This window comes from Haemaphysalis longicornis, unplaced genomic scaffold (genome assembly GCF_048455015.1).
Source record: "Haemaphysalis longicornis isolate Haplotype H1 unplaced genomic scaffold, Haemaphysalis longicornis Haplotype H1 scaffold_13, whole genome shotgun sequence".
Taxonomy (NCBI): Eukaryota; Metazoa; Arthropoda; class Arachnida; order Ixodida; family Ixodidae; genus Haemaphysalis; species Haemaphysalis longicornis.
In genome coordinates, this window is record NW_027526233.1 from 62,143,113 (window position 1) to 62,260,795 (window position 117,683).

A 117,683-nucleotide genomic window follows, 5' to 3' on the forward strand; every position below is an offset into this window, starting at 1 on the left:
GCATCAGAAGCCGCCAAACACGCGGAAGAGTGCCAACAACTTGCGAAAACCTTCACAGCTGAAGACCAGTGGCGGCAAAAATCTCGCCACGACGACACAGGTGGGGCACCGACTTATTCGCCGGGGTCAATGGTTTGGCTATGGATTCCCTCGACCACCCCGGGATTGTCTACGAAGTTTCTCGCCAAGTATCATGGTGAAAAAACAGCGCAAAGACGGGCACTAACGGACGAAAAGACAGTACAAGCGCTGACTAACAATTGGGGGTGTTTTATTGCGTTCTGCAATTTATACATGAAGAAAAAGTGACGTCACAACCCTAGGAAAGGAAAAGAAACACGCTGAAATGATTTGCACTGTGAGCGAACAATGAGTTTTTTCAGAACCTGACAAGCGCTATCTGTCGATATACGCTATCTCTTTTTGAAGAAGTGCGACTGAAGCCTGACTGACACATTTCTTTCTTCCTTTTTCGCTATTGAGTAGGTTTCGAAAATCTCGCGTGTGCGTGATTCCGTGTAGCGCTTTAGAACCTTGGTTCTATCTAAAAATGGGCTGCACCCACATGCCTTGCAATGCGAGACAAGGTGGCTCCCGCTGCCGACACGTAGAGCATACGCATGCTCGCGCAGGCGTTCATTGATGCATCTTCCCGTCTGTCCAACGTACACAGCGTCGCACTCCAGATGAATCTCGTAGACCACGTTGGTGCGGCAGGGGACGAAGCGCGTAGCATGATTAGTGCTGCAGTCCGCCTTAGGTCGTGTCGTGTCATTCACAGCTTTGCACATTCTCCCTAGCTTGTTTGGTGCGGAAAACACTGTTCTTATTCCAGTCTTTTGTGCTATCTTCTTGAGCCCGTGCGACACTTTGTGCACATATGGGATGACGTTGATGCGCCCACGCCTCGTTTCCTGCGTTTGAGGTGCTTCCTTAGATGTCGTCGACTTCAACACACTCTCCTCGACAGTGAGCAGCAAAGTCCACGGGTAGCCTGCGATGAGAAGCCTTTCGGCCTGCGCCGCCTGCAGACTCTGGAACATTCTGTGGTGACATGAACGAAGCACAGAGTTTTTCAGGGCTGCCCGCACGATGCCTCGCTTAACGAGCTTTGTGTGGGCGGATGAGAACGGCAGAAAACCTTTCTGGCTTCTGGGGGCATACTCCCAGCATACATGGTGGCCACAGAAAGTCAGGCTCATGTCCAGGAAACGTATGGTTCCACGCTCAGGCATTTCCGTGGCTCTTTATTTCTTACGCATATTTAAAAATTTACTAACTAACGTATGGTTAAAATTTTACTTTACTAACCGTACCAAAAAAGAGCCTAACAACAAGACCCTTATGCCTCCTTTGGCGTTGGAGACCGCCGACTTACTTTATGTATATGTATATATATATATATATATATATATATATATATATATATATATATATATATATATATATATAAATATATATATATATATATTTCCGCTCTCAAGGCAAAGAAATGCTCCGCGACGGTGTTGATTTATCCCTATTCGAACCTAGCACATCATCTTCCCATAATGATGTACGCGAGCCCGACACTCCTGATAATGTAGTCAACCTTTCCACCGTTACTCTTTCAAAGGATGAATTGAGCGCATTGTCTAAGGCGCTATCCGTTTGTCCGTCCACTGGAAAATTAAATGAGCTGCAACTGTACAAGGATCTAGAAAATTTCTCAAGCTCACTCCGGTTGAAAGAGTATTATCATGATGTACCCAGAGATGATAACACAGGACCGAGCCTTCCATCAGTTAGCCATGGGACGCCACCACCACAACGTGACAAGTATATGAATACGTATATCATGGCGGTTAAAAATGATGTCATAGCGGAATATAGAAGGCGCACCTCCTACCGACCGAATCTCACAGGAAAGGAACAGAGGGCACTAGAAATCCTTAGCACCCGCTCTGAGATCATTATAAAACCCACTGACAATGTAGGAGCCATTGTTGTCATGAACCAAACGGATTAGAACACTGAAGCACAAAGGCAATTAGGTGACACGTCTTTCTACCAGCCCCTTGCGGCCGATCCGACATTAGAATACAAAGAACGAGTCCGCAGTACCATAATTGAACTTAGGGATGAAAAACTGAGAGACAAAAAAAACTGCGCGAGCTCTTATTCCATTGCACTGCACGCCAGGACATTTTTACCTCCTTCCCAAAATTCACAAATTCAACAATCCGGGCAGGCCCATAGTCTCTGGCATAAAAACCATGAGCGAGAACATTTCTAGCTAAGTCGGCAACATTATAAGGGAAATTCCGCCCACATTGAATTCGTACATAAAAGATACTACTCATTTTCTAAGTGAAATAAAAGACCTCACGATACCGTGTGACTTCTTCCTTGTAACATAAGATGTAGCCTCTTTGGATACAAACATACCTCACGCCGGTGGAATAGAATGCGTCATAAGAGCCTGCGAAAATTCCAAGGGGACAAACCTATTGACAGCAACACTTTGGCCAAACTATTAACTTTATTACTTTAATTAAACAATTTTGAATTCAATAACCAGCACTACGTCCAAATAAGTGGCACATCTATGGGGACAAAAATAGGCCCAAATTATGCAAACATATTCATGGGAACCCTCGAGACACAGTTCTTGGAGAACTTCCCTTTAAAACCACTGTTTTACAAGCGGTACATCAACGACATTTTCTTAGTTTGGTCTCATGGTGAGGAAGCCCTGAATCAATTCATATCCGATTTCACCAGACTCACAGTGATATCTCATTCTCACATGAGTATTCAACTTCTACAATAAATTTTCTTGACGTGCAGATAACAACTAACGGGGACAGACTGGATACTTCGGTGTACGGAAAACCCACAGACCGACACCAATACTTGAACTTTCACAGCAGCCATGTGAGACACTGCAAAACGGCCATTCCATACAGCCAAGCCCTACGCTTCCGCAGAATTTGCTCTAACCAAAATGACTTCGCTTCTAATTGTGATCAGCTCCGCATTGACCTCGCACGACAAAAATGCCCACTACCACTTATTGAAGATTCAATGAGGAAGGCATCAGAACAGGAGCCTTCTAGCCTTATTAGTGGCAATAAAACCTCCACTTCGATGTCACAAACCAATCTGATTCTGACAAATTCGGCATCTGGCCCTAACGTCAATGAAATTTTAAGAAGACACCACAACATCCTGCCCCAGAGTGAAATAATGAAGCACGTCATTCCAGACCCACCAGGCGTGGTGTATCGCCGGGCAAGAAACATCAGAGACATTGTAACATCATCTCGATGAAGAGAAACTAGTTTCACAGGTTCCACACCATGTGGAAAACCCCGGTGCAAATTGTGTCTAATAATGACACCAACAACAAGCGCTCAGAGCAGGGAATCTGACTTTTCCATGCAGATCAGAGGCAACTTTAATTGTGAAACTGCAAATATAGTTTACCTCCTAGAATGTGGTGATTGTGGTGCGCAATATATTGGACAGACTGAAAATTCTTTTAGAACTCGCATCAATAATCACAGATCCGATGCGAAAACAAAACCTTATCTCCCCCTCTCAAAACTTATCAACTCTTTGAAACACCCGTTCGACCAATCTAAGGCCACAGTGCTCCAATCAGGATTTAAAAGCCATTTCGACAGGGAAGCCTGCGAATTTTATCTGATCCACAAATATAACTCTCACAAGAGGTATCAATGAGTCTCAGGGAAGGCTGTCGTGCCTTCAAACCTAGACCTTGTAGCGTCACGTATCGCATGTTACCACTTCTCATCCGTTGTATGGTTCATCGTTGTCAGCAGGTTACTTTTCCGTATGCTTTAGTGCATCTCCTGCACGAAATCTTGCTGTATCCCATCATTACACTTTCCAAGCACTACTCGGTCTAGTGTTGTGAATAACTTATTTTCTCCGTATGCTTCATTGCTCTTTTGCCCGAAATGTCTCTTTGTAAGCTATTTTTGTTCACTGCTATGGTTCCCCATGTTCTACGATTTGTACACGTGTATTCTTTGTATTCTTTCGTTTGTCAGTTTGTTTAAAGAATGCAGTGTGCGAATTTTTACTGCCATTGATGACTAGCTACGAAGAGTCTTTCTTTTTTCCTAGATCACAGGAGATTTGTTGTCGTACGTGCGTCACATCTTTATTTTATTTCTTTCATAATGGGCAAACCCTTGGTACTTTGAAAAATATCAAATGTAAGCTAACAATTTGTTGTACCTATCCATTTCATGTCATGAGCCGGGGGCTCGTTCAACTGCTTTTTTCTGTGTGCTGTTTCTTTGTTTATTTCCTGCCTTGTGTGGCATTTCTCAAAATCCTCGCACAACCTGCGCTCTTCTTGGGTGGCTCACGCACACCTCTTTCGGCGCTGGCGCACTTCGAGAGGTCGTCATTGTCCGCCTTGTGCCCGGGACGCGGGCCGCGGATAAGCCATTTGTGGCCATTATCTGGTCTCCTCGGGAAGCGGCGGCATTTACCTTTCAGGACGTGGCCCCCTCGCTAATCCTGTCGCCTGCATTCCTGAACTTCAACGTCGCCTTCTGCGATTTTGTGTTCCCCAGTGTCCGGATGACTAATTGTCGATTCTATGCTTCCGCCTTATGCGGCAGGTTGTTTCCGCTCCTTTGGAGTGAGATGCCCAGTACCCCTTCCTTATTTGGTTACTTTTCTTGATATTGCTGTGCGTGGGTGGGCGGTGGCTGAAGGAAACACGCTTCTTAAGTGCCTCGCTTTTGCTTTTCGCCGCGTTGTATATTGAGATGGATTACCTGCGCGCCTAGTCGTGCAGTGCGTTTCTTTCTACTTGTTTCTTGCTGTACTTCCTTCTTGTACACTTTTGAAATTATTAGTCCACGTGCTCACAGCGCTCCCTGTCAGCCCACATATACCCTGTATTCGGCCTTTGTACTTCACTTGAAAAAGGCTGGCTCCCAGCCTAAACGCCGTATTAAATATTGTTATGTTTTTCGTGGTGACTCGAATTTATTATTTATATATATATATATATATATATATATATATATATATATATATATATATATATTTATATATATATATATATATATATATATATATATACATATATATATTGTAACGAGGAAAACTTGCCACCATCGACGTAACGCTATCAGCGCAGCTACACAGCCGTGAAGTTGGAAGAACAGCCAGCGGAGCGTATTACCTCATGCTACCTGCATCATCATCATGGCAAGACTCAAGATCATCATCACCAGTTTGTTGTCTCGAGAGCTGAGCGCGCCCGGCAGAACCCCTTCGCACTCAGCTGAGCCTCTCTGCGTTTCAACGCCTTGCTGCCGTTCTGCCAGTAAACCTCCCCATAATTTTCGTGGAGTGTGCGGATTCCATCCTCGTCCCGCTCCTCAGCTGCACCCCGTGTACCCGCAAGCCTGGAACACCGGAGTCGCACCTTGCCTTCTACCGCTGAGTCAGCCATGCCTAGCGACGCCCGAAACACGACATCGACTTCACCATCGGCTGTCATCTGCTTCGGGGTGATCCGCGAGCGTGACCCGGCGATGTTCACTGGCGCAGACGACCAGGACGTTGAAGATTGGCTTTCGACTTACGAGAGGGTAAGCGCGCACAATAAGTGGGACGATGCTATGAAGCTCAATAACGTGAGTTTTTCTTTGAGGAGACTTGCCGAAAAATGGTATCACAACCACCCAGAGGATCGCGCAACCTGGACCGAATTCAAAACGAACTTTTCGGCCGTATTTGACCAGCCAGCGGTTCGCAAGCTTCGCGCGGAGCAGTGTTTGAGAGAGCGAGCTCAAAAGGCCGGAGAGAACTTTACCAGCTACATCGAGGATGTGGTCGACCTTTGCAGGCGCGTGGATCCCTCCATGCCTGAGCAAGACACCATCAAACATATACTGAAGGGAATAGATGAGGATGCGTTCCAGATGCTGCTGGCAAAAAAACCCTCAAAGCGTCAGAGACGTGATCAGCTTGCTACAAAGCTATGACGAGCTGCGGAGGCAACGTCGCCTCACTCGTCGCCGCCCTGTGGAGCGTGAGGAGCCGCTCTGCGGCCTGGCAGTCGACGACAACCCCTTTCTACTGAACCGCATCAAGGAGCTTGTTCGGGAAGAGGTGGCGCGGCAGATCTCTCTCCTGCCTTGTACATCCCTGCCATCGTCATCGGTACCAGATCCTTGCTTGTCGTCGCCGCTACGTCGAATAATTAGGGAAGAAGTCGCCGAAGTCTTGCCGACCACCCCGTGGCTGCTCCCCAGCCGTTGCCTGTAGCGGTGCCGCTATACGCTGAGGTTGCGGCACGGCAGGCTCCTCCTACCGCTTACGTGCCTTTACGCCGCCCGCAGCCGCCGACCTATCTTCCTCCGGCTTCCTTCGCACCGCTCCACAGCAACCCATGGCGCACGCCCGACAACCGGCCCATCTGCTTCGCCTGTCGTATTCCTGGTCACGTTGCGCGTTTCTGCCCTGTCTACACGCCGAATCTGTCGAACGACCACGTTCCAATGGAGCCGTCGCATTACTCTCTTCCATCGGAGGCACCGACAGTTAACAACCGCCGTTCACCGTCCCCGCGTCGTCGTTCAGTGTCCCCCATGCGACGTCGCCCCGCCACTCCCCACGAAACTAGTCGCCGCAGTTCCCGAGGCAAGAACTGCGACGACCACGACACATGCAAGCCCTCATGTTTATCCTACGAATGTGATTGACGGTTTTGTTGAAGGAGTCGCCACCCTTGCGCTTGTTGACACTGGTGCCGCAGTTTCAGTCATGGACGCAAAACTATGCCGCAAGTATCGAAAAGTGACGACCCCTGTTTCCGGTTTTCGCCTTCGCACAGCTAACGCCGAACAAGTTGAACCTCTCGCAGCATGCACAGTCCGGGTCGTTGTACAGGACGCCCTTTACATCATTGAATTCCTGGTGCTGACTTCATGCTCTCATGATATCATTTTAGGATGGGACTTTCTGTCACGCCATCAAACCAATATAGATTGCGCCCGCGCTGAGGTTGCGTTGCTGCCCGGGTGTGATGCCCAGTTCAACGATTTGCCTTTACCCTCGCACAAGCCCTCTGTTAAGGAAGATACCGAAATTCCTCCAAACTCCGCAGATTTAGTACCAGTGTCCTGTGCTTCCCTCATCAATTCGACCGTAATCTTCAACCCATCACAACTGTTTTCCCGACGGAAGAACATCCCTCTGCCTTTCTCCGTCCTCTCCCTTGAAAATGGCTTTTCTCCTATGTACATCCCTAACCCATCCACGTCGGCGTTCACTGTGCTTCGTGGGGAATGCATTGGTTGTGTCGAGCCCCTCGACACCAACCTACTAGCCAAAGTCCCCGACGATCCATCATCGCTACCAGTTAGTGCCCTCACACCTTCCGCATCGGCGTCCAGTTCCAACGTTCTTTTTTCTTCTGTCGACTCTGAACTTTCAGCTCGGCAGCGTGATCGCCTCCTTTGTCTACTTAACCGGTTCCGCAACTCCTTCGACTGTGAGCAAACTTCTTTTGGCCGCTCTTCCACCTTTAGCCACAACATTGAAACGGGGTACCACTCGCCGTTACGGCAACGACCATACCGCGTGTCGGCCGCTGAACGTCGGGTTATAGAAGAACAAGTCGACGACATGCTTCATCGAGGTGTTATACGCATTTCAAACAGCCCATGGGCGTCACTCGTTGTCCTCGTTAAGAAGATGGCTCCATCCGATTCTGTGTCGATTACCGTCGTTTGAACAAGATAACTCGCAAATACGTATACCCTCTGCCCCGCATCGATGACGCTCTCGACTCCTTGCAAGATGCTGAGTTTTTCACTTCTTTGGATTTGCGATCTGGGTATTGGCAGGTCCCTATGGCAGACGCTGATCGTCCCAAGACCGCCTTCGTCACCCCTGACGGGATGTACGAATTCAACGTGATGCCGTTTGGACTCTGCAATGCTCCCGCTACCTTTGAGCGAATGATGGACACTATATTGCGAGGACTCAAATGGAAAATATGTCTATGCTACTTAGACGACATCGTTGTGTTTTCCCCCGACTTTGACACACACCTCGACCGCCTCGAACAAGTATTGAAATGCCTGAACGATACCGGCCTTCAACTCAATCTTAAGAAATGTCATTTTGCTGCCCGGAAGCTCACTATTTTGGGTCATGTAGTCTCAAAGGATGGCGTTCTCTCTGATCCAGCTAAACTTCAAGCTGTTGCTGCGTTTCCCAAACCGACCATCATGAAAGAACTACGAAGTTTTATTGGACTGTGTTCTTATTTTCGTCGATTTGTCCCTAAATTTGCCGCTCTCATATCACCATTAACCAAGCTTCTTAGCGGAGACAAAGACATTTCTGCTTGGTCGCCGACATGCAATGAGGCGTTTTCCACGTTACACTGCCTCTTGACCTCTTCACCCATTCTCCGGCACTTCGACCCATGTGCGCCGACGGAAATTCATACCGATGCCAGTGGTGTCGGCTTGGGAGCTGTGCTTGCGCAGCGAAAAGCATTATTTGACGAGTATGTCGTCGCTTATGCAAGCCGTACTATTACTAAGCCGGAATCCAACTACTCCGTCACAGAGAAAGAGTGTCTAGCCATCGTATGGGCCAACGACAAATTTCGCCCCTACTTATACGGTCACCAATTCGATGTCGTGGCGGACCATCATGTTCTTTGTTGGCTGTCTTCGTTTAAAGACCCATCCGGACGACTTGGGCGTTGGGCTCTTCGGCTCCAGGAATACGATATCTGCGTGATATACCGCTCTGGCCGCAAGCATGCCGATGCCGGTGCGCTATCTCGCTCGCCTGTCACTTTCGCTTCTGCATCTCTCGACGCTGCAGACAGTGTTGGCGAGCCCCTTCCTTTTGCTGACATGCCAGCCGAGCAGCGCAAAGACCCGTGGATTTCTTCAATTTTGGCTGTCCTTTCACACTCCGCGACGACATCAGCACCCTGAGCCCTCCGCCGTCAAGCACGCCACTTCGCCATTCGTGATGAGCTTCTCTAACGCCGTAGCTACCTCTCCGAAGGCCCAAAATGGCTGCTTGTCATCCCTTGCCACTTGCGCTCTTCAATCTGCAACTCCTTTCACGCAGATGCGCAGTGTGGCCACTCCGGACTGCTCAAGACATACCAGCGCCTCCGGCTGCGCTTCTACTGGCGCGGAATGTACACGTTTTTCCGCAAGTTCGTTCGCTCTTGTGCCGACTGCCAGCGCCGAAAGTTACGACCGGACCCACAGGCAGGTGCTTTGCAGCCGTTGCCATGCCCAGCCCGTCCTTTTGATCGTGTTGGTATTGACTTGTACGGGCCTTTACCGTTAACGGCTACTGGCAACCGCTGGATTATAGTCGCCGTCGACCACCTCACCCGATACGCTGAAACAGCTGCATTACCAGCCGGCACTGCACGCGATGTCGCAAAGTTCCTTTTGCATCGTTTCGTGCTCCGACACGGTGCGCCTCGTGAACTGCTCAGCGACAGGGGCCGTGTATTCCTCTCCGAGGTCATTGAAGCCCTACTCGCAGCATGCCGCGTTACCCACAGGACCGCTACAGCCTACCACCCACAGACCAATGGCCTTACGGAGCGTTTCAACCGTACCTTGGGCGATATGCTAGCAATGTGTCTCTTCAGACCACACGAATTGGGACCAGGTCCTCCCATTTATAACATACGCCTACAACACCGCTCAGCAGGCCACTACCGGCTTTTCCGCATTCTTTCTTCTTTACGGACGCGAACCATCGTGTCTCCTGGATACCATCCTTCCGTACGACCAGACGCCTCCGAATACGCGCTGATTTCTGAGACTACTTCGTACGCCGAGGAGTGCCGACGGCTTGCCCGCGCATTCACTACGGAAGAGCAGTCACAACAAAAACACCGTCGTGATGACTCCAAGCCATCAGCTGAATTTCCTCCCGGCTCTCTTGTCTTGCTCTATATACCGTCTACTACTGCCGGCCTATCCAGCAAGCTTCTTTCGAAGTATCACAGCCCATACCGTGTAATCGAGCGTACCTCTCCCGTCAACTTTGTCGTGGAGCCACTGACGCCTTCGACGGATCTTCGCCGCCGTGGACGCGAAATTGTCCACATTCAGCGCCTCAAGCCATACTATGATCCTCTTATTTTGTCGTGTCCCTAAGTCGCCAGGTTGGCTGTTTTCGCCGCGGGGGGTGATTGTAACGAGGAAGACTTGCCACCATCGACGTAACGCTATCAGCGCAGCTACACAGCCGTGAAGTTGGAAGAACAGCCACGGGAGCGTATTACCTCATGCTACCTGCATCATCATCATGGCAAGACTCAAGATCATCATCACCAGTTTGTTGTCTCGAGAGCTGAGCGCGCCCAGCAGAACCCCTTCGGACTCAGCTGAGCTTCTCTGCGTTCGAACGCCTTGCAGCCGTCATGCAAATAAACCTACCCATAATATATATATATATATATATATATATATATATATATATATATATATATATATATATATATATATATATATATATATATAAATATATATAACTACTATATATATATAGATATAGTAGTTGGGAAAACGGTAGACGAACGATTAAAAACAAAAACAGCGGTTTACTGACATTTCGACTGGAGGACCAGTCTTCATCTTGAGTAACATACAAGGTAGAAGCAGGCACACTTATATAGGCGCAGAAGGTGTGCTACAGTACAACCTTGTTAAGAACCCGCCAATGTTCTTAACAGGGGTGCACTGTAGCACACCTTCTGCACCTACATAAGCGTGCCGGCGTCTACGTTGTATGTTACTCAAGATGAAGACTGGTCCTCCAATCGAAACGTCAGTAAACCGCTGTTCTCTGTTTTTAATCGTGCGTCTACCATTTCCTCAACTATATCTTCTGGCTCCTCGAGAAGTTCCTTCTACTGCTGATATATATATATATATATATATATATATATATATATATATATATATATGGAGCAGTGGGACTTTTGAAGATGGCAGAGACCACAAGAAAAGAGAACTTCGAACAAGGTAAAAGCACTATTGTTGCCAATGTTTAGCAAAGAGAATTGCTTTCGCCCTGATGAAAGCAAGCCTCTTTGCTAAGACATTGGCAACAATCGTGCTTTTACCTTGTGCAATTTTTTTTTCATATATATGTGTGTATATATATATATAGCAGGTAAGACGTTCCGAACTACTGTAGCAATAGGTCAGAACGTGGGTTCAGACACTTGGAAAACACTGTACAAGGGTTTTATTGTTCAAAACAGTTGCGAAAGGAGAACCTTTATTCTTCAGAGGTTATTTTAGAATTCTTAGAATTCTGAAATAAACTTCTTAGAATTTTAGAATTTTAAAATAACCCCTGAAGAAGAAAGGTTCTGCTTTCGCAACTGTTGGGAACAATAAAACCCCTGTTCAGTGTTTTGCAAGTGTCTGCACCCAAGTTTTGACCTATATATATATATATTGCCGCGAACCATACATTGGGTTTGCTTATTTGTGTTTTGCTTTTACCGCCCGGCTGCGCCGGTCTGCATTATCTCTGCGCCAAGGGAAGCGCGTGTTCCATTCTTTCTTTCTGTGCCGCATGCGTTATCTGTTGTGATGGGAAGAGCGTTCCGATCTAACGTGAACGGCCCAGAATGATCTTCTTGGATCTACTATGTTCTCGATGCGAATCGACGTTTCGAGAACCACGCGCGCCGAAAGATAAAAAGCCTGCAGTGCGGACGCCGGGGCATTCGATTCGACGACACTCGCCTGTGCAAGTCACTTTGTTGACCGCTGCTTCGCCGCCTCTGTATTCTTTTGAGTTGTTAGGGGAGCACAAGTTCGCTCCAATAAACGTGTTTCTCATTCAACACAACTGCATCGTCCTTGTCTTCGTGACATCTGGTAGAGGTGCTGGGTACGCACCCTTCATGCCCACTACAACCTCGAAAAGCCGCCAAGCCAGTCCAACAAGAGCCAGCCCCCGCCTGCAAGATTTACCGCCCGAGTTCGGTTTGATGCCAGAAGGGCCCAAGAAAAGGAACGCTGCAACCAACACCATGGTGCAAGAATCAACGTCGCCAATCGTCCTGCAGCAGCCCCGGGAACCGCCATCGTTCCGAGGAGCCCCCGCAGAAGACCCAGAAGAATGGTTGGAGAAACTGGAGCGCGTCCGGAAATTCAACAGGTGGGACGACGCAGAAACGTTCCGGCACGTTTTCTTTTACTTGGAAGATTCGGCTCGCACTTGGTTCGAGAACCACGAGAGCTCCTTGACAAACTGGGCTCAGTTCAAAAGCGAATTTACTAAGACCTTCACTACTGTCGTGCGGAAAGAAAGAGCCGCCCTTTTGTTGGAAACGCGCACGCAACACCCCAACGAAGGTGTCGTGATCTTCGTTGAGGAGATGAAGCAGCTATTTCGCCGCGCAGACCCCGAAATGACGGAAGAAAAGAAGTTGCGCTTCTTAATGCGCGGCGTGAAGGAGGAACTGTTTGCTGGACTTGTCCGAAATCCGCCCAAAACCGTCGCCGAATTCGTGACCGAAGCCAGCACCATTGAGAAAGCCCTCGAAATGCGTGCTAAGCAGTATGACCGCAACTTTGTTGGCGCGGCCAATGCGAACGACTTTGGCAGCACGCGGATCCCGGCCGACAGCCTACGCGAGACTATCCGCGCAATAGTGAGAGAGGAGCTGCGGAAACTTCTCCCAACGCCGCCGCAGCCCCAAGTCGCTTCCCTCACAGACGTGATTAGAGAAGAAGTGCAACAAGCGTTGGGAACTTCTACGCCATCCGAGGTACCCCGAGAGCCACAAGCTATGACATACTCCGCGGCTGTTCGTCGACCCCGCCCTGCTCCAACACGCCGTCAAGAGGCCCCGCCGTACCGCCGCCCACTGTCACCCGCCCGACCCCTTGTAGCCCGAAACCAGACGCCGAGGAAGACGGACGTATGGCGAACTCCCGATAACCGTCCTCTGTGCTACCACTGCGGAGAGGCCGACCACATTTACCGTCGCTGCCCATACAAGAGACTCGGACTGCGTGGTTTCTCCGTCGACGCACCTCGCCCTCTCCCTGGTCAACGACCCCGTGAGATCGACGAGTATCTATCTGAAACCAGCCGTGGCTCAGCGCGTTTCAACCGTTCGCCGTCGCCCTACCCCTACCAATCGCCGAACCGCCGTAGCAACGCTGACTTCGCCCGTGGAAGGTCCCCCAGCCCACGCGGGGGAAACTAAAGGCGGCAACTTCGGGAGGTGAAGTTGCTCTACGGCGAAAAACTAGAAACCCTCCAACGACGCAAGGACGCGCTGAAGACAGTGATTCACGACATGCCCTCATCCCGACGACCCGACCTAACCCTGACGAGACTCCCGAACACGACGACAGCTACACGGCGCGACGCGTACCCGACCTGACCGAGACGTCCGTTGAGAAGACGACGACAACGACGATGCACAGTGCCCGACCATCAACACGTACAAGCAGAGATACGACGCCCCGACGAACCCGCAACTCGAGGACGACTGCATCTGACGTCAAGGTGTCCATCGACGGCTTTGACGTAGTCGCCCTCGTAGACACGGGAGCTGACTATTCGTTAATGAGCTGACCATTTGCGTCTAAACTGAAGAAAGTTATGACCAGATGGGACGGTCCGCACATACGCACAGCAGGAGGCCACCTCGTGACGCCAAGTGGAACGTGCACATCGCGCGTCACCATAGACGGCACAACGTACCCTGCGGCGTTCGTCGTTCTGCCTAACTGCTCCCGCGACGTGATTCTCGGAATGGACTTTTTGACGGACAACGGCGCAATAATTGATCTGCAGACCAAGTCGATAACATTTTCCTCCAATCACTCCACGACGCCGCAGCCGAACCCCGATCACCGTGCTGCTGTCAGGATCGCCGACGATCACATCACCCTGCCACCCCGCGCAAGCTTGATGATCGCCGTCTACTGTGAGGATGCTGCTTCTGACATCGACGCTATCGTAGAGAGTGATCGAAGGTTGCTTCTCGACCGCGGTGTCTCCGTCGCAAGAGGCATTGCGCACTTTAAGCAACGCCAATCTCACGTTTTGGTCACTAATTTCACCGAAGAGTACCAGCATTTAAACAAGGGAGCTGCAATTGCGTTCCTCGAAGAAACACAAGAAGCAAGTGATTTGATCGGGGTCGCCGACTTTGAACGCACACCCGTAGAAACCTTCAAGCTCCCGCAGCCCTTCGACGTGAATCCGGCGCTACCGCAAGAACAACGGAACAAATTATTGGCTTTGCTGCGTCGCTATAGCGAATGTTTTTCGTCGAGCGCAAAACTACGTCAGACCCCTCTAGCGAAGCACCGAATAATAACCGAAAATGGAGCCCGATCTACCCGATAGTCACCGTACCGCGTCTCTTCACACGAACGGGAAGCCATCCGGACTCAAGTCGACGACATGCTGAGCGATGACATTATACAGCCATCGAAAAGCCCCTGGGCTGCGCCCGTCGTACTCGTAAAGAAAAAAGACGGCACATTAAGGTTTTGCGTTGACTACCGGCGACTGAACAAAATCACGAAAAAGGACGTGTACCCCCTCCCCCGAATCGACGACGCCCTCGACCACCTCTGCCACGCGAAGTACTTCTCATCGATGGACCTGAAGACCGGCTACTGGCAAATTGAAGTGGACGAGAGAGACCGAGAGAAGACTGCATTTATAACCCCAGACGGCCTATACGAGTTCAAGGTGATGCCGTTTGGGCTGTGCACAGCACCAGCGACGTTTCAAAGAGTCATGGACACTGTGCTAGCTGGCCTTAAGTGGCACACCTGCCTCGTATACCTCGACGACGTAGTGGTATTCGCCCGGGCTTTCGACGAACACCTTGCAAGGTTGGAGTCTGTACTCGAGGCCATTCGTACGTCGGGGTTGACGCTGAAGCCTGAAAAGTGCCGTTTCGCATACGAGGAACTCAAGTTCTTGGGCCACGTCGTCAACGCCGCGGGAGTCCTACCTGACCCGGCAAAAACTTCAGCTATCGCGAACTTCCCTAGGCCGAAAGACAAGAAGGGCGTGCGAAGATTTCTCGGGCTGTGCGCATACTACCGGCGCTTCGTCGCAAACTTCGCACGCATTGCAGAGCCACTCACGCGCTTGACGAAAGACAGCACCCCTTTCAGCTGGGAAAACGACCAAGAAAAAGCATTCTCCGAGCTGCAAAAACGCCTGCAAAGCCCGCCCGTGCTCGCTCATTTCGACGAAAATGCCGAAACGGAAATGCACACGGACGCCAGTGATATAGGCTTGGGTGCCGTCCTTGTCCAAAAGCAAAGCGGCTGCGAAAGGGTAATCGCCTATGCCAGCCGTGGTCTGTCGAAGGAGGAGAAAAACTATTCTGCCTCTGAGAAAGAGTGCCTGGCTATTATATGGGCGATTTCAAAATTTCGCCCATACGTGTATGGAAGGCCATTCAAGGTTGTAACAGACCACCATGCGCTGTGTTGGCTCGCAAATTTGTAGGACCCCTCTGGCCGTCTTGGGCGGTGGAGCTTGCGCCTGCAGGAGTTCGACGTTACAGTCGTTTATAAATCCGGCAGGAAACACTCCGATGCCGACTGCCTGTCCCGCGCCCCCGTCGACCCACCACCACAAGACTCTGATGAAGACAGCGCGTTCTTCGGGATCGTGACGGAGAGCGACCTAGCCGCCCAGCAGCGTGCCGACCCCGACTTACGCGTCATAATCGAGTACCTCGAGGGATGCAACGTTGCTGTTCCTAGGACCTTCAAACGCAGCTTACCAGCATTCAGCCTGAGAAACTCCGTCCTTGTGAAGAAGAATTTCAGCCCCGGAACAAGAGCGAATTACCTTCTCGTCATCCCCGCGGACCTTCGTGACGAAATTTTGGAAGCGTGCCACGACGACCCATCTTCCGGACATCTGGGCACAGCCCGCACTATTGGAAAAATCAAGGCGAGGTACTACTGGCCCGGCCTTACCTCTGACGTCACCCACTACGTCCGGAGCTGGCGTGACTGCCAGCGACGAAAAACGCCGCCGACAAGACCCGCCGGACTTCTGCAACCGATCGCCGTCCCATCGAGACCATTTCAACAGATTGGAATGGACCTTTTAGGCCCGTTCCCTATGTCACGATCACAGAACAAGTGGATTGTCGTAGCGACAGACTACATGACGCGCTACGCAGAGACCGCCGCTCTTCCGAGGGGGACTGCACAAGAAGTGGCGAAGTTCTTTATAAGCCAAGTTGTGCTGCGACATGGAGCCCCGGAAGTCCTAATCACAGACCGCGGAACGGCATTTACTGCGGAGCTGATGCAAGGAGTATTACGCTACAGCAACACGGATCACCGAAGAACGACGGCGTACCACCCCCAAACGAACGGACTAACAGAACGTCTGAACAAGACAATCGCAGATATGCTGTCAATGTGCGTTGACGTTGAACATAAGACTTGGGACGAAGTGCTCCCGTATGTCACGTTTGCGTACAACACGGCTATCCAGGAGACGACGCAGCTGACGCCGTTCGAGCTTGTCTACGGTAGAAGGCCGACTACGATGCTCGACGCCATGCTTCCGCACGTAGAAGACGACGACCTCAACGCCGACGTCCACGGATATCTTCAACGTGCGGAGGAGGCCCGCCAGCTCGCTCGAGTTCGTATAACGAACCAGCAGCTGGTGGATGCGGGCCGCTACAACCTCCGACGCCGAGACGCCGAGTACCAACCAGGGGATCGTGTGTGGGTTTGGACTCCCATTCGACGACGCGGACTCAGTGAGAAGCTCCTGCGACGCTATTTCGGACCCTACCGGATTCTACGACGTGTTGGCCAACTTACCTACGAAGTGATCCCTGATGGTGACTCCGGCACGTCACGACAACGCAGGCGGCCTGAAGTCGTCCACGTGGTTCGCCTAAAACCTTTCTACGGACGATGACGAACTTTTATTTTCATTTGTTCGGACTGTCGCTTATGTTAGCATCGGGTCGATGCACTCTTAGAGGGGGGGGGGTAATGCCGCGAACCATACATTGGGTTTGCTTATTTGTGTTTTGCTTTTACCGCCCGGCTGCGCCGGTCTGCGTTATCTCTGCGCCAAGGGAAGCGCGTGTTCCATTCTTTCTTTCTGTGCCGCATGCGTTATCTGTTGTGATGGGGAGAGCGTTCCGATCTAACGTGAACGGCCCAGAATGATCTTCTTGGATCTACTATGTTCTCGATGTGAATCGACGTTTCGAGAACCACGCGCGCCGAAAGATAAAAGGCCTGCAGTGCGGACGCCGGGGCATTCGATTCGACGACACTTGCCTGTGCAAGTCACTTTGTTGACCGCTGCTTCGCCGCCTCTGTATTCTTTTGAGTTGTTAGGGGAGCACAAGTTCGCTCCAATAAACGTGTTTCTCATTCAACACAACTGCATCGTCCGTGTCTTCGTGACAATATATATATATATATATATATATATATATATATATATATATATATATATATATATATATATATATATATATATATATATATATATGAGAGAGACATAAGGGTTGGCAATCAAGAAAACCTCAGATAGCAAAGGGGAGCATGTGGTAGGTCATATATGTGGTAGGATGTGGTAAGTCATATATATATGTATGTATATATATATATATATATATATATATATATATATATATATATATATAGTAAGGAAATGAGGGGCTCGTTGAGGAAATACAGAAAGATAGGTCAGCAGTCTACAACGCCAAAGGAGGCATAGGGGTGTGGTTAGGCTCTTTTCTTTTTCACTACGGTTAATGAAGTAAACATTTTTTTATATATATACAGAAGAAAGAAAGAAAAACACGCACACAGAGTGGGGACCGAACCCACGCCTTTCGATTACATGTCGAATGCCTTACCAATTCGGCTATCTGGGCGACTGTGTTCTCCTTCACTTTCAGCGCTATTTATATTTACTAGAAGTGTATCTGACGCTTGATACACTTTGGCTTGATGCCTGCTTTGGCGTTGTAGACTGCTGACCTATCTTTCTGTATATATATATATATATATATATATATTGCAGGAAAATATTTCTTAGACACCGGCAAGTCATAGCGAAAAAAGAAAGACACACGTCGAAAAAAGAAAAGGTTTAACGTTTCGGCCGAGGGACCGGCCTTCGTCAGAATCAATATATATATATATACATATATATATATATATATATATATATATATATATATATATATATATATATATATATATATATATATATATATATATTGTGAGCACAGTCTGTCTTATCGGATATCGTGTCCTGCAGTGGTCAATCTCACCACAACCTGCACCATCCAGGAACACTCCCATTACCATCATCATCTCGCCGATGGGCGCGTTCATTTTGGGCTCCATCTTGGCTGGTCTCTCACCAAAGCCGGTTGTACCATTGCCTTGCAATAAACGCTTCACCAGGACCCCTGGTCGACGTCTCTCAAGTGGTGGAGGTTGCCAACATCGATCTCTCGTACCTCGACCCCTTCCGGCATTTTCCTGGAGCTCCGTTCGGGTCGGCGACTTGCCACAATGACTACGGCTAATGCGACGACGGCTAGCACTCCAACCTCTTGCTGGACTGTGACATGCCGGCAGCGTGACCCCCCGTTTTTCACTGGACTCCCCGGAGACGACGTAGAAGACTGGCTTGACAGCTTCAACCGTGTGAGCGCCTTCAATCGATGGGACGACTCCTTCAAGCTCCAGAACGTGTCGTGGTCTCTGACCCAGGTGGCAGAAACTTGGTTTTACAACAACAAAGGAGATTTGACGGACTGGGATCGCTTTACATCTGAACTGCGTCGTATTTTCGGGACTGCCTCCAGACGTTCAGAAGCGGCCAAAAAGAAATTGCAAGACCGCATTCAACAACCAGGCGAGTCATATACGTCATACATTGAGGACGTTTTGGCCCTCTGTCGACGCGCCAACACAGACATGGCGGAGGAAGACCTTGTTCGCCACATCCTCAAAGGAATTAACGCATTTGCGTTCAACGCGCTCGCCGTGCAAAACCCCTCCAGTGTTCGTCAGATCATCACAACCTGCCAGCGCCTTGACGATCTACAGTCGTTGCGCTTGCAACAGACCAAGTTGGACACTACCTCCCACCATGACTCCGACCTATGGGCGCTTATACGGTCCATCATCCGTGAGGAACTTTACGGACAGCCGTCATCTGAGTATGCGAGTGTTCACCCTCAGTCATCCGTTCCTGGGTTGCGTGGGGTAATTCGCGAAGAGCTCGCCTCTGTCACGTGCGGCCTTCCCCCAAAGCGAGACATTGCCACAGCCCCGCCGCCTGCCGCCGTACCTCCGCCGCCGCCCAATGCTCCTGCGGTTCCTCTTGCTCCATCCCTCCCGCAACCTTACCATCCACACGTGGCTTCATTGTCTACAGCTCCTCCACAGTCCCTCTACTTCTCGGCCTGGCGTCAGCCTCGTCCCTCGTGTTATTACTTTGGCATTCGAGGCCATATATCTCGCTTTTGTCGGAGACGCCAGCAGGATGAACGCCGCGCCTACCTTGATTTTTCTCGCAACGACCGACGCCAATTTTACGACCCTTACCAGCAGTCTTTCCCGTATGCTCCACGTCGCTCCTTTTCCCCACCGCCGGACTCGTTGGACCAACAGCGCAACTCGACCTCCTTCAGACGCCGTTCGCCTTCCCCTCACCGTCGATCTGCATCGCCCCTTCGCCCGGCTTCTCGACTCCATGAAAACAACCCGGAAAACTAGAAGGAGCAGTTTTTGAAGGGGAAACTGCGTCACTTGGAAAAATTACAAATCCTCCTGCTCAACCATCGAACACGTTGACTGTATTTGTTGAAGGCATTCGAGTAGACGCCCTTGTAGATACTGGTGCCAGCATTTCGATTATCAACGCAGATTTGTGTTCTCGTCTCCGAAAAGTGCGCACTCCTTATGCCGGTCCACTCCTACGTGGTGCTAACGAAGCCATGATTAAGCCTTCTGGACATTGCACGGCACGTGTTCTCATCAGTGGAGTTCTTCATCATATTCAGTTCGCAGTGTTGTCGCCTTGTGCTCATCAAATCATTTTGGGGTGGGACTTTCTCTCATCATCGTCTGCAGTGATTTCCTGCCGTCAACCCTTTATTCACCTTTCCGACACCGACCTTGCCACTTTATCAGACGTCCCAGCCCCGCGGTTGGTCGCAACCGCCGATTGTGTTCTCTCTCCCGGACAAGAAACTGTCTTTTCTGTTACTTGTGCCAGTAATCCCGAAGGAGATGTGATTGCTGTACCCGCTGGTACCTTCGCTTGCAAAGGCGTCATAATACCTCCATGTGTAATTCGCTTTTCAGGTGGATCAGCTCTCATTGCCGCCAGGAACACTAGTTCTCAGTCAATTCTGCTTCCTCGAGGCGCTACTGTTGCGTCTGTTTCCCAAGACGAAGTTGGTCCTTTTCCCCTTTGCTCTGTTGCGCCTGTTCAGCGCACCTGTGTTCCAGAACTCACGTCCTCGTGCCTCACGTCCACTATCAGCCCTGAACTCTCTGTTGAAAAGAAGGAACAACTCTTGGGCCTACTTAATAAGCACAAGACTTTATTCGACTCGGATTCCACTCAGCTTGGACGCACATCAGCGGCATCCCACCGCATAGACACTGATGGTTCGTGCATTATCCGCCGCCGCCCATATCGGGTTTCATCGTCGGAGCGCAAAATCATCCAAGAGAACGTTGACATGCTTCGGCGTGACATCGTTCGTCCTTCAGAAAGCTCTTGGTCATCGCCGGTTGTTTTGCTCCGCAAGAAAGACGGTTCAGTGCGCTTCTGCGTTGACTATCGGGCTCTTAACAAAATAACAAGGAAAGATGTCTACCCTATGCCCCGAATCAATGACGCCCTCGACACGTTACATGGCGCAAAGTACTTTTCGAGTCTTGACCTTCGGTCGGGATATTGGCAGATATCCATGAACGAAGCCGATAAAGAAAAAACAGCTTTTGCCACACCGGACGGACTCTACGTGTTTAACGTGATGCCGTTCGGCTTATGCAACGCTCCAGCTACCTTTGAGCGCATGATTGATAGCGTCCTTCGTGGCTTGAAATGGAAGACGTGTCTTTGTTATCTTGATGACATTGTTATTTTTTCTGCCACTTTCACTGAACATCTTCAACGTTTGGACGAAGTGCTGACCTGTCTAGCCCAAGCCAATCTCCAGCTCAACACAAAAAAATGTCACTTCGCCAGTACTTCCATCAAAGTCTTGGGCCATGTTGTGAGCATGGACGGAATCCGTCCCGACCCTGATAAGATCAATGCAGTTCTTAATTTTTCCCGGCCTCTTAGTCAAAAAGAACTCCGCAGTTTTCTCGGATTGGCTTCCTACTTTCGACGATTCATTCGTAATTTTGCAACAATAGCTTCTCCACTTAACAAGCTGCTCTCATCCGGTACCTCATTTCTCTGGACTGAAGACTGTGAAACAGCTTTCAAAACCCTAAAAGAAGCACTCACCTCTGGACCTGTACTATGTCATTTTGATGAGGCCGCCCCCACCATTCTTCATACCGACGCCAGTGGGCATGGTCTTGGTGCTGTCCTTCTCCAACGTACCGATGCTTCCTCGGAACGTGTTGTCGCCTACGTGAGCCGCACTTTGCCCCCTGCTGAAAAGAACTACACCATAACAGAAAAAGAGTGCCTTGCCGTTGTCTGGGCTGTGCAAAAATTTCGACCCTACTTGTATGGGCGGCATTTCTCGGTCGTAACAGACCATCACGCCCTTTGCTGGTTATCGTCGCTTAAAAATGTATCGGGACGTCTTGGTCGCTGGATTCTGCGTTTGCAGGAGTACGACTTCTCTGTCACTTACAAGTCCGGCAGAACCCACAAGGATGCTGACGCTCTGTCCCGTTGTCCACAGTCATCCCCACCAGATACCTTAGCCTCTTCCGATTCCGCAACAGCATTGCCAATGGCACCTCTGCACATCACCGGACAAACTCTCCCTTCTAACTTTGTATCTTTACAACGCGACGACACGTTCTGCCGACCACTCATCGACCAACTGGAAGGTTCAGAATCACCAACCAACGGACGTTCCCGCCGACGACTAAACAAATTTTGTCTTCTGAATGGTGGAGCTCTTTACCGCCTCAACTATCACCCCACCGGCGACAGATGGGTTCCAGTAATCCCTCGCTGCCTTCGGAACCATATCTTAGAAGTTTTCCATGACGACCCCACAGCTGGACATCTTGCTTTCCACAAGACTTACGACCGAATCAAAAGCCGGTTCTTTTGGCCGCGTCTTTCGGCCAGCGTCGCTAAATATGTTGCGTCATGCCCTTCGTACCAGTTTCGTAAACGCCCAACCTCGGCCTCTGCAGGGATGCTACAACCTCTTCCTTGCCCTCCTGCTCCATTTGACAGTGTTGGCATCGACTTGTATGGACCTCTTCCTCTGACGCCGACTGGTCATCGGTGGATCGTGACCGCTGTAGACCATTTGACCAGGTATGCGGAAACTGCCCCACTCCGTACGGGTTGCGCTTCCGAGGTGGCAGATTTTTTCCTCCAAGCTATCTTTTTGCGCCATGGACCTCCTCGCACTCTTTTAAGTGATCGTGGCAGAACATTCCTTTCGGCAGTCCTTGAGGAAGTCCTTCGATCGGCCGGTACTGCCCATAAAACAACTTCAAGCTATCACCCTCAGACGAATGGATTGACAGAACGATTCCACCGTACCCTCTCCGATATGATTTCCTGCTACATCAACCCCGACCACAAGAATTGGGACGTTATCCTTCCCTTCGTAACCTACGCCTACAATACCGCCGTTCAAAGTACCACCGGATTTTCACCGTTTTTTCTTGTTTGTGGCCGCCACCCCCCTTCTGTTCTGGACTCCTCTTTCTTTTCCTGCCCGTTGTCTACAACAGACAACGCACTGGATCATTTTGTTTCCCGCCTAGCGCATTGTCGAAACCTCGCCCGATTGAGCACTGAGTCCTGCCAGAACGACCGAAAATCTCGCTATGACGCAGCTCACCGAGATGTCTCCTTTCATACGGGAGATGAAGTGCTGCTTTCGACGCCTCTCCGTGCGCCAGGACTGTGCGAAAAGTTTATGCCCCGCTTTATTGGCCCCTACAAAGTTCTTCAGCGTACCTCTCCAGTCAACTATTTAGTAGCTCCTACTTGTGCTGTCACCGACCGCCGTTGCCGCGGCGTGGAGATTGTGCACGTGTCACGTATGAAGCCGTTCGTCTACCGCTCTCCATCCCCTTGACTTTCGGCCAGGTGGCCGCCTCGCCGCCCGGGGGGGAAATAGTGTGAGCACAGTCTGTCTTATCGGATATCGTGTCCTGCAGTGGTCAATCTCACCACAACCTGCACCATCCAGGAACACTCCCATTACCATCATCATCTCGCCGAAGGGCGCGTTCGTTTTGGGCTCCATCTTGGCTGGTCTCTCACCAAAGCCGGTTGCACCATTGCCTTGCAATAAACGCTTTACCAGGACCCCTGGTCGACGTATCTCAATATATATATTGTCACGAAGACAAGGACGATGCAGTTGTCTTGAATGAGAAACACGTTTATTGGAGCGAACTTGTGCTCCCCTAACAACTCAAAAGAATACAGAGGCGGCGAAGCAGCGGTCAACGAAGTGACTTGCACATGCGAGTGTCGTCGAATCGAATGCCCCGGCGTCCGCACTGCAGGCTTTTTATCTTTTGGCGCGCGTGGTTCTCGAAACGTCGATTCGCATCGAGAACATAGTAGATCCAAGAAGATTATTCTGGGCTGTTCACGTTAGATCGGAATGCTCTCCCTATCACAACAGATAACACATGCGGCACAGAAAGAAAGAATGGAACACGCGCTTCCCTTGGCGCAGAGATAACACAGACCGGCGCAGCCGGGCGGTAAAAGCAAAACACAAATAAACAAACCCAATGTATGGTTCGCGGCATTACCCCCCTTCTAAGAGTGCATCGACCCGATGCTAACATAAGCGACAGTCCGAAGAAATGAAAATAAAAGTTCGTCATCGTCCGTAGAAAGGTTTTAAGCGAACCACGTGGACGACTTCAGGCCGCGTGCGTCGTCGTGATGGGCCGGAGTCACCATCGGGGATCACTTCGTAGGTAAGTTGGCCAACACGTCGTAGAATCTGGTAGGGTCCGAAATACCGTCGCAGGAGCTTCTCACTGAGTCCGCGTCGTCGGATGGGAGTCCAAACCCACACACGATCCCCTGGTTGGTACTCGGCGTCTCGGCGTCGGAGGTTGTAGCGGCCCGCATCCACCAGCTGCTGGTCCGTTATACGAACTCGAGCGAGCTGGCGGGCCTCCTCCGCACGTTGAAGATATCCGTGGACGTCGGCGTTGAGGGCGTCGTCTTCTACGTGCGGAAGCATGGCGTCGAGCATCGTAGTCGGCCTTCTACCGTAGACAAGCTCGAACGGCGTCAGCTGTGTCGTCTCCTGGATAGCCGTGTTGTACGCAAACGTGACATACGGGAGCACTTCGTCCCAAGTCTTATGTTCAACGTCAACGTACATTGACAGCATATCTGCGATTGTCTTGTTCAGACGTTCTGTTAGTCCGTTCGTTTGGGGGTGGTACGCCGTCGTTCTTCGGTGATCCGTGTTGCTGTAGCGTAATACTCCTTGCATCAGCTCCGCAGTAAATGCCGTTCCGCGGTCTGTGATTAGGACTTCCGGGGCTCCATGTCGCAGCACAACTTGGCTTATAAAGAACTTCGCCACTTCTTGTGCAGTCCCCCTCGGAAGAGCGGCGGTCTCAGCGTAGCGCGTCATGTAGTCTGTCGCTACGACAATCCACTTGTTCTGTGATCGTGACGTAGGGAACGGGCCTAAAAGGTCCATTCCAATCTGTTGAAATGGTCTCGATGGGACGGCGATCGGTTGCACAAGTCCAGCGGGTCTTGTCGGCGGCGTTTTTCGTCGCTGGCAGTCACGGCAGCTCCGGACGTAGTGGGTGACGTCAGAGGTAAGGCCGGGCCAGTAGTACCTCGCCTTGATTTTTCCAATAGTGCGGGCTGTGCCCAGATGTCCGGAAGACGGGTCGTCGTGGCACGCTTCCAAAATTTCGTCACGAAGGTCCGCGGGGATGACGAGAAGGTAATTCGCTCTTGTTCCGGGGCTGAAATTCTTCTTCACAAGGACGGAGTTTCTCAGGCTGAATGCTGGTAAGCTGCGTTTGAAGGTCCTAGGAACGGCAACGTTGCATCCCTCGAGGTACTCGATTATGACGCGTAAGTCGGGGTCGGCACGCTGCTGGGCGGCTAGGTCGCTCTCCGTCACGATCCCGAAGAACGCGCTGTCTTCATCAGAGTCTTGTGGTGGTGGGTCGACGGGGGCGCGGGACAGGCAGTCGGCGTCGGAGTGTTTCCTGCCGGATTTATAAACGACTGTAACGTCGAACTCCTGCAGGCGCAAGCTCCACCTCCCAAGACGGCCAGAGGGGTCCTTCAAATTGGCGAGCCAACACAGCGCATGGTGGTCTGTTACAACCTTGAATGGCCTTCCATACACGTAAGGGCGAAATTTTGAAATCGCCCATATAATAGCCAGGCACTCTGCCGCGAACATACATTGGGTTTGTTTATTTGTGTTTTGCTTTTACCGCCCGGCTGCGCCGGTCTGTGTTATCTCTGCGCCAAGGGAAGCGCGTGTTCCATTCTTTCTTTCTGTGCCGCATGTGTTATCTGTTGTGACAGGGAGAGCATTGCGATCTAACGTGAACAGCCCAGAATAATCTTCTTGGATCTACTCTGTTCTCGATGCGAATCGACGTTTCGAGAACCACGCGCGCCAAAAGATAAAAAGCCTGCAGTGCGGACGCCGGGGCATTCGATTCGACGACACTCGCATGTGCAAGTCACTTCGTTGACCGCTGCTTCGCCGCCTCTGTATTCTTTTGAGTTGTTAGGGGAGCACAAGTTCGCTCCAATAAACGTGTTTCTCATTCAAGACAACTGCATCGTCCTTGTCTTCGTGACATCTGGTGGAGGTGCTGGGTACGCACCCTTCATGCCCACTAAAACCTCAAGAAGCCGCCAAGCCAGTCCAATAAGAGCCAGCCCCCGCCTGCAAGATTTACCACCCGAGTTCGGTTTGATGCCAGAAGGGCCCAAGAAAAGGAACGCTGCAACCAACACCATGGTGCAAGAAACAACGTCGCCAATCGTCCTGCAGCAGCCTCGGGAACCGCCATCGTTCCGGGGAGCCCCCGCTGAAGACCCCGAAGAATGGTTGGAGAAGCTGGAGCGCGTCCGTATCTTCAACAGGTGGGACGACGAAGAAACTTTCCGGCATGTCTTCTTTTACTTAGAAGATGCTGCTCGAACTTGGTTCGAGAACCATGAGGGTTCTTTGACCGACTGGACTCACTTCAAAAGGGAGTTCCTGAAGACATTCACTACCGTTGTGAGAAAAGAGCGAGCTGCGCTTTTGCTTGAAACTCGGACACAACACCCCAACGAAGGGGTCGTGATGTTCGTTGAGGAGATGAAGCAATTATTTCGCCGCGCGGACCCCGAAATGACGGAAGAAAAGAAGTTACGCTTCTTGATGCGCGGTGTGAAGGAGGAGCTGTTTGCTGGACTTGTCCGCAACCCGCCCAAAACCATCGCTGAATTCGTGACCGAAGCCAGCACGATTGAGAAGGCTCTCGAAATGCGTGCTAAACAGTATGACCGGAACTTTGTTGGCGCGACCAGTGCGAACTACATCGACAACATGCGGATTCCGGCTGATAGCCTACGCGAGACCATCCGCGCAGTAGTGAGAGCGGAGCTGCGGAAACTTTTCCCGACGACGCCGCAACCCCAAGTCGCTTGCCTAACTGACGTGATCCGGGAAGAAGTTCAAAACGCTTTGGGAACTTCTGTGGCATCCGAAGTACACTGCGAGCCTCAAGCTATGACGTACTCCGCGGCTGTTCACGTTAGATCGGAATGCTCTCCCTATCACAACAGATAACACATGCGGCACAGAAAGAAAGAATGGAACACGCGCTTCCCTTGGCGCAGAGATAACACAGACCGGCGCAGCCGGGCGGGAAAAGCAAAACACAAATAAACAAACCCAATGTATGGTTCGCGGCAATATATATATATATATATATATATATGCGCTTTCAATGCTCTTTTCTCTGTTCCTCCTCGCTTCCAGTCTTAAACGTATGTCACCGCCCTGCAACCTCAAGTGCTTGAACTGTATGTAAACCGCGTCCATTCTGTAACATATTACTCTTGATAAAGGACGGTCCCCGTCCAAAACGTCGATGTAAAGTTAAGTTGTCGAAGTTAACTTGTTATGTTTTTTAGTGCGCCCCTTTTTACTATCTATATCTATATCTATATATATATATATATATATATATATATATATATATATATACTTATATATTGTTACGTGGCCAATGACGACGCAGCTGTCTTCAAGGAAAACAAGTTTATTGGAGCGAACTTGTGGTCTCCTAACAACTCAAAAGAATACAGAGGCGGCAAAGCAGCGGTCAACACAGTGACTTGCGCAGGTGAGTGTCGTCGAATCGACTGCCGCTGCGTCTGCTCTGCATGTTTTTATTTTTCGGCGCGAGTGTTTCTGGAACAGGATTCAGATCCAAAACAATGTAGATCGCAGAATATTATTCTTGGCTAGCAATATTAGGGCCAAACAGTCTGCTTATCTGAATGTGATAGCCAGTGCGCCATAAAATAATGAATGGAAGATGCGTTTTGCTTCGAGCACAGATAACACATACGGGCGTTGCCCGGTAGTAAAAACAAACAATAAATAAACAAACCCATACATGGTACGCGGCAATATAAGCGTATTGTTTTTTTTTTTTTCTAACAAGCAGTTTCTGCCGTCGGTCGCAGACAATGCAATCACGTGACTATGCCGTACTGTAAAAACAACGCGTGCGCTGAAAGCGCGCCACGTTCAGAACAGTTGATGCTGGGTGTTGCTCGGCAAAAACAAACAATAAATAAACAAACCCATACATGGTTAGCGGCACTACGCCTCTCTAAGAGTGCATAGACCCGATGCTAAAATCTAAGACAGTCCGAACAAAAAACAAAAAATTTCCGTCATCTTGCATAGTAAGGTTTTAAGCGAACCACGTGGACGACTTCGCCACGCGTGCGTCGTCGTGATGTTCCGGAATCACCATCGGGGATAACCTCGTAGGTGAGTTGGCCGACACGTCGTAGAATCCGGTAGGGTCCGATATACCGCAGCAGGAGCTCCTCACTGAGTCCGCGCCAACAGATAGGAGTCCAAACCCAAACACGATCCCCTGGATGGTACTCGCCGTCTCAACGTCGAAGGTTGTAGGTCCCGGCATCCACCAGCTACGCGTCTGTTGTACAAACTCGAGCGAGCTGGCCGGCCTCCTCCGCACGCTGAAGGTATCCTTGAACGTCGGGGTCGAGGTCGTAGTCTTCTACATGCTGAAGCATGGCGTCAAGCATCGTAGTCGCCCGTCTTCCGTAGACAAGCTCGAACGGCGTGATCTGCGTAGTTTCCTGGACAGGCGTGTTGTACGCAAACGTGACATGCGGGAGCACTTCGTCCCATGTCTTATGTTCAACGTCGACGTACATGGGCAGCATATCTGCGATTGTCTCGTTCAGACGATCTGTTAGACCGTTCGTTTTGGGGTGGTACGCTGTCGTTCTTCGGTGATCCGTGTTGCTGTAGCGTAATACTCCTTGCATCAGCAACGTAGTATAGGCCGTTCGGTGGTCGGTGATTAGGACGTTCGGGGCTCTATGTCGCAGCACAATTTGCTAATAAAAAACTTTGCCACTTCTTGTGCAGTCCCCCTCGGAAGAGCGGCGGTCTCTCCGTGGCGTGTCATGTAGTCTGTCGCTACGACAATCCACTTGTTCTCCGATCGGGACGTAGGGAACGGCCCGAGAAGGTCCATTCGTATCTGTTAGAAGGGCCTCGATGGGACGGCGCTCGGCTGCAGAAATCCGGCGGGTCTCGTCGGTGGCGTATGTCGTGGCTGGCAGTCACGGCAGCTCCGGACATAGTGGGTGACGTCAGGTGTAAGGTGGGGCCAGTAGTACTTTGTCCTGATTTTTCCAATAGTTCGAGCTGTACAGAGATGTCCGGCAGTCGGGTCGTCGTGCACGCTTCCAATATTTCATCGAGAAGGTCTGCTGAGACGCAAGACGATAATTTGTTTTGATTCCAGTGCTGAAATTCTTCTTCACGAGAACGGAGTTTTTCAGGCTGAATGCTGGTAGGTTCCGTTTAATGGTCCTAGGCACGGCGAGGTTGCATCCTTCGAGGTAGTCGATTATGACGCGTAAGTCGGGTTCGGCACGCGGCTTGGCGGCTACGTCGTTCTCTGTCGCGACTCCGAAGAACGCGCTCTTCTCATCGGAGTCTTGGGGTGGTGGGTCGACGGGGGCGCGGGACAGGCAGTCGGCGTCGGAGTGTTTCCTGCAGGATTTATAGACTACTGTAACGTCGAATTCTTGAAGGCGTAAACTGCACCTACCAAGACGGCCAGAGGGGTCTTTCAAATTTGTGAGCCAACACAGCGCATGGTGGTCTGTCACAACCTTGAACAGTCTACCAGACAGGCATGGGCGAAATTTTGAAATGGCTTATATGATAGCCAGGCACTCTTTTTCCGAGACAGACGAGTTTTTCTCCTTGCTCGACAGACCAGGGCTGGCATAGGCGATTAAATTTTCGCAACCGCTTTGCTTTTGTACGAGGACGGCACCCAAGCCTAGACCACTGGCGTCCCTGTGCATTTCCGTTTCGGCGTTTTCGTCGAAATGCTCGAGCAGAGGCCGGCTTTGCAGGCATTGTTGCAGTTCGCAGAATGCTTTTTGTTGGGCATTTTCCCAGCTGAAAGGGGTGCAATGCTTCGTCAAGCGCGTGAGTGGCTGTGCAATGCGAGCGAAGTATGCGACGAAGCGCCGGTAGTACGCGCACAGTCCCTGAAATCTCCGCACGCCTTTCTTATTTTCGGTCTCGACAAGTTCGCTATGTGTGATGTTTTCGCCGGGTCAGGCTGGACTCCCGCAGCATTGACGACATCGCCGAAAACCTTGAGTTCCTCGTATGCAAAGCGGCACTTTTCAGGCTTCAGCCCCGACGTACGGAGGGCCTCGAGTACAGACTGATACGTTGCAAGGTGTTCGTCGACAGTCCGGGAAAATACCACAACGTCGTCGAGGTATACAAGGCACGTGTGCCACTTCAGGCGAGCTAGCACAGTGTCCGTGACTCTCTCATGCGTTGCTGTCGCCATGCATAGCCCAAATGGCATCACCTTGAACTCGTATAGGCCATCCGGAGGTATGAATGCAGTCTTCTCTCGACCTCTCTGGTCCACTTCAATTTGCCATTGGCCTGCCTTCAGATCATCCTCCCCTTTGCTTTCCGAGGTTTTCTTGACTGGCAAACCTTATTTCTGTGTTTTTTCTACGAGCCCCTCATTTCCTATTCTGATTCGCTATATGCATAGCGAGGGCCTCTGTTCTGGCAGTCTTGGTGCCATAGGTAGCTCAAGAGGGTTCAACTCTTGTTGACCACTCTCGACATGTCGTAGACACTCGAGTCACGGCGCGAAGATTGAAAAGAAGGTCCCCTTCACCCCGAGAAGTCAGAGTGGCACTGGCTGCCACCCCTAAGCACAGCAAAAAATTACATAGCTATAAACACCCCAGTAAGCGGGGCGGAGGGAGGGAAATCGCCCCGCCGGTAGCGTAGTGGTTATCGCAACAGACCGGTAATCTTGAGGTCGTGGGTGCGGATTCCACCTGGCATGGGCATTTTTTCCCGCTTTCTTTCTTTCTTTCAAAATTCTTTATTTGTTTCAATGACATGACTGCCAACCCTTATTTCTGTATATACATAAATAAATTTAAACATGGGAAAGGAGGGCCCCAGTGAATAAAGACAGAATAAAGGTTGGCAGTCAAGATAACCTTGGAAAGCAAAAGGGATAATCCAGTAGGTCGTAGAAACAGATGTAGAATTTTTTGAGTCAGAAAGAAAGTGGTGAAAAAATGCCCGCCAGGTGGAATCCGAAGCCACGACCTCCAGAATACGCATATGGTGCGATGACCACTATAGCCTCAGATAGATGGACCCGACGAGTGATGGCCGAGTCGACTACTGGGTTCAGCTACCTCGACCCTACACGCGTATATATGAGCTCCATTCAAAGAGTCGAGGCGATGGTGCCGGAGGATTGCCGGAGAAGGAGCTAGCGTATTTTTACGATTCTAGCGCTCACCTTCTTTTGCTAAAAGCTAGCCTTAAAATTTGTGTGCGCGTTACAATCGGACTCACAACCGAAACAGGTTTTAAATCGGACAGAAATATTGCGCTAGGCGCGAGGTCCAGCCAAACTTCAACTCAATCCAATAAAAAAATCCGTCAATATCACGTGAGTGAATTTCGGCGCACTCATTCCTGAATGACATACCTTGGTCAGCTGCTGCACATTTTTCTACTATTGAAATTAGCCCGTCACACGTACAATTATGAACGTCAAGACACTTGAAATCGCAAACATCTTTAATGTTTCCCACTATAGTTTTATTCCCTGCAGGGGCTGGATAAGCGAGTTTACGAAGCACAATTTATTTCCAAATATTTTTTCGGATTTTCCTGCGCGAGCCTACCCGCTCCGGTGCAATCAGTGGCGCATTATAATCATGCATGTACGATATTCAGCTCGCCAGGGCACGCCGACTCAGCCCGACGAGCGCGTCAACCCACGTCCTGCCTGCGAGTCGAACAGACTTGCCCCGACGGCTTTTCGACTCACCGCGGCCGCTTATACCTGAGTGCGTCGAGTCAAAAAAACCTGTTTGTTTCAACTCAACGCGCCCTCGTCGGGTCAATGCAAACGGAGATAATGCGCATCCCACCCGGCGGGCATTTCATCACCACTTTCTTTCTGACTCAAAAACTTCATCTGTTTCTCGCACCTACCGCAGACTCCCCTTTGCTTTCCGAGGCTTTCATGACTGCCAACCCTTATTCTATATATGTAAATATATCTATATATATATATATATATATAGACTGAAAAGATAAAAACTCACACAGAGCGCGAAAAAAATAAGGTTAGTAGAGACAGAGACAAACGAGAAAGACGTAGCAAATAGAAATAAGTTTACTGACGTTTCAGGGAGAGGACTCCCTTTCTTCAGAGTACAAAATAAGTTCGTTTCAGTTATATACGTACAGAAAATGTCGCAAGGGCGAGGGCAAGGTAAGAGGAAGATCAGTTTGTACAAATGGATCATGGTTGGTGGGTAGCAAAATAATGAAGAGATAGCGGGAAAATAAATTATAAAAAGGATAATAAGAACACACAGTCACGTGGTACGAACATGGGAAAAAAAGACAGAGAGAGAAGAACCAAACACAGAGAACAAAATAACTAATTAAATAAAAATAAATAACAAGGTAATTTTCCCCTCCTCCGTGGCAACGGGGGTGAAAGAGGAGTCAAAACAAGATATGCCCACGCACGTGTTTGACATTGATAAAAAGATTAGTCACGCGGAACGAAGAAGTTCCAAAGAAGATATGCAAATGCACACAAACGGTGAACATCTGCCCACATCTGCCCACAGAAGTCACCAGGATGGCTCCTTTTTCGGTGGGAGGTGATTGTAATGAATGATTGGAGAGGAGAACGGTATGTGTTGATCCATCGCTAATTTACGCATGGGTTATGAGTTGCTGACCGGTAATAATCATCATCAGTGTCTCTCCGTGTGCCTAGCAAGGAGATGTCCATCTTGACTGTTTTTTGAACAGAGTACTCTTACTCGCCTCTCGTTGGACAGCTGATTGAACTGAACACCACTGGAATATATATATCAAGGGTGTCGACCCAGAAGCGAACCGCCGTATTGCGAACCCGATGAATCCGAATTGCAACTAAGCCGAAAAAGGAAATTTCCGCTTCACGATGACACGGTTCGACCATCCGCTGTTGATAATGTGCTGCCCATGCCATCGGGAGCTTTTCTCTTTTACGCACAATGCCCTACCGACGTTTTTAAGCATTTTACCTTTCTTATCAGTCAGAACACTATCAATGCTCTCTTCGTCGTTGCAAAATGAGGAACGGTATGTGCCCCCATATCGCAGTGGTATTCTACTCCTTGTGGCACGAGCAGAATTGAAGGCTGACCAAACGAAATATCACACTCTCGGCAGCCTGCAAGCGAAATGAAACACAGACGTTGCCCTTCCATAGCTGCGACTCTTTAGGAATACTCCAACCACAGTATTGCTGCACTGCCCAATGGCGAAGGACAACACCCGAAATGTGCGCGCTTGTTGAATTTCTGAATTTGCCTTAAAAATGTGCACACCTACAAAGCGCAAACACTTGACAAGTGCAACACCCCAAAGCCACTCGGTGGCTGACCCTCTGGCTGCGGACCACGAGGATGAGGGTTAAATCCCCACATGCGGCTGCTGTTTTTGACGTGGACAAAAGGCGTAGGCTTCAATGTGTAGACATTTTGACGCACGTTTAAGATCTCCATGCCGTCGAGATTGCTCTGGCGGCCTGCAATATAAGGTGTGCATATAAGTACCAGATAAGCTTCGGAGCATCAAACGTGCCAGTAATTTTTGAGGAATGTGTTTCCACAGGAAAGAAAATCAGAGAAACTCCACCACATGGTAATAAATTCTTCCGCGCCGAGTTCCCATACGAACGATTTCTCCTTTTTTGTCGCATTCGGCCTTTAGATAAGCGAAACATCAAAAGGCAGATTTTGCTGTAGACACCCTTGCTTTAGTGCAACATTTAGCATATTCAAAGTAGACATCATGGCGAAGGCAGCGAGCGTCGTGGTGCCTGGTATGCTATTCAATTTTATAGACGATAGTGTTGCTTGGGCTACTTAAACAGAAAAAATTTAGACTGTATGTCTCTATGGGTTCCTTGATTCAACCTTCCGGGTAACAAAACTCTGGAATAAGACAAATGTACAGGCCAAATAATTTTGAAACTACTAAAGCTGGAAAGGCTTTATACGTGTCAAAATTACGCAGCAAAATGCAAACCTTCAGAATATTAGAGAAAGAACAATGCATATATCTGACATTTACAATGTTCTGAGATTTGCAGTGGAGGCGAAAAGCAAAACTCCCCTGTGTACAAGATTGCGGCGCACGATAAAGATCCCCAGGTGGTCAAAATTAACGTGGAGCCCTCCACTACGGCACGCCTATTCACCTGCGTTGCGTTAGTGGCTTCAACCCTAAAATCAATGAGTCAGTGTTCTTGCAATTAAAAAAAGGAGGCATACTTTTTCAGAAATCAAACGAGAAAAAACGCGTTAAAACACTATTCCCGCGAACCATGCATTGTGTTTATTTGTGTTTGGCTTTTACCGCACGGCTGCGCCGGTCTGTGTTATCTCTGTACCAAAGCAAGCGCGTGTTCCATTCTTTCTTGCTGTGGCGCATGTTCTGATAGGGAGAGTATTCCGATCTAACGAGAACCGTCCAGAATAATCTTATTGGATCTATAATGTTCTAGATGTGAATCGACGTTTGGAGAACCACGCGCGCCGGAAGATAAAAAGCCTGCAGGGCAGATGCCGGGGTATACGACTCGGCGTAGCACGCATGTGTAGGTCACTTTCTTGACTGCTGCTTCGCCGCCTCTGTATTCTTTGAGTTCTTAGGGGAGCACATGTTCGCTCCAATAAACGTGTTTCCCTGGAAGACAACTGCGTCGTCTGTGGCTTCGTGACATCTGGTGGAGGTGCTGGGTACATGAACCCTAAGCCATCGTCAAGCCGCCAAGCCAGTCCAACAAGAGCCAGACTCCGCCTCCAAGGTTTACCACCCGAGCTCGGTCAACTACCGGAGAAAGTGAAGAATGGAATACGTGCTTCCCTTGGCACAGAGATAACACAGGTCGGCCCAGCCTGGCGGTAAAAGCAAAACACAAATAAACACAATGCATGATTCTCGGCAATATTTAAACTACAAAATAGAAAAAAAGCGCTCGGAGCTAGATTCTTGGTTTCGCGGCTCGCAACAGTAACAAAAGGTCCCAGCAGACGGCCCGGCATCAGTGAGAAGGCGGGAAATTTGAATTGAATTCAGCAAACCTTCATTGTTTTTACTGCGGAAGCACGAAGACAGAGGGAACTGCTTGAAAAGTAGGAGGCTAGAGAGGGTATCAAGTTACCTGAGTGGGAGAGGCAGAAGACTATCCCCTTTGAGCGAAATCTACAGCAAAGACGCAGATACGGGTCAATTTTTCAGGATACGCGGGAACGACAACGTGTCATTCTTTGACATATCGAGATGATGATTGATAAATAGCCTAGAAAACGGCTAGCATATGACCAGCAATCTCTCCTGTTACAAGAAATCATATCCCCAACCTTGCAAGGTCTACGTATTTTGTTTTGGGTAAAACATGGCGCTTGTTCGGCTGTTCTGTTTATTTCAGGACTAATATGTGTTGGGTTATTCACTTGACTGACTGGTTCGACTCGCCACTCTTCTGCCGCTGCTTGTGTTTCCGAAGTGAAAGTAATGCTGTCCACAAAGATAAAAAGCGCTTTCCAAAAAGCGTTCCACCTCGTGCTTCACGCGTTCAATCATTTGAAAGTTTGTAATCGTATAACCTCTTACACGATTCCGCAACGTAGCAGGGTAACGGGGGTGATGGTCAACCTGAACAAAGACGTATTCATGTTGACGCATACATGGACAATATTGCCGCGAACCATGCATTGGGTTTGTTTATTTGTGTTTTAAGTGCGAATGCACTTTATAAGCGACCCCAAACCATCCACCGCCGGCGGCGGCGGCGGCGGCGGCGTCGGCGTCCGCAGTGCTCCTCTATATTTAAAAAAGAAACAGCATCCGGCGCCAGGTTTCGATCCGAGGACTTTGCGACCGCAGCGCGACGCTCTACCGACCAAGCCACGGACGCGACGCTGATATCAGTGTTAGTGACGCGCATTATATCTTTAACGCATTCAAACTACGTCGTCAGCGGAGTGCGTTGGCGACTCAGCGGCGTTATAGCGGCTTGATAACTGCGTTGTGTACACGTGATACTACAAACCAGATGGAAGAGATGGAAGAGAAAGCGGCGAGGCGGTGGGCTGCGGGGGCCGAGCGCAAGCGCGGCAAGCGGGCCGACAACCGTGCATTCGCAATTTCACATTCTCCCCCTCGGGGAAATGCGGGGGAATTTTTGCTTTTACCGCCCGGCTGCGCCGGTATGTGTTATCTCGGTCCCAAGGGAAGCGCGTGTTCCATTCTTTCTTTCTTTGCCGCATGTGTTATCTGTTCTGACAGGGAGAGCATTCCGATCTAACGTGAACAGCCTGGAATAATCTTCTTGGATCTACAATGTTCTCGATGCGAATCGACGGTTCGAGAACCACGCGCGCCGAAAGATAAAAAGCCTGCAGAGCAGACGCCGGGGCATTCGATTCTGCGACGCTCCCCGACGCAAGTCACTTTGCTGACCGCTGCTTCGCCGCCTCTGTATTCTTTTGAGTTGTTAGGGGAACACAAGTTCGCTCCAAATAAACTTGTTTCTTCTTCAGGACAACTGCGTCGTCCTTGGCTTCGTGACATCTGGTGGAGGTGCTGGGTACTCACCGTTTACGCTCTCTACGACATCTGGAAGCCGCCAAGCCAGCCCAACCAGAGAAAGCCGCCGACTGAAGGATTGCTACCCGAGTTCAGTTTGATGGCAGAAGGGCCAAAGAAAAGGAACGCTGCAACCAACACCATGGTGCATGAAACCACGTCGCCAATCGTCCTGCAGCAGCCCCGGGAACTGCCATCGTTCCGGGGAGCCCCCGCTAAACACCCCGAAGAATGGTTGGAGAAGCTGGAGCGCGTCCGCATCTTCAACAGGTGGGACGACGAAGAAACTTTCCGGCATGTCTTCTTTTACTTAGAAGATGCTGCTCGAGCTTGGTTCGAGAACCATGAGAGTTCTTTGACCGACTGGACTCATTTCAAAAGGGAGTTCCTTAAGACATTCACTACCGTTGTGAGAAAAGAGCGAGCTGCACTTTTGCTTGAAACTCGGACACAACACCCCAACGAAGGGGTCATGGTCTTCGTTGAGGAGATGAAGCAACTATTTCGCCGCGCGGACCCCGAAATGACGGAAGAAAAAAAGTTACGCTTCTTGATGCGCGGTGTGAAGGAGGAACTGTTTGCTGGACTTGTCCGAAATCCGCCAAAGACCGTCGCCGAATTCGTAACCGAAGCCAGCCCCATCGAGAAAGCACTCGAAATGCGTGCTAAGCAGTACGACCGGAAGTATGTTGGCATGGCCAATGCGAATTGCGTCGACAATGTGCGCATTCCCGAAGATAGCCTATGGGAGACTATCCGCGAAATAGTCATGGAAGAGCTGCGGAAACTGCTCCCGACGCCGCCGCAACCACAAGTCGCTTCTCTTACCGACGTGATTATGGAAGAAGTGCAGCAAGCTCTGGGAACTTCAACGACGCCAGTACCACCTCGCGAGCCGCAAGCCATGACCTATGCGGCTGCTGTACATCGCCCTCGCCCACCTGCACCCTATCGTCACGAGGCTCCGTACCGTCGTCCCCTCTCGCTGGCCCGACCACCTGCGGCGCAACCCCCCGCCCCAAGGAAGACCGACGTGTGGCGAACGTCCGACAATCGTCCGCTGTGCTACCACTGCGGAGAGGCCGACCACGTCTACCGTCGCTGCCCCTACAGGAGGCTCGGTTTGCGAGGGTTCTCCGCCGACGGAGATCGAAGAGTACCTGTCCAACACCAACCGTCGACCAGCCCGTTTCAACCGTTCGCCGTCACCCTACCCATACCAGTCGCCGAACCGCCGTAGCAATGCTGAGTTCTCACGTGGAAGGTCCCCCAGCCAACGTGGGGGAAACTAAAGGAAGCAACTTCTGGAGGTGAAGTTGCTCTACGGCGAAAAACTGGAAACCCTCCAACGACGCAAGGACTCGCCGAAGACACCGATTCACGACATGCCCTCATCCCGACGACCCGACCTAACCCTGACGAGACTCCCGAACATGACGACAGCTACACGGCACGACGCGTACCCGACATGACCGAGGCTGCCGCTGAGAAGACAACAACGACGCACAGTGACCGACCGTCAACACGCACAAGCCGAGACGCGACGCCCCGACGCACCCGGAACCCGAGGAAGGCGGCGTCCGACGTCCAGTTGTCTATCGACGGCTTTGACGTAGTCGCCCTCATCGACACGGCAGCCGACTACTCGGTAATGAGCGGGTCATTCGCGTTTAAGCTGAAGAAAGTTACGACAAGATGGGACGGTCCACATATACGCACAGCAGGAGGCCACCTCGTGACGCCAATACGAACGTGCCCATCGCGCGTCACCATAGACGGCACGACGTACCCAGCGGCGTTCGTCATTTTGCCTAACTTCTCCCGCGACGTAATTCTCGGAATGGACTTTTTGACGGAAAACGGCGCAATAATCGATCTGCAGACGAAGTCGATAACTTTTTCCTCCGATCACTCCATGACGCCGGAATCGAACCCCGATCACCGTGCTGCTGTCAGGACCGCCGACGATCACGTCACCCTGCCACCCCGCGCAAGCTTGATGATCGCCGTCTACTGTGAGGAATGTACTCCTAACATCGATGCTATCCTAGAGGGTGACCAAAGGTTGCTTCTCAACCGCGGTGTCTCCGTCGCAAGAGGCATTGCGTGCTTTAAGCAATGCAAATCCCATGTTTCGGTCACCAATTTTACCGAGGAGTACCAGCATCTAAACAAGGGCGCTGCAATTGCGTTCCTCGAAGAAACGCAAGAAGAAAGTCAAGTGATCACGGTCGCTAACTTTGAATGCGCATGCGCAGATGCTTCCAAGCCGCCGCAACCTTTCGACGTGAACCCGGCGCTGCCGCAAGAAAACCGGGACAGATTGTTGGATTTGCTCCGTCGCTACAGCGAGTGTTTTTCGGCAAACTCAAAATTACGTCAGATACCCCTAACGAAGCACCGAATTATAACCGAAGATGGAGCCCGACCTACCCGACAGTCACCGTACCGCGTCTCTTCACACGAGCGGGAAGCCATCCGGACTCAAGTCGACGACATGCTCAGCGACGACATAATACAGCCATCGAAAAGTCCGTGGGCTGCGCCGGTCGTACTCGTGAAGAAAAAAGACGGCACATTAAGGTTCTGTGTTGACTACCGGCGACTGAACAAAATAACCAAAAAGGACGTGTACCCCCTGCCACGAATGGACGACGCCCTCGACCACCTCTGTCATGCGAAGTACTCCTCATCGATGGATTTCAAGACCGGCTACTGGCAAATTGAAGTGGACGAGAGAGACCGAGAGAAGACTGCAGTTATTACTCCGGATGGCCTATACGAGTTCAGGGCGATTCCTTTCGGGCTGTGCACGGCGCCAGCAACGTTTCACCGAGTCATGGACACGGTGCTAGCTGGCCTGAAGTGGCACACCTGCCTGGTATACCTCGACGACGTTGTCGTATTCGCCCGGACTTTCGACGAACACCTCGCAAGGTTGGAGTCGGCGCTTGTGATGTTCTTGTCCCCGAGTTTGTTAATCAACGGGTCCTTCAGTCGTCATCTCGCCAAGTAGCAGAGAAGGCGGCTTCCCGAGCACAAGTACTCGACATCCGCTCGTGCAACCGTAACTTTCCCGACAGCAAGGCCATGACGTTGGATCTTGCTTAGATCAACGCCGCTGCACCTATTCCGTTTGGCACTCTCTAACCCGCATCAGTGTGATCGTTCTATCACCACTGGCTTTCGCAAGGCTGATGCCGACGATTACGTGAGTGTCGCTGCATTAAAAAAGCCAGGAAACAACATAAAATTGTTCATTTTCGTCTTCCACATCTCCTACGTTGCAAAAACATGGTATCTGAATCATGTCTAAAAGGCATACTGGCTCTAAATTTTTACCATTTGTGAGGATTGGTCACAAAAGTGGGAAAAGTGTACCACGCACGGCCGCATGAAGACGCGGAGGAAGGGAGAAAAAAGGCTGCGGGTTTGGAGCACGGTTCGAGCGGCTGAGTAGAATGGGAGCTGACGAGCGGGTGAGGACAGGGGGTGGACCCGCAGTTCCTGTGGCCACATTCTGGAGCCAGGGGTTCCAGTAGTGGGAGTCGGGGCCCGCAACGCGCGCGGGGCCAGCCGACGACCGTGCGGAGGTTGGACACCACGGCCCAGTGCGGAACTACCACTGCACCTCCCGCGTAGAACATGGTGCCGCTTCTGCTGGCGACAGACGGCCGAAGCTCCACAGTGACCGGGACTGGTGACGACCCGCCATCGACTTCGCTAGCCATCCACCACCGAGGCGGCTGTGAGAACGTTTTTTACCTGCACTTAAACTCTAGTATAATATGGAGAGGATTGAATACGCTGTAAAGAACGGAGGTTGCCTGAAAGCAGTGAAGAGGCATATTGGCTTGTGGAAAAATCAGATGTATGTACTAAAGGCAAGCAAGGCAATGTCATCAAAACTATGGATAAAATAGTCACTGTAGCCGAGGAGTTCTATAGAAATCTGTACAGTAGCCGGGACATCCAGGATAATGCCGAATGAGAAAGTAGCTCAGAGGAGATAGACATTCCACCAGTAACGACCGAAGAAGTAAAGAAGGCTTTGAAGGAAATGAAAGGGGGCAAATTACCTGGTGAGGATTTCAGATAACAGCAGACCTGTTGAGCGATGGTGAAGAAATTGTACCGGAAAAACTGCAAACCTGTATACGCAATGGCTAATGACCGCAAGTGTACCGGACTCTTGGAAGAACACGAACATCATCCTAGTCCATAAAAAAGGTAACATGAATTACAGGTGGATCAGCTTACTCTCAGTCGTCTACAAAGTACTTACCAAGGTAATCGCTATCATAATTTCAGCAAACTTAGATTTCAGTCAACCTAAAGAACAAGCAGGGTTCTGTAAAGGCTATTCAACAATGAACCATATCCACACAATCAATCAGGTAAAGGAGAAGTGCGCTTAGTATACTGAACACCTATATATAGCGTTCATAGATTAAGGGCAAGCATTTGACTCGGTAGAAACCTCTGCCCCCATTGAGGCATTACGTAACCATGGGGTAGATGAGCCTTATGTAAGAATACTAGAGGATATCTAAAATGGGTAAACAGCTACCATCATCGTCCATAAGGATATCAGTAAACTACCTATAATCAAGGGCGTCAGACAAGAAGACACAATCTTTCCAATGTTACTTACAGCATGTTTACACGGAAGTATTCAGAACATTGGATTGGGAACAGGGGGGAGTCGGGTTAAAGGAGAATACCTCAGTAACCTCCGATTCGCTGATGACATTGCCTTGCTAAGTAACTCGCGCGACAAATTGCAAATCACGCTTTCCGCACTGGAAAAACAGAGTAGAACCGTGTGCCTGAAAATTAATCAATAACCCCGGGACAGCACAGCGGTTTGAGATAGGTGGCGAGGCAGTGGAGGTGGTAAGCCAATAATCTACTAAGGATAAGTTGTGACCCCGGATCCTAATCATGAGGCAGGGATAATTACAAGGATTCGAATATGGTGGAGTGCATACGGGAGACATTTTAAGATAATGAATGGCCGCCTACCATTGTCCCTGAAGAAGATAGCGTAGGACAGCTGCGTCTTACCGGTACTTACCTACGGGGCAGAAACTTGGAGGCTCACTAAGAGGGTTCAACTTAAATTGAGAACGACTGAGAGGGCAATGGAGCGGAAAACGATAGGTGTAACATTGGGGGACAAGAAGAGAGCGGAGTTGGTTAGAGAACAATAGCGTGTTAAGGACATTCTAGTAGGAATTAAGAATAAGAAATGGACGTGGGAAGGGCATGTAATGTGAAGGCAAGATAACCGTTGGTCATTAAGGGTAACAGAGTGGATCCCTAGAGAAGGCAAGCGTTGCAGGGGGCGGCAGAAAGGTAGATGAGCAGATGAGATCAAGAAGTATGCGGGGATAAATTGGTCGTTGCAAAACCGTTCAAAGCGCAAAACATAAACGACGGACGACGAGAGAGCAAGGGGGCAAGTTCTCCCCGTGCTCTCTCGTCGTCCCTCCTTTATGTTTTGCGCTTTGAGCAGCTTTGCAATGGAATACCAACTTGCCCAGAAGTCCACCTTGATAAATTGGTCACAGTTAGCACAAAACTGGGGTAATTGGAGAATAATCGGAGAGGTCTTTCCCTGCAGTTGGCGTAGATAGGCTGGTGGTTATGGTGATGTTGATGATGATGATGAACTCGAGTTATTGATAATTGAATCGTGTACTTTGCGTTTGTATTTCGCTATTCATTTCATTTATTGCATACTGCAGACCTTCGCAGGTCCAAGCAGGTGGACACGGTACAAGTAGCAAGTACATATAGGGCACTCAAGTCAGGTAGAAATGTAAAAGGAAAAAGGAAAGAATTCAACATACAAGTACAGGTTTACAGACCCAACAATACACAGCAAAACAACCAAAGTGAATATTTAAACAGAGTCTTTTAGTAAGTTCCATTCTTCCACTGTTCGTGGAAAAAAAGAAAATTTCAATGTATCTGTCTGTGCAAAATAAGGTGTTAGGGTTCCGGGGTGATGGTGTCTCGTGTGTCTTGTCGAAATGGGTGTCAGGTACTGTGTGGGGTCTAGTGTTGTTGGTCCCTGAAGAAGTTGGGAAAGAAAATCAAGCCTAAATGTCTTCCGTCGTGACTCAAGGAGTCCAATGTCATTAGCTCTAAATAAACCAGAAGGTGAATCAGTGTGACGAAACTTAGAGTATATATACCTTACAGCTTTTCTTTGGATTATTTCTAGTTTATTGACGTTTTTCTGTGTGAACGGGTCCCATATTACGCATGCATATTCTAACTTTGGTCGGATTATTGATTGGTAGGCCAGGTGTTTGACATCTGAAGGAGCGTTTTTTAGTTTGTGTCGTAAGATAGACAGTTTACTGAAGGCGGAAGCGGAAATATTGTCAATATGTTGATTCCAAGATAAATTACTTGTGAGTGTTACTACTAAATATTTGAATTCAGAAACTTGCTATACAGGTGACTCATTCAGTGTATAAGTATACTGCAATGGATTTTTATTCCGGGTTATACGCATACATACAGTTTTATCTAAGTTCAAAGCCATTCCCCAGCGATTGCACCATAGGAAAACATTAAACGAACTGTCATTAGGGTCATGTTGATTTTCAGGGCAAGTAATTTTATTATACAAAACACAATCGTCTGCGAACAGAAGACGAATTTGCACAGATGAACATACTACACTTACAATGTCATTTATATACAGCAGGAACAGCAGGGGTCCACAGACACTCCCTTGCGGTAGTCCAGAGGCGACAGGAAGACAGCGCGATCGTTGATCCCCGATTTCAACGTACTGAATTCAGTTTTTTAAATAATCAATAACCCAGAAAACCAAGATGCGAGGAACACCAATATTGTTTAATTTTAGTATTAGTCTGTCGTGAGGAACCCTGTCAAAATCTTTGCTAAAATCCAAGAATACCACATCAATCTGACCGTTTTTATGTAGAGTAGATGCAAAGGAATGAGTTATAGTGAGCAGTTGAGTCCCATTAGAAAACCCCTTTCTGAAACCATGTTGAGTATCACTTAAGACAGCATTATTGTCAAGATATTCGGTGATATGATTAGCGATTATATGCCCAAACAATTTACAGCATGATGATGTTAAGGATATTGGACCATAATTTTCAAAGAGCAAGCGGTTACCTTTTTTAAATACCGGTGCAACTCGGGCAGGCTTCCAGTCACGAGGGAGCTTTGAAGGCATCAAAGATACACGGAATATAATCACAAGATATTTCGCGATCACTTCTGCATATCAGCAAAGAAAGGTGTTTGGAATATTATGAGGACCGCTTGATTTCTTAGTTTTCAGTTTTATGAGCATGGAAAACACACCCGGGTGCGAAACAAAGTTGGCCTCTGTCGTGTGAAACGATGGAACATCAGATGGATATACACTTGGGCTAGAAAACACGCTATGGAAGTATATATTGAAATGCTCAGCTATAATCTGCTTGACCGTAACAATAGAGTCATTTACTAACATTTCGGATACAGGCTTTTTCTTATCCGTCAAGTGGTACTAAAATTTATCTGGGTCATTTTTTATGAAATTTGGGAGAGTTGTTTGGAAATTATAATCCTTAGAAGAACGCACAGCTTGTGCGAGGCTAGCCTGCAATTTTCCGATTTTAGAAGAATCCGCACGCTTCTTTTTTAGACGTTAGTTTTGCGTTTCAGGTGAATAATACTACGCGTTATCCAGAGGGTCTGTTTGTGAGTTTTCTTTTTTCGGCTTGGGACAAATTTAGCTGAACAGTATTCACACATTTTTTTAACCAGAGAGCGCATACATCATCATTGTCCAAATCAACAAGACCGGTCTCCAGATAATCAATTATGGACGCGTCATCTGCACGGGAGTAGTCTTTGAATGACCGCACTTGACAGCGTTTGTTATCACCACGTTTCAACAGTGGGACGGAAATGCCCACAAGAGAGTGATCAGATAATCCGGCTTCGACAGACATGGTATATTCGCTGAACGCACGATTGAAAAATATCAGATATAAAACAGAACTTCAAGAACTTTGGACACGCGTTGGGTCGCGAAGCAGCTGGGCAAAATCATGAGTGAACATAATACTGAACATAATGTTAGCATGCTCAACATTTTGGTGACCAGCGTGCATTAATTCCCAGTTAATAGTTGGTAGATTGAAGTCACATACAAGAATAATTTTATGTTTGTGATATTGAGACATATGTAGCTCAAGTTTGCTTAAGTATTCAGGGGTCGTGTCTGGAGGGCGGTAGAGCGCGTATAAAATAAAATGCTGACCCCCACAAGATAACTTAATGCACAAGCACTCCAAGTCAGCAATATCATCCAACAATATGGCTTCAATCTGTTGTTTGATTAGAACCGCCACACCGCCACCCCTAGAGGCACGGTCTTTACGAAAGACGTTGTAGTTCGGTGGGAATATTGTATCATCACTAATTTCGTTGCGTAGCCATGTTTCAGTAGTTACTGTGACGTGCGGATCATGGTGGAGTAAAGTGATTTCAAGGAGGTCAGTTTTATTTACAATGCTTCGCGCGTTCACATTAGCAAGGCGTAGGTTTTTATTTCTGTTGCTGAATAGGGGTTAATCGTTCCTTTCATCATACTCGTTACGTACATGAAAAGGGGCATCGTTCAAGAGTCTGGCGTTGACAGTGACTGGGCGCGCTGCCTTGTCATCATGGAGCGGCTTAGGTGTAGGTCGTTTTTTTCATCAGTACTTTTTCATTTTTGACATCGTCCCACTTATAACATTGCTTATTAATGTAGAGTTTATCAAAAGCCAACGACACTTTTTCCTTATTCAATCGGTTCTGTTTTGCACTGTCCCAGAGCTTCTTTCTGACATCCCTTATTCTCCGTGAGAAGTCTTCGCCAATAGAAATTCCTGTGTCCTAAAGTTTAGCTCCCCCTTTCAGTATCTTTGCTTTGTTCCTGAAATCAAGAAGCTTAAAAATGATAGGACTAATCTTATTTGGTGCCGGTTTACCCAAGCGATGAATACGTTCGATTGCTACTGGATCAAGCTCGAGGATATCTGCGATGACTTTGCTATTAACGGCTTCTTCAAGGCCTTCGCTATTTTCGTCCTTCTCTTGTGGTAATCCGTAAACTGTCAGTTTGGATCGCCTGCTGTGGTTCTCAAGGTCATCAATTCTCGTTTCGTGCGTTTTGATTACGGAATTCAACATCCCTACTTCATTCTGGCAGCTAGCAACGCTATTTTCTAGTCTAGTCAGAGCCTCTAATTTATTGTCAATATCACCCAGTCGTTTTTCCTTGATTTCTTTAATGTCAGCGCCAATTTCATTGAGTTGCTTTGCTATTTTTGCAAGGTCAGGACCAGGATTGACTTCAATGTCGCCCGCCAATAACAGCAACTCCCTCAAGAACGAAGCAAGCTCATAAAGCACCTCACATTGCCGAGGCCATGGCAGCACCAACAAAAATGGGCTATCAGACCGGAAGCACTTTCCGTAGCGTCTCACCTGCGTAAAGAACACAAGCGGATTGTCAAGCAGCCGCATGCTGGTGGTGCCGCCGTGCCCAGTGACCGCCGTCGACAAGGTTGACCCTTTTTTATCGCATTCCAGGGGTGGCGCCGTCCGAATGTCCCTTGCGCACTCGTTTGCGCATGTCGATGCGTGGCTTGGTAGTTTCAGCGACCATCGAATAGCAGGTCCAACGTTGCTGTCAGTAGCATTCCAAAGTTTATCGTCCGGGATTATTCCGGGCCGGCCGGTGCAATCGCCATCCGCAGGAAGTACGATGCTCAGAAGAAACTGCGTGAAGAACACAAGCGGATTGTCAAGCAGCCGCATGCTGGTGTTGCCGCCGTTCCCAGTGACGGCGGCACCACCAGCATGCGGTGACGGCCACATGGTAGGGCTTTCTCGTTTTCTGGTAACGCTGTAACTTTAATTTTTTCCTCTCGCCCTCTAACGTCCCGTTCGTATGCGTCCCACACCTACAAGGTCAAACGAGTCCATCACACCATTTCTTTCCGTCAGATTTTCACTGCCCGGGAGCTCACTGTAATGCTACGAAAAAAACATGAGCGGTGTATAAAACATCCTTGCGATACCTAGACTTCCTAGATTGAAAATGCTATAGCCTTGTACCAGAAGGTCAAATACTTGGGAGAGGGGAACTATGAAATGCAGCCAACAACGGGTTGCGCCACATATTCAGAGGATGGGCCACAATATAATTTTTAACTCGTCCGTCAGATTCTGTTTGAGACGGGAAAAGTACGCGTCAACGTCTACACGATCTCTAATATAACATTGTCATACAACTTTGTCATACACGGAACATAGACCCAGCCTATAGGCGCCCAATACCTGCGATATCTCATGCGAGAACTTGGGAAGAGCTAAAGGTCCACGTCTCCTCGTAGGCTGCTGCTATTCCGCGCTATTAAGATCCACTTTTTCTTCGAGAAATTATTACAGATGCTTCGCCGTGTTTACACAAGGCTGGCACCCGGTCGTTGGCGCTGATACAATGCTTTCCTATTGAGAATCCACTGGAAGGGCACTTCTGCTCGCGTTGCGCCCACCTGTTGGCGCCCATCTTCTCGTCTATGTTTCAGCTATCCAAACTGCCTCGTGGTGCGCACTCCCATTAATCCGCGTGCAAGGCGTAGTCTCGGCTGCATGCCTCATTCCTTCAGTGCGTGTATACTGTGATATTGTATAGTGTAAATATCGGCTCATTACAGGGATTTATCTAAAGAACGACATGGCGACTGCGCCTACGCAGGCGACGGAACGAGCCTTCGTTACGGCTACCAACAGCGCCAACACACCCCTCCACCTTACAAACAGTACTACTGACCCCAAAATTATTGTGAGACAGATGCCACGCTCCTCATCACTCTCTCGATCAAAAAAATCTCCCCTTCGCTCCCTACCCTCCTACCGGAAAGTTATGTCACGAGATGTAGCTGCGGGTGGATGCATAGGAAACCTGAATCCACCGGGACACTACAACTCCCCAGAAACACTTACCGAGAACGTTGCCTGAGTTAGTTGATAAGTATATGAAGCGTTGCTAAAACAACTTGATAGATTACCGTTATTCGCGGTGGCCTGTGTAAGGGAGACACTAAGAAATGAGGAAACATCGTAAAATAGCTGTTTATTTTTTTATGCCAAAAAAACCCACTCATTCCTACTTTCCATGAGCTATACTGAAGCATTTTAATTGACTAATTCTGGGAATTCGCTTCCAATTGCCGCCCACAGAGCATATGAGGTGTTTGTTGGCTCAGATTTTAACTAACCGACTTGCGCAAAGACGTGGTGACGAACGTTTCCTTTTGTTTTGCATTTAAAGATGTTCATCACTCCTCTGTTCACAAACCAAAGGTGCCTTGTATATTATTAGCTGCCGAACACATCGTGCGAGTCTCATAAAGAGCACCTCGCTTCACTCTCCACTTAGCAGACACCAGGAGAAATGTGCTGAAAGAGCATTCGGTCCCGGAAGTTAGTTTTGGAAGCATGAAGTCAAATCGGGGTAGAATATAGATGTTCAATACGAGGGAGCCTGTTTTGCCTTCTATTATGCGCATTATCACTATTAGTAGATAATATGCTTTAGTTGAATATACGTATGCTGGATAACGGTAGTATCATTTTCATGAGTGTGAGTACTCGCTCCCCTTTGTCTTCGCGATTTATGTCGTACCCATGCAATGTAGGATTTTTTTTGCATTTGAACGTGTATGACATGTGGTATAATTTGGGTTTTTTGTTGATTCTGCTGTTCTAATTTGTGCCTTGGTTGTTGTAGTTGCAAGCTTCTACAATTCCACTGCCATATTTATAAGGGGGGTTTTGGACGAAATTATTCGCACATTGGAAGTCGGTGCAGCTTAGTTCAACGTCTCCGGCTTCGTATTCGAATGTGTGGTATTTTGCTTTGCTCTGATGGTCTGGCATTTGTAGTTTTCTGCTCTTTTACGGGATACGAGTTTTATTTTGAGTGCATTTATATGATGTTTGAGAATAACAAACCAGTGGGCATGCACCTTAGTATTTCCTAGAGAAAAAGCCTTATCAACTTTGTTTAGTGCTCTAGGGTTAATCAAAGGCTGAAACGAAGTACTTTCGGCTCAATGGCGAACTTATTTTCTTGCATCGGGTAGGTCATATACCCGTTACTCATGGAGTTGTTTCTGACGTGGGGCCCTCCGTAGGCCATCTTGCATCTGCTATCTGAAAGAAACAATTTACTGGTTTTATTCTTGGATCTGAGTGGTAAGCTCTGCTAAGGACTATTCGTGTTTAAACTAGTATATGTCTACTTTGGTGTTCAGGCAAGCTAGGAAGGCATCTTCTTCGGAACCTCACCGGAAAGAATTCATGTGTCAATTCGCTTATGAGGTTCTAAGGCTTGGTATTCCTGAATTTCTTCGAGGTGTTCTAGATTCGTGAAATGGGTATTTTATGTGTGAAGGATTGTATTCACTGGTACCTGGAAATGTTATCTCAGTGTATCAGGTGGAATAAGGAGTATATTCAGGGCACTTTTGGAATAAGGACGATTGTTCGATGTAGCCCATACAGAGCCCAACCGATCATCGTTTCTAGCGTCTATGGCGAAAAGAAGGATGCTAACAAACCTTTCAATTCGTGTAAATATCATATGCTAGCTGTTTGTCTACCGAGAAATGCACCAACACCAACTTGTTTTTGTGCGGTGTAGTGTCCACTCTGACGGACACCACGTCGAGACATCGCCAAAAAAGTGACTAAAATGAGGAGGCTTTGGTGTGTACATCAAAAACTCACGAAGGGGTTCTTAGATTGCACCGAAAATGTTTAATTGATATTGATTACCCTTATCTTGATTATTGGCTGTAAATACAGTCATTCAACTCTTGTTTGATCTCGCCATCTTAGTATCTTGTCTTGGGATTCAGTGTTCCCTATTTAGTCTCGCAGTAGGATAAATAGACTTTATCATTTGTTGGGCAAACTCACTCGTCATACAACTTGTAACCGTACACATATTAACCATAGATATTCTAATAGACGTTTAGCATTATGTATATTCACGAATACTAAAACCACACATGCTGGGTTCAAGGCCTCCAGTTAAAACAGAAGAAAACCCATTAGGGATTCCGCGTTACTTTTGGGGACATCGCCTTTACCGAAAAAATTGGGTCAGTTTGCCCAACTGCCATTTACCAGGTGGCGGGCAATTCTTCAGTATTCTGCATTGCATTACTCGGGCGAACGCAATGTCGAATTTGTTGAGCTCACCCACCCGATGTTGGTGTGGCTAAGGTTATTTTGTTAAATTTAACAACACAGTTTCGAGACAGGCTTTAGTCGTTGTTTATCATAACGAGGACAAAATAAAAAAACGAACGTGTGTCGAGATTTGAGGGCAGGTAAAGATCGGTAGGTGGTCGAAATCGGACAAAAATACCAAACACACAAAAAAGGTGACCCGCACGTGAAAACTGTCTTTCGTGCCAGTTGAACCTGAAAATGCTGTCCACCATTTCACTGGAGGCGCTAATGAAATAATACATAAGCAACACGAGACAAAATAAAATCACAGAGTAGTATGCGGAAGGAATATGACTGTGGTAGCATTCGTTTTGGCTTTTGCTTGTGCAAAAGAATAATTGGTTCTGCAATACCAAAAGAATATGGTTCATCAGTAGTTTAGCACTCTGGTGTCCACGTGTTTGTTTACTTAATAATAAATGAAAGGAAACCGGCTGTTATTTCACTTTCATTGGTTCGTTCCTTGCCATTGTATATTTCTTTACTTCAAAATCAAAGTGCTCAATTGAACACACATTTTAAATAGTTTGCCTTTTCTAGAGGGACTATGTATTAGAATAGTGAATTATTGCCGACTTTCTCTCACCCAGTAACAATACTTTGCTTGTTAGTCAACAGCATAGTCATTGGTGTGAGCTTTCTACTCTTCTGTACCCCTTTATAGTACCGGTTGCTTATCGAGGTTAATGCACTTTGTGTTATGGTTAGATTTTTCCATATACAGGATTTTACAATACAAACTGTTTGACATAGATTAATCACGTAAAGGCACTATATCTATTCCTTTGAGTGTTTCGGTTATTCTACATATCTCTTGCAGAAAGATACGGTTATCGTCTTTCATCGCCTGAGTGGACGTTTTTGCACTTAGAGCACCATTGCGCAGTAGTAAAGGTGAGAACGGGTGACCTACTAGAGAAAGGTGAGTAATGCGTCACAAAATCCAAACCAATGATAGTTTACAACCGATCTAGCCAATTATAGTTTACAAGCATTTTATAGAGTGAACTATAGAGTGAAATATAGATATATATTTATCTATATCTACGGCTTCGTGCAAAAACCATGTTAACTGAGTCGCCCGCACAAGGATAAAACAGGGGTGGTAGAGTGATTTGACCAGACTCGGCGGTGTCCTTGATTTTTTTTTTGAGGGTTTTTATCCCAAAGCAATACGTAAACGCAGGGATATTCAAAATTGTATTACACCAATTCATCAGTGAGGCTGCTGTGCTCTCACTGGTGCGAAGATTTGCTATTTTCTCGCACAACTTTACTCGTCCCTCCCGAATGAACATGACCCCTTTCTGGCTACAATTACTAATGGGCGGTCCTCCCCAACAATAACAGATTGTGGAATGCGTTGTTGTTGTGTATTTTTGCACACGAAAAAAATTCGCTCAGCTTGCTTAGGGGGGGGGGGGGGGGGGGCGGAGGCTGGAAAAAAACTATTCCCTCTTCCCGTAGGGAAACCCTGAGTAGTATGCGAAGCAGCCATGGGGTCGATTCAATGGCCCATTAGTTTTAAGTTCGTCCTTTCTGTTAGGTTGTGGTACGTAGCTACCGTTATATTTACCATTTGGTTTCCGTGGTAACTACCACACTTTTTACTTACAGGAACTACGAAATAGGAAATTGCGTTGACCCCATGGCTGCTTCGCATAGTACTCAGGGTTCCCCTACGGGAAGATGGTGTAATTTTATTGGAGGGAGGGTGGTAGAGTGGAGAGGCATTAAAGAGAGAGAGGGACGTTTTACGGGGTATGAGTTTGTCATTATTTAATTCTTATAATCATCATGTTCAACGTAGGTGACGTCGTGCTGTGGTTGGCGTTCCGCTTTGATTGTGACCACCTTATGGTCTCTGAAATGTAAAATCTAGAGCTGTTGTAGTGGATCAACCCTAAAGTTGCTGAAGATGAGGTGGATTCACGTTCACCGGATGGTTGTGGGCTGCTTGTAATCCCGGCCCGCCGAGAGTCGCCTACGCACGGCGCTACCGACGACGATGAAACGTCGAAGGCTCGTGAAGCGTGCTCGTCTCGTGCCGGAGCATGAACACACCGGCAACATTGTCGCTCCAGGAGCCGCAAAGGGGAAGCGTGCTCTTCTCGTGCCGGTTCTGGAAGACACAAGCAACACTGTCGCTCCAGTAGCCATAAAAGATTAAGACAGCACCGGGCGTTCAGCAAGCCGAGCATGCACAGTGAGGATGTGGACGCTGCAACGACGACAAGGGAGGGACATAGCCCCGACCATGACATGCTTCGTATATAAATTAGTACAGCTGGGGATCGACCTTGCGTCTCCCCACACCTACCGACAGGGGGTGCCAGGAGTCCCTGAAGATGGGTAAAGGAAAATGCAAGAATCCGTTCTGATTCGAACATTTCACGTGAGTGCCGCGATTTGCACTTTTTGATGATGGAAGTGTATTGGAAATATGGCAAACAGTCCTTCCAAGTCGAACAATGGCTTGACAGGAAGCCGTCCGCATATTTCCCCTCCCGCGCATCCTTTACATTGTCCGCGTGCTTCCTTCGCCTATCGATGACGCATCTGCCAGATTTGCCAACCTACAGTTTTCCGCACGTTAGGGGAATAACTTAGACTACCCCTTCTTAACATTCATAAAAAGGTCGCCGAAGATTTATGCCGCATCCGCTTTGCTGGGTTTCATTGGAGTCAGTCATTTTGCAGAGCTTAGAGAGCTCGTAAGGGGCAGAGAGGATAACGTTCACGTCATACCTCTGGGCCACCTTTTTTAGATTATGTGAAATCGTGTGGACGTAGGGTGTCACAGCTACCCTCTGCCTACGCTCTGCGCGGGCAAAACATGTTTGTGGCTTGGCGCAAATTTTTGCCAGGCGGCTCTATGCAACTGAAACCAGGTCCGGGGGTATCCGGCCCTCTGCAGTCTTTGGCTTTGTTGGCTGAACGCGTCCGTGAGACCGTGTGAGCACGATCTGCCAAGAGCGTTCTTGAAGCACATCAAGGCTATAGCTGGTTTGACGAGCTTTGAGTGGGCCGAGTGGTTTGATTTTCTTGAAACGCGAAACCTACAATAAAAAAATGTGGTTGAGAATCTAGGTATGATTAGTTCGAGTGAATGATGGTTCTTATTCTCTATGCCATTAGTACATATTTAGACTGCCCGAACTTCTCCGCCCTGCCTTTCCAGCATGAAAATGGCGCGCAAATCTGAGAAGCCCGGGAGAGGTGAGCGCGGCGAGAGTGAACCACTCGCGGCGGGAAGATTGCGTCGGCAGACATTGTCTGCTCCGGGATTTCTTCTAGTTCTTCGTTTCAATCGCGGAACGGCTTGTAACTAGGGCAGTATTTAGTAATTACTGGTGCTGAAAGATGTCGCCCTTCTGTTTATTTATTTTACAGAGAAAAATTCGACAATTTTTGCAATATATTCTATCATACTACGATTTTTGTGCGTCGCGTCCGTAGAAGAAGATGTAAACTAAGGCAATGCGCTCGACGCGCCATCTGTTGTGCTGCTCCGAAGGCTGCATTTCCTCCTCGCCAGATAGTGACATTAACGCACCTTTGCCCGCGGTTTCCCAGCCCAGCAGGTTCTCCACCTCGAACACTTCTTTTTTCGTGGTTTGAGGTACCACAGAGGGATACAGGTTGGCGATGCACATATCAGTTTTCCAACTTCTCCATGACCTTGTCCGTTTGGCGAAGTAATTCGGAATAAGAATTTACCTGTAAGGTTATTTCGGCGTTGTGGGTAGTACACTTATCCTATTTGAACGGATCTTTCTTTTAGACTGTTGACGTGTGAGTTTGTTTTTGTTTATTTTTCAAAGTTTATTTCAAACATACATAAAGTGCGATTCAAAAATGTATGTATGTATGCAAAAGGAGGCCCCAAGGTACGAAATCGTCGGCGGGAGTTCCTATGCTTCTACATCATAAATAGGGAGCCTGTAAAAAGGCGTAGCTGTAAGCTAGCAATCCGTTAGCACGTAACGCTAAAAAAATTTAGTCGCAGGTACATACACCTGAAAAGCAAACAACAGCAGAGTCAACATGGCTCAAATACCGTATGGTTGAAATCTATATACTGCACAGAACAACAGAGAATAAACTATTCAAGATAAAGAGGAAAATGGAGAGACAAAAATTACCATACATTTCCATCAAAATGGTTTTACATGTGTGCACGCAAAAAAAGAGCCCACAATTGTCCTTAACAACCAAAATCAGTAATAGTGGCATAGATTATTTCCTTCTATTAAAATAAATGCATCCGTATATACTTTTTAAAGAAGAACAGAGATTTACAGTTACTAAGGTGAACGCTTGGAGTGTTCGAAAAGTGTAATGCGGCAAATAGGATAGTTTTCTGTCCATAACTTGTTCGTACTTTGTGCAATAACAGGTTATTTTGAGACGCAATAAATGTAATGTTACGGTTGGACACTAAATGAGAAGGAAACATGTCGAGTACAAGGTCATTATTTATTGCACGGAATAACATGGCGGTAGGGTACATCATATAATTTAGAAAGGGAAAGAATATTCAACCGAGAAAATTGAGGTGACTACGGCGATAGATGGAGCGAGGAAGTAATGATACGTAATTATAAGTAATACGAAAACCCCACCAGTCTTCGTCATTTGTCGAGGAGCTTTTTCTTCGTGCACAAGCACAAAATCTCCAATTCTAAGTGTGTGGGTGGGCCCATTTTTCGCATGGTGGAAAGAGTGAAATGCAACAGATATTTCTTTCCCCATCTACTGCATAACTGTTACTCAAGCAGTTTACGGTGGATGTAGATGTCAAGTTGGCAACATCTCAACAATGTCCGATAAATTTCAGAATCCAAGCCGTGGTGCGGAGAATACGCAACAGGTTGGAATACCCCCCTAGGTCCAAGATGGAATTCACAGTCCTCACAAAGCAGACTTGCCTTTCAACCCAATTTCTGACTCTTCCGTAGGCCTATTTTTAGGGTCTTTCCATAACCACGTGGGTCCATGCCACCATTGCTAATCACTTTCCAGAATGTGCAATTATACCCCCGAGTGAGATGATCGGAAGCATTGCAATTTCCTTGACAATGCCGCCACTGTGTCCTAGCCGTGAGTTGAATTTCAGTGACTCAATATTTTACAAATTCTTGCCGTTGTGATGGATTACCCGCAGTCCAATGCAGAGTGATGCGGCAGTCTGTCCAAAATATAGTTTCGGCGTTGCACCGTACTTTGGCAAGAGATGCTTCCAAGAAGTTGGACATCCGGGCCCCGACGACGGCGCCGAGAAACTGCAGTCGCGGAAATGTCAACGTCTTCATAGGAGTGACTCTTGACTTGGCCATCACCAGTTCTGTTTTCATGGAATTTCTGTTGTCTTGAAGCCTTAAATAAGCGCATGCTCCGTATGTCTTTTGGCTCGCGTCCCAATATATGTGCATTTGAGCTACCATAGTCTCCGAGGATAAATGTATCTAGCAAGGTATTTTAACGCTCCTGGAAGTCCGATCGCCAACGTCGCAGTTGCTCTCTGATGTCAATTGCAAGATCGTCATCCCAAGAGACATTCTGTTTCAATATCTCTTGGAATAATATCTCGGCTTGAGCTGTGAATTTTGCGATCATTCCGAGAGGATCAATAATTCTTGCCAATGTATGGAGAACTGATCTCTTGGAGTTCCGATCTTTGTCAAAACAAACTACGTACAGACTTTGAAGATGCGTCTTCGGGGCTCCCATACCATTCCAAGAATATTGACTGTTCCGTCGATAGAGGTGATGCCTTTTTCTAGCTCGGACAGCTGCTTTAATTGCGTCGAGTGTAAGGTCCACTTCCTAAGACGCATACCTGCTGACTGTAGTAATGCGTTAGCTTCCGTGAAAACACGTTGTGCCTCTTGGTCGGTGCCGGTTCCCACGAGTAAGTCGTATACGTATAGCAACTGTGCTAGTAGGGCTGCCATGTCACCGAAGGAGCCACTCACAAGTCTCAGGTGATGTTGTAATGTGGCGTTGAGCAAAATGGGCTAGGTGCGGTGCCAAACGAAGGAGAGGAAGAAGGAGGGAAAACTTTATTGTGGGTCTGGGGATGTGGGAGTGGCGCTTCAGTCCAGGAGACCATGGGACGACCTTGCTGTCTCAGCCCTTGACACCAGGAGTTGCTGTGCATCCAAGCCGGCGCTGGTCGTCAGGTTTTCCCGCAGCTAGGGAGGAGGAGGGCAGTGGGTAAAGGTGGGAAAGTCGGCTCAAAGCAATTTCCGTCGGCACAAGTCTCTAAAAAGGGTCAGTTCGGCGACAAATTGTCAAACCTGGCCACACTGGCTCATGCGCACCCCAAGATCATGTGTGTGACTACGAGGGTACATTGTTTTGTGCAGAATTTACATGTGGCAGGGTACATGGGGCAGCTGTGGGTGAGGAGGGCGAAAAGGTTGTCTTGATGTGTGGGTATGTTTGGTGATGTCTTGAAATGTGAGCAGGAGAACGATACTTGGTGTTCCCCCGAGGCCTGCGAGTGAAGTTCGTTGGCGTGTCTTCCGGTAAAATTATTGCCCGTTAGTGAGGAGTGCCCCGGGGTCCCCAAAATGTCGACTTTTCTGTTGGGGGTGTGTTGAGTAAGGAGGTTCGACGCAGTTGAGGCCACGTCCCCTGATAAAAAGCTGCGACAGACGGCTTGACAGTCCGTAATTAGACTCGTTGCGGGAGATTGAGGGATGGCGAGGGCCACAGAAAATTCTTCCGTGGTCCACACAGATGTGGTCTTGATTGAGGCGCAGGTGATGATCTTGTATTTATTGGTTGGTGTGGCTAGCTGAAGGGACGGATTGGAGTAACGGCTGGCATCTGTGTACAAAAAATTAGGATTGTTTCCGTAGATTTGTTCTTGGGCTTGGCTACGGGCGTGTCGGCGACCGGAGTGCAAAATAGGAAGCATATTTTGGGAAGAGGGCAGCCATGAATGGATTGACGCCAATTATGGGGAAAATGTTTTATGTCCATGCTCTGAGGAGTTGACATTTTGAGGTCCTGTAAATGTGTCAGTCCTGTTGATGTCTGAGTTAGGTGGAGAAGTTGACTAGAAAGATGCCCTCCGATGAGTTCCGTGACCGAGATCTGATTGCTAATTGGAGCAGTTTAGTTGTCACGGTGGACTTAGGAAGATTAAGAGTTTAATTTGTGGCAACACGAGGAAATAAAAACGCCGAGCCACAAAAAAGATATATTAGGAACACGTATATAGTAGGAATAGCTGCCGGGCCAACGGCAGCTATGCATGGCTGAACACTCAGAGTTCCCGGGAGCACTGACTGCTCGCGCCACGAGGCTTGCGCAGTGTGCCCCAGAGAGGTGCTTGGTCACCACGGACATTGGACATGGCAACCGAGAATCAAACCGCTTTGGATGCCCCGCTCGGAGCCACTGCTGCAGATGACAGCCATCGAACATCCTCCGCCGCTCAGTGGGGCGTGGCTGCCCTTTCGCTGAAGCTTCCTCAGTACTGGCCTGAGGACCCACAGCTCTGGCTTCCCCAGGTAAACAGCCGGTTCGCCGTTGCTGGCATTATGTCCGGGTCACCAATTCTGTGGCAACACGAAGAAATAAACACGCCGAGCCACAGAACACATATAATAGGAACACGTCAGCAGCTGACGGGCCAGCGGCAGCTATGCCTGGCCGAACGCTCAGAGTTCCCAGGAGCACTGACTGCTCGCGCCACGAGGCTCGCGCAGTGAGCCCAAGAGTGGTGCTTCGTCGTCTTCGCTGCGTTGATGCTGCTACAAATTTATCGCTTTGCGGATGAGGCGATCAATGGCTTCCGTGTCACTTTTGCTCAGACTTAGGTAGCGGCGGTGTAAATCACCCGTGATATGAGGAAGGCGTGGATAAGGCCGAGAAAGCCTTCCTCATTCTTGCTGCGATGTCGATTAGAGATGTGGCGAAGCGTGTGGGTAACTTGGGTGAATACTGTGCTGACCCTAAATACTGTCTGATCGTTCGGTGTATTGGCCTGTATTGTAACACCAAGTATCTAGAGTGAAGTTCATGGATGTATAAGCTTACCATCAAGTGTAATTTGAAGTGATTCTTTATTCGATGCAGGGGGACTTGTCCGTACAACGAGAGGTCTGATTTTTGAGGGGAACACCAAAGGCCAATTGATGAGGCATATTGTTTTAAAGTGTCAGTGGTTTTTTGAAGGGTATCTTGAATTTCACCTAAAGAATCCTTGTGAGTTCAAATTGTAATATTATCATCATACAGTGCGTTATGAACACGGGGAATGGCTTTAAGCTGGTGAGGGACGTCTAGGAGAGCGATAGAAAAAAGCAAAGGTGGAAGAACAGAGCCTTGAGGAGGGCCTCGATCTCCTAGGGTTAAGGGATAAGATTTCACATCGCCTGCTTTTAGGATCGCCTGTCTGTGGGTGAAAAAATCGGCAATGTAGTAGTAAGTGCGCAAGCCCCAACTTGTTTCGTTGAGAAGGAAGAGGATTGCAGAATGATAGTCCTTAACACAGGTTCTTTTAGGTCCGATGCAAGAATTTCACAAGGTGAATTTCGGGAGGCTGGTATGAGAATTTCTTCCTTTATGCGAACAAGGATATCTTGAGTGCACAGATGTTTTGTGAAACCATACACTGTATTTCGGATGAGATCCTCGTCTTCCAGGTACGTTTGTAGACCTCGGAGTAACATGCGCTCCACATATTTATCCACACAATAGGACGAAGGTTGTCCAGGTTGGGGGACTTGTTAGGCTTCGGGATAAAGCGGATCTGTGCTGTTTTTCATTTTGGGGGGAAGTTTTCCAGATTTCCAATGGGTGTTAATATACTGCAGAAATTGTTCCATTGAGGCATCGTACAAGTTGGCTAAGAAACGATAGGTCACAGGATCCGGGCCCGGGGTGCTGTTTTTGTTGCATTCGGAAAGAGATGTGCGGATTTCGTAAAGTTGAAAACCTCCATCAATGTCAGAATTTGGCTGGCCTGTGCAGGAAGGGAGAGTCAAATTTCTGGCTGTGTGAAGGTGTTTATTTTCTAAGGAAAGCATGACGGCTCCAGAAGAGCCATTGAAAGACTGATGAGTTTGGGTCAATGATCGATGAGAAGCGATCCTATTGGTTCGAGGGTCGGTGAGATGCCGGAGCAGGTGCCAAGTTCTTTTGGTTGTCAGGGTAACTTGGACGCTGTCACACAGCTATAGGCAATTGTCCTGTGAAACGTGGTTGGCGCACTCGGTTGCTTCTTGATTTAGAAGAGTGATTCGGAGACGCACTTTGCGGTTGTGCCGCTGTCGCTTCCAGCGCTTGGTGAGGATCCGTCGTGCCTCCCAAAGTCTTAAGAGTTGCGGGTCGACAGCAGGCGTGTGGTAGGTGATAGTTGATTTGATTGATTGATTGTGGGGTTTAACACGCCGACACACCGCAGGCGATGAAGCGCGCCGTAGTGGAGGGCTCCGCATTATATTTCACCACCTGGGGATCTTGAACGTGCGCCGAAATCTCGTACACACGGGCGTTTTTGCTTTTCGCACCCATTAAAAAAGCGGCCGCCGCGGCCGGGAAACGAACCCGCGACCTCGTGGTCAGCAGCGCAACGCCTTAGCAACTGAGCCACCGCGGCGGGTGGTAGGTGATAGTCACAGTTTTGGTTGTGGAGGGAACAGTTTGAAGTCATCCATCCATGCTGATAGGGGCTGACTGGGGTCAATAGGTTTGGAAGAATTTGCTTTTCTGGAGGTGTCCTAGTTGGTAAGGCGTGCCACCCCCACCTGAGCATTATACATGTGATTTTTAATTGTAATTAGTATAAGCTCGAGATCAGATCCAAGGTTTTTGTGCTGGAGAAACCAGGAGTAGTCTAGGGAGCCCAAAAGGAATGAAAGATTCGGGGCAGTATCCCTGGTCACGCTGGTACCTGTGCGGGTTGGTGAATCGGGTTGGGTTAGCAGCAGTAGATTAAGGTCGTCGTTGACATTAGCCAGAATGGAGCCCCGCTGGATTTTTCAGTGGTAGCCCCACTTAGAATTAGCGGCATTGAAATCGCCTAAATTAAAAAGAGGTCTGTTTGGCGATTTTAATGGCATTATTGATCGTGCTTTTAATGTCGGGTGATTTTTGGGTAGGACGACAATATATGTTGAACATGAATACGCTGGACTTGGTTTAGGTGGACGGAGACAGAAGCACCAGGAAGGTGTGGTTGCATGTGTGATACGCGGTGATGTGATGAACAGCTGATGGGGCCTTATTGACAAAGGTTAAAGTTGGGTAGGTGTCGATGAATCTATGCGATATACACCCAGGTAATGGTTTACACGTGTTGGCCTCTTGAACGCCTATAACAACTGGTTTTTTGCCGAGGGTGCCGATGAATTGATGGAGAGCAACTGCTTTCTCTTTGATGCCTCTACAACTCTACTTAACTATGGTGGTTAAGCTTGTTTGACGCCGCGTCCCTGGCATCTGGGAGAGGGAGGAGAGGCATGCATCCGAGTAACGCCCGTAAGGGAGAGCTCTTCCGTGGGTCCGAGCACTGTTTTTACTGGGGCCTTCGGTGCGAGTAGGGCTGACGTCATAGTTGTGGTCTCGGGAAGATGTGGTCCGGTTGTGAATGGTGATTTCATTTTGGAGGGAACATTGATCAGCCCGTAGATCTTGGAGTTCTTGTTGAAAGCTGTGATTTTCTGGGTGGATGAGTTGAATTTCTTGAGTTATTCCACTTAGCTGGCTTGTGCGCTGGGAGAGCAAATCATGAATTTCGGGAAGCGGAGTTAGGGGGGGTTGAAGTCGTTGAAGGAGAAGTGGGTCTCTTGCGTTTCTCATTGAGATTACTTTGAGAGCCTTCCAGGACCTCAAGACGGGCCTGTAGAGACGTAATTAAGGAAGTTTGTTCCTCCAGGACACGGGTTAGCTTTGCACACTGCGTGCAGGGTGTCGGATTTTGTGTAGCTTTGGTAGGAAGGGGTGGGATGTATTGGGGTTGAGCTGTGGGGGAAACCATCTGAGCCCAGCTTACCTTTTCCGGCCTATCCAGTTGATACCCAGGTGACGTGGTGCATAGGGCCCCCTGGACGTGCTTCTGGAACGTACGGTTCCGGTGCAACAGGCGTAGATGAACGGTTTTGTGAGTGACTGCCATGTGGGGATAGGTCCTGCAGTGTCCTGGAAGATTCACTTCATGCCTGTCGGAATCGTCGGTGCTTGAGAATGATGGGTTCAGCGTAGCGTTTAGTGCACCCAGGGGACCCAGATAGATGGGAGTCGCCACAGAGGCTGCACGTAGGGATGCAGGCATGTTCTGGTTGTACATTTTGGGGGCCACAGACATGACACACCACAGTCGCTGGATTAGGGAGGCTGTCGCTCAATGCGCAACCCTGTGGAAGGTGCCACAGACGGGAATTGTTTTCTTGTAAATAGAGCAAGGGTTTTCTGCTCCGTATAGCCGTACTGTATAAGGAACTTTGGGTCTAGCAAAGGGGATGATGACCATAGAGGAGGTTCCAATGCGTCTGACAGTATATACTTCATCCACCTCCTGGTCAATGTTGTTAAAGGGACACTGAAGTGAATTTTTCAAGGTACGGTTTTTCCTTGCACTGCGTAGACTGGCTCAAATTAGCACACTTTTGATCCTTTAACCGGTTGACAAGTCGGTAATTATTTTACAAAGCAAGAAAGAAGAAAAAACTACCATGCGCGATTTGCGGTGGCCGCACCAACTAAAGGCTGTGACGACGGGACGAGACGCACCATGACTGGACGATGTCCAAAGTTAGAATTCAAACAAATTTCGGTTTCGGTTCTGTAAAAAAAACATCCTTTACATCCGACATCATTGTTGGATGGGCATTCTAGATATCTCAGTAATTGTCGTACCACGCTTCTGCCATATTGTCGTCTTTAAAACGCATAATATATAAGCCACCAAGGACGGCTCGGAATCGTAGCAATCACTAGCCGAGGCCTACTGAGTGGATGAACGCCCTCCGCGTCACCGCAGACGCTCAAATGCCATGCGCTTTTCCCACATATTTTCATCTTGCCTCACGCATACCTGTATCGTAAAAAGCGTGTTCGCACCAGGCAAAGGGTCTGTTGATACTGGCCTCTGCCGAGTGCCCGCAAGCAGTCGGTGCTTATGGCAAGAGCACGCCAACGAGAACTCGCTAACGCGCCAGTGTCAGCCTGCGCGCGTTGTGTACTAGTTCGTGGAGCAGTGAACGTTACGGCCCAAAAAAAGGTTAACTCAGTATAGAACACATGGGCCGAAAACGAAAAAGTCAAACTTCTAAAAAATTGTACCTTTGGGGATTCTAACTCGTGACTTGCAAAACACCTGCAACAATACACCTAGCGCTCCAGACCACTCGGCCACGGGCGACCGCTGTTGACTTTGGAAATATAATGTAGATAATGTATAACCAGTTGACACAATTGTTTAGTTTTAGAATTTGAAGCAGCTTAGATGACTGTTTGTTGTATTTCGCTCGTGCACTAAGCGTCCCCTAAGTTTCCACAATATCTCACGTCTAACAATTGCATTTCTTAGACGGAAAAGCGTTCGCAGATGCGTAGTCGTGCTGCTGACCGCTGTGCTTGTTCGCCCAGCGCACAAAAGTGTTTCATGCACCCCAGTTTTACGTTGTACGGTAAAAGTATCAGTTGATTTTATTTCATTAGTGCCTATATTGACTTCGCTGACTCTTCTACCACCTTCAAGTGGAATTATATTTTCCTACTGGCGTACCAGTCACCGAAGCGTCGCATGTGCGCTTGTGGAGCGCTTGTGGGAAGCGACCTTGACTTGGAGCAAGATAGCAACATATTGTGTACAAACTAACAAAGTAAAGAAAGGCACATTCTTCCATTCACAAAAGTGTCCTGGCTTCGTTTCAACTGAGAGAACGAATTGTGACGACCCGTCGGCGGCCGGCGGACGAAATGCTGGGCCGCCTGACTCTGTCGGAAGGCCGGCGAGCTATGCAGTAGTGCAGCCAATGGCCAGCTCATCTCCTTCTCACGTCACACGAAAAGGCCACAGGAAATGGGTGAGGGTGCAGAGGGTGCAGAGGGGACAGCATTTTCGAATTGATTTTTCTACTAAATAAATTTGCGTAAACTCGCTCAGAGTGGACGAAATAGGGCCTAGGGACTCGGGACTACAATTTTCGCTCGTAATCCTGCAATGTTTACAAATCACTTCAGTGTCCCTTTAAGGATATCGATTTCTGCGAATCTTGTGGGCACGCCACGACTGACTCCTTTGATAGAGTTGCAGGGTGCAAGACAATACAGTTGAACAGGCTTTTGCTTCTTGTCGAAGGTGAATTGTTTAACTTTGCTAAGCAACCTCGCTACCTCCGATGACAGGGTGCCGACTGTAGCTATGTTCTGCGTGACGTCCACCCGTAATCGAAGATTTGTCTGACGCCACGTGTCGTTTATTCCGTTGCCGAATAAACGCCATAAAAGGAAATGTCGCCGAGAGCTTGCCCGCCTTGGGGTCTTAGCACCAGCTTGAGTTCGTCTTTTGTTAAAGGCTTGGGTTTCACAGCAGGCTTACGTGCTTGCAAACGAGGCCGCATGATTGAAGACGAGACTGGTGTGGAAGTCAGGTCAGACGTGGTTGCTTTATGCTGACGTTTTCTTTGGGCTTTGGAGACAATCTCGATGAAGTCTTGTAGCTCTTCTTGATTTTTAGGCTCGCGCCTTTCTTCTATCTCAGCTAAATGCATTTCATCGTCGGTTGAGACTGCATTCACAGTGGTTGATTCATCGCCGCTGCTGGTTGTGTGTTGCATGACAACTCCAGTGCTAGGCCTACGCCAAGCGTAAGCCAGGGGCTGGCGTAGTATGAATGTAGCTTGCTAAATATTTCACTCACTTGGCCAAACGAGATGTCAGGATGACGGCGAGTACCTTCTGAATACAGTGGTATGACTGGGATACCCCAAAAAAGTACCGCATTTTAGGCTAAAAATACACGGAGCCGGTCACTGGTACTTTATGGTACTCCGGAACTCTGGTCATCATCCATTCTTCCACTTGAGGCTTATGATTCTTGTCGGATAGAGCTTGCTTGAACAACAGAAACCGCAGCGAATCCCTATCTTCCTCTCGAATGCAGATCTGCAGGAAAGCCTTTTCAATATCTGCTGTCAGAACGATGCGATACCACCGAAATTTTAGTAGTAGTGTGGTCAAGTCTGCCAGAAGCCTTGGGCCTTTTTACAGGTGTTCATTGAGGGACGTGTACTCCAGTCCATGTGACGATGCGTCTAAAACCACACGGACCTTCCTGGTCGTGGAATCACTGCGAATCACTTCATGAGGCGGCATGGAGTATACGGGAAAGGGCTACGGTTCGATTTTTTTGACCTGCTCTGCGTGTCCCAAAGTCATGTTGGCCCGAATGGTGGATTCGTATTGCTTCCCGAATTCCGGATTGCTTCGAAACTTGGTCCCGAGAGCCAGAAGTCTTTTCATAGCTTGAGTATTATTATCGTCCAAGCGACCACCTTTATCTTCTCATGGTAGCGCAAACTCGTAACGACCCTCACGAAACTTGATGTTACGCTCGAAATAACGAAGAACGTCACATTCCTCATTTATGGTATTTTCGCGGCCCGCAATACCTATGCCATTACGCTCCCGGAACTTCTGCATGATGCTGTTTGCTGGTTCCGGTGACGCACTCACTCGTAGAACGCAGGTTTTTTGCGTCAAGTTAACTGATGGACTCAATGAGAGAGGTTCTTGAACACTCATCCCAAGAGGGAGTCAAAAGCCACCATGCCTTGGTTACCAGAGTAACACTTTATCTCTCCAGTCATCAGCGGCCAGATATGATCACAGCCCACAAGCAGCCCAATGCAACGTGCAGATTCCATGCCATGTATGTAAAGTTTGTCGGTAATGTTGTGACCTCTGTTTTCCATTGTCGTCATGACGTCGTGTAAATCTGCACTTGGACAACATCTTTCAAATAAATGGTACTTTAATGCATAGCTTGTGTAAGCTGCTCCGTACCGTTTTACTGACTGCGAAGACGTACTTCCACAAGGCACCAACGCTGTGAAGTTGCAGCTGTCTGTCCGAACTTTTTCAACTCGAGACTCGTACTTCAAAGCACTTTCAGACTAGGGTCTTAGAAATGTCCTGGCGAAAAAAACGTTGTCTGGCTTCGACCGTGTGCTATTGCAAGAAGGTATACGCAAGTCTTACTTCCCAAAACCCAAGTCCTGAACGTCTTCAGGGGTACCTTTTTATACAAGTATGAATACGTGCTTGTGTGAAGGCTGCTAGCGTTCACACTTTTTGTGACTTCAGCTTTTGTGGGTTTTCACGTTGGGTTGCACATAGATGAAACAGACCTCCCTTGACACTTGCTGCACTATACTTCCGGCGACAATCCTTTGAATGATGTCCAGGCCGGTTGCACCGAAAGCAGCGGTTGTCATTGGCGAGCTTCTTGAACTTTTCTTCTTTGGTGATGGTTACATAACAGTTCTCGGTACAATGCTTCCGAGAGCAGCAAAAGAAGCATTCCTTTCTGTCATATGGCGACACGGTATGCAGTACTGCTGCAGTGGGTAGTTGCGCCATTTTTTGCGGTCAAACCCTCTTCGAGGACTTCTTTTCTCTTGGCGATCAGCCAATCCGCTTCGCTCTCTACCGTCTACATCACCATCAGATATTCAAGAAGACCTTGCAGCTCATGCTCCGCCGTACCTGTTTCGCAAGTTGGCAGGGATCACGACTGCGAACCTTGGTCTTGCTGTTCGATGCGCAACATAGATGAGATCTTACAAGTCGCCAGCAGTCGATGATAGCCAATAACGACGACGCTTGGTAAAGCTTGCAGTATGATTTTCGTCAGTGTGGTCGCGTACGTAGCCGAACTGATGTTCAGGGCTTTACGTCTCCTCTTGTGGCGGTGCACGTAGTCTATAAGCTTGCGCAAACCCTTCACGTCGCCCGATGCTTGCGCCGATGGCAGAGACCTCAAGAGAGCCAGATGCTCTTCAACGATCAGTCGAGTGTCACCAAAGCGCCTTTTAAAAATCACTCGGCACTTGAAGCCCCGCGATAAACGCAGCTGCCTCGCCGTTGATAAGCGTACGTAGGTACTGGAACTTTTCTCTCTTAGTGAGACAGTCGTTGCTATCTAGGACACTGGCATATCTCCCCGTCGAAGGGCTGAAGTTTCCGTGTGGGAAGCTTCACGGAACTGCCGCGCAATAGTTCATCTCGTTGATCCAAACTCGTATGTGGCGGGTTCCTTGGGCCAGGTAACACATAGTTTCATTGAAGCATTGCTGCTCTTGACTAATTGAATGAGCACATTTTTAGCGGCGTCTTCGTACTTCAGAAGAGCCTCCATTTACGCAGCAAACCCTTCGTCCTTGATGTGTCCTTCCAAAAAGACATTGTTTTTCCAATTCCTCACTGTTGGTCTGCAGTCTTTCCCGCAATGTCGCCAGCTCGCCGATGTTCCCCGTATCCAAGACAGCTTTTGCTTAATTGATGACGCGAGTATTTTGTTGCCGCCGAGCAGTACGCTTTTCATTCAGTCGGTTCATGCTTGCTTCCGAACACCGGTCGCACCGCTCACCTTCCTAGTGGACATCCGAAGCCTTCCCGCTGTCTCTTTCACTGTAGGGCGTTCCACAGTTCTCGGTCTTTCGGCACAAGCAGTTGAAGAATCTCAAAGGGGAACGGAAAGCAAGAAAACGAACTGTATTTACACTAAGTACAAGGCACACGAAGTTTTAACATGGCGACCGAGAGTCTTTCTTCTTCTTTCTCGTCTACATCCGTCTCCGCCGCGTGCCGGCGCGCCGAAATTCCCGCTATGTTTCCACGTGGTGCCCCCGCACGTCGGCGCTAATTTCAAAACATATTACAGTTCCTGGCAACAAGAGACAGAGGGTGCTCCTGCCTAAGTCGCACACCATGATTATGTGGCTGAGTGTTCCTATTTGTGAGGAAATTTGCATTCAGCTCGTAGCGATTTGGGTGCATTAAGTGAAGACGCGTCGGGTGCGGGAAGGAACCGGATTGTATGAGCCGAAAGGTAGTTTGTTGTTCCCTGGAAAGTCTAAGGTGAGGCGCAGACACCGTCTCCAGCCGTGCTGCAACTTACGCTCCCCAGCCCACCGCTTCCCCTATTCTCTCTACAGCACCTGTCCTACTACCAGAAATGATACCGGCACCAGCATTGTATCTCGTAGTTGGAAAGGAGTGAAAGAATAACGTCCGGCTATTAATAACCACGAAAAGCCTAGTTTATAAACATAAATGACTAAAATGCGTCCCAATAAAAACTAAACCGAGTATATAACGTCTGAAAACAGAAATTTCAAATTAAATTTTCGAATTTTTCGTGGCCTTGTCTACGACGCAAGCCCAGTTCAGCTAATGATGAATGGCGCGACATGGTAAATTAATTGAAACCCTTAAAATAGGCGAGCATGCCTCTGAACCGAAAGAACTGCCACGTAAGAAACTTTGGCATGCACCTATATATAACAAGCAGAGCCCATCTCCCAATGCAAAAATAGAGAAAATCTTTGTCCATTTGGCCCAAATTGTAGAACGGAATTACAGGGAGAGAGCGGGAATGCAAGAAATGATAAAACTTACAAAGTATCTGATCATGAGACCGATATTGTACAGTCTGCCGTACAAGGTATCGCGCGCTGGAGAAGGCCAAATAAACAAAAGCATCAGGGCAGTACATAGGGCAGGCCTCACCCTCCCAATCCAGCCTCGGTGGCTCAGTGGCTAAGGCGTTGCGCTGCTGAGCACGAGGACACGGGTTCGGTTCTCGGCGGCTGCGGCCGCTTTTCTGCCGGAGGCGAAAAGAACAAACGCCCGTGTGTACGAGATATTGGCGACGTTAAAGATCCCCAGGTGGTCAAAAGTAATCCGGACCTATCCACCACGATGCGCATCATAGCCTGTGTTGCGTCGTCGTATTCAACACTACAATCAATCATCTCACCCAAAACAAAGTTAGAATGGGGCTACGTTGTGGTGTTTGATATTCAATTGCGGTACGCACACAAAGACAAATGTAATGCTAACAGGATTGGGACGAGGTGTATCACCTCATTCCTCTGTCCCATTTGTCTTTGTATACCTAGCGCAATCCCATACGATACACGACCTCCCAACAATCTCGAACATAACTAGGGCCTTTAAATTGTGTGTTACAATACCATTGAAGAAACCAGAGAGGTCACTCTGCTACCGCCAAACGAGCGCCTAGAGAAAACAAAATTCAGACCAGCCACCCTAATAAATATAGGCCCACCACCAGGGAAAAAACTGCTGGATGCCATGAACCATATGTCACCGATCCAGTGAATTTCCATAAAAGCTCCCTCTACTGAAAAACAATGATGTGAATCTAACCAAGGAGTGGTGACAACCAGGGATCACATTCCTTGCAATACAGTTCAAAAACATGAAAATACAGTATACGCAGACGCCGAGACGTCCGAATGTACAAAGGCAACTGTCGCAGTGAACTACCGTGGCAATCGCTGAGATATCGTTACCCTCTTACACAAAGCAACGAAAATAGCGGAAATCGGAGCTATTCTCTTGGCGATCCGCAGAGCAGAACTATGGAACGGATGCTTCATCCTCATTTCACACTCTCAACAGTACATTAGTATATTCGCTGCAGGCACTGCACCTAACCACTTCAGAAATATTCTCCAGTGCAAAATTACGAACGTTAACCTTCATTAGCGCTCGGAAAAACGGGTCTGGAAGGAAAGGAGGCAGCCTACGAAGATCAATGCGAACTCACATAGCATGCTTCTTACTGACCACGACTAGTACAGTCCATTCCCCGTTCAATATACAAAACGTATCCTAATCCTACGCCTAGGAACACCAACCCACTAAGTGCCCCACGGTGATTATCAACACCGAGGTATCGCGAATTCTTCGCGGTATACGCACCAACACGCATAACCACCAATCTTGATGGGCTAAGAATTTAGGTACAAAATGTCCGATATTTACTTAAAGCGGTGCTAAGTACCCGGAAACACCAACTCTTCTCTCCCAAATCTGGTCATATCAAGGATATGCTCAGGGATGAACAACTCAAACATTACATACTCGTCTTATATCGACACATAGCAGGAGGCCCTGCTCAGCTTGTCACCTCAAAATTAGCGTGACCTGATTCTGGGGCCTGGACTACGGTTTGAACACTTGGGGTCTACAATTTCTTTACCCCCTCTTCCCGAACTTTCATTAACTCTTACTCAACAACTCTCTATCTCTATCTCTCTCAGTGTTAGTGTGTGTATGTGTGATAAGAAATGTTACGTTCAGTAAGGCCACGAGGCTAGGGAGTCAATGCTTTTAACCACTGACACTGTCGTCTTCTCGTTCAAACTGACCAACACCTGCAACCGCCACTTTTCACGCCGACCTATTAAGGCAGATAATTGTACGTGCCAATGAGTTTCTTCTGCTACGGTGATTAACAACCGGTGTAGCTAGTCTAGTTCTAGTCACTGCATTTCAGTTCCTGGAACACATAAATGGTAAATGCTCCAACTTCGATCCGAAACGATCCCTCGACGCCGAAGTAACGGCATGGCGTCATGCATCTTAACCCCTAAACTTAGATGTCACCTGCCACTTTTTATGAGCCGACGGCCGAAGGGACTGCTAACTCGAATCACTCGTTGGGTAGACAACGACGATAATGGTGATGATGTGAAGATAATGATGGCATGATGATTATATCTCCAGGCTCCTGGGTGTGTTTTGTATTACCCCATTTTTGTATACTTCCGTCTGTTTTTGACAGTGGCCTAATGTCAGCACTTGGAGCTTGGAATTCCCTGCGTAACAATGTAACTTCAGTTGATTAGTTGGCATTCCTTGCCGACATTTCAGCATTTTCATCATTTGAATTTTCAACGTTGACGAGAGATCCCTCGCACCCAAATCAAGAACGTTTGTGGTGATGCCTACGCCAATCCGTTCTCCTGGGATCCCGACAGAGGTATAGTAAACATTGATTGAGTTCTCAAAGAAACAAATTCCAACTACTGGTGGTTGACTTTCGAGCGCGTTGTGGATCTAAGTGGTCCGCTGCCTTGCCCCGGCGGTGTCCTTCGTCTCGCATCTCGGCATGGAACGTTGCTGGAAATCTATCACCCTCTTGCAAGAGTTGCAGCGTTAAATCCATACAGCCTTACGGTTGAGGCTTCTCAGCATATCACCAGGGCCCGCTTGCTAATCTTATTGCCAGTCTTATTCGGAGTCTTATGTTCCCTAGGCTATAGGACGCTTTCCGGAAACCTATAATCACACTCTAAATAAGATTGGGATAAGACAGTCAATAACACTGCTCAGAGCAGTCTTATTCAGTCTTATGTTGACGTGGTCGGTCATTTCAAAATGAAGATGGACCTCCATACCGTGAAAAGAGAGTTCAGAAGCCGTAGAAGTGGCGAACAATACCAGCGGCGACCGCTTCACCATCTGTTTCGAACGAACAAATTCCTGTTCCGCGGCGATTGGCGCCGTTGAAAGCGCCATCGGGAGAGGAGGTGGAAAGGGCCAGACATCGCCAGCGAGGGAATCCGCAAGGCCTACCTACTTTGATGTGACAGCGACGGCTGCAGCCAACCACCGTTTTCAACTTTCGCTGTGCGCTATGGGAGCGGACTAGTAGGGCAGGTTTTTTTTTACCCTCACATCAAAGAAAAATAGAGAAGAATATATCGTCTGCAACGCCATATTTGTCCCAGGCAGACATCGGGCTGCCGAGCGCGCGGTGTGAATGTGTGATCGTCAGCTATGTCGGATCCAAGTAGGTTAAAAAATTTTTTAACCTCCTAGGTCGGATCTCGCTGCCACGTAGATACGAAAATCCGACACGGAAAGCACGAAACAAATATATTGTTTTATAAAATCACGTCCATTAACTCAGAAACAACAAACGGTCGTTCACAATAGAAGTGCATTGTGAGAACAAGATCATATACAACAGCAAAACGCTAGCAGACTGCAATGTCTCTGGCCATTGAGTTAGTACAACTCCTCTGCCAAGAGCGGTAAATAAAATCGCGTTTTCAAGGAGGAGCTGCGCAGACTTCGCGTCTTTCTATCAGTGCCTTCGAAAACGCAGGTTACGAAGCTTATTCGTTTGGTTTTGTACTTTGATCGCGCATTCTGCTTGAGCAATTGGGATGTTTTGCGCGTAAAACCAGCGTTCATGATATCAAAATTCGGCTATGGGCCTCGTGTACAGCAGTTTCAAGTAAACATGTGGCGCCACCTGTTAGAGGCGGCAGAATTTTTTCTGATGAACAAAATAAAAATAAACAGCAGTTTGCGGCGGGGCTAAATTTAAACAACCAGAAAATTTATACAATTACCGCGTTTATTGCGTTCACAGTTATTATATTCATAGAAATATTCCGCTGACGAATTGTGCGGGAATACAAGCTGAAATATTTTTGAACGCGCCGTTTCTCCAATAAAAGCAGACGAAAGTACACAAATCAGCTGCCTGCGGTGCAGGAGTGCACTAAGCACTTAGCAGCTGGGAAAAAATAAAACGAACAGACCCATGATGCATTTGCGTATGTGCACGCTACTAGCCGTAAGATCGCTGCAAAAAAATGCTGTGTATTCAACAAAACCAAAGCAGTGCTTATTTTTGTAGCTACTCAACCGTTGGTGTCAGCGTAACTGTGTACGCATCAGAAAACACAAGGAGCATCACACGGATACCAACACACGGATACCAACAAGGAGCATCACAGTAATACCAACAAAATATCAAGAAAGCTTAAAAATGAAAACATTAGAAACGTAAATGTTTACGCTACACGGAGACACAACAATAAACAGAAGGACACACACCAGCCACATTTCGGAGGCTCACATGTAGTTTTATTGAAACGACTCTCAAATATCTCAAGCATTTGTTCCTATACAACTTGTAGTTTGCGTTTGTACCACAGTAGGTAAAAGGTAACGAATTCAAGTAGAGCTTGTTGCGCAAAATATTTTGATGACAAAGATAACATGCACGAGCGCAACTATTCACGCTGGCATGTAGTTACACGAACATCACGTACAACTCTATCAGCTTTAAAATAATGTCCACTATTCCAGATGGTGTTTTTATTTCACTGGCACTCCGAAAGCGAGAGGGACCATTTGTGCACAATCCTGTTGTGAACTCTACCTTATCTGTGCCTTGTTTATGTCCAGCGATAAGCAACAAGGTTAATATACGTTCAGAGCCTTTCATGAAAGCTTCCTCACGCTCATCATCGTCTTCGCATATTAAGTACGCGTGTATAAACATATGGAAGCATATAAAGCATTGCGATATTTATCCCAGCCCATCCAACGAACTCTGTAGTTTCAGTGAGGTAGAGTTTTGGAGAGCAGTTGCATTTTCAAATACCTGCCTATATTCTACAAACCTGAATCTTCGGTATCTTTAAGCCGCATATCCTTGGTGTCGCAATATACACACAAACCTTTCACCACGATTTCCCACACACAACGGACAACAAATCACTCCCTGATACGTACAGGGCAGAGTGGAGTTTACACAGTGGAAATTTGCTTCTGCAAGCCGCGTGAGAGTCACGTCGCTAGGTCACTAAGCTGTTCGCCAAATGATGGGAGTTATGGTATTTATGCTCTGACAAGAACCTAAAGGCTAAAGCCGAACAAACCTAATCGTTGCCGGCACCGCTGGAACATTGCTGATATTGCGCCGTAAATTATTAATCTCTTGCGGGGACGAGGGGCCCCACAGAACAGGGGCACAGGAGTGTCGCTGTTGGGGGAGTGATGTCAGCTTTTCTCTCACACATTAGAGCTTTCAGGAGGCGATGCACACACACACGCACGTCCCGGATTTTCACCTTTTTATTTTTACTTTTCATTTGGGCGATGCCGCTGGTGTTTCGATGAAGCCGTTGCGAAATGGCAGCGTGTTCATACGGCGCGGAATCGGACCCGCGCTTGCATAGAAAGAATTTTGTTTTAATGAACCACTTTCCTGACGCCTTTGCGAAACCTTTTCTCTTTATTAACGTACCATGTGGCTATTTGTATCGCATTGCAAAACAATAGCGGCCATTCGTTATTTCGTGTGCTGCTATTCTTACAGCGCCGAACGAGACGCTACGGGACGTCGCCTGCTCGCAGAATTCAGATTTTATGTCTTCGCTGTACGCAAGGTGGCGCGGAACACAGCAAATTAGTGACCCCACCATACCAGTGCATGAGGCCCATATTTTACAGCGTGATTTTTTAAAGCTGCAGCACTCGCTAAGCGAGCTGCCCGGCTAGGCAGCTTGTTATTGCGATCGTGTCGCCGTTCCAGGCGGCGTGAGCCGCTGGAGTGCTCATTGCGTCCGAGTCTACGACGGCGAACTCGAAGCCAATTCGCAACTATCTCATTCATGGTGAGATGGAAAGCACGACTGGTGTTGCGACAACGGGAGACAATGTGGATGCCTTTCGCCTCAGCCCAGTCGGCTTCAAGGGCCCACGCTTGACAGCAGATGATCTTTGCATATGCCTTCGTTTACGCGGGCGGGCGACGGAGACCCGGCGCTGTGAGCTGGCCTACCATAGATGGCGGATCATCGTAACGTATTTTTGACAGGGCCTAAATACGCGTCTAATGGTCAGCATTTCTTGCATTTATCCAATCATGGTTCGAAATAAATGCTTGCCCAACGCCGGCGACTGCAACAAGCAGTTTTGTGTCGTATTACCCGCGTTTCCCTAGAAGTGTCTCTTGTGCTCATCTAGGTACCCCCTGTCCCTATATTGTTAAATTACACCGCTCTGTACCCTGGTCTGAGTGATTTCGAGTAAGCGCACTATTCCGAGTCTTATTCGCGGACATACTGAAGTCCGTGAATAAGACTAGACAGTGAATAAGACTGCAAATAAGCACGTGTGTTCGTGCAAGTGTGCCTTGGTTCAGAATTCGCATTAGAAATTGCGCCGCCAATTGAAATGAGGTCCTTACAACCTTCATGTTTTTTCTCCTTGACCATAACCTTCTTACCAGTCTCTCGCCAGGTTACCACAGTTTCAAACACCGTGCCGTCGGACCGAGTGCTTGGCTTATGTTACAAAAGATTTTGTCCATCTTCGTTAGAATAGCCATTGTGCATTCGTCTTGCAGTGAGGAGTTTTGGCTTGGCCATCGTCTTGGGGTAGGTTTTTGTTGTTGTTAAACAACAATTAACGAGTTGTTTAAAGCAGGTGCATTTCCTGATGCTTTAAAAGTAGAAAAAATAACGCCTGTTTTCAAAAAACGTGATTGTTTGTCAACTAATATTTACCGTCCGAGTTGTGTACTTCCTTTCTTTAGCAAAGTAATCGAAAAGCTTTTTTACTTGCGTTTGATGTCCTATCTGTATACATTTAACCTACTCTCTTCCCACCAATTTGGTTTTAGACCTGGCTACTCGACAGAGCTCGCCTTGCTCAGCTTTACTGTCCAGATCAAACAAGCCATAGACGATGGGTTACTTACTGGAGCAGTTTTGATTGACCTCACTAAGGCTTTCGACACAATTAACCACGGATTCCTTCTACGAAAACTTAAGTCTTTCGGAATTGTGGGTCCCCCTTTGCAGTTCATTCGCGATTATTTAACAAATCGATCACAGGTAGTTTATGTCAATAACATTGCGTCATCTGCTAACCGATTACCATGGGCGTCCCTCAAGGTTCAATCTTAGGCCCTCTTCTATTCCTACTTTTAATTAACGACTTACCTAGTTCCCTTAACCATACTAACTGTCTTCTATACGCCGATGACACTACTATTTTCACATCCAAGAAAACAAGTGCTGAACTTGAAAGAAGCTTAAATTCCGATATCTCTAATATTTATCAATGGTGTGTTAACAATCGTCTTTATATACATTCCTCAAAAACTACATTTGTAGTGTTTTCATCCGCACAGAACACATTTCCTACACCAGTTTCCGTATCTCGTAACAACCACATTATTTCTGTATCGGCTCACGTGAAGTTCTTAGGCGTATGACTAGACAAACATTTGAAATATAACTATCATGTACTCTCAACATTACAAAAAGCTTCTTTTGGGATTCGTGTTCTCATTAAAGCCCACCCTTATTTTCAGTCAAGCAATATTTTATAATTATACTACGCCTATATTCATAGCCATTTTTCCTATTGCATTTCATCCTGGGGTAATACATATGCCAGTGACCTAGAGCCCCTTCAACATCTTCAGAAGCGGGCACTGCGTCTGACCGCCTTCGCTCCATTTCAATCGCCTTCTACGCCACTCTATTCATTTTTCCGTGCTTCCAATTAATCATTTCATCACTCTAAAGTTAGCTATATTGATGTACCGCCTTATTTATCATCGTCTATGTATTTCAGGGCTATCCACGCAACATCTTGTCAATACTAATAACACCAGATTTTCAGCCTGTCACAATTTCCTTCTTCCTAAAGTGCGTACCAATTATGGACAACAAACTCTTAAGTTTACAGGTGTATCCGTCTGGAACAACATACCACTTCAACTAAAGTTATGTCCCACATTCTATTCGTTTCTCAAACTCTTTAAAGAGTACCTGATCACAAAATATGTTATTTGCTAAACTCTACCATCGTGCCATGCTTCTAATTTATACCATGTTAGTATATCTTTTACTTGCCGTACCACGTGCTGTCAAACTGAAATTTCGTTACCTTGTTGTTATGAAATTTTAACCGTTCTTTGTTAAATTCGTACAAAGTGTTTTCACTGCTTGCTGCGTTTTTATTGCACTAGACTTATTATCTAACGGAGGTCCCCCCGAAAGTTTTCTAACTTGGGGACCTCCTCTGTACTGTAACATTTTATTCATGTAAATGTATACATTCCTGAAATAAAGTTTGATTGAGTTTGATTGAGTTTCAGTGGGATATAGCTCCGTGTGTTCTATGTGGTTGGTTTGTCTTTTTTTGTCCTGTGCGCGCAGCGTGTTAAATCTACCAAGTTTCCGTATTCCACTTTCTCGTCGTCGTCGTGCGTTTCTTCGTGTGTGCGCATATGCATATCATCCTCGCCGTGGAGGGGAAGTGCTGCTTTGTTCTTGTACCTGGGAGGGCTGCTTTTGAGTCATCTTCTTCTGCCTTCTGGTTGCACTCATCGCTAGGCCCTACTGTGATTTGGTGGGCTTAGGGCATCGGCATGCGCCGCCTAAAGATTTCCGGGGCCATAAAATTGAAGTGATGCGGTCACGGAGCACAGATCAGTGCTAAGGTTTTCTTCTGGTTCCAGGAGATTCTCCCCACTAGTGGAATAGATTTACAAGAGTCAATATAAGGCCCGTCCTTTACAGAATTCTAGCTCCTGTAGCTATCTGTGGACACATTGAACAGAATGATCCGGTGCTAGTTACATCAACTGTGGTTCCGGCAGCAATTCTCCTTCCGCCTAAAGATTCAGCGGAACCCCCACGTATTGCTTCATGTACATTTTATTTGAAATTTCAATTCGGGTTTTTGTTTCCCTTGTGGAGATGTTTTATTGGAACTGATGCGGTTCTATAAACGTTTTTGGTGTTCGTTGGGTAGTTGCATCACGCGGTGTAAGCTTTGCATTATATGTCAGCTATTTCTCCACCAGAATTGCACCCATTCCACCAAATATATGGTTCCTTCACCATGGGTTTTCTAGTTGCGTGCCCCGTAGGTAGCTAATAAGGATGAGCAATATCCCTCGCCCAAGCCCCCAGTGCCCCACTGGGAAGATCACGTGGTCCAGAGTAGTGTGTAGGGCTGCTAAATTTTAAATCGTACGGAACAGTGTCCGCTGCCCAGAATACTGTGGGCAGCACATAACGTAGTTTCTGCATCTTCTATCCCCCCATGTGGTGTGCACACAGGTGAGCGCACGAGCTCCATCTTGAATTATAAGATTTTAGTTTTCGCTGATCATGTTTAGGTATAGTAGAAAAGACAAGTATCCGCTCTAGTTTTATGTTTCGGCACCGGGACGATGTGGGTAGGCACTCAGAGATATAAAATGGCATGTAACGGCCCATGTTAAGATGGTGCGGATGCCAGGTGAAACATTCAGAGTGATCAATACAACATTAATGCGAGATTTTGGGCGAGTTCGTACTCCATTAAAAAATTGCTCACATCACGAACAATAGACGAAGGATTAAGAGAACAATTAAACGAATGACGGACAAGTGCTTACAGCGTTTGTCCATGTGCCACTTTCTTCGTCCTTCGTGTAATTGTTCGCGCTGTCAGCATTATTCAATAATATAACAGGTCGCGGCTTGTAATCAGCAGCCCCTTTGCTTTTGGTGCAACTTAGGTGTGGTCGCCACTAAAATTATGCTAGTTCAACACAAATACAGTACACCGTTTCCGCGAGGACGTTACTCTGCCAATGGGGAAGTTGCTGTCGTCGTCAAGCAGTAGTTGCGCTCATTGAAGACAATGGCTGCACGTGCTTGTTGGATGTACCCTATTCTCCGCGCCGCTCATTCTCTGATGTTCTGGGCAGCTCCTCAACGAAACAGGGGAAAGTTTATGTAACAGTAAAAAATCCGTTGCATAGTATCATCACATCGCATCACCGACCTAAATAAATACTGTAAATGTCTAGTTGACACTGTTGTACCAGGTTTTTGTATCCCCCCTTATGTAATGCCCACTTGGCTTTTAATGTATGTAAATAAACAAATAAATAAAATCTCCTGCAATTTTTAGCTGTATTCAAGCCGTGTTTCTAGGTGGTGTTTTTTTGGCCAAGACGAAGTTAAGGAAATTCCAATGTAGGGTTTAAACGCCACCATTCTGTTCACTTCGCCATCAAACTTCAAGAAATGGTGCAACACCGATATCAAATCACACAGTTTTAGATACCTAACCTTAACCCGTCTGCGGTGTTCTTTCATTTTGATACCCAATATAATTGGCGTGAACGTTTGGATAAAGAGGCGGTACTATATTATTTGCTACATTGTCGCTATACTAGAATGAGTAGGCTGGGTGTAGCTGCTCTGGTAGAATATTTTTAAGAATTGTTTCTTTTGCACTAAGAAAAAGAAGCAGAGTAATCGTTCATACTGCTGTTGAATAAAATTTCCTAGTGGCGGGTGCATTCATCTTTCATGCGTGCAATGTGCCACACCTCAAATGCTATTCTCTTTGCAGGTACAGAGGACGAGCCTCCTGGCATGAAAAGCAAGTTGTGCGACTTATGGGAGGTCTGGGATAGGATGGATGGCAATAGTCAGTGTGAAAAAGAATTTGTGAAGCAATGTGATACCACTAGTGTTTCCCAAGTATACAATCCTCATATTTGTCCGCGGTAATAAAGAGCCTATAAGGCCGCGTTAGTGTGAAGTACTGTGCCTAGAATCCAATCTTTATTCCAGCTGCTTCTACTTCGCAAAAAAGTCGGATATTTTGTGGTTGTTGTGTTCTCGTTGCAACATTTATAACACATCTTTTCACTTGCGCATGCTTTCGCTGGCAGGTGTTCCCAGGGTAGTTGGGAAGTCATGCTTTAACGACTATGTCGTACCGGTTCAAAAAAGGCATCTTGAGTAGTTATCCCACTATAGTATGTATATGTATGAAACATGAGCTGTTTGTATAGCATAAAAAATGTCGAGTTTTAAGTGACAGGATGCAATCGTAAAAGTCTAATGCCGGAGTGTATATTGCACTGGTTATTTAACTTTAATAAATAACTCATGTCAAAAACAGGCGTTAGGTTACAACATCTGTTTAAACAAAGTCTAATCTTAATACTGAGTTTAAATAAACCGAATCTTTGTTTTACCGCCTAAACAAAAAAGATGTAATACGATGCTGATGTTTTCTTTAACACCCTAATTAACAGTTAGCAACCTGAACCCGGAAGTATCGCTGTCGCAGTATTACCAAAACATTTGCGTCACGTTTTGCATTATACAGGAGCTGGTCGATTCTGGGTATGAAGGGGAACGCAAAATAGTCCGAACAGGAAAGCAGCCCGAAAAAGCCGCGAGTCCTTACTCCTATGGGACAATTGGCGGTTCCTCGTGCAAAATCTGAAATGTCCGGCAAGTCCGAATTTTCGGAGTCAGAAAAAAACGTTCTGCTACTGTAATACAAAGCTCACAAAACACCTGAGGAAAATATTTGCATTATACGCTAAGTCTGGACCTGTGAGGCAATAGAGGAGAGAGCAATTTCCTTGGAAAATAATAATACTAGTTGATGTTACCGAAGATAACCAATACTTTCTAATCCTCGGCTCGGAGGTTGTGCCTACGGGAAACTGAATGTCGGAAACTACGGTGTTTACCGGCCTCCTACTATTAGTTCGGTTCCCGAGAAACTGGAATCGCACTAAATCTCACGTTGCTAGCTGATACCATTCGTTTAACAAAATTTTCAAGTAGCATTCTCTACCCCGCACATTTGTAACAGGCAGGTGAAAATTGCTGAATTCACTGAAGCAGTTAAAGGGCGAACACAAACAGAAGGGAAAGGAGGCTTCGTACTATACATCATCTGGGAACCACGTCATCTTTTGAATCGTGCAGAAGTAGTAATCGGTAGTGTTTGACCGGAAGGCACTGAAAAAAATACAATTTCCTCGTGTAGTTCCTGAGACACATTAGGCAGAGAAACATATCGTGTTTCTCCTTCTACCTATGATAATGGTTTTTTGAAACACTGCATTTCACTCATACAAAATCGTTGTTGCATTGGCTTCCTTGATGTTTCCCGGCGGACGTCTTAAAAAAAACCTTCTCCTTGTCATAAGCGGTTTTACAGGTATTGAACAATTCTTCACGGCTCTCTAAACGTATGTTTGCATGGTGATTTAAAGGGAGGCAAGAGCCATTTATTGTACATGGATTTTAAATTGCGTATATTTTAAGAGCTCATTTGGCGGGCTTACGGTACTTTTGTTTTTAAGTTGTATTGTTCGTGAAATCGATAGGCTCAACGCAGTAAAATTTAGTAAAAAGAGGACGTCAATGACTGTTCTCAGCAGCAGGCCCAACGAAATAACCAGCTCTTGTCGGCTGTACTTGCGTCGTCGTCATATTACAGCCGGCGACAAAACAATGAAAATAACTTAGATTGGGAACTAAGGTCGAAAATCTCTATGATGTAAAGGAGCAAAAAAATAAAAATGCTGTTCCCCCACCCCAATGTGACACTGCTGCTGTTTGGATGTACTCTGTCACTACTTCGTCATTTCGACGTCCGGGTACGAGTTTCCACTGGTCCCATAAGGTGGTGTTCAAGCCAAGGTCTGTGTTCTATACTCTCGAAAATGTGACAAAATATGTATGGGAGAAGGAACTTTGGCTGATGGTATTATGTTCCCGGTGAACAGCGTGCTGATTTCGTTCGTCATTTTTTCCACAAGCAGATTCCCTTTAGCAGATTACCTTTAAAATAAAGTTATATGAGTGAAACTTTCAACATTCTCCAACAGCAGCTGCCAACGATAATTTATGTTTCCTGGGCGATATCAGAAGGCATACAAGTTTTTTTCAGAAATGCCTACCTGCCTAACTAACTAATTTTGCTATTTCTCAGAAATGCTATCGTGCACTTTGTCTGATTTTCTATGAGCTGCTGTCTGTCATTCCCACCTTTCTTCTTTCACAACTGCACGATCCAGTCCGAGCAGTTTTTCCAAAAATTTGCTTCTATACATAAAAAATAATATTTCCTCTGAACTTTGAATTATCACACCAGAACCATGAAACCCGTCAATTAGGAGAACGAAGAACTTGCATGAGGCGGCGGTATCTTAGTCGGAAGAAGCCCCATGATGAGGGCTGTAGATTCCTGGCCGACGTTGTCTGAAGTGAGCCGATGGATGGTTAGTACAAAAAAGAGTGGAATTTTCTTTCGAAATAGCTGTGCGCATATCTTGCTAATTTATTAAACGTTTAGTTTCGGTATTGTCGAACCTTGTGCCTGGTTGAAGCAATGTTCACGCGGATAAGAGCGCGCACAGCAGATTACACCCAACTACCTGCCAGGGGTATTGACGTCACGCGAAATTCCTCTTGATTTTGCTAGGAGGGCCACAATGACAGAGTAAAGTTGAAATGCATTATTTCCGGCTAGTACATGTAGGCCTGCCAAGATTGACAAGCCTGTGGTTGTGCCGTATGCGAATAAAATGTCCTACATGTTCAAGAAAGAAGCGCAAAGTTTGATTTGACGGGGCTTGGACGACTAAGGGGCATTTTGAGGTAGCCCAGGCAATGCCTCAGATTTTTAAAATGTCTCACAAAATCTGCGCATCAAAAACGTACCACAGTCTGAACCACATAAAATGAGCACAGCACTGTTTTTTTCGGCGAGGCTGTGTATGTGGGCCAGATAGAGGGCCTGCTAATGCTTATTTCAGGAAACATGAACACTAGGTTGAAAGCGATTTGTTTGCTGACAGGACGATCCATATGCACCTGTTCTTTCTTTCCAGACGTTAATAGCACTGCAGTTTTTGCCAAGTATTGCGATAAACTTACACAATGGATACCCAACAGGCCTTAGAAATATGCTCAAATAAAACGATCGCCCAAGACGATACAGGCCTTACCGATCGCCTGCAGAGTCAGTCGATGAAGCCGCAATCTTATCAGTAGCGGCGACGCAAGAAACTACCAAAACTCAGTTCCATGCAGCCTAGCTCTCGACTTTTGAGCAGTGTAGACTTCTTGCGTGGCCCTAGCTGTCGGCAGTTTGCATTGTTGTTTGAGTAGACACTACATTTTCCTCGGAAAGAGGACAACCTCTCCTGATTATGGCGGTTGCCCCTCATGGCGGGTAACTTTGTAAGGTTTTACAGATCCTCACAGAGGTTTGTCGGACGTTTCGTGACGTCCATCAGTTGGAATATGCTGTCAGCCGCAGCGCGGCTCGTCACCTTCCCATACGATCACCCCGGTATTTTGTGATACCTTAGAGGCCACTGTTGATCGGGTAAGTTATTTACGCCCCTTCCGTCCACCACGTGTTGCCCGCTCACACGAGGTGATATGTACAGAAATACACCTGTCCGACGCTTTCTGGGCATGGCCATTTTCTAAAGTTCACGCAGTTGAATTGGACAACCTTCAGCGTGGCTTTAATCGCTGCATTCAATCGCTTGTCAGGTACCAAAAAAGGTAGCTGTGTAGGAGTGTACCCATTCTATTTATAGACATAATAAGAACAGAACTTTTTGGTCGGCTCTAAGACAAGGTATGGATGCTCGTAGTCTGCACATCCATTCAGGTGTCCTTATTGTATCATAGATTGGTCTGACCAACACTACCTATGCTTTAGTCTAGATGATGCAACTGCCTGAATTTATTTCTCAACCGTTCGTTCTCTTGGCTACACAAGCGCAGCTGAGCGCAGGTGACAACAAGACTGACACAAGAGAATTACCCTTAGGTTCTAGCATAATTCTTGGCGGAAACTGCTGGGTGGAGACACCAATAGCAGTAGTATGTCTGGGTGTGATGAAACCGATGGTCCCGGCACCGAGGACTAGAATAAGAAGTGGCGACAGATAAAAAAGAAAACCACCATCCATCTTCCTCTAGGGGAACCCTGAGTAGTATGCGAAGCAGCCATGGGGTCGACTCAAGTTCCCATTAGTTTTCAGTTTATCGCGGCGTTGAGGGAGGAGAATGAGGGGAGCGGAGCACGCGCGCACGTCATTTAAACCGCTGAGCTACAGTGGCGCCCCCAGCGGAATATGCATTCGCTACCGTCGCGTCTCTAACCCTTCGAATTATCGCGCGCAGAGCCGCAGGTGTTCCAATTCGTTGCCAATCCCGAAGAGGAGAGGATAAATGCCGGAGAGGAGAGGAGCGTCAGAGAATAGAAGACGAATGCCTCGCATATAGCTCACGGTTCCCCTACGGCAAGATGACGACGGTGGTTGAACGCGAAGCTATCTCCTGATAGATTCTTTGGTTGGCCAGTCCCTAGGGGCATCCTGCCACAATCTTCATCAGCGGTGCCTGGCCAGGCATGCCCAGTGGGGGTGTGGTACTCAGTGTTTTCCTACGGGAAGATGACGACAGTGGTTGAACGCGAAGCTATCTTGAGATGGATTCTTTGTTTGGCCAATCCCTAGGGGCATCCTGCCACAATCATCATCAGCTGTACCTGGCTAGGCATGCGCAGTGGCTGTGCGGAAGGCGGACAACAATGAAAAAGGAAGGAGGGACACAGCCCCAAGCATGAGATGCTTCGCATCTAAAAACCGTTTCGAAAACGTTAAAGGAAGAATATGAAGACGAAAAAACTGGGACATAGCACATATGACAAAGCGCTGAAGATGAGAAGGAAGCGAGCCAAGGCAGAACGTAGAAAGAGGATGATCATAAGAGTTCGGAGGTCTCGAGCATAGATTAAGAGTGCGCTCATCGAAATTCCACTCCTCGTCGGACGGCCGGTCCGAGGTTCGAGAACACTGCGGCACTCGACCGGACGCGAATGTTCAAGGCCGACGCCACTACCACTAAGCACGTGCAGCCCGCGGGAATGGAGCAACAATATAGTCCTGCGTTTCTGCAAGTCACGTGCGGCTGAAGCACCGTTGCTGTCGCTGGCTGCTGATGTTCTGCCACCGTTGCACTGCCTGCTCTCTGTCGCCCCTGGCGTCACCCGCCTGATCTGTGACCTTCCGCAAGAAACTGGTAGACTTTTTCCTACACTTCCTTGATTTCGTGCGACATAAACCGTTTCACGCATTTCTACCGGTGGTAATCTTACTCGAAGATGTCGCGACGTGCCGAAGGTCCATAGATCCTGCCGATAACATTACAACCGGCTTTCGCGACAGGGCGGTAGGATTCTTCGTTAAGAACTATAAGAGTTGTACCTGAGTGGTGCAAGCAGATCTACGAGTGGGAAGCGAGCGACAAGATGGGGATCGAATAGTTGAAAAAACTTATTGCCGAGGGTATCCAACGAGGACTGAAAGGACCCGAACTTCGCATTTGGGTAGCCAGCGAGCGGCCCAGAGTGAAAGGGCAGCATGACTCAGAAAGAGAAAAACTGGAAGCACATCGCCACACAGAACAGGAGGTGTTAAGGAATGCCCACAAAATGAAGCTAGCAGAGGTGAAACCGCAGTTAGCAGTTCTGGTAAGCTTTCGGAAGTGAAGAGAGCCTGAGGCATCTTTGGTTACGGAGGCTGACGCATGTCGTAACAACGTAGAGGGACTTGGCCTGGGAACAAGTCAGCCTCGTCTTCCCAGAGTGGACATCTCCTGGAGTTCATCTCAAGAATTTTTTCGAGAAAGCCCACAACAAAGCTGCGAAATATTTCCTAATGAAAATACAAGTTAACAATTTCAGAACAAAATAGTTCCTCAAAATATTGAAGAGGCTTCACAAAAGCAGATCACTGTTTACTGATGGCTCAGTACCATCACGTTTCATGGTGCAGTAGCCTGTCGCTAAAGGTACAAGTATCATGCAAACGCAAACGAGCCCGTCGCTTTCCCCCGATGAAATGGGAACTGAAGCTTCCAGAAATCCTTCTGTGCTTGAATTAAAGGGGGCAGAGGGAGAACAGCCCGAAGTTTTCCCAGAAAAGAAGAAAATGCAGAAAACCAAACACGGCCAAGAAAGACAAGAAGCCGTCCGTGATAAGGGATACCACATATCGCAAGCCTATTTAGCTAGGGCGTAGCCACGAACGTCTCCCTGGGCTATTAAGATCACGTTCGGTTTTGAAGCGGAGGCTACTCAAGCGCAAAGCTGGCATGCTCAAGCGACGGAAGTCTTGGTCAGACAATTTAAAGAAATGCCCTACCCCAAGACAACACCGGGCTACAAGACGCCTGGTTAGAAGTTTCAAGCCGTTCCGTAACCAATCGCTTTCATGCAAAAGGAAACGGGATGCGGAAAAACCGACCTGTCCTGTTCTACAGAGGGTCTGTTCTGGCCAAAAAGGTACCCTAGTAACACAAGGTACCCAGAAGACCAACGGGTTGGGGATGAGTTCGTCACGTTTGAAGCTTCCTAATCAGATCCGCTGGAAGTGCCGAAGAAAGGATCATGTGAAGATGCAATCGGCTTCTAACGGGAAAACTGTTCTCACAACAGAATCGTATGCTCTCATCTGTTTATTCAACTTATCCGGTGCGTCTTCCGCGTGTGGATGAACTATTTTACATTTTTACCCTTCGTGATGACTGTGATGTGACAGTGTTCAGCGTGACCGTGTGTGTGGTTTTTTTCTTCTCGGGTATTCTTCCATACATATTCTTTTCTTATTTTGCAACTGTGCCTACATCCCCCCTTGCCACTTTCTTGTGTGGGGGGTAGTGTGATGAATGCCATGGTTTGGACGCCGAGGACACGAAGAAGCAGTGGCAACAGATAAAAAAAACCTTTTTGTAACAGAGGAAGGAAGACGATGAAGACGAACAAACTGGGACTTAGCGCATAGGACAAAGCGCTGAAGATGAGAAAAAAGAGAGTCAAGGCTGAACGTGGAAAGAGGATAACGATAAGAGGTGAGATGTCTGGAGCAGAGAGGAAGAAGAGTGCGGCCGTCGGAATTCCGCACCCAGTCGGACGACCGGTCCGAGGTTCGAGATCACTGCGACAGTCGACCGGACTGCACATGTCCAAGGCCGACGCCACTGCCCCTCAGCAAGTGCAGCCTGCGGGAAATAGATTAACAATGTAGTCGTCCGTCTGTGTACGTCAGGTGCGGCTGCAGCAACATCGCTGCCGGCGGCTGCTGTGTTCTGCAGCCGGTGGGCTGCGTGCTTACGGTGGCCGCTGCCGTCACCCGCCAAGTCTGTGGAATTCCACAAGGAACTATGAGGCTTTTCATTCTCCCCTTCCTTGAATTTCCTGTGGCAGAAACCCTTTGACGCATCTCTATTGGGCTGCGGTTCACTCGAATATCTCGCGACGTCGCCAAGGTTCATAGATCCTGCCGATAACATCACATTCGGAAAGATGAGATGGCGACAAGCAAAAAGACCGCATCATTATTTAGAACGGGCCCATGTCCAAAATCTCTTTAACAAGCCCATTAACGGCGAATAGTTTCCTCCGCGCAGACGGGTTGCAGATGAGGCACCTTCGCCTGGCGCAGTCTCAAAACTTATGGTGTCTCCGAAGGGCGGGCTGTCATGGTTGCGCAACAGAGGCTGTTTGTAAAGCTCACATAAATCAATGCAGGCAAACCAGCTTCATATCCCCGAGTTGGTCCGAAGAAAATATCGATTCGAAACGTCACCGGGGCACCTGCCCGCTGTTCAGTAACAACGTACATGAGGAATATGGATATATGTTTACACTGTCCCTGTCGGTTACCAATGGTAAGCCGGTTCACCAGTGACACGTGTTGATGCTCAAATCAAACAGGCAGACTCGAGTCCTGCTGAGTCAGCTGTGCCTTCTCAGAGACAAGGACAATTCAGCAACATTGTCGTAAGTAGGCGACCAGATATAAAGATTTGGCATGCCACCAAAAATGTAATTCGTTCGTAAATAATTCAGCCACATCAACTCTAACTTAAGAACGACCTAAATACAAAACTGCTGTAAGGGCACCGTGACGCCTCATCAGTGGGTGGCATCAGCATCACCTTAGTATTGGCGCAAGGCAAAGAGAAAGGAAAGGACCGAGTCGTGAAAACATTAAAGCTCCGGAAATATATCCTTGGTTGGCATGGTTGCATTGTCGATGATTGGATAGGAACGAAATGTTTCAAAGGAAAGCTTGAACCTCAGTCAGTGACCAATGGATTGCTGAAATGAAGAGGACTGGACTGGGAAGGAAAAGCAAGGGTTTTAAAAAAATGTTTCGTTTTCTTGACAATATCTATGCATTAAAGCAAGGTTTCAGGGCTCTTAAACAGCAGTTGAAGCCGAGCGAAGTTACTAGACTAAGTAACCGACAAACAGAAAATCGGCTGTGTTTAAATGAACGCAAAACTGTTCGCCACCCCGCATTCGACATGCTCGGCTGTGAACTGTTGACTGCATATTTGTCTGCTGTAGCAAAATAAACTTAAACAATAGCAAACTTTACGATGCGGGAGAACCTAAAGCACACGCAAACATTTTTCGGACAGTGCAGGAAGCGCACATTGCTGAAGATGGCATGCTTTTGTTGCTAGGAAAACCTGAATCATAAACTTCGGACGAGGTTCAACAGCGCGTACAGTGCACACACCTATTCACAAATTTCACAGATGCCGAAATAGCAAAACCTGTCTTCACCAAGTAATCGTCTACTCCGAGCATTCTCTCTCAACAATAAGCAACAGGTATTAGTCCTATGAAAGTGCGGGTCTAAAACAATTTAAGGTGGATACGGGTTATTATAGGGCTGGATAGCGGGTACATTGGAAGAATTCGTCAAGCCACCTCATGACATGAATCACAGCGAGACTAAAGCTAAAAATTGAATCGATGATGCGACGAAAGAATGCGACGTTTTACCGTTCACAATTACAATGGGATATTATTTAGCTAGCAACATATTTATGGAAAGCGCCTACCGTTGTTGCTCCATATTTGTCTCTGTTTTAGCGTCTTTGTCGCTGATAAGAACAACCACTTTGGACACCATTGCCATGCACGCCAAACCATACATCCACTGTCGCGGGGCTCTGAAGGCACCTTTTTAGAAAGTAATGATCACCGACGCCGCAGCACCGCTTGCACCGCGATAACTAGAATTACCTTGATCGACACTGATACGACGGGAACGAAAAAAGACACTACTGCTGACTCAGAAGATTTTTTGCTAAGCATATGAAGAGTATAAATACTCAAGCGGCCCCTTCGACCACCTTACTTGGGTCACAAATCTTTGTACACTGCGCTAGTCTCCGAAAGACAATACGGGTACACGCGTGCGACTGTCTCAACGGACACGGCGGACTACGCGCGCGCAAACACCGAAACAGACGTGTCGTTACATCTGCTGCTCTCATTATAAGTAACCCTTCAGAAGTCCACCATGCTCGATGCAGCCGGGGCACTTGCATTAGCCATTGCGCACACCCTAGCCACGAACATCATTACGGACTCATAAGTGGCGTGTGGAACTTGCAGGGGGGATTAAAGAAATACGAACAACGAAACACGCATCCTCCGACGCATGCCGCACTGTGTCTGCACTGTCAATAAACTGCGCGCATGCATATTTCTTTCAGAGCGTTTGAAAGTGTAGCCTACTGTTATTGGAGGTGCTTGATATAGAAGCGATGCCGATTATTTATTTTGAGCATATTTTTATGCTCTCTCACCACTGAGCATCCTGTTATCTACTACATTCCGGAGCAAAATGCGCAAGAAGGTGATTGCAGCTAGTATGATGCCATTTTAGGGTAATACCGCTCAGTGGCGATGCAGCGTGAAAACGCCCCACAAAATAAAAGAACTGCGCCGGTTCTTCTTCAAGAATTTCAGATAAATGTAGGCCACACCCTCAAACCATCTCGAAGAAGTGCGCATGCGCGTAGTTTACTGCCTTTGCAGCCAGATGGTTCAGCATGCGTCGGAGGCTGTTTTCTTTGTTTTTGGAATTTCTTTTAATCCTCCCTGTACACGGCGGAAAGAATTTTCGAGGTAGCCGAACGAATTTTACACCAAAACCCCCCAAAGAGAACCGTCAGTTTAATATGGACGGCTGCCGCTCGGCTCTTCGTGGAAATCAAGCGCCGCACGCTTGCCGCCGGAAACTTGCTTGCTGGGCACCGCAAGGTGATTATGAGAGGACCAGTCACTTACTCATCACATGTGTGGGGTTCTACATTTCCCACTAGTTATTTTCCACCCAGCATCTACCCACGCTCAGCAGACCTGTGATGCAAGCGCTGGCTGCGGACGGGTCCGTTGTTTGCGGAGACAGAAAAATGCAGGAGGCGACAAGGGCGAAACACCAATGGCAGCCTTATTGCAACGTGCACATCAATTATACTGCATACAGACTAATCGTAGGCCATAGCGGTAACATTGCGAATGAGGCAATAAACAACGCTAGAGATCGAGATGGTTCAACTCACCGATAGAATACCAGAGCAGCGAGACGCGGCGCGTGCGAGTGCGGGTGCAGTCTCTGAGCTCGTATGGAAGCATCCCTTTGTGGCGCGTTCCCCAGGTCGGGACCAGCGCGCTACTGCATCCCGAAGACAAGAGAGGTTCCTCATGTCATACGACAACCGACCAGACCTCGCCGTTTGGTGGCGCTAGAGGGGAAGAAGAACTGGTTCTAGGGTAAGGCAGAGGGGAAAACGGTCAACGCCTCCACCCTGGCTATAATGAACCCTCAGGTCGGTGGCGCGCTCCCGTATGGCTCTCGTCGGACGAGCGCGGCGCGTTGTGCAACGCCGGCCGCGGTGGGAAGCTAGCCAAAAAGGGCTTGCGTGAAAGTCGTGATCCCTACATTGGAACGGCATCACCTAACGCTACATGCTCACACGACTCACCGTGACGCCGCCGGTTGACCAGCCAACAAAAGAACAAGTCACCCTTCGACCGCTTCAAGATAACACTATTCCACACGTCACGCGACTTACACACCAGCCACCCACAGCTTGATGCAATCCCTACTGCAACTCACAAGCAGTGGGAGAGTGACCTTGCCAGCTCAGACCTGAGTAAGCAGCTTTGGCTTGTTGAGAGGGCGCAGGCGGCAGGCCCCACCAACGTAGTCCTGGACTAAGGACCCCGACAATGTACCCTGTCGGCTTCACTGTAGTAAAGGTTGGCTCCTCCTCCTCTTCTGCAGTAAATATGGCAAAGAAGAGTAACAATCTTTGAAACGCGAAATGCAAGGAAAGAAAAAAACTCCCCCCACCTCACCGAAGGGGATCGTGCGGAAATGCGAATGCATTGGGTGCACCGGTGAGTGCGCTGCGGGAAGCAGTCACGGAGGGAGGCGCGCGCTCCACTCCATTTATATATATTTTTCCGAGCGCAGCGAGCGGAGAGAGGGTACGCGGAGAGGAGAGAGAGACCCGCGCAACACGCCCGCCCCGCGCGCGAGCTCTCTCCGCGGAGCGCGCCCCTCCTCTCCCCTTGCCTTCCGCTACTCCCGCCCGAGCTACCACGGGCTTCGGTTGCTAGGCGCGGCACAACTGTTGCTAGGCGTACGCCGGCCAACGCACGACAACCCCCGACTAAGAAATGCATTCGCATTTAAAACAGCCCTAGATGATTGCATTACACATAGGCCCATGCCCTCAAGAGTCGCCCCAATCACTCTTACTGAATATTTAAGTGTCCAACTTCTAGGCCCACCAAAACAACAGACGGCCGGCGGAAGCATGCATTCCGCCGTGGTTTTACTGTATGGTTGGGCTGAAAAAGTTGTAATGTTTGCTGGTCTTTATGTCGAAATAAAATGGCTACGCCATCAAACAAAGGTAGACACCGAGGACTACATGCGTGGCAGTAGGACTTATGACTAAGATCACGTTCATCTCTTGAGTAGTCGTGTTCATTTAGCACGGGGCGTAGCGGAAGAATGGCACAAGCGAGACCAGGGCCATGTCTGCCCTAAGCGGGGATGACGGCTTTCATGTCACAGTCTCCACGATTATGGTGAACGCATACCCATCAGGATATTCAACATCCTCCCGCGACCGAAACATTCGTATCTGGCCTTAAACATACAAGCTTTACCACACACCAAACCTTCTGGCTATTCAACAGCGCCACCAGCTGGCGCTGTGTGTTGAACATGTTCCGGAGATGCAGTTTCTCTTAGTAAATTGAAAAGGGGTTCGCCTAGTGAGGATTCCCCGCAGTGAGTCCCGCAGTCAATACAAAATCTTGAGTGGCAAGTGGGCTTCTTGTAGCAGTATATACGGAGGCGCCGCTTTGACACGTCTGGGGCACTTGTGCACTGGCACAAGTTAAACATGCAGATTGGGTACACACCATTTTTCACGTCCGGAGAGTTTTTGTTCTGTCGTTTCACGACACAGCAACGTTAGCGCTGAGGCGCGACGCCTCTGCTGCCTCGCATAACGAACGGACCTAAACGGTGGCGAATTATGTGACAGGCTGCTCGACCTTCAGCGTATCTACCAGCTTGCCCTGACCTTTGCTGTGTATGACGGTGCTTTCTTCTATGGCGTATCAGCAGTTGGGAACACCAAATGCGTCTTGTGTCGGTGCGCACAAACGCGTGGCTATGACTCAATGTGGCTCCACAGGTCCCTAAATTTCATCAGGTCGATCCAGGTGAGTACAGCGAAGGCCGTTGGCAAACTCGATCCCCTCTTCCGTTTCCAGAGGTGGTTGCGCCGCCTTGCCGCTTTCAGGACGGCAAAGCGCCGACCAGGTGACGCGGAGACAACCGCACTTTGATCCAAGCTAGATGAAACACTTCCAGTCCTGTATAATTATTAAAATAGTAGTTACGGTCTTGTCGGCTAATTTTAAATTTCCGCTGTTGCGGAAGCTCTCGTACAGGAAGTCGAACGGTGTTGCCAAATCATTCTTTCACCTTCCTGGGGTTCGCTTTTCTGTAATTTCTGTTTTCGATGAGTTTATTAATCTGGTGAGTGTCAGCTCCACGTGCAGTTCTGCTTCTTCTCTACAAGCACTCAATGTTTCCTCACAGTCAACGCAAGTTGTATGAAAGAGTGTTTCTGCGCTTCTATCCTCAAGAAGATAGTATGAACCGGACTCGGACCTAGGTGCAGAATCCCGCGTAGATTGACGATTGCTGATTTACGGTTTTAGGGAATTGCATCAAGGCTTCTTTCTTGATAAAGTCTGCAAGGAAGACATACTCTGATGCGTACGGTACTTGCTGTATGTTTTTTTTCGCGTCATATACATGAAGTTGTTTGTAGTCTGCTTGGCCGGAATCAGCCCAGTTGTCCTTGCCTGCGGCCGGCGTAGCGTCGCATTCGCCATACGTGTTTTTTATTGGAACGTTCGACACTACCTTGGAGCTGGCTCCCAGGTTGGCAATTTCTGCAACGTTCTAGTGGCTGTGGTCCGTCGTCTCGACATGGCACGAAAACATTTTGCACCCATGTGGCTCACCGTTGAACGTTGAAACCTGCAACTTCGGCAGGACAACTGCCGAGGTTGATGTGCGTGAGCCGCAGCGAAGAGGATGGTCTGCAAGGGTGGTTGGGCGAACACTATTGTACAAGACGGTCAATGGTCGAGGGTAAGTTGGCTTACCTGCAGGGCCGTTGGTAGTTGCTCTCCTGCCGGGCGGCTTTCGTGAGTTCAAGGTCGAGCGCAGGTGGTTTAGGACACTACATAGGCTTCCTCGATACGCCAATGCGTCTAAATTATCCCGCTCAACTTCATCAGGGTCAAAACGTTCAATGATATTATCTTTTCTGTCTTGTACAGTACCCCGTCAATGCTCTCGAGCAGATCAATGAGCTCTTGAAGTTCATGGGGATGCGGCGAGGCACCTTTTAGAATATCCGCCGCTGCCTTGAGATGTCTGGTAACAGCACCGCGAAGGATACGTTGCTACCGGCGCAGCTTAACCATCGCACGAATTCGGTCGATCGTCACTAGGCGGTCAGGGTCAGCCATGCTGACCACTGGCGGAGGGCGGGCAGAACAGCGTAAATGGCAGTCAAATGAGCAGGGTACTAGGACCCTCAAGCGGAGGGCTCGTCGGTGATCTCCTTCCCCGCACATGTTTATTCTCCTGGGATTCTGCACCAAAATGTGTAGCGTAAGAATGGCGCAAGCGAGACCGGTGCCATGGCTGCCCTTAGCGGGGATGGGAGATTTAATCTCAAAGTCTACGCGGTGGTGGTGATTGACTAGTGCACACCTGTTCGGATATTCGACAGGGGATTTAAACAACGCCTCGTCTCAAGTATGGATACTTTGCCCGTGAAACTGGAATATTGAATACATCGCCCAAGTGGCACAGGAGGTCAACATTTTTATGTTGGTCGCTAATCAGGAGCCCTGAAAGTTCCCTACCTTTTTTTCTCTAGATATAAGATTCTCCGTAACTTATGAGGACGCGAAAGAAATAGTCACACTTCCTATTTTTGGCAAGTTTTTTTTTATTTCATCAGGCATCTGGTGAATTTAAGGCACTACAGAAAAATTGTTGGGCTTCTGTTTTGGTTTATCGGCCTGCTTGCCCAATTTTACTAATTTTCACGCCTTGTCTTGGGCCATTCAAATTATGTGATCAGGGTAGACATATTTCCGTAGCCTCTTCTCCAGCTAAAAAACAGTTCTACCTAATTAACACCTTCCCATTTCTTTTCGCCAACTTCAGGTAAGTCAGCTCAATGCCTGCTTTGTAGAGATTTCCTGTAATGACTGTAATACGTTTAGTAAGTGCTTTTAGAGGCCTCGCAAAGTACTTACAGCAGACGCGTGCCCTTCCTCAAAAGTAAGCGTTTCATCCAGAAACTAGAGCACACAATCTTTATGCAACGCAAAACAGCATTGTTGTCCTTGATGCCATTCTTTGAATCCTTTCAGTGGATCACGGTAAATTCCACATGCCGGAACACTTCAACAAGAACCTCAGCTTTTCTTTCAGAGACTGATACACCCTGTTTACAAAGTTAATACAGAGGACAGGGGCAACTCTGGACACTATGAACGCACGCCTATTGTGAGCAAACGTGCCCTCGCCCCACTCCACCACAGTAAAAATACCGGGCCATCTCTACTAACGTGAAACATGGGTGGGGGTGAAGCATGCCGTGTATAAGTGCATTCTTCACGCGTTGGCATTTTTCTCAAAGGAGATGAAACCATGGGGGGTACAGGTAATCAGAGTTGCTGTAAAAGGCTCGTGTCTTTAGAGCACGAAGCGTTGGAAAATGAGGGCACCAGTGTGTTGTTTTTGCACGTGTTATGTTCTAACTCGTACGGTAAACGATTCTTCCGGTTTAGCGCCGTATGTGCTAAAGCCTCACGATCGTTAGGATACTTACGTGGAAATTTGCATGCTTCTCCATCTAGCATTCCTCACCTAGCCTATAACACATTTGTATTACCAGATCTACAGTTCACATCCACAGATTGATCCCCCTATCTAAATTATTAAACGCGATAGTCTTTCTTGATCTACTTAAACCAAGAAAGTTTGGTTTGTCTGTATGTCTGTTTGTCTGTCTGTGACTCGATTCAGACACCCGGCCAAAGTAAAATGGATACTGTGCAATAGTTCTATATACTCACAGCCAAATGTAAACGTCTAAGCCTGGTTTATGTGTTGATACTTTTCAACTTTTTTGAACAACTACAAGACATTACGCAAATATACGTCAGTGACGTAGTACAAGAGGGGTATATACAGTGTTCCTTAAAAAAATTATGGATGCTTGGTTTTTCGATTGCAAATGATATTTTACATCTACTGCAGAAACCGCCTCCTGCTGTTGCCTGCGTCACCTCCTGGCGGCATATGAGAAATCACGCGGCAACAGCAAAGAAAGGTTCCACTGGCTATGTTCCACGTTCTGCTTGACACGCACGTGGAGCACGGCAACGCGGTTCGATTGGCGGTGAGCGTGACCACGGGCGACGCTTCAAAGCGCGCCTCTCTGGCGTCGGCTTAGGGATTCCCGCATTTGTCGGCTGTTTCACTCGGGCCCTCTCTCCGTGCTGTTTCTTTGCGCTCGGTTCACGTCTGATGCTTGTCCGCACCAGCTTTGGCATGTGCGTAACTTTTTATCGTAATAATAGACAGAAAATCGCATACACTAGCTCAAGGCGTGAGTAAAAGTGCATTTGTGTATACCCCTACGGGAGAAACATTGCCGGCGTCGCCCAATTCCTTGCGAAGCCGCTCCCGTGCGGAGAGGGAAGAGTCGGAGCTAGGGTCAGCTTGTGTATTAGGCAATATTTCGGACCAAGGCAAAAGTCAGCTGCTAATAACCGACAACAGCAAAATTTCAACACCAAATCAAATACCAGGCTTTCGGGGCTAATGCCTTTGGCCGAAGGCACTAGGATTCCCGGTAATCGTATGTAAGGTAAGAGTTTTTTGCAACTTTGCCAAACGCTCGAAAGTATAGTATCACATCACTTTTTGTTGTCATGTCATGAAAGTATGCGGACATGCATTATGGAGCTGCATGAACTGTACGTTGAGTTCCGAATAACCCACTGTGTATCAGCATGTGCTGGCTTTATACCAGGCTTCTAACCAGTATGAAGGTTTATTGAGCAAAACGAGTCACGTCCATGGTAACGATACAGTAACACTATGTTTGTTCAGACCTGGAGAGATATTGCAGTACATTCCAAACAGCCATGTCTTCCCAGTATTCGGATTTGCGTTGAAGGAAAATGGCACTCAAGAGGGGGAGCCAGAGGAGGAGCGCGATGAGGAGAAATCTCTACTTAACAGTAAAATCGAGCTGGTTACTGGTCCGGGTCATTATTCCAGGACAAATAAGTACGAGTATTTTTTTTTAATTCATAGATTGCAATCCCGGGTTTGTTCTTTACGCCTGGAACAGTTGAAAAGGATTGAAGAGAGCTCCTTGTAAATATTCACCGGTTTCGATTGTTGTAATATATGCGCGTATACTATTTATTGCGTTCGTTAGCTAGCATGTCAAGCCTTAAACACCATACCCATGTCATAATTGTTCGGGTTGAGAGTCAGTTCGTTATGATAACAGTGGTTACGACAGAAATTCGGAGCATAAAAGCCACCTCTAGTAGTCTGGACGACGTTGCCTCGGGTGCGATCGCGGTGCCGTAGCAAAAACCTTCTCATTGTATTTGCATATGAATAAACAACGCATCTGCGGATACGCAGTTTCTTGGAAGTAGCCATAACGGAAGAAAATTTGTGAAGGGAATGTATGCCATCCATACAGCCTGAAGAAATTATCCTCACGATCTTGGTGAGCCTCCCAAACATCCCCAAACCTACTAAGAAGACCTTTGTGACTGTTAATTAGTATTAGAAATAGTGCGTTGGGCACAGAATAAAAACATTTATCTGATACCAGTCAACAACAACGAAAAAATAGAAGACAGCCGCTTTATTTCCGGCTGTGCGATGCGCGTGTACACAGCACTAGACTGTTGAGTCGTCATACGAGCATCTGAAAAACACTGTAGGAAAGCCAACACATTTTGAATACTTATCTGTGCGCTGATCTTCGCGAATAAGCTAGAAAGGACGGGTTGAACACGAGCATCTGACCGATGCCCTGAACGCATTTGTTCTTTCTCTCCTCGAGTGTTGCAAACTTGTGGGGGATACAGCTTGAAATTATTCAGATGTGTCAAAAGCTTGCAAAAATGACTGAATTACTGGAAATACGCTTTTTAATGCACTCATGCATCAAAGCGGGCGATTCTGAGCACAGGCACTGCTCCCCCCCCGCAAGCGGAGTGTAGCAGACGACAGAGGTTTGAGTCCCTAAGCTGACGTCAGGGCCAGGGGGCACCGCTATAGATGCTATAAGGGAGCGGGCGTCTCTTACCCCGGCGCCGCAGAAGTTTGGATGAGTGGAACGGCGGCCGGGTGTTGGCGCTGGGTGTTGGTGGCGCGCTATCAGCGACGGCAGGTGCAGCAGCCGAGGGCGCGTAAACGTGTACATTTCTTCGGTGTGGTTAACGCGTGCGTTGTTGGTGTGCTCCTTAGAATTAGGATTAGGAAAACTTTATTTCTGCCTGCAAAACGACTACGCGCCGCGACGAGGGCCTGGCGTCGTCCTAGGCATTGCCGTTACAAGGCGCAGCGCCAACGCTTCCCGTCACCGGGTCGACTGGTCTGTGCTTTTCGAGCGCACCCCGGACTTGCTGGACGGCCCAGAGTGTGTGCTCCTTGTTTCTTCACTTTGTGCGAAGGCACGATGTGAGGCAGCGTTTTGAACCGTTGTGTGCGCCATAATGGTATATAAAAAGGCAAGAACATTTATCGTGCCGCTTTTTAGAGGTGGATACAAGTCGTCAACACAACAGGTATCGTTGTTCCATGCTCCAACCGATCCTGCTCGGTTGAAGGAATGGGCAAGAAATATCAAGTGGGATGACAAAATTTTCGATAACACCTGTGTTGTCTGTTCGCGCCCCTTCGATGAACGATTTATTTGGAAAACGTTTACGCACATAATCAATAGGGAAACTGTAAAACTTGACCGTGAACGTCCAGCGCTTATGGAGTACGCCGTCCCTACTACATTCCCTGATGCTTCTTCGTGTTTCACGAAGCAGTTGCCGAAAAATGGAAAGCTAGCGACTTCGGTAACACCAAAGCCGCACCTGCAAGACGAAGTGATCCCAACACCGAGTTTGCTGTAGTCGTTGCGATGGATGTCTGCCCGAAAGAAACGCCTCCACCACACAAGCTGCTTGGGGACATCATTTGGCCATCCCCATTGTGCAGCAAGGTTGTCTTGACAAGTGAGCCTACCTCCCTGTGTTTCGCCTGGCACACGAGCTCAGAACCGGGTGACTTGCGTGTTATAAAACACGTTACGATTTCAGCGTGCACAGAAGCCACTGCTGCAAAAGAAAACTCATTCTTTTGCATCGTTCTCTGCCGCGGCATTAAGACAGATGAAATGCTCGTAAATAAGAAGTGTGACGCTGCCGAGGCGCTGAAGAAGGCCGATGGACTGAAACTTTGCCCAAGATATGGCATTGAGGCAGTAGTAAGTGCCCAGTGCGTGACGTTTGGTGCAGCCCACTTCGCAAAGGACTGCCAGGGGACCAGCCCTGACGGGAAACCCTGTTTGCCCTGTAAATACACTAGGAAGCTAGTGCAGAATCAAATGTACATACTGAAGAAGAAACGCAGCACAAGCTTCAAACAGCGGTTGGAGAGAAAGTTGCTCGAGTTGTTCCAAACGAAAAGAAAGCTGACAGAGACAGGCAGAAGCCTGGAAGAGCTTAGGATAATGAACCAGAATATCGCTAGTTCAACCTTGGATGAAAGGATCCAAGGTCTGCCTCCCAACCAACGCCTTGCTGTAAAAACATGCTTTGATGCTGCCTCCAGAAAGTCGACCAGGGGCATTGTACAACCAACGCTGGGTTTTGGAGTATATACTTATGCGCATAAAGATCCCCGAGCTTTATGAGCATGTGAGAAGGCATGCAATACTGGCTCTGCACAGCAAGTCATGATTAGACCGACACATAGCCAGTTTTCAGAGTTAGTTTGGTTTTAATGCCAGCGTTTTTGAGGCACTGAAGAAGACTGAAGGCATGGGTGCACACAGCTGCAATGTCGGTATTGTGTTCGATGAAATAAAACTCTCAGAGAACATCAGTGTCAAGGCCTCTGGAGAACTGAGCGGCTTTGTGGACCTCGGCTCATTTCCTGAAAGCAACGAGACTACAGTCAGTGACCACGGCCTTGCCATCATGTTTCAACCTTTCCAGGGTGAGTTCTCTGTAGAGCATGTGGTGATAATATAATGTTTTTCATGTTTCAATACTTTGGAACTAAATTGTACAACACAAGCAATTCTCTTCGCAAAGTTGTTCGACTTAACATAGCCATTTTATTTCCTTTTACAGGGAACTGGACCCAGATCCTTGGGGTTTTCGTTTCCAAGGGAAACGTAAAGGCGAACATTCTTTCGAGAATTCTTCTGGAGGCCGCAATTCTGGATGAGAAGCCTGGCCTTTTCGTCGACTACTGGACCAGTGATGGGGCTCCTTGGAATCGAAGTTTATGGAAACTGTTTGTGATCAAAGGTAGTCCAATTTGGATCACGACACTTGTATTGAATCTCGTTGAGCCTTCTCAATTGCCTAAAGTAACAAAAGTTTCTTACCTCTGCAGCATCCATCAAAGAAGTAATGTTGCGAAATTACACATCCAGTGGACGCAAGAAGAAGCCTGCATTTTATCTCTGACTTTCCGTGGGCTGTTTGTGACTTTGAAAAGCACGCTGTCACTCCTTTGCTATTTGAGTAGCTCTCTTGGTTTGAAATATCTCTTAACGGCTAATTTAAGTCGAGACAAAATGAAAAATGTGTTCCGGGTTGTAAGGCAGTCTTTCGGATGCAATGTCCAGCCATCAACGGAGCAGTTCTTGATAATAAGCAAAAGTCTGTCATTCCACAGCCTAGCACGGTTCCCTAAGAATGGGAGCTCTCCCGAAGAAGTTGTCACGGCACTTTTGAGGCCATCTGACCGTGGTAGAGAAAAGTCAGCCCACATATCAGCGGTAATTGACAATATTTTGGATGATGGCAACTTGGAGAGTGCAGAATATGTGGTGCGACCACAAGGGCTGCTGGATCACAAAAGCGGCATTGAAAAGCACAGTGACAGCCGCCTTGTATTTTACATAGCAGGCTATGTTGTGAGAAAATCTCTCAAAAGGTATTTTTGCCTTGAATGCGCTTCTCTTCGTATTTTCCCTGTGCAAGCAGAGTGCAATGAGAATACTTCTTTTACACGTGAATTGGACCATGGTGTGTTAATTTACCCTTCAAAGCCGGTCGAGGAGCTCGTTAGGAATCTTGAAAACACCTTTACTTTTTTTCTTCAGCAGAAATTAGATTCATGCTGCAAGCATGGTGGACTTTTTGCAGTTCTTGCACGGAGCTCAGCTGAAAGAAGTTGGGTGCAGCGAACACGGAAGAAATGTTGCGAGAAACATAATTGAGTTCTATGCCCTGACACGATTCCACTTTTTTGCAAAAGCAAAGAACATGGAGAGGAGCGCTCAGAAGCAAAAAGAAAAACTTCTGAAATTGAGGCGATGCCAATGAAAACGTCTCCAGTTCAGCAAAGTGACCTAGCCTTGTACACGCACCGTCGCGCATACATTTTTGGAGTGTAATGTTCTGTGGTCGTAGGTATTCTTTTCGCACAAAAATGTGACGGTTTGTAAATTTTGTATCTATTTCTTTCTTTGCTCCCAAAGATGGAAATATGTGTTGAATTTTAAAAAAAGTGTGGTTTTTGAAGTTTCAATTTGTAACTCTACAAGAAATGCTCATTGACAATCTAGAATTCTGTTATGTTTGGGGATGTTGGGTGGTAGCATTCGTATGGGAAACTTCAAGCTGTATTTCATAACTCGTTGCTTCTGCTGTGTTCCTAATGGTAGTAATATTTTATGTACTAATCAGTGTGGCTGGAACCACGCGTACAAGGCCGATAAAGGCAAAACTGCTCCTTCCACCCGCATCAGTATCTTAGTGCATGGCTAAAGCGTTGTGCTGCTCAGCCCAAGGACGCGTGTTTAATTTCTGGCCGCGGCGGCCGCTTTTCTGATGGAGGCGAAAAGCGAAAACCCCCGTGTGTTCGAGATTTCGGCACACGTTAAAGATCCCCAGGTGGACAAAATTAATCTGGAGTGCTCCACTACGGTGCAGTTTCAGCGCGTCAATCCACACAATCAAACTAGCCCTTCCGATGAAGTTTGCGCACCCAAGCCGTGGTTGCGCAAAGTGCGCTTGTGAAACTCCCAAGACCGCCATCGTGACTGTATATAATCACATGCTTGATTATTTTTCGTGTGTCGGAGGAGCGCGGGTAGCCAGCGGCTAAAAAAAAAAGTGCTCGCACGCGAACAGCCACACAAAAGCGCGCATACGCTCACGAGTCCCGCGTGCCAGTGAGGCGTGGCGCCATCTACTCTGGATCTTTGCGGACTATTTCGCTTAGGCGCGCCTTTTTCCGACACTAGGGAAACCATTCTAGCCTCTATAATCCAGCTCATTTTGCTTGTGTCAACACGGGATCCTATGCGACTTGCGCAGCTTGGCACTACCCGGAAGTAGTGCCCGGAAGCCGCATGAGCAGCGCCCCCGGGGCAGCGCAGGAGGCCTATAAACCTTGAAGTCAGCCGCCTCGATTCCCGCGCGTATCCACCGCACTTAAGCGCTGGCATCAAGGAAACCGGCCTGTAGCAGTGGAACCCAGTAAATCCAAATCGCCTTGAGCATACCTTTAGTGTGTTTACCTTGGGATGAGCACGACATAACAGGAACAGCATGACAGCCGAGCGGGAAAGCAAAGCGGGAAACTTTCTTAGCCAATGTCTACAAACAGTATTGCTTTTTGAAAACATTTGCCACGAAGGAGCAGCTTCAACGCCATTTTTTTAATTGACAAACTAGAAGCCGTACAAAATCGGGCGGCTCTGTTATATCTAAATCATATGACTTCAGTTCAAGCATAACAAAAACAAAGCACGATATTTCACTAGAACCAATGCATATCCAGCAGAAAACCGCGCTACTATGCATTTTTCACACATATATTTATCGTCCCAGATCCCCCCCCCCCCTCATTATACACTAGTATAAGCCCTCTTTCCCCATCACGCAATTTATTCAATCGACGAAGCTTCACCTGAATCTACGGCGCCCTTAACGCCTTCAATTAATTTGCCCCCTCACGTGCTATCCGCTTAAGAAACGATCTCCCTGATAATATCACATTGCTGACTAACCCAGAAACATTCCGCCATCAAGCACTTTTTTGTCTAAAATCCCCGAATAGGAACGCTTGCGTTCTTTCTGTGAGCACCATGATGTTTTCTTTTTTTTTCAGCTACGGCTACCAGAAGGTGTTTCGGAGGATGATAATATTGCTTGTAATAATTCTCCGGCCATATTTGTAGTAATGATGTTATTTTGTTTTTCACTGAATTGTTGATGTAATATTTTTTCTCTTAATTATTGCTTAACGTTCGCTGTTATTTTGTGATTATTTGCTCTGATAGTCCCCCTTTATTCAACGCCCTGCACGGCCTGTAAGATTCTTTGAATAACTAAATAAATAAATAAATAAATAAATAAATAAATATGGCTGTCACTACATCGACGATGACATCACATGCCGACAGCATCAGCCCCTTAGGGGCTTCGCCCCTAAAACCAAATAAAGGGACAGCAGCTCCAAAAATATTAACCTGCATGTGACACTTTGAACTACATAACAAACTGCACATAAGACGCACACTCGACATTGTCATGCGGTATGTAAATTTTCACATTGCTAATTAACGATTTAAGCGGGATAGAGTAAGACGGTTGATTCGAGCTCAATAAAAATAAAGGTGAAAAAATAATTATAAGATTCGGCTTAGCATGATGACATGTACTACAGGGTTCACGCTTACAGGGAACACGGGAGCGCGTGGCACAAGCTACGACCAGGCCATCCTTACGGCGCAGAGCGCAAACAGCGGGCATTTCGTTGTGGAAGCCTCCCATCCCATCATCGGAGCGTGCGTGCGTTTCCTCCTACTCGCATGTTCCTGGCACTGAGGAAGATGCCAACCTTTGTACTGCCGTGAGCGGAAACAAATATTGGGCTTGCTGATTTGCTTTACTTTTTCAGAGCACTTGCTAGCAGCAGCAGTGGGCACAGACAGAAATAGCATTATTCTGCTGGCTACTCTCTCCAGTTATTGAAATTATTGTTCCCGTTCTAATAACTTCTTGTTCGAGAACCTGAACTGTTATAGTTAGCCGCAACTCTAAAGCAGGTTGCTTGAAGTTATCGCCATGGCTATGATGCTCTGACATGTTCTGCCGACTGTGGTGATAGCTCGGGTGGCGATGTGGTGGCACAGGTCGTAGGCATTAACCGTAATCTGCTCTTGCGTCACAGCACCAGTCATTGACGGTAAAAGAAACACTAAATTATAGCAGCGCACGCGATATCACTTCTCGCCCAGGTCTGGCGATTTTGACACATCTCAAGCTTCGCCAGTACTCCAGCAAGAGATGATCAATGCCTACTCTCCCGTGTGCTGCTTCCTGGTGTTGCGCGTAGCATGCATTGGTACTAGCTGCAGCTGAAATCAATGAAACTCCGAAACTGCCCCGTTCCTTTTCTCTTGGCCACTGCTGGAATCGCCGCCGTTCCTTCGCTCGTTTCGGTCACGTCTTCGGTAGAGACCACTTGCGTTCCAATTGCTCGGTTCTCTTCGTAAACGGCGGCTGGGCTCGTGCGACAGCTCGATTGTATTACAGAGTTCAGGAGATTTTTATTACATTGCATGCTACAACGCAATTTAAAGGATAACAGAATCCCAGGGTGCTGTATTTTTGGCTGCAGCATCAAAACGAATTCTGGAAAGGCATTTTTTTTTTTCCGATTCAAAGCGACAAGGCAGATCCGAAACGGTGATTTGTATAGAAACCCAGGGGTGCTATTCCAGAAGCCCCGTGATTGAGCGGAACTTGAGTGGCACGAGCTTTGGCGACGCCCAAATAACGTGATAAGCGCTTTAAAAATGGGATTCATGCTATTTGCTCAATATTGAGGTGACGTAAGTGGTCCAGGGAAGCATGCTCCAAGGATGCGCGACGATGACGTGGCGCAATTATCAGCACTTTCTGTGGGTTTACTGCTGCACTGGTGTCTACTGGCGCAAAGCAAATCCAACTACTTTTTACTTTTATCGCGCTTTTATTTTATTAACGTGTATTTCACTGCAAAGTTTATTTCTTTTTTATTTGGGGCGTTATTCTGAGCTTTTTTTTAATTTTGTCGTCCTAAATGCAGTTTCTGCCCATTTGTGCCTTCGGTGGCACACACTCCAATCCCGTAACTAAGGTCGACTGGCAAAAAAGAAAGCGCATGATGCAAATGATCCACATTCAAATTAATTTCTGCTCGGTGTTACGTTATCGAAACCCTCCATCAGCTCTTCGCTGCCTGTATTGGGCGACGTGTGTTTACCCCTGTTGCGCTTCAAGCGAAAGCTTGGCGGTACTTATTAACGCGATAACGTTATTAGGCTGATTTCTCAACTTCCCCGTGGCTCCTAGCCGTCCGCTCTCAGCTGCGCTCATCAGGCGTCCACAACTATCATCACTGGTGCAACGTGGAAGCTACGACAGAGGATGCAAAATTCGAGGGCTCCGCTGAATGTTTTGTCCCGCAGCGGCAACTTAGCTGTGGAAAGGAGGATAATGATACTACGGCGGAGATCAAAGAAAGGACAGGCGTTTTCACCAGGTGTCACGCCTGCGCTGTGAAGTATGTTTCATGCCCAGTCATAAGTAGCATCCTCGGCAGACACGGTCGCCAGCCGTGCCCGCAAGTTACGCTATCACACCAAAGTGGGTTTCCACCAGAAGATAAAAAAATATCTTGTTATTTATGCGCCAAAGCTACATCCGGGCTACATTGCGCTCCTGAGGTGAAAGTACACAGAATAATTTCGTCCGTTTTAGGATCTTCACATGCGCCGAAATCTCGACAAAGGCATTCTTGTTTTCTTCTTCCATCATGAAAACGGCTACCGTGGCTGAGAATCGAACCCGCGTCATCGGGCACAGGAGCGCCATGCCTTACCCATTGAGCAACCGCGGAAGGTTTTCCACCGTAACTTACGCCGGCACCAATATTGGGATGCTTGACTGAAACAGGGGGCCAATGAATAACGGCAGTCTCTCAGAAACCAAGGAAGGCATTGATTATAAGCAGAAAAAACAAAAATTGGGTCCATTATATACGGACTAATCACACAAGTTTTTAAAATAACTTTCATTAATCCCACGGTTCTGTCTCGGCTGCAAAATTACTTTGGCAAATGACAGATGGCGCCATGAGGCTAAGGTAAAAATTACTCTAAAAAATTTGTTTGCATTGTCTGCCATGAGAAAGGCCGAGCGACAGTATGCTTTCAGCGCGCGCACAGCGTCATCGGAGTGCCTGCGCATCGTCTGCTACGTTTATTGCGCGTGTAGCGGTGCAGGTATCAGCCACTTAAAAACAAGTGGAAACTAAAATCCACAAGTACAATGTTTCCGTGCACGGTAATTCGTTCTTAAGCTCTAACACAATAGTTTCGGCACCGCAGCGTAACTCGCGCACTAGATTCAAACACTCAATCAAAAGATCAAGCAGTTTTAACAGCAGTTTCTTTTTGCAAGTACTAACAAAAAGTCTATTAAATGCACATAGAAGCACGCAATTCAAGGCTTCGAAGGTGGTCATTCAAAGATGCCGCTGTCGCTACGACCTTCATTCTATATACGGGAGAAAACTATCAACCTTTAGATTTTCTTATTTGGGCGTTTTTATGCAAAAATCTTGGAATCGCGGATCAAAGCAAGGTACCGTTAGCAAACGAGACGCAAGATGGCAGACGGCAAGCAGACGCTCTGATGACGCGATGAGTGTGCTGAAAGCAAAATATCGCTCGGCACGCAGAGCGCATGAGTGATCGTTCGCGGTGGGCACGGTAGGCTGCTGTGATACTACCGGCGGCCATGCGCCCCCGTGTTCACCCTTAGCGAGATCACTAGTGTACCGCCCGGAAGTCCGTTTCAAAGCACCCCCTGGACAGCCCAGGAGCCCTATCGTAAACAATTATTTGGAGCCGTACAAGTGGCTACAGCCACTCCACTGCAGACACTAAGTATAGCCTCCGAACTAAGAGTGCAGGATAGTCCTGCCACTATTCGCGCGACCGTGCTCCTTAACAGCGAATACATTCGCCTGACAAAAACATCCAGCTACGATAACAACACTTCACGAAACAAAGGGACTGATACAGTGCAACAATTGATGCTTTTTGCACACGAGTTCAAAAGCCGCTCTTGAAATCTACGGAACGGTCAAATTGAGTCACTAAAACGTTAGGGCTAACCGCTTAAGCGGACCAAACTCGGAGAGCAACTGTGGTTAGTTAAATACATAAGGCGAGATGACGAATTTAACCGCTCCCTTTCCTTTACTTCTCGGCAGGATTACTTAGACGGGTAGACAAATCCAGGGTTGTCACAGCAGCTAAAGATCCGAAGTTTAAGGCGCGAAGGAGCGGATGTGCCCTGGACACCGCAGCCAGTTGTGCGCGCATCGCTACACAGTGCATGTAGAGCCTGTTTCGCCGTACGCGGCACCGCGGCTTTAATGTTCCTCCGAAAGAAAAAAGTAATTCCACACACGCTCGCAGGCGTACAGAGTTCGTGGGACTTGATTGCTGGCTAGTTGGTTCATGATGTACGAAGAAATAAGTCTCCGCAGAAGACGAGGACGAAGAGACGAGAGGACAGGAGGAGCGCAACCTCCAACTTTATTTTGCATGAAATAGCAAGACACATATATACCCCCACCGGTGTCTCCCTCTTTCCTATGACCATTTGCACCACCCGATAAGGCGTAATAAGAATCACAAATAAAAAAAAACAACCAAAACAAAACAATTCGATGTAATGGCGTAACATAACAGTACCAGATAACAGATACGACTTAGACTGTGTACGTCTTCCAAAAAAACCCGTGTCGCACTTAAAACCAAAGATGAACGAGTAAAATCAGAGCTTATCCAGCCAGTCTTCCGGCTCCTCACCAGGGGATCCACGGCATCATGGGGGCTCCCGAGATTGGTACAGAACGACGGACGGGTCGGCTTGGTTGACCATTGTGCTTGTCGCGACGTCTTCCTTCTTTATTTTCTCCAGTTGTAGACCGAGCGTAGTTGGGAGGCCTTACTGTCGGCGGCTGATACGGGAGGGGTTGGATTAGCGACTTGCAGAAGGTTCAGGGTGCATGTGCCCGAACCTGCAGCAGACATCATGACGCCAAAGACAACGTAGATGTCCTAAGGAAAAGCAAGTTTATTGGAGCGAACTTGTGCTTCCCTAACAGCTCAAAGAATTCAAAGGCGGCGAAGCAGCAGTCAACAAAGTCACGTGCCCAGGGGAGTGTCCATGAACCGAATGCTGCGGCGGCTGCTCTGCGGGAATTTATGTATTCAGCGCGGGTGTTTCTCGAACCGTCGAACTACATAGAAAGCCCTGTAGATAATTGAAGGATATTGTAGACTAGTGGCGTTAGGGCGAATCATTCGCCCTGCAAAATGTAATGCCCGAACGGCGTAAGAAAAAAAGTGGAACATGCGCTTATATCTCCCCGTGGAACACGGAGACAGATAACACGTCCAGGCACAGCCCGGCCGTAAAAACGACACAAACAAACCCGTTGCGTGGTCAGGGCAATATTTTACAGGAAGCATAACCGTGAGACGCCATTGAATTTAGACATGGCTCTCGTTTGCCTCAACATTATTATAGCTTTTCTTTCGATTGCCAATACAGAAGCTGAGAAAAAAAGCCTCCCGAACAGACTGGCGAGCCCTCTTCTCTTCGTGGGTAGAAATATTCACATATGACTGGCAGTTGAACAATATCAGAAAATAAACTTCACTAGGCAGTAATACACTGAAATAGGTATGATATTGTTAAAACCTACAGACTCTTGCAAACGAATAAGTATGTGAACGTGGCACCATAATAGAGAGATGGAGCATACATTGAGACATTGCAATAATGATTTGTACACCTGCAAAAATACTACGTCAAGTGCGTCAGAGACTTCCTAATAAATAAAACATATATACAAACATTAAATAAACACTATATTGTTACACAGAGAAATGCGGGAATAACTGTGAAGAAGCTAGCTGAACACATATAGCACACTTAGAACCATATATGTGGAAATAGAACACGATAAGGCAGAAAGATGGAACAACAATAATTAAATACCACGAACAATCTGATAAAAAAAGAAGTGCGCATCTTACATTACTCCCTGAAAACCAAAGAATAAACAAAGGCCCCAAAAGACGTTCAAAATACAAAATAGTGAAAATAGCAAACCGTATAAATCACAGGATTTTCGCTAAAATGGAGGTTTGGCAAAGTAACACATTATTCAGTACTACAGCGCAAATGGAAATAATTGGTAGCACAGAATATAAAAAAAATTGAAACGTAAATTTAAAGAAGAATATTACACCAAACATAAATAAGTATCCTACTAATTCTTACGTATCCACAAGCATGTGAACAAACTTTTAATTTGTGACATCGGAGCCATGACGATGACGACGACGAATGAGTGCTACCCGAGACGCATCATCATCAGTGGTTTTTGCTCTGGCAGCTCGAGTGCTTCTTATCCGCCGCTTCTTCTAAGTAAAGCTGGCACACCTTCAGGCTTTAGAGTGGTGCTGCAGCTTCTCATGTGGGCTCCCGCGTTTCACCGATTTTCGCAGTGCTAATTATCCGGTACATGGAAATAATTGCTACCGACGTGACCGGTACCACTTGCGGACCCGACCGATACCATTTTTGGACAAGTGGTACGTGACTTTCTTGATTTACGGGCAACTCTCTGTGCGGCAGCGTGGACTTCGCGCTAAGCCTAATTTAGGCCTAGCTCGAGTACGGCCGCCGGCCGCTGCGGCCCGGGGCCGCTAGGCCTAACGCCGGACGACTCCGTCGCCACCGGGCCAGAGGACATGACAACTGCTATGGACACGGTCTCCGAGCCCGACCAAGAAGAGAGGGAGGATCCAATGCTACAAATGCAGCTCGACCGTTTCTTCGGCCGAACTGCCGTCGCTGCACACGGCGAGGAACTCTCCGCGGGAGACACGGCCGGCCGGGTAGTTCCGAAGAGGCGGGCGCCGCAGCAACGAGAGGCTCCGCAGCAATCAACCACCGGTGAGTCCGCCGTCAAGGCGTCCAAACCCACTACCAACCGAGCGTAATTCGCCAGACGAGTTAACGCAACCCTAACGAAGGCGGCCCGCATGCCAGCAAGCATCCCGAGAAGCGAGCACAAGGTCATCGTGAGGCCACGTGGCGGCCTGTACACTGGCCGCGTCGAGACACCAGTACTGATGGCCGGGGTAATGGCGGCAACGGGAACCACGAAAGAAGAGGCCATGCAAGATACCATTTGCGCAAACGTCATGCAGAACATGATAGTAGTGAGCACACCGGACGAGCAGCGGGCGGTGAGATACGCTCAGCTTCGCGCACTCAACATCGGGGGCCAAACCCACGAGGTCAGCGCGTATCACGCGGCCCCGCACGGCACCGCGAAGGGGGTAATTCGAAACATCTCCACCGAAAATACCCCGGAGGAAATCAAGCCCAACATAGTGAACAACCGCAACACTACGGCAGTCGATGCGCACAGAATCGGCAATTCGACCGCGGTGATCGTCCTGTTCCAGGGCACAAAGGTTCCCACAACAGTCAAATACGGTGCCGTCCTAGTTAGGTGCAGCGTCTACCGACAGCACCACGAGGTCTGCAGGCAGTGCGGCAAGATCGGCCACCGCACAGACGTGTGCCCACAGCCGAACGTGCGCGTGTGCTTCGCGTGCGGGAAGGCCAACCCGGGCGCGAATCACTACAACGAATGTACGCCACGTTACAAGCTGTGCGCAATTGTTTTAACCTCCTTGGGAGGGCCCCACCCGACTGGCTCGCCGGGGTGTACGAACAAGTACAAGACGCCATATATGGTAAAGAAGCGCCAGTGGGACCGCAGAAAAGTGACGTCACCACAAAGAGAGAGAATTCCCAGAAAAGACGCTGCTAGCTTCCCGCCGTTGAGCCATCAGCAACAGCGCGGGTGCAGCCGCAGCTGCTCGCGGCGGAGGCGCACCGCCTCCGGCGGCACGCGCTCCGCAAGGAGTCGCTCCGCCAGCAGAGGCAGAAGTGGAAGAAGCGACAGCAGGAGAAGACCGGTCGCATCGCGCTCGCGAGAACGGGTAGCGTAGACCGATATCATCAAAGCACCCGCAACTCGGGCAAGTTCCAAGACCCCGCGAAGGGAACGGGAGAAATCGACACAGCGACCAGAGACGATGCAGGCTCTTCGTGGGGAAATCACGACACTCAAGGCCAGAAACGCTCGACTGAACCAACAGTTCAAGGAAGACATCCGACTCCTGAACAACCCACAGCAACAGCAACAGCGGCAGCAAGCGCCCCCGCAAGCGCAAGCCCAGTCAGCACGGCAGCAATCGCGAGTGCGGACCCCGCCGCCGCCCCCTCCACCACAACGACAACAACGGCCACCGGCAACACCGAAGCCGGAAAGACCGGCCCAGCAGCCCCGGGACAGGCCCGTCAACCCACAACCCCTCGAAACCGACATGTCGGAGGACGAGGAAGAGGGAGGAAATGCAGCGGACCCCCGATCGAGGGACGACACGCCCGAACAACACGCTGTGTCATTATAGCCAAACATGGCTTTAATGACACAGCGCTACAGTACATAAAATGCAAAAACAACAAATCCTTCTTTCTAGAGCCTGTAGTGGATGACGAAGTTCGTTCCGTATTCCTAGCCTTAAACAATATGGAAGCAGCCATGCAGAAGGTATTACAATTAAAGCAGTTAAATTCCTTCTAGATTTAGTTGTTCCTTGTCTTACACACATATTTAATCTCTGTTTATCACATGGCGTCTTCCCAAAGCGAATGCAATTAGCAAAAGGTGCTGTCCTATATAAAAAGGGCAATAAAAATCACATGGGCCACTACAGACCTATATCAATACCACCAGTTTTTTCAAAGGGCTTGGAAAAAGTTATTCTGACTAGGATGTCAAACTTCAGTGATAAGCATGGGCTACTGACGGACGCACAATTTGGATTTCGAAAACGGCGCTCTACGGAGCATGCTCTCTTAGAGCAGAAGGAATTTATTCTTAGGGAACTCGATGACAGGCGACTAGCGCTTGGTATAATCGTAGACTTCACAAAAACATTCGAATATTTAAATCGCACACTGTTAATAAGAAAGTTGGAAGCCTATGGTTTCCGTGGAATACCTTTGTCACTTATATCATCATACCTAAGCTGCAGACAACAGTATGTTCCTATTAATGGCCATTCGTCTGAGATAAAACCTATTTTGTCAGGTGTACCGCAAGAGAGTATTTAGGGTCCTTTTCTGTTCAATATGTATTTACACGACATTGTTAGCATAGATGACACAACTGAATTCCTTATTTATGCAGATGATACTACTTTATTGTTTTCGGATGTCTCAGAGAATGTACTTATAGAAAAAGCAAATACATCCCTTGTGCAACCTGACCAATGAACTAACGACAATGGGCTTGAAATTAACGCGAATAAGACGAAGGTCATACTATTCCGTCCAAAAAACAAGAATGTATCCGTTAGTAAAAATATTATGTTGGGTAGTTCAATAATAGAATTGGTGAGCACTTTTAAAACTCTTGGAGTCTTTTTTTTCTGAACGTATGACGTGGGAAGATCATGTTAACTACATTACGTCAAAAGTGTCAAGTATTGCGGGATTAATTTACATTCACAGATCTTCTCTGCCACCTAACGTAAAACTTCTTATACACAATTCTCTCTTTTACTCTCACCTAAGTTACTACCATTTAGTCTCGGGAAGTACCACTTTGACAAACCTACAGAGAATACATTTTCTGCAAAAAAGAATGCTTAGAAATATAGCTAACGTTCTGTTCAACCACCACTATCTCCCGCTTTTTGAGAAATACGGTATCATGAACGTACACAACTTATACCTGTACCGCTTGTATAGTAGCTTCAAGGTATATACAAAGGGTAACGGCACCTTTTTTACTGAGTTGGCTTCACTGCGTGAAAAGGCGATCATATACCAAACGCGTAGTGTGAAAAAATGGGAAGTCCCCTGATATAGATAGAACTACGGGGCACAAATGCTTTAACGAAAGCTTCCAGAGGTGTTGAACCTTCTCGCGAAATCCTCCAATTCTATTGAAAATATGTCAAAAACAAGTTTACGGGCATTTTTTCCCAATAATACACTGCAATAGTATCGTTTTTATGACTGTTTTTGTTTTACAATGTCTTCTTTTTATTTTTATTCTTTTTTTGCCCTTTTAAGTAGCTGCAAGATGCAGCAACTTCTTGCGATAAGCCATAGGAATCTTTACTTTCCTTTCTTGAGTTAAAACACGCATCCTTCTTTTCACAACTGTTCATATGGTTGGAGAACTTTATTGTGGTTAGTTCTACATACAAATTTGGCGTTCTTTTCACTGTACTGTCTCAATGTTGATGGTATTTTTTACCATGTATTTTGTATTTTTTTACCATGTATTTTTGACATGTATTTTTTTACCATGTACCATGTATTTTTTACCATGTATATTTTTTAGTGTGCTTGTCCATCTGTAAATGTATTAAGACTACGTATTTGCATTTCAGTTTGTTTTTGTGCCAAAAAAACGGTTTGTTTAAGCTGTTCTTCGTGCCTTGATTTTCTACATCTGTATATTTGCCTGGGTGGAGGGAGCCTGTCAAGCTGGTTTTTCCAGCTTTTTTTCCCTATCCTCCCTCTACGAATGGATGAAAATAAAGGCATTATTATTATTATTATAACCCCAGTCCAGAAGCGGAATAGGTGACGCCGTTCGCCTTCGCCGCTACACAGAGAAACAAGACAAGTTAGAGAAGCGAGTAAACGCCCTCGAACACCGGATGAACACGCGCTTCGCAGCGATAGAGGACAGGCTCGAAGCAGTAGAAGTAACACTACAGAAGATGCAAGAATTCCTATACAAGAAGCTCGGACGGGATGATGACGAGGAGGACAACCGCGACCCGCCCGCCCAACCACCGACATCAATATGGCCCGGACCCCAACAACAGCAAGCTCAGGCCTAAGGATCTGGCACTGGAACGCTAACTGGTTCCAGTGCAAAAGGCGGTGCTGCAACAATATCTGCAAGGCACCGACCGGGCACCGGACGTAATAATCATGCAGGAGACACACACCGAGAACGCGCCATCGCTCCCCGGCAACCGAGCGTACGCGAGCCTCCCGAGCGCAAGGGAATGCGGCAAAGGAGCCGGGCAGGGAGTGTGCACATTCGTGCGGAAGAGACTCACTTTCGTCAAGCACGAGAACTTCCTTGGACGCAGCACCATTGAGCAGTGCGCGACAGAGGTGGTGATCGGCAGGAAGAGGAAAGAATCCTTTCTTCTGGTAAATACTTACAGTAACCCGGCGCACCGGCAGCAGAAATTCCGCGCCCTTTTGCACAAGGCGATACGTTCGGCGCCAAAAGGCACGGTCGTGGTCTGCGGGGATTTTAATGCCCCGCACAAGGAGCTCGGGTACGGCAGGACAACGGTAAAACGAAGAGACCTCCTGGACGATGCGGCGGACGCGGGCTTCTCCCTCTAGACGGACCCAGCGGCCTCCACTCGGGTAGGAAAGTCCACCACGCGAGTCACTAACCCGGACCTGACATTCCTCCGGACGGCGGATACAGCCAAGCGAGGGGTGAAGTGGCGGAACACGGGACGGAACCTGGGCAGCGACCATTACATCATCGAAGTCGACATGACTACGTCCATACCAATCACCCCGGAACCCCGACGCAAACACAAGATCACGGACTGGGATCGTTTCCGGCTGGATCTGGAAGGGCCACAATGGACGGCAACGAAGATCACAGACATCGGAGAATGGGCGGAAGCCATCATGCGCGCGACCTCGGACGCGACCACCCAAGTGGAAACGGACGAGGGCGTGGCGCAGGTTGACAGCCACTTTGCTGACATGCTAGAGGCGAGGCAATCGCTGCAGTGGCGGTGGAAACGGCAGCGCACCAACCGCCGGCTACGCAAGAGGGTGGCCCTGCTCGGACGGGCCATCGAGAAATACAGCCGGGAGCTATGCACATAGAGATGGCATGCCGTGTGCAATGAGGCCGACGGCCAGCTCCACAAGGGGAGGACGTGGAACCTGCTACGGCACCTTCTGGACGAAACGGGGACCCCAGGCTATCAGCAGCACCGGCTGGCTCAAGTATTGCACACGACCGTCAAGACGTTGGGGAAGCTAGAAACAAGTAAACCCGTAAACGCGCGCTACCTGCTAGGCACTGTGAGCCAGAGGCGCGGCGAATACCGGGGATCGAACAATCCGGCCCTGGATCGCAGCATCGAAGAATGGGAAGTGCGGGCAGTGCTGCAGACCCTCAACTGCAGGTCTGCGGCGGGCCCAGACCGGGTAACCAACAAAGCCCTGAGGAACCTAAGCGACGGAGCCGTTGCGGCCCTCGCGGACTACTTCAACCGCTGCTGGCACGCGGGCAAGCTGCCCCGACATTCGAAAACGGCCAAGACGGTCCTGATCTCGAAGCCAAGTAAGCCGCCCAGCATCGAGAACCTGCGCCCGATCTCCCTCACCTTGTGCGTAGGGAAGGTCTTGGAGCACGTGCTAATGAATAGATGGCAACGCTACTTGGAAACGGAAGGGCTCTACCCCGACATCATGCTGGGGTTTCGGGTGAGGCTCAGCACCCAGGACGCGATGATACTGCTGCAACACGAGATACTCCAAGTGTCCGTCCCCACCCGCGACAACAGGGCGGTGCTAGGCCTCGACCTACAGAGCGCCTTCGACAAGTTGTGCAACTCCGCCAACTTGGCGCAGGTCTCGCGGCTGGGCATGGGCAGGAGAATGTACAACTACATCCTTACGTCCTATCGGAGAGGACCGTAAAGATCCTGGCTGGAGACATGGAACTACCGCTGAAAAAGACGGGCAGCTTCGAGACCCCCCAAGGCTCGGTGATCTCGCCGTTTCTGTTCAACATCGTCATGATCGGGGTGGCCAACCGGCTCTCGGAGATCCCGCCGGTCCGCTACACCATCTACGTGGACGACATCACACTGTGGGTCCCCGGGGGCAGCGACGGACAAATCGAGTCGACTCAGCAGACGGCGGTGGAAGCTATCGAAGATCACCTGGGGGACACTGGCCTCGTGTGCTCCCCGCAAAAGTCCGAACTACTGATTGTCCCCCCGCCAGGCGCGTATCGCAAGAGGGCGGAACAAGACTCCGCAGCAATCGCGGTGCGGACGAAAGACGGCACGATCATTCCCAAAATGAAGGCACTCCGGGTCCTCGGCATGATCATCGAGGGAAACCGGTGCAACGGTGCCACGGTCCACCGAACGATCACAAAGCTCGGGACCGCCACCCGCCTCATCGAGCGAGTGGCGACAAGGCACTACGGGATGAAGGAGGCGAGCCTGCTGTGGCTAGTCCAATCATTCGCCATCAGCCACGTGGCATACGTGGGGGCGCTCCATTTCTGGAAGACGCAAGAACGAGACAGGATAAATGCAGCCATACGGAAGACCTACAAGGCAGCTCTGGGCCTCCTGAACAGCGCCAGTACCGAGCGGCTACTGGAGCTCGGCATCCATAGCACCCTAGAGGAGATCGGCGAGGCCCAGCGCGCGGCCCAGCTCGAGCGCCTCTCGACCACGAACACCGGCCGTCACATCCTCGAACGGCTGGGACTCGGGGAACGGGCGGCTGGGGCGGCCGACTCGCGGAGCCTTCCGGCCGATACCCTGCGAAGACTGAAGATTCCCCCGATACCTCGGAACATGAATCCAGAGCGAAACCAAGAGCGCCGGGCCGCCCGGGCCAGGGTCCTCACGGAGACATACGCCGACGACACCGGTGCCCTCTTCGTGGACGCGGCCAGATACCCGCACAGACCCAACACCTACGCTATGGTGGTGGTGAAAGCCACCAACGGCGATGTGCACAGGGCGTGCAGCATCCGCGCGCCGTCCGCGCGGCACGCGGAAGAAGTCGCGATCGCGCTCGCGCTAACGGACGCGCAATGAACAACGATACTGAGCGACTCCCGCTCGGCCATCATGAACTTCACCCGCAACAGAGTGTGTACCAGTGCAGTGCGCGTGGTGCAGTGTAGTGCAGTGAGAGACTCGGTGCCGGCCCCCCACCTGAGGTGGTTGCCGGCGCACAAGGACACGCGGGAAGCAGGCAGCAGCAACAACGGCAGCGGCTACCCCAACCGCAACGAGACGGCGGACGCCGCCGCGCGCGCGCTCACCAACGGCGCGGCGGCTCGCCCGGTGCCCCCCCCCCCTCTACCACCACCGGGATGTCCCACGGCTCAGCGGCCCCGAGGGACGGAGAACCGCAAGGCGATGACGGCTGCCAGGACATCGAACAGCATCCACCTCGTAGAGTTTAGGATTTTATTAAGGAGGCCACAGCCATCGAGCATGCCCTGCAGCAAAGATGCCGGGCCGGCAGTATTACCGAGTTAGCGGTGGTTCTCCAAGCGCTACTGCTGCAGCAACTGCATCCAGTGACACAGTGACAGGTTCCTTTGCGTGCTCGTGCGATCGATAGTTAGGGAGGAACTACAGCTGCACGGGATAGGCTCTCCGCAGCCTTCACATGCTTCTGTCACCGACGTCGTGCTTCAGGAGTTCGAGCAAGCCTTGACCATCCCGGAGTACTAGCCCTAGCAGCTCCAACCATGCTATTTGGCCTCACCTACCTGTACCAACTATTCCATTCCCTCAACAGGTGCCCCAGACCGATTCCTGGCCACAGGGAGTGTGCACCAGCCCGCATCTTCGGCCTCAAATGGATACTTCAGCTAGACTACCGGTGCGGAAGTCCGACGTCTGGCTCAAAAATGACAACCGGCCACGATGTTTTCACTGCGGCGAAGCAAGCCATATCTACCGGTGCTGTCCGTACCACCAAATTGGGCTTCCCAGATTCGCTTCTATGGCTCCAAACCCTAGTTTTGGGCAAAGACCCCTGCTATCGAGGAATACCTTGCTGTGAGACGAGACGTTTCGCAGAACCGTTGACCACGTTCACAGTCCCCAGCAAACGACGTTTCACCTAAACGTCGGAACTTTGGAGGGATACAGCGAGGCAGATCCCCAAGCCCTTGGCGGTGAAAGTAAAAGCAGCAATATCTAGAGGGAGGGATGCTTGTAGCATACCTGTGCAAGACCTTGAACTCCCCTCAACGTCTCCGACGGAAAAGGACACCACAGCAATGTCTTTCGCCGAAGCTGCAATCGCGGTACTCGTCAATTGTATAGATGGACATGAAGTGGTTTATCTTATTGACACCAGTGCAGATTACTCGATAATTAGTCAGACCCACGCTGATCGGTTAAAAAAGTGAAAATTCCGTCGTGTGGACTTCAGATTCGATCTGCTGGAGGATATTTATTGACGCCACTGGGGCAGTGCACCACCAGAATCACCATTGGTCAGGCTGATTTTCTTGGCACTTTCGTGGCCCTCGCGGAGTGCTGCAAGGACGTCATTTTGGGGATGGTCTTTTTGCCGGAGTGCAACGCTCTCATCGACGTTGGTGAATGCCTAGTAACATTCTTGTCGAGCCACCGCCTACCAGAACTCACAGCACGCCGAGCGCCTTTGCGGGTTATGGAAGAGGACGTGAACAAACCACCGTGGTCCTGCATGTCAGTTTTAGTTCACTGAGATATTTTTAGAACTATTGACGACATACCAGAGCTAATCAATGATATTGTATTCCATCATGGCATAGCTGTTGCTCGAGGCGGGTTGAACTTAACCGACGGCCGTGCAGCATTGCTGCTTAACAACTTCAGCAATGAACGCCAACATGTCGCCATAGGCCCGACAGTTGCCTATTTCTAAAACATAGCTGGTAGCGACGACTGCTGTGCGTTACAAGGCGCCACACGTGGTGAAACCAGCTCCGATACCATCATCGGTGTCACACCGGCTTGCCTTTAGGTAAACAAGAAGCACTTCTTGCGCTGCTGAAGAGCTTCGAGGGCTGTATCTCTTCGACATGTGGCGTGCGTGAAACTCCGCTTACAAAACATGGTATCATTGTTGATGAAAATGTGACACCACTTCATCAAAACCCGTAGCGTCGTCTCTGCTAAGGAACGGGACGTAATTTGTAGCCAATTGGAGCAGATGCTGTGCGATGATGTCA

General features: G+C 48.2%; 1 protein-coding gene and 1 pseudogene across 1 annotated transcript; both read left to right on the forward strand.

The window, feature by feature from the left end:
* Positions 1-5,483: 5,483 nt before the first annotated feature.
* Positions 5,484-100,573, forward strand: LOC144163861 (uncharacterized; annotated as a pseudogene).
* Positions 98,771-99,844, forward strand: LOC144164174 (uncharacterized). Its single transcript, XM_077694687.1, is given in 3 exon segments — positions 98,771-98,808; positions 98,907-99,609; positions 99,611-99,844. Coding segments are annotated over 3 exon segments (975 nt in total).
* Positions 100,574-117,683: the final 17,110 nt, after the last annotated feature.